This window comes from Rhinolophus ferrumequinum, chromosome 4, assembly GCF_004115265.2.
Source record: "Rhinolophus ferrumequinum isolate MPI-CBG mRhiFer1 chromosome 4, mRhiFer1_v1.p, whole genome shotgun sequence".
NCBI lineage: Eukaryota > Metazoa > Chordata > Mammalia > Chiroptera > Rhinolophidae > Rhinolophus > Rhinolophus ferrumequinum.
The window spans coordinates 27,379,459-27,523,637 of record NC_046287.1 but is presented as its reverse complement, the minus strand read 5'-3'; positions in this window follow the sequence as shown (position 1 = coordinate 27,523,637).

Here is a 144,179-nt window from a genome sequence, read left to right as displayed (position 1 = left end):
AAACCAGCCCTAGCCATAACTATACTAATTTAAGGGTGGTCTGAGAAATGTAAGAGCCAGTGTAAAACAGAGCAAACACAGATAATGCTAGATTTTCTCATTTTCAATACAAAATAAAGATTTAAACACTTGTCTACAACTGTAACAAAAACTTGGTAATTTGAATATGTCAAACCATTGCCATTCCTGTTTTTGGTTCTCACCGAGGTATAGCTGTCTCTTAATGGCTTATCCACGGACTACCTGTATGTCATGGAGCAACATCTGGCATGGAAAGCCCTGTCATGGAGGAGGTGAAGCAAACTCTCAGATGGGTGTGATTATGTTTGGTACAGTTTTGTGCTGATACCTGCTTCACCTTTGCCTAAGAGCTTCAGCTCAGTGAGGGGCTCAGTTCTGAACACTTTTGTCCTCCAAAGAGACACTTGCATTGGGATTGCCAACTCAAGGAAACTGCTGCTCTTTGGGATTATGGAATACTGAAGCCTGAGACTCCTTTTCACTAGGCTTTTCCCTGAGTGTTCCTTCTGTCCTCAAGCAATGCTGGGAGGCAGTGGTGCCTGGTCCCTAAGAATCAGCTGCTGTGGAGGAAGCGATGATATTCTATCTGAAATACATCAGCAAATAAACTCTCTGAGGACAGGGACGCTCTTCTTCATCACATCCCCAGTGTTTGGCATATAGTAAATGCTCAGCAAGTGTTTGTTGGGTAGATAAAATATAGCACAGTTTTGTCAGATTGTAGTCTTTTACAAGGAGGCATTTCACCTCTCATCTGCATTATTTTTTATGGAAGCTGCAGTAGGATCATGACTGCTAAACTGCTAGACATTTGTCTCTCCACTGGAGCTGATAAATCAGTGAAATGATACCTGATATTGACGACAACCTAAAATGAATTTCTTTTCAGTTTGTCAGCGTGGATTTGCTATTTTGTTCTACGAAATTTTTCATATGGGTTGAGCTAAGTAGAATAGTTGGGAAACCACTTTTGCCAGATAGGATTTGTGCTACTGTCTCATGAAGTTATTAGTTGTATATGAGTTTTAGGGACTTGAAAGAGGTGCTCATGATTGTCTTGGTTGCCAGCAAAATCACTTTCAAAGCAATTAAAATATTTTGGACCCCTGTTGTGCAAGGCCCTAAGAGGAGGAGAAAAGAGATCAAAGACATTTAATAGTTTGTTTCTGCCCTTAAGAGGCATAAATCTTAGTTGAGGGGCAGACATGCACACATCCACATGGCTCACACCTTCACTTCATACAGACTTGCTCAAATGTTCTATCCCCTTATCTGACCTCATTTTGCTTTGTAGGACTTCTCTCGTGTTTGTTAATTATCCATATCCTCCCACTATAATGTCAGCCTATGAGGGTAAAAAAAGATTTGTTTATTTTGTTAATTGCTCTGTTTCCAGTGCTCTGGGCATTGGTTGGTACACAAGTAACCCCTTGATAATTATTTATTATTGAATGAACTATCAGTATCAGGTAGCCTATAGTTTCCTCATTGATTTAAGACTAGATAATCTGTGAGTCCTTCAATAATAACATTTTACAGTCACCTAACATTTACAGTCACCAGAGAAGAACAAATGTCTAGCCAATAAATAATATATGAATTAAAAGAAAAAAATCTGTTCTTATCCTATTCAGTTAGTTATTAGTTTCTGGTGTTCCTGCTAGAGTCACTTCTCTTTTACCAGCTCTGTTGCTGAAGCTGAAGGGCCAAGACTAGTGACGGGCCTCAAAAATGTCTGAGGGCATTTTATAGTATACACAATTTTATACTCACAGAAATAATCTTTTTATCAATGCCACAGTTTTTTGGGAAATAAAGGCCACAGGATCTGAATTGATTACTCGAGTGGAATAAAAGAATCAATACATAACTGCTTAATGTCTCCCAGACCATGAATTAGAGGAAAATGTTTGTTGAAGTACAATGAAGTTATACTGTGCAATTCAATCACAGACTAAATCATTCAGAGTTGTTTTTGCCCTAAAATCCATCAATAATAGCAACAGTGTTTAGTAGCAAATGCAATTTTGGAAACTGATATGAACTGTCTACTTAAATAGCCATAACAGTAACCAATTAAATTTTTTTATAGTTGTTTCCATTTTGGGGGGAGGAGTAAATATGGCATCTTCTGTAACACCTGATGATGATAACTAAGGAACTATAATTCTGCAGGCTTAGCTTAACTTATTTTATGCCTTAGGGGATAAATATGTAAATTAGACATGAATCACTGTAGTCCCTTGTCAATTCAAAAATATCTGTGAACAAGGTAAGTCAAAAATGACTGGCTGGGGATTGTAGAATCTGTTGAAATATATTGCTTTCTTTAAAATGTATTATTTTCTCTAATCGAATCAAGTTAGCTTCACGTAATTGGTTCATACACCAACCTAGGAAATTGCCGAGCAGGAGGCGATAGCGTGAAGGTCGGGATAAACTTGAAAAAAGATCAGATCACTGAAGACGACCTTCAAGTTACCTTCCAACCAGAGTCTGTATGATTTTAAGAGAATGTAGCCCATCTCTATGTGCCTCTATCCAACAATATCTTGCCGAGTAACAGCAGGGAGCTGAAATAACTGTGATAGAGTAGAAGAGACAATTAACAAAATCCTTAACCTGAATTGTCAAATAACTTAACCGATATTTTCCAAGCTTGTTGGATCTGAAGAGTTGCCAGATAAGCTTGTTAAAAATATCTAGCCATCCCAGGTTCTTCTTTGTCCCTGAGCTTTGCAGGTTTCGATGGAGTGGACACAATTTGTGAAAAAGGGAAAGCCCTTCTTTTAGTCCCACCAGAAATTAGATGAATATGTTACTTTATCTTTTCACATTAACTAAACAAAATGACCTTTCTAATATATGACCATTTCTAATTATATGTTTGCTTGATCCAGGGGATTATAAATTTAGATTTTAAATTACCAGGGACAGAAATTTGATCACATCCAAATTTGATTAATGCTTTACACATATACAACAAGCATTTTAAAAATTATATATGTATATATATACATATATATTTATATACTTGCATAATATATATTATGCAAATAAATATTATATATAAAATTATATATGTGATTGTTTTTGAAAACATTGAATGGAAAAGAGATTGATATTTTCTGCTCCTCATTTGTATTGTAATATCAATTCTCAGGAAGAAAGGCTGTGTCAAAGTTTTAGAGTCGTGTGCAATCGCCAACCAGATATTTCAGATTACATTCTTAACACTATATTCATCATGGAGAAAATGATGTGAAAAGGATGGGCACACTGATATAGAAACAACATCATTAAAGATAAAAAAGTTTTATGGCCTCATGTGTACGAACTGAGATGCCACTTAATTATAGACTCAAATAAATGACCCTCTCAGGATAATTTTTGGCATATTTGTGATGGTTACTTTGGCAACAACATATTTACTTTTGATAACTTTAAAAATTCACCGTGTGTAAAAAGGTAAAAAAAAAAAAGAAAAAAGCCCTGAGAATTAGTCTGATAAAATCATTAATTAAAATATTTATCTCCCTGCTTATATTCTATAATGGAGTTGTCAGCAGAAAAACACAGCAGGACTATTTTTTCCTATAAGAAGGTTTTGCATTCATTACACAGCACACTCATTAAGGGATGAATGAAGACGTTTGCCCTCATGAAGCTATGTGGGCAAATGGACACATTTTACCTGTGCAACTAAGTGCTTTTTATGTTCACAGGTGAAGAAACCAACATTCATTACTATATATTTAGAGCTAATTGAGAGATGGACCTTCTTCCATGATGTTTTACAAGTTAAAAACAACATTAAAATATTTCCCATAATTGTAGGGAAAATCAGTATTTCTAGTTTGAGATGAAACAGGGGACTAGAGGGATGGACTCACATCAAAGTGAATGCCTGGCTGTCCTGGGGCATTAGCTTCTTCACTGGAAAAATTATAAGACTTTCTCTGACGTTGCAATGGTTCAATGGGTTCACACATGTGAAATGCTTGGAAGACAGCCCAGCAAATAATGATGTGCGATAACAATAGCTATTGTCATCATAGGTCTTAGGACAGGAAGCAGTCTCACGGAATCCCCTAGTCCAAACTGTTCTCTTCAGCAGCATTATCATCTCAGGTTCAAAGTTAAGCTGATGGGGACTCATAAGGAGAAGGTCTGAGACCTACCTCATAAGCCAACTTTTATTATGTATGTCCACGGAAATGCTGCCCTTGTTCTTCTCTGCTTCAGAAAATAATTTGAGAACATCTGCTGTCACATAGTAGGGGCTTATCAAATATCTAATAAAGACACAATTGTATGAGCTATTCATTTTGAACTCTTGTTTGATACAGAACACATTTGATTGAGGGTTTCAGCATAAACATTCAGTGCTATTTTAAATTTAATCTTGGTGTGAGGTTTTATAATATCTATGTTTCGAAAGGGGATTTTGTTTAAGGGATTGAGATCCCAAAGTTATTAAGTGATATATATGGCTACACACACACACACACACACACACACACACACACACAGACACAAGATTAAGCTAAGAAGGTGTTTTAGTTAATGAAATAGTACTTAGTTAATTTGTCAATTTCTTCTTTGGGGACGGGATGTTCCATTGTCAGTAACAATACATTTGAAATTGGTTGTTTACATTGTAAAGTTGCTGATATCATACAGGACTTTGACCCCCACTCCCGTTCCTGTGAATAGTAACACTATATAGTATATATGTCTATGATTGAAATTATCATTTGCTACTATAATTTTTTAAAGATTTGTATAAAGTTTCGCTTCCCTCAATTGATTCTGTCATCTTTACTTTCAGAGTGCAGTACAGTTTCAGATGCTCCCAAGTATATGTGTGCATGTGTGTTTGTGTATAATATTGCCTCACTTTTTTCCAGTTCTGCTACCACCACCTTAGTCAGGCACCATCATCTCTCACGTAGACTTCTGAAAACCTAACTATGCTCTCCTCTTTCAATTTTGATCTATCCAAATGATTATCACTCAGCAAAGCAACTTTTTAAAAAATGTAAGATGGTGAAGTCACTCTACTGCTAAAACCCTCTTTGATTTTCCATTAAACTTCTGAACTTCTTACTATGACTTATGAAGACCTGAAGGACCTGGCTGGCCCCTCACTCTCAGATCTTATCTTATGTGACTCTAACACTCTAGGTTTCTTTCAGTGTCTTGAAATTGCTAAGTGATTTCCTGTGTTTGACTCAGGCTCTTCCTTCTGCCAGAAGTTTCTTCCCATTTGTAGGAGCCCTTGTTAGAAGATCTAACCTCCTCTCAGCCATTTTCCTTTGTAGTACTAGTCAAAATTTGTATTATGTATTTCTATCTTGGTTTAAATGGTGGATATATATCTCACTCATCAAACTCACTTTCTATATTTCCTTTAAATCAACCTAATTCTGACATAGAGTCCCTATCTCACCCCACTGGCTTAGCAGGAAATTCCATGTCAGTCATAATTAAGGCTTTTTTCCTCTCTCATCGTAGCATCAATGAGCCTTATGTGACATTTCAAGAAAAGGGGAGAAGTTTAGTAAGTACCAGTCTAACATGCCAAAACAACACAGGTCACCTAAGCTCATAGTGTTCCCTTGAAATGTGGTGGCTCCTAGGTTTTATGTCATGTGCAGGGCACATGGTGAATCTAAAAAGCCTAAATGTCTCCGGGAAGCTACCACCTCCTCCAACTCTGACCAGCTTCCTGGACTGCAGCCATGGAATAGCAACTCGCAGCTCGTCCTAGAGTCCTTACACCTTTTTCTTCTTGCTCCCTCTTTAATTTGAGGGCAGCATCTATTTTACTCAACTTTAAATATCATCAATGGGCATAGCCTCTAAGCATAAAGACCAAGAAGTCTTGTAATATACTTCTAGTTTTTACCTTGCTTCACATCTCCCATCAGTTAATGAATGAACACAGAGCTTGCTACTCCCTAAAGATGATGGAATAGGGAAAGAGGAGCAGACATGGGACAATTCCATGCATTGTTATTACAGAACACTCTACATTCATGCTGATTTATTTTCTGCTACAGCTTTTAATTATGTTTCCCAACTTCCCAGATGGTAAGTGTTATAAAGGTAAGAAGTATTGTTATCTTTACCAATACTTATCTACTAACTAGTACAGTGTCCAGTATAAAGCTACACTAAAAAATTTTTGTTAAATGAATAAGCATAATGGGCATTAAATAAATATGTATGGTATTCCCATTGCTGGACACATGTCACATAGAGTGCATATTTAATCAATACTGAATAAATATAAGGTTGACAATGTGATGCAGTATCAAAACATAGGAGGTCATTTCATTCAGCATTGAGTCAGCTGAGTCGGTAAGATTCAACTAAATATGTTGAATGTGTGAAACTAATCTCTGATCTAATCATGGTACCAATAACAAATGAAAATCAGCAAGAAAGCCTCCTGCTCTCCATTGTATGTCCCTGATTCCTCTGATTCAAGTTGACTATACTATGTCTCTATCAAGACCTTAGCTTTGACATTTTAGCAGTGGTTCTGGGCTTTTACAAAATTTCACTTTGAGATGGTGACTAGAAGTGTATGGTATGAGACTGGTAAAAAGTGTGAAATTAATTGACCTAGTTAGACGAATGCTCCAAACAATGGTTTGAACTCCAACATAGAGCATCTCTTCTATTTTTATAAAGAAGAAACAGAAAGGGCTGTTGTACTGAAGAGAGTTCTTTTAGAATAAACATACAATATTAAATGCTTTGCTGTTAAAATGCTTTGACCTAGAAAATTCATTCTTTTTATTCCTCTGAGTTGAGCAACTGAAAAATAAAATTAATTTTTATCTTATGGTTATCCCAGAAAAGAAACATGTATAAAAACATTTCCTCTAACTATAGAGTGCTCTGCACGTACTCTGTTACAGAAATACCACATTTGGAAGTAACTGTTCTTTCCTACTGTGTTTCCCCGAAAATAAGATCTAACTGGAAAATACGCCTTAGCATGATTTTTCAGGATGCTCGTAATATAATAAAATAAGCCCTACTGTATTTCCCTGAAAATAAGACCGGGTCTTGGGCCGGGTCTTATGTTAATTTTTGCTCCAAAAGACACATTAGGGCTTATTTTATATTATGAACATCCTGAAAAATCATGCTAGTGCTTATTTTCCGGTTAGGTCTTATTTTCAGGGAAACACGGTGTACATCTGAGATAGGATTTAGTCATAATCATTATTCTATCCACAGTGCCAAATACAGTGCCCAGAACTTTACTGAAATTACATTTTTTTTTTTTTTGAGCTCAAATGGCTTAGCAAACATGCTCATCTCATCAAATAATATTAACTTTCCTATTTATGTCATCTGGTTCTTTTCTTTCTGGAAGAGGCAAAATTATAAATATAGAAATCAGACCAGTAGTTGACAGAAGGTGTGGGGGGGATGGAAGTTCTACATCAAGAAGGGGCACTAGAAACTTTCTGAGATGATGGAAATGTTCTATCTATATCATGGTTGTCATGGTGGCTGCATAGTTACAGGCATTTATCAAAAATAAACGATACACCTAAAAGAGGATAACTTGTACCATAAACAAATTATACCTCAATAAATATGACTAAAACAAATGAAAGTAAAAACAATTTTTTAGACTAGATATTGTCTCTCAATCACTTTGAGATAATGAAAAATACCAAACTCACCTACAGAGTTATCTACATATGAATCCACAAATAGGTAACATTAGACTCAAGATTTCATTCCTCCTCACTAATCTACCTTTTCCCTGTGGTATCCTAAATTCCCACTAGTTTCCCATGGGGGAAAAACATAATGGCATATACTTAAGGCCTTTTTAACTCCATTGCAGGTGTTAGCAGTCATCAGTCACTTGGAATGTTAATTTCTCTCAAGAGAAAACACACTAAAAAAGGAGCATCCTGACAGCCGCCAAAGAGCAGCAGGACTCTGAGATAATGGTTCTGCATAATAATGAGGGAGGAAAGAAATAATGCCATATAAATGTATCATACAATATGTAGTCTTTTTTTTCTACCTCGTTGTACTTAATGCCTTTGAGATTAATTTTTATTGTTGCAGGTAAAAGTAGTTTGTTTCTATTGTTGAATAGTATACAATTGTATCATATACTATGACTTCTTTATATCAGGGTGCCAAAAAAATGTATACACATGACTTGTATTCATCTTTTGTTATCAGTATATATTATTACAATTTTAATATAGTTTTTTCCTTTCTTAAAATGTGTATACATTTTTTTGGCATCCTCTGTATATTCCCCAACTGTTGGTCATTTGGTTTATGTCCAATTTTTGGAAATTGTGAGTAAAATTGATATAAACTTTTATGTATAGGACTTTATGTGAACATATATTTTTATCTATTTTGAGCTGAATCTTTAGCTATGCCATTTTTGCATTGCAACCAGTGATGTATGCAAGTTCCAATTGCTCCTTATCTTTGTCAGCACTTACTATTGCCAGCGTTTGTTTGTTTGGTTTTTAATTTAGCCATTATAGTGTGTGTATAGTGATGTGCCTTTATGGTTTTAGTTTGTGTTTCCTTAATGACAAATTATGTTGACAGTTTTTTTAATGTAATTTTTGGCCATTTGTGTCTCAACTTTGTTGCAATATCTGTTCAAATTCCTTAGCCCATTTTCTTATTTTTTTGTATTATTGTAAATGAGTTGTAAGAGTTTTTTTAAAAATACATTTTGGATACAGTTGTTTATCAGATATGTGTTTTGCCAATATTTTCTTCCAGTCTGTGGCTTGACTTTTCATTTTCTTAACAGCATTCTGGAAGAGCAGAAGATTTCAGTATCGATGAAGTCCAATTTATCAAGTTTTTTCTTTAATGTACATGCTTTTTTTGGTTCTAAGAAGTTTTTTCTTAACCCAATGTCATAAAGATTTTCTCTTATGTTTTCTTCTAACAGATGTATAATTTCAGGTTTTATATTTAGGTCTATGATCCATTTTCAGTTGATTTATACTTATGGTGTTAGTTGAGCTTAATATTTTTGTTTGTGGATGTCTATATGCAAAAGCAACATTTGTTGAAAAGACTATCCTTTGCCCATCGATTTACTGTGACATCTTTTTTGAAAATCAATTGACCATATGAGTATGTATATGTGTAGTTCCATTTCTGGACTCTCTACTTCTCCATATTTTACGCTAACATTGTTGTTGTTGTTACAGCTTTATGGTTGACCTGAAATCATGTAGTTGAAGTCCTCTAACTTTTTCTGCTTTTCCAAATTGTTTTGGCTATGTAAATTTAGAGTCAGCTTACAATTTCTACCAAAAAATAACATTTTGGAATTTTGATTGGAATTGTGTTGTATCTATATGTCAATTTGTGGAAAATTAACATCTTAACAATATTAGTTATTTTAATATGAACATGGTATGACTCCAATTTATTTAATTTTATTATTTTTCCCATAATTTTATACTTTGCAACATATAATTTTTATAATTATGTTAATAAATTATGCCTAACAATTTCATGTTTTACCGTGCTATTTTAAATGACACTATTTTTTAACATTTTATTTTCTAATTGTGCACTGGTTGTATATGGAAAACTGCTGTTTTTGCATGTTGATCTTTATCATTCAACCTTGCTAAACTCATTCGTTCTAGTTACTGTTTTTTGTATATTGTTTAGGATTTTCTGTTTAGATAATCATGTTATTTGTGACCAAAAAAAATTGTTTTATGTCTTCCGTTCTCATTTTTATTTATGCCTTTTATTGTTTTCTTGCCTTAATTCAACGATTAGGATCTTCAGTACAATGTTGAATGGAAGTGGCAAGGCAGAGATATTTTTCTTTTCTTAATAAACATATTCAATTAAAAGTATAAAGATAATAAATAATATCAGAGTAGTGTCAAGAACTTTAAATTCTAGTCCCAGATTGCAATGAATATCCCCAAGCATGATGCATTTAATACCAGATTAAATACCATATTAATAGTATAAAATCAGATTTCTTGATGGCAATGTGTATTTATGTGAATAAAATAGAAAAATCTTCATACCTGATTAAACGTCCTGATCCATAGACAACATTTAAAGACATATCCATATATTTATACCTGTTATTCAACGTTACTTGAATTTTATTGCTTAGTCACAAATTGTGTACACATTAAAAGTGCTCAGATAGTTATAAACCGAAGATTGAAAAATCACATTTTGTTGTAAATCAATTAAAAATAGTTATCTACTTACATAGTTTTAATCTTTGGGGACCCTGCCTCCTAAGATTGCAGTTGGTAGGTGACGAAGGAAATATGTATTACATTAAAAATTACAATATTAGCTGTATGGTTTCAAAATCAGCTTTGCATGGGTTTAAATTGTGAGAATTAATTCATTAGGTCTGGTTATCTTTGGGTAAACTAATACATTTAATACATTTAAAATTTTTTTAACCTAAAGGGCTAAAAGCAGACTTTCGATGATGGGATCTTACAGAATGTGTACTCAATCCTCATTGGTTTTTAATGAAAGATTCCTAAAGCATTGTCACTTTAATAGGGAATTATTAAAAAATATATTAATGTACTTTTCTTTTCAGACTTGCTTGAATTTGACCTTTATTTCCCCCCTTTCAGCCAGAGGTAGCCATTAGCTCAAGATGATGGAGATTGTAATAATTAGGAAAGCAAAAATATGACAAAATATGGTCCTACAGCCCATGGACAGGCAATAGCTCTGAAAGCCTTGCTGTACTAGAGGGAAAAACTTTGTAAATTTGAAAAGCTTTTCTTTACATATTAAAAGTTGGTGATCTGAACTGAAATTTTCCAGTCACAGATAGTAAGAACTCAAGATATGCTCAGGTTAAAAAATGAAAAGTCTTATTTTTTAAATGTTTAATTTTTTTTAAATTTTAATTTTTAAAATTTTTCGGTGAGAATCTTTAAGTTCTACTCTTAGCACCTTTTCAGAGTTTTTATAAACTATGATGTGTGGAGATGGCAAAGACCTAGAGAATGGAATAGGATGGATTTTCTCTTTTGTCCCTCAGATAAGCAGTGGCCCTCATGTCCTGCTTCCTCTTTTTCAGCCTTTAGCCTTCAGATATTCCCTTGGATGTGAGCCCTGAGAAGAAAGAAGCTCCATTTGGGGACTTATGGATCTCAGGGAGGAGATTACCACTCAGGGAATCCCCTGTCCAACATCCAATACAGAGCAGCTGCAGATGAAGGAAACAGTGTTGTGATACGTTTAGGCAGAAAGAAGACCTGAGATAATTAATGTCCCTGAGTAGATCTCAGCTCTCAGGTGGAATGTGTGGAGTCCACAAATTCAGTGGTACGTGGGGAGCCATATATAAGGTCAATGAGGGTAAAATTAAGCTGATAGCTGAGGGAAGACCCATAAAACAGTTGTGACTACATATAAACAAATCTGCAGTGCCAATGAGGGGAAGCTGCTGATGTCTTCGGACATAATTAGCATGCTTGCCCAGGCTGAGTAAGCAATTCACAATTTATATCAGCCATGGATACATCAGCGTTAGAGGCTGTAAGTAGATGCCCAGAGACAAATGGGACAAGACATTCATTCAGGGGAAAGCATTGGAACCTGTGATAATCTAATGCCGTGAGAATATTAGCTTTTCTCTGTAGACTCTATCTTGGGAGGAAGTAGAGACGGCAGATCCTTGAGGAGTAAGAGAGAGCCTGGGAGGGAGAGTAAATTTCGACCTAGCCCATATTTACTCAAAAGAACGTTCCCTTTAGTTAGAAAGTTTAAATCATTCCTCCTGTCATCAGAGAGAAAGGAACTCAGAAACAAAATGAAATATACTGTTTTGAACAATAAAGAGAGGAACTTTTCGGTTTTGGAGTTTTTTGGTCATTTATTTTCACTTTGGAAGTATCATGTGTGAATTCTCATCGTATTCCACTATTTCAGATAAAAAATATCAATATTTCAGAACAGAAAATGTGCTGCATGAATACGGTGTGTGGCTGCTCACCCTTTCACAGATGGTATTAAGCTGAATGCTTGACTTCTTGGCAAAGACAAATCCTATGTCTCTTACTTCTATCTTATCAAATTTGGAGCTAGATACTCTGAAAAACTTTAAAATTTGACACTACTTCCGTGAAAAATACATTGTGTATACCATGATCAATCAATGACAGTGAAAATTTTGGAATAGTGAAGCATGTTTTTACAAGAAAGTAATCCATGTGTTATTGAGGGCAAATTTTATAAGCACATAGTGGGATTTATATGGCTTTAATTTAGATGATTAGACTGAGATGACCCAATTGTATCTGCTAACATCAGTAAAAAATAAACTACAAACATGTGTAGGGACAATGTTTTTGGACGGATGTATTGTCTGTCCAGAACAAAGCAGGATTGCTTCCTCTTGATGGCAGAGGTCTTCTTGCTTCCCCTGATACCCCAAATTCATGCCATTGCGTTATTTATAAGTGGTGTGTCAAGATCTTCAACACCTTGGGAGTGGGAGTTGTCATCCGAGTTTCAGTTTCTCCTTAATATCTATACCATTCTTAGTTTCAATATTTCAAAAGAAATTAGAAAGCATATAGGCAAGAATTCAAATGTATTATTTAGTCTTAGATATAAGTTTAGAACTTGAATCAGACAGACTTAGGTTTAGAATTAAGGAAGAATTTCTTGCTTCTTGACAATCATTGACCTGTAGCAATGTTTCTTAAATTGCTGTCTCCATACCAGCAGCTTCACCTGGGACTGTATCATGGGAACTTATTAAAAATGCAAATTCTCGAGCTCCACTCTCGAACTACTGAATCAGAAACTTTGTGAGTGGGGCTTGGGTTTTAAGAAGCCCTCCAGGTGATTCTGATGCATGCGAAATATTGAGAACCACTAATCTATAGAATACTACTAAAGTAATAAGACTTTTCCTGAAATCTCTTTAAAATAGGGGAGACAACTACATATATAAAATGCTTTGGTAGAAATCTTGCCAAGTGGTAGTTGGAGCAATAATCTACTGAGCAGTGTTTTATTTACATGTATCTAAATTGTTTAATACAAATTTCTCAAAATGGCACAGATAGTGGTAGTTTCAGTTTGGTGACGTTTGAATGTAAACATACGTGATATACAAAGTGTGAAACAGAAAACACATAGGCCCAAAATAACATCACTTGTGCTAAAGGCCCATGATAGCAAACCTAGCTTTAAAATCTGAAACTAACTGTAGTTTCAACCTCTTCCAGAAATGTAATCTTAATCAATGAGTCTAGAATTTTCTGGTCAAGCACCAGGAAGGTGCTCTGTCACGTGGCCCTCTCCATCCCCCATAGAAAGAAGAGACAATCTGACTGATAAAAACCCTTCCAGTTCTCTCTTCTCTCCCCACCAAAAAAAGTCCTGGCCCAAAAATAAACCTTTATTTTCCTCTGTTAATAGCTCTGTTGTCCCATTATTCTTCCTATAAAAAACAAAAACAAAACAAAAAAACCCTTCCATTTTATACAACCCTCAGGGTGTCCTTCTACCATGTTTGCCCGAAAATAAGACCTAGCCGGACCATCAGCTCTAATGTCTTTTGCAGCAAAAATGAATATAAGATCCAGTATTATATATTGTATTGTATTGTATTGTATTATTATATTATATTATATTATATTATATTATATTATATTATATTATATTATATTATATTATATTATATTATATACCCAGTCTTACATGAAAATAAGACCCGATCTTACATTAATTTTTGCTCCAAAAGACATACTACAACTGATGGTCCGGCTAGGTCTTATTTTTGGGGAAACTCGGTAGTTACTAGATGGGATGCTGCCTGATTTATGAATGGCTTAACAACGCCAACTACATCTTCAAATTTTCTTGATTGAATTTTGTTTTTTAACAAAAGGATAAAAATGTAAATATTTAAAATTGTTTAGAACAGTGCTTAGAACTGTGTCTGTCACTTAGCATAATGCTGTGATAAGTGATAACTCTTAATGGGCATCTATTGCTTGTAGACAAAATGCTAGCCAGTTTTATATACATTATTTTGTGTAAATATCTAAATGTAAAATATCTCTTCAAATGTCACATAATTAGCAGGTGATGAGTCAGCTGTAAGTCCGTTCTTCAACTATAGCCTTGCTTTCCTTAAGTGCCACTCTAGCTAAGAGAGTCATTAATGACTACAGTAAGAAATTACTTTGAAATACTAGTCTCTTAGTAATAATCAGTGTGTAGATGATAACCTGTATTTGATTAATATGGTGATACACTTTGGAATAAAGACATTGAAGACATGGCCCATCATTTGCCGCGTTTATATTTATGATATGCTTAAATATCTCTCACATCACCTATCTTTGATATTAAATCTTCTTTGTAATGTGAACACTTTGGTACTATTAAATAGTTCCTGTGACTCTATTACGTATATGTCATTTTTTAAGTAACAGTCCTCATAACTATTCTGAAAGAGGAACATGCAACAAGAATGCCAGTTAAGCCAGTAATTTGTTAGATTAAAATCTTATGACATTATTTCAGAAAGTGTCTTTCCTCAGAAAACTTGCTGCATTATGGCTATTTCAAACTTCTTTTGGAAAGAGTAGTGATAAAATAAATTTGAAAAATACCTTATCACTCTATGTTATGTTAGTTGTTATTCCACTTCTGTCTGAGTACAGATCAACATCAATGAAATGAAATCCCGTTACCTGTAACAATTTAGTATAACTAGCAATATGTTGAGGGCTGATATTACAAGTAGAAGTAGGGAGGACCAGACATATTGGAGACTGGAATTCAATACAAAGCTGTAATTTTTTAGTTTATAGGCTCATAGTTCAAGAAAGCACTGCTGTTATTAGGTTAAAACATCAAGAGTTCATAGAAGAGTTTGGGGTCAAATAAGACTTTTGCTTTTTCCTGAAACTTCACTTAACCTAGAGGAAAGAGCTTTTTTTGAAAGCATAAAATGATTAGGATAAGTATTATAGGTTAAATTGTGCCCTCCAAAAATGATATGTTGAAGTACTAAAATGTAAACTTATTTTGAAACAGGATCATTGCAAATGTAATTAGTTAACATGAGGTCATACCAGGGTCCTTCTAAGAAGACAGAGAGATGGAGGGAAGATAGTCATGTGAAGATACATACAGGGGAAATGCCACAGGAAGCTGGAGACACACACTGGATGCAGTGATACACCTACAATCTGAGGAATGCCTGGGATGAGCAGATGTTGTACGGGGCAGGAAAGGTCCTCCATTAGAGGCTTCAGAGGGAGAAAGCCCCTGCCAACACCTTGATCTCAGACTCTAGCCTACAGAATTGTGAGAGAATGCATTTCTGGTGTTCTAAACCACCCAGTGTGTGGTACTTTGTTTCGACAGCCCTAGGAAACTAACACAGTAAGGTAATGGGAGAGGAGAAAAAGAACTAAAAAATGGGAAACTGGAAAGTCTTGCAAAAGCATTAATTCAGCAGAACCAAGAATGCTGACTCTCATGCTTACTCTGGAAAATCTTAAGAAACAGCCTGATTTACCTTGTCTGATTCCTGGACCCAATTTGTGTGTGTGTGTGTGTGTGTGTGTGTGTGTGTGTGTGTGTGTGTGTGCACGCTTCCCCACACCAACAAGGAACTCTCAAACACTCTCAATAGGGTGTCCAAGAATTCAACTCAATTCAACTGAATTCTGACACCGTCTACTTAGAGACAGAATCAGATTCCATAGGTAAACGGTGCAGTCCCACAAGACTACCCTGTAATTCAGAAGCCAACTGAAAGCCCACATTACCTGTGCTTCTTACTTACTCACTACACATTGGAGGTTCCAATGAGCCCATCTAAATCAGAATGCAAATCACAAGTCCAGGTTGTTACTTGTACTTCTGACAGGTTGGCTGTAAATCAGAGGTTCCTATGACCCCCTCCTTGGGTTTGATTAATTTGCTTAGCATTGCTCACAGAACTCAGGAAAATCATTTACTCACTAGTTTACCAATTTATTACAAAGGATATTAGAGGATATGAGTCAACAGCCAGATGAAGAGATACATAGGGCAAGGTCCTGAAAAAAGGAGCTTCTGTCCTCATGGAGCTTGAGGCCTGGCACAGTGGCATGTGGAAGTGTTCTGGTACCCCAACTTGGAAGCTCTCTGAACCCCCTCCTTTTGGGTTTTTATGGAGGCTTCATTAAGTAGGCATAGTTGATTAATTCATTGACCATTGGTGATTAATTCAAACTCTAGCTCGTCTTTCTTCCCAGGAAATCAGGGGATGGGACTGAAAGTTGCAACCCTATATTCAGGGTTGGTTCCTCTGGCAATTAGCCCCCATCTTTAGGTACTTTGCAAAAGTCACTCTGTTAACATAAATCTGGTTGTGGGGAAAGCTTGTTATGAGTAATAAGACACCTATTTCACCTTATGACCCAGAAGCATTTTCAGGAGCCGAGGACAAGAGACCAAAATATAACAAAAGATGCTCCCATTGTTCTTATTGCTCAGAAACTTTCAAGGGCTTTGAGAGCTAAGAGCCAGGCACCTTCGATGAAGACCAGATATAGATGAGAAATATATTTTGGTCAACTGAATGACCAAAATATATTTATTTCTTGTAAATCCCAATATAACACTATGGACACAGGGATGAAGGAGGGTGGGCCCTGAAGGGTATGTGTGTAGAGAAAGAATATCAAGCACAAGGTAATCATATAAAAACAAGGATCATCAGACCAGCCCTGGGCGCTGCTGAGTAGAAAGACCTTGCTTGACGAATTTCCTGAGTTCCCGTGAGGTAGCAGCAGGTACTTTTTATATTAAGAGCACAAGTAATTGAAGCCAGGAGTAAAGAGGGAGTTCTCGAGGGCTGAGCTAGCGTGGACAGGTCTCTTGATATTTAAAATTTTTAGTGGTGTGACATTAGAACGTAAAGACGGGCCATAGAAAGACCAGATTGTCAAAAATAATATTACAAAAAGAGTTACAACTTGGCAACAGTGTGATTTCACAGACCTTAAAGAAGATGAAGTCAAATTGGAAGAAGTTGGGTTTCACGTAAATGTTTTCTGGTTTAGAATAAATTTGTAGGGAGAAGGGCAGACAATCTTGGCTACTGAAGATTAGGAAGGTGAAAGACAATGACTCTTGGCTACAGCCAAGGAATTGCCAGTTAGTTCAGTTTAGGACTCTAGTGAAAAGAATTGCCATATTCTACCTAAATAGGGATGTATACAAAGTTTTTGAAACCTAAAGTATGAAAATCCTAGGAGAAGTTTATTAAAGATTTCATTTTAGTTTGTCCGTATTCTCTAAATTACTCATGACTCAGTGTTTTGCTTTTAAATATATATAACACGTTTGTAAAAATCCACTTTGTACTTAAATTCTTTTTTATGATATATTAATGAGACACATTTTTTTTTTAAATAATTGGTTGTCCTGCTGATTTTTTACCTCATCTTTGAGAAACAATGAACCTATTAGTAGCTGTAAAATGAATGAATGCAAATTGTTCGGTGTGTTAGTGGAAAAAAATCATAATTTGGTTTAAGTCATTAAATACAATCCCCTAAATTAAAATTCTCCTCACTAAAATTAAATTTGTATTGTGCTTTTATAAAATATACTTTTGTTCAATGGAAATATATGTATCACTATGTGACTTGTAGAAATATGTCTATTTCTGAAAAAGTTCATATTGTTTTAAAGGTTTTTTAATTGAGGACAATTATGGAATAATCATATTGATAACTAATTTAATAAAGTAGTATAGATGGACTTTAATTTTCCATTACTTCTTATTTTGCCCCAATAGTCTGTCGCTCAGAAGCATGAAGCCAAATAATGTGTTTATTAGGGCAAAGTAAATATTTTAAATTACGTATAAAAACTGTGTGACTAGAAGAGTTAAAGTAATGAAAACTAAATTTAATCCCGATGTCATAATTATATATGTAATATATATTTGTAAAGTCCATTTAAAAATTGTATATATCTTTTAGATCACCCAAACAGATAATTCTTGTATAGTTTAAGTTTGACATTATATTTCCCAAAAGCAATGGAGTTCATTTTAATTGGCAAATGTGCTAAATAATCAACTTAAATTTTGAAGAATTGGTACATGTGGGGGAAAAAATCACCATGTTGGTGATTTATTTTTCCTTTAGAAAATAGTTCTAACACTAACTCTTTTTATTCACAATGTCCCATTTTCAAATAGTAATTCAAAAAAATAGATTTGGGTCAAGGGCTATTTTGAAAATCAAATAAGGTCACTAATTCCCTCATAGAATTAAAACTAGTTGTGAAGTGAACCAGTTTACCTAAATGTTGACTAGATGGCATATATTGCTTTAATTCAGGTATTATAATATTAATGGTCCTTTTAGTTGTGGATTACGTACATTTCCAAAAGATCACATTACATTACCTCCTAATTTAATGTTGCTCTTTTTTTATGACTTTCCTTTTAACTATAGAGTAAGTTGTGTTCTCAAGAGGCTAGGCTACCTAAATCAGAAATTCAGATCATAATTTCTTTAAAAACTCTTCAGTTCAATGAAAAATTTAAACTGAAAAGAGTTTAGTTCCAAAAAATTTGATGAATACCTATTATATTGAAAGAATCATGATTATTGTGACATATACAAACATGATGAAAATATACAATAATTTGCATATATGCAAAATCACAATGCATCCTAAAAAGAAGAAAACATCAACTTTTCTACTACCAGATTTAAAAGAGTGTTTTACAAAAAAAATTTCCTATGGTGATAAATGTTTCAAAAACTGTGTTTGTTGTTTTAATCCCTACTTGCCAAATTCTATCATCATCAAACACCAGCATAGATATGAGCGAGGTTTGCAAGTAATGGTAACACTTTGATCCACCATCACCAAAGAGGTTATTTTATTGTTTTGGAAGTGGGGATGGATTTATTCTCCTCAATTTTCACATTCTCATTGAGTGTGACCAACTGTTCCTTAAGATCAGTATTGTCCTGGTGATAAGGCTGGAATTAAGTGAGCGGCGTATAGGTGCCGGCTAATAATAGCTAGCACTTAGGTAGTGCTTACTGTGTGCCAGGCACTTTGAAGGTGTTTACACATATTAATGTAGTTAATTCTCAGAATAACCCAACCAAATGTGTACTATTATTATCTCCCCTTAATAGAGCGTTCCTTGGCACTCTCCTTCTTCCGGATATGAAAAGTACAGGACAGGGATAACGAAGAGGTTCAGGTAATGTGACAGCTTGCTAGGGCTGCTTTGGTGCCCAGGTAGCTGTGTCATGGAGAGTTCTAATGCTGCATCCAGACACGCAAGGAAAAGAGGCTACAGTGAGTTATCAGCAGTAACCAGGGGATTTGCCATCCTGGTTAGAGGGTAAAATGTGTTAGTTCCACTAATTATTGAGTCCTCCAATTTAATGTGTCGCAATAATCAAATTCTCCCTTTACCTCAGTTTGCCTTACAGACGCAGTAATCATTTATTCATTCTACTCTGCCTCTGCAGGTTGTCAGGACACAATATGTGCCTAATTTAAAGTCTTTTAAATGCAGGTATCATGGAAACATAAAACATTTAAATTCACTCATGTAAGGTAGCATCATAAACCCAGTTAGAAGAATCAACAAATGAGGAACTACAGCTCAAAAACATTATTGCTCTCCACTTGCTCTTCTGAAGATGTTTTAGTTCTGGAGAAAAGAATTTATTTCTCCCAAGAAGCAAAACATGGCTTATAATATGAGTGCTCATGGCACACATACTTGAGAAGTAATCACCTGTTTGTGATAAAAGCACTGAGTCAGAATCTCACTACTTATGCCAAAATAGTCAGGGTGCTCACAAATTCCCCTGCACATAGCTGCTTCTGCTGCAACTATTTAAATTTAGTAAGACAGTAACTGTCCGATGAGTTGGTTTCCTGGTCACAGACTGCTTCAAAAGTGTGGGAATGAGCATACTGTTAGTAATGAGTTAACTGCTAAAAAACTGTTCAGCATTTGAGCCTTCGGGTTGCCAAGAACCACTGTGTGTTCTTGATTGCTGGCTGAAATTCTGGAGCAGATGAAGGAAGATGAGGAAGAAGAGTCCCTGTGCTGACATCAGATGAGGCAGGTGCTGAAATGACTAATGGGTGGAAGTCACATACAGTCCCTTCAACTCAGCAAACATTTCGGTTTCATGGAGATAACTAAAAGAGCGGGGGGGAAATCCCAGCACATTTTGAAGTCTAATCTTTAAATGGGCAATTGTAGATACTTTAGGCTAGAAATTCAGAAGTTTCCTCCTCTCGATACTGGTATGTGGTTTGTGAGCATTTAGGTTATATTGCACATTTATAATAGGAAAGAGGAAGTTGTCTGGTTTGACCATAGGGACAGTCTCAAATTTCACTGGTCCTCGTAGCAAAGCATAACAGTTTGGCTTCCATTGTGCTCCTTCTTCAGCAGGTACTATTTGCACTAAATGTCATTATTATAATTACTCTGTTTTGGGACAGATTCATAACCATAACTGCGAGAACTCTCACGGCTGTGGGGTGCTGGTCATCAAATGGGGTGATTTCTGGGCTCTGGTATTACCATTCTCATGTGACTCCCTGATTTCAACCTACCCTCTCATATTTCTGTGCCTTTATATAGAATTTCCTCAATTTTAAAATAGTCTGTTTTCAAATTTAATTGTTCCATGAGGCTGGAGTTTTTCTTTCTTGTCGGAGAAGAAGAAAGAAGGACATTTCAATGTGTTCTTTTGCACTCTGTTAGGATATAGTTCAGTTTCTATTAAACCATCTTGAAAATATAGGCCAAAATTTCAGCTTTACATTATAAAACATGACACACTTTTGTTAAGTATGCCCTTGTCTTGATGTCCTTTGGAGAATTGTTTAGGAAATTACTTTTGCTGGCATACTTCCTCTCTCACAGCACCCTTGGGAATATTACTGCATGGAAATGGGAGGGTAATGACCCAACCTTGTCTTAGAATCCTTAAGAAACAATTTTCAAAGATGTTTAATTACAAAGAATACCCACTTGTACACAAACGAATATTTCCTCAGTTAGAGTCTAACCATGTGTTATCATTGGTATTATGTTCATACCAGTAATTCCTAGACTTTGGGGATAACTGCAAAGCAGACGGTGCCTACTGGTCTAGGAGCAGGGTTGCTGAGCCATCATCTTCCTGACAGGCCAGAGTACACTCCTGAGGGTTCTTCATTTTCAGACTTTTAACAGCTGGTGATTTGCTCTCAAGTCACAAGGAATTGTAGAAAAGCAGCTTCATTTTTTCCCCCAGGCAAAGCAGTCTCCTCTCCTCTGAAATCATTGTCTGAGTTTTTTGGTGTTTTTTTTTAATTTCCAAGAATATCATATTAGAAGAAATAGTGGCTGGGATTTATATATCATTTTACTACTTGCACAGCAAATTCCCACATTTAATTCACATGACATTACTAGGCATCAGTTATTATTATTAGGTATCATTATTAGGCATCAATTAAATTGGCTATAGAACTCACACTGATTCCTCCAATGGTCGTTAACCTTACAAACTCCATCCCTCCTTTTGAAGAATTACTTTCTTTTTCCATCCATACACAAGTGTTCCAAAGCATCCAATTGTTTTCATGACTCCGACTCTCTGGTTTAGTAATTGTTAATGGTTGGTCATGTGACCCAAACCAATCAAAGTCCTTCCTTGGAGTTTTATTTTCAACATTAGGTGTGTGCATGGTGGGCAGGTCAATAAGTGGATATAAAGAAATTCTAGAGCTGCTGACAGTATTGTGGAATAAGGAGTTTTCAGAGACTGAAATCAGTGAGCAGAGAAAGACTCAGATAAACTTGGCAGAGAGAAAGACCCTACCTACAGTTTGGTTACATGAGTCAATTAATTACCCTTTATGTGTTGAAGCCATCCCAAAGGGATTTGATACAATGCTTATTCCCAACTTAAAGTTGAAAAATTGACATCTTGTAAACATAAGTGACTTTTCCATGATGTATTATAGGATTGTACACTTGTAACCTATATAATTTTATTAACAAATGTCACCCAAATAAATTTAATACAATTTTTTAAAAATAATAAAATGATATGATTTTTGCCCCTGTTAGAATTCTTTCTATTAAACTGCTCTTTCATGTTATGCCATTAGTGTAAACTGAAGGAGGTTTTAAAATTCTCATTATTTTGATTCAAGGCTATTTCAAACTGTTGTTCACTAACATTGTACGGTGCTTCTACCTGTGGCTAGGAAGAGGTTACTGAGAAGGTCTTTTTCTCACAAGTCAAGATAGGGAAACACATATCAGTATAAGGAGAAAACGTGGATTATCCACAATAAGAAGTTTATTTGTATTTTGAAAACATTACAAATTTTATAACTAATTTTACTTCCCTCTTTGTTTGGTTGGGGGAACAAAAAGAAATAAATTTTCAGCTTACTGTCAGCAATTGTACAGAACTAGTATAGTATACATTTTCTACTGATCATCTCACCTGCAATTTTATTAATTTTTGTGCATTTATTCCTTTTGCCTGCCAAAACATATTGATTTCATTCCTTTTTGCATTATATGCATTTTTGGGTAAATAAACAAGTAAACGAGTAAATGAAACAAAAAGAACGCATGAGTAACTAAATAAATGATTCGTGTGGCAGTGGACTAGCTTGGTATGCTTTCTTCCCTAGGCTTCTATTAAGTACAGTTGAGGCTCATGAAGGCAGAACCTAGCAATAGCACCTGAAGTTAATGAAAGATCCTATGTGAGGTCTTTTTCCTTCCATGGGCCAGAAGCCCTTTTATTAATAGTATATCCTTGAGAGGCATATATTGAGTTTTTAAAATAATATGCCACCTGTTTTGCTCTCTCAAAAAGAAACACATGAATGGTCACCATTGTGATGGGAAAGGACTTCGGGCCCTCATAGTCTGCTGCTATTATTGGAAATGTTGATTAGGAGAAACACTGATATGAGAAACAAACAGCCACCCCCTAATTGCTCAGGATCAATTTTTCTGAGTCAGTCAGCACCAGAAGAACCCGTGTGGCCAGTCTCTCTCCATCCACCTCCCAACACATAAGATCACCAGCTTTTCTCTTAATCATTCAGAGACCACCTGTACCAGTATGTAGTGTGGCAGAGGGATATTGCATCGTGAGAAGTTTAGGTACCTAAAAAAAGTTTCATTGCCTCTGTTCGTCTTTTCACAGTAAATTTCTACTGATCACAGTCCAGGCTAAGAATGAGTAACTCTTGGATCACAAGCTGACCCCTGGTCCAGTTGGCCACGTCTGAGGAAGGATGTATGGGACAGGGCATACATGTGCGGTAGGGCTTGTGAGCAGGAAGTTCGCCTCACAAGAAGGATGTAAGGTGACATTTCGAAGATTGCCTAGGTCATTACAAAGGCTTCGTTCATTTATTTCCTTTTTCTTCCTTTATATTGTGACTTTTTAAGTATAAGAATTTACCTTTCTGTTAGTTTGTGTCAATTATGTTTTCATATAAAGTATTCCCATTTCCTAAATACTATGTAATTATGATTTTAATGTCCTTTTTGACCCACTAGTTTTTAGGGGAAGGTTTTTAAATTTTCAGTTGATATATTTAAAATTTAAACATTTGAAATTAATTTCTAGGTATTATTGTACTGTACTTAGGGCATAGTGTGAAAAACGTTGTACTTTTTAGAATTTGTTAGGTTTCTTTTATGATTTAAAATAGGGTATTTTTGGATAAATAATTTATGTTTTCATAATCTCTCATACACTGAGATTACTATATTGGAATCATTTGCTTGTATTGTGTTTTAGACCATTTCCTTTTTAATTATTACAGATTTTGTTCCACACATCTGAATGCAATGCTATTTGTTGCATCCAAGTTTTTATTTATTTTACTATTATTGTGTATTATAAGCTTTTATGAACATAAAATTATTCTTTGCTTTAGTTAATGCATTTTGCATTAAATTTTACTTTGTTATTATTCCTGCTAAATTTTTTTACATACCTTCTCTAGTCTTTTAACTTTTAATCTTCTGAGATATTTTGTTTTAGGTGCTTCTTTAGCAAATAGTTGAAATATTTAGAAACTTAACCGTGGTATGTATTTTTGGTAATAAACATTGATATTTATTTTCATAACTGAAGAGAATATTAATGAATATTTACTTATTCCTTGACTGGGGAAGTAATCAGTAGAGAGAAAAATGATGAAAATAATTACAAAGGAACGGAGTAATATATTAGAATGTGTAAGTGTTAAAAACTGCATGTTGCAAAAATACAAAACCACAAGCTGCTTGAAAACAGAGAAACCACTGAAAAGTGTAAAAACAAACCAAAACTAAATACAAACATAAAATATTATGACATAATTTTTGTCACTAGACAATTGTTATAACTAGAAATATGGAGAAAGGTGAAAAGAATTAAGGACACACAGTGGATAACTTCCTGGCAACAAATCTTTTTTCCTTTTTATTTTATTTTATTTTATTTTTTATACACTTTTTAAAAATTTATTGGGGTGACAATTGTTAGTAAAATTACATAGATTTCAGGTGTACAATTCTGTATTACATCATCTATAAATCCCACTGTGTGTTCACCACGCAGTCAGTTCTCCTTCCATCACCATATATTTGATCTCCCTTACCCTCATCTCCCACCCCCCGCCTTACCCTCTGGTAACCATTAAACTATTGTCTGTGTCTATGAGTTTTTGTTTCTCATTTGTTTGTCTTGTTCTTTTGTTGTTTTTGGTTTATATACCACATATCAGTGAAATCATATGATTCTCTGCTTTTTCTGTCTGACTTATTTCACTTAGCATTATACTCTCAAGATCCATCCATGTTGTCACAAATGTTCCTATATCACCTTTTCTTACCCCCTAATAGTATTCCATTGTGTATATATACCACAACTTCTTTATCCATTCATCTATCGAAGGACATTTTGGTTGTTACCATGTATTGGCCACCGTAAACAAAGCTGCAACGAACATTGGAGCACACGTGTCTTTATGTATAAATGTTTTCAGATTTTTTGGGTAGATACCCAGGAGAGGGATTGCTGGGTCATATGGTAATTCTATTTGTAATTTTTTGAGGAACTTCCACACTGCCTTCCATAAAGGCTGCACCAGTCTGCATTCCCACCAACAGTGTGTGAGGGTTCCTTTTTCTCTACAGCCTCTCCAACACTTGTTACTATTTGTCTTGTTGATGATAGCCATTCTGACTGGGGTGAGGTGCTATCTCATTGTGGTTTTTATTTGCATTTCTCTGATGATTAGTGATGTTGAGCATATTTTCATATGTCTATTTGCCATTTGTATGTCCTCTTTGGAGAAATGTCTCTTCAGGTCGTCTGCCCATTTTTCAATTGGGTTGTTTGTTTTTGTGTTGTTGAGTTGCATGAGTTCCTTGTATATTTTGGATATTAGCCCCTTATCGGAGGGACTGTTTGCAAAAATCATCTCCCATTCAGTTGATTGCCTCTTTATTTTGTCGATGGTTTCTTTTGCTGTGCAGAAGCTTTTAAGTTTCATATAGTCCCATTTGTTTATTTTAGCTTTTACTTCCCTTATCTTTGTAGTCAAATTCACATCTGTATTCATCAGAGATATTGGTCTGTAGTTTTCTTTTTTGTGTGTTGTCCTTACCAGGTTTTGGTATCAGGGTAATGTTGGCTTCATAAAATGAGTTAGGGAGTACTGTCTCTTCTTCAATTTTTTGGAAGAGTTTGAGCAGGATTAGTATTAGATCCTTTTAGAAGGTTTGGTAGAATTCACTAGTAAAGCCATCTGGTCCAGGACTTTTGCTTTTGGGAAGGTTTTGGATGACTGATTCAATTTCGTTACTGGTGATCGGTCTGTTTAGATTTTTGAGTTCTTCATGGTTCAGCCTAGGAAGGCTATATGTTTCTAAGAACTTGTCCATTTCTTCTAGGTTATTGAATTTGGTGGCATATAGTCCTTCATAGTATTCTTGGATGATCCTTTGTATTTTTGTGGTGTCCATGATAAGTTCCCCTTTTTCATTTCTGATTTTGTTAATTATTGTCTTCTCTCTTTTTATCTTAGTGAGTCTAGCCAAGGGTTTGTCAATTTTGTTAATTTTTTCAAAGAACCAGCTCTTTGCCACATTAATTTTTTCTATTGTCTTTTTGTTCTCTATTTCATTTAGTTCTGCTCTGATTTTTGTTATTTCCTTTCTTCTTCTGATCTTGGGTTTCATTTGTTCTTCTTTTTCTAGTTCTTTAAGGTGTAACATGAGGTTATTTATTTGGGATTTTTCTTGTTTCTTGAGATAGGCCTGAAATGATATAACTTTCCCTCTTAAAACTGCTTTCGCTGCATCCCAAAAATTTTGGTAGGATGTATTTTCATTGTCATTTGTTTCTGTGTATCTTTTGATCTCTCCTCTAATTTCTTCTTTGACCCAGTCATTCTTTAAAAGTATGTTGTTTACTCTCCATGTATTTGTGTTTTTTCCTGCTTTCTTTTTGCAGTTGATATCCAATTTCAAAGGCTTGTGATCAGAGAATATGTTTGGTATGATTTCAATCTTCTTAAATTTGCTGAGGCTGATTTTATGTCTCAGTATATGGTCTATCCTTGAGAATGTTCCATGTACACTAGAAAAGAATGTGTAGTCTGATGTTTTAGGATGAAGTGCTCTATATATGTCAGTTATGTCCATTTCATCTAATGTGTCATTTAGGGCTGTTATTTCGTTACTTATTTTCCATTTGGATGATCTATCCATAGCTGTCAATGATGTATTTAAGTCCCCTAGTATAATTGTGTTTTGGTCAATTTCTCCCGTTAGTTCTGTTAGTAGTTGCTTGGTATATTTTGGTGCTCCCTGATTGGGGGCATAAATATTGATGACTGTTATGTCTTCTTGTTGTATAGTCCCCTTTACCATTATGAAATGTCCATCTTTGTCTCTTGTTACCTTTTTCACCCTGAAGTCTGTTTCATCTGATATCAGTATGACTACACCTGATTTTCTCTGGATACAATTTGCTTGGAGCGTCAATTTCCACCCTTTCACTTTGAGTCTATGCTTGTCCTTGTAGCTGAGATGTGTCTCTTGGAGACAGCATATGGTTGGGTTTAGTTTTTTGATCCAATCTGCTACTCTGTGCCTTTTTATTGGTGTGTTCAGTCCATTTACGTTTAGGGTGATTATTGATATGTGAAGATTTCCTGTCATTCTATCTTTAGTTTTCTGGTAAGGCTGTGTCTCCATTGTTTCTTTGCCTTTTTGTTATTGTCTATTATTTCTGTGTGGTGGTATTCTATGATATTTCCCTCTGTTTCTTCTTTTATTACAGTATATATTTCAGTTCTGGATTTTTTTTGAGTGGTTATCCTTAAGTTTATGTAAACGAAAGTTTGATATTTAGAGTATTCCATTTTCTTCAGCACGCTTACTTTCTCCATTCCCATATTCCGGTTCAGGCCTTCACTCTCCCCCTTTTTATGTTTTGGTTGCCACAAATTGTCCCTGTTGATGGTGGTCGAATAGCCTCCTTTAGTATTTCTTGTAGTGTAGTCATGTATTAGAAAATTCCCTCAGCTTCTCTATGTCTGGAAAGGTCTTTATTCCTCCTTCATATCTAAAGGATATCTTTGCTGGATATATTATTCTTGGCTCATAATTTCTCTCTTTCAATAGTTTGAATATTTGGGTCCACTCCCTCCTGGCTTGTAGAGTTTCTGCTGAAAAATCTGATGATAATCTAATGGACTTTCCTTTGTAGGTTACTGTCTTCTTTCTTCTTTTCCCTGGCTGCCTTGAGGATTCTTTCTTTGTCGTTGATTTTAGACAGCTTCAATACAATGTGCCTTGGAGAAGGCCTGTTGGAATTGAGGTAATTAGGTGTTTTATTTGCTTCTTGGATTCGAGGATCCAGTACTGTCCACAAGTTTGGGAAGTTCTCATCGACAATTTGTTTGAATATATTCTCTGTTCCCTTCTCTCTTTCTTCTCCTTCTGGTATGTCCATTATTCTTATATTGCTCTTTCTGATGGAATCAGAAAGTTCTTGTAGAGTTGTTTCATTTCTTTTAAGTCTCAAGTCTCTTTTTTCTTCCATCCATGTCATTTTCAGGTTTCTATCTTCGATGTCACTGATTCTTTCCTCCATCTGGTCAACTCTGATACCTAAGCTGGCTATTTCATTCTTAATTTCTTCTATTGAGTTCTTAATCTCCAGAAATTCTATTTGGTTCTTTTTTAAAATTTCAATCTCTTTCGTAAAATGCTCATATTGCCCTTTGATTGTGTTTCTGAGTTCATTAAACTGCCTTTCTGTGTTTTCTTGCATCTCGTTGAGTTTTTTCAGAACTGCAATCTTGAATTCTCTGTCATTTAAGTCACATATTTCCATATCTTTAAGTTCCTTTTCTGGAGACTCTTCCCTTTCTTTCTGAGCTGTCTTGTTGCCTTGGTTATTCATGGCAATTACTGATTTATTGTTTCTTTTCCTAGACATCTAGAGGAGTGGCTTCTGCAACAGGTTGATAGGAAGAGGTCTTTCTTTTGTTTTCCAGTACTTGTTGGTAGAATGTTTTATTTTCTCTCCTACTGCAGCCTTTTTTTCTCTCTCACACGGTAGTGCTATGTTTTCTCTGCACTATTCCAGCTTCTCACACAATGGGGGGATTCCCTGGGAGATGGGCTTCTCCTCTGTTAATAGTTCACCTGGGTCACAGGGTGCAGTGTCTGTGTGGGTATACGGAGAGCTTTTGAATTTCCAAAGCTCTTTCTGCACCAGATTCAGAGCCCGTATGTTTCAGCAGTTCTGTTTACTGTTTACTCCTGCAGGGATCCACCCAGATAGGTGGGGCCAGGGGCAGGGTTAGTTGTGAGAGGTGGCCCAGAGCAATGGTGGTGACCACCACCACAGCCAGTCTTGCTTCCACAGCTACCTCCCCTTTGCCGGAACTAGCTGAGCTGCGAATTTGGGTCTGCGGTCCACAGTTCTCAGAACAGCGAATATTCTGTTCTTTTGATCTGACACTGCTACTGTTCTGCTTCTAGCACTGGGCGGGGGGGGGGGGGGGCAGGGCGAGCTCTGGGAGGGTAGGGAGGGGGTGGCTAGTCTCAGTGCCTAAGGCTTCTGTTCTCTGCAGCAGTGAGGGCTTAAACCACCATTTTCAGCCTTCTTCCCTCAGTCCCTTCTCCGAGGTCTCTGCCGTGAGCATTGGGCCCAGCCGTGTTATATGCTCTCCCCTCAGCCCTGTGGGCTATAAACGGAGCCCTAACAGTCCAAGTTCTTCCGTCTCCCACAGCTGCGGTAGCTCCGGGATGCAGCGAGCTCGGAGCACTGAGCTAGGTCTGCGTCCTGTGCCCGGGAGGCTCCGTCTTTGCGCTTCTCCCTTCCTTCCTCCCCCACACGTGTAATTCGCCCACCTGTAGGTGAATTCACTAGTGGGCGTGTTCGTCTTGCCTGTCTGCTGTGCAGGGAGTCATTTGTGGAGTTATTGTTGTTCGATTAGTTGTGAATTCCAGGGGAGATTTACAGAGGCTCACTTCATGTTGCCATTTTGATGACGTCTCCCCTTGGCAACAAATTTGAAAGTATAGATGGAATGGAGAGACATAGACTGTTCCTGAGCAATAGTGGAAAGATGGTGATAATCCTTTATAGTAATCTATAATTTTAATATAGTTCCTATTGTGCACAGTTGTAAATTGTTTTTAAATTTCCAAAGGAAAAATAAATCAATAAAAAAAAAATCATGAAATTTTCTTAAAAATTTTTTTTTCTTTGCTCATCAGTGTATCTGCTGTGCAAAGAACAATCTCAATGAAAAGCAATTGCACAATAATTATTATTACATGAAAATATCAATAAGTACAACTTGCTTTATCTGGTAATGAAACATAACAAAAAGGCACAGCAATTAAAACAATATGGTGTTGGTAGTAAGGTTGCCCCTAAATTCTAGGTACAGACGTGCATTAAAATATGGGATAGGCCTATAAGAATGAATAGAATAGAATAGAAATTATAGGTATTTTAAAAGATAGGGCAAATCTCTAATATAAGGAGAAGGGATTTATCAATTGCTGGTAAGTAACAAAGCAGTTAACATTTTATGGTATAATAATGACTAATATTAACACATTGTTTATCATATACTAGGCATTTTCCTAGTCATTTTCCATATAGTAGGCTTTTCTAAATTGATTCTAAAAGCAACCTTATGAAGTAGATATTATTTTCTCAATTACAGATAGGAAAAGAGAAGCTCAGAGAGGTTAAGTCACTTATAATTTATAAATGAGATTTGAACCTGGGCAATTTGTCTCTAGAATCCATACTTTTATCCACTTGGCTATAATGGCTTATATTCGTATGTGTGTGTGTGTGTGTGTAAATATACCCATTATAGCAATATAGAAATAATGCAAACATAGAATATATGATAAATATTAATAGTTGTCTCTTGCAAGAGAAAGAGACTTTAGGGGAACATTAACTTTCTCTATGGTGTTGAATTTTGTGCACAATTCATGTATTATTAGAACTAAAAGGAAAATACGTATACTCATTTTGGAAAAAAAAAAAGCAGCTTTTTTTTTCAATGAATGTGATTGAACAACTAAGTGTCTTTATGGGAGAAAATGAACCTGGGACCTTAACGCATATCATACACAAAAATATCATTCCAACAGGAAGAAATACAGCCAAAAGTTCAAATTCCTCGAAAGGATTTAAGTGTGGCAACCTGGAGGCCAGGTAGAAAGGAGCCAGAATGTGGGCCACGGACTGCCCCCAAGAGCCACGTGAAAGGTGTATACTGACCAAGAAGGCGAGTGGTTCAGGAATAAACACGGAGCCTAACCCCATCTGTGTGGCTTCACACAGCCACACATCTCAGTAGACGTACTTACCAATGCACCAAGTGTACGCAACACCTCGAATCAGCTTGAAAGGCTTAATTTCACTGCTTCTGTTCCCTCACACTTGTGACCCTCAAAACAATCCTATCAATTCCATCATCGGGCTAGTGGTAAGAGTCTAGTTATCTGCACTTACTCAAAGCATCTATTTTTTTTTTATATTGATTTTTATCAGATCAAAGAAAACTTTCTGCAAATTAATTGAAGTTGGGTACTCACGATTTGATTATACTTCACAGTGATTTTCCCTCCTACCTTCACCTTTAGTTTCTCTTCTTTCCACATTTTCTCCATATCTTGTCAGCATGAGATGTCTATCTGTGGATTTGAAAGGAATCATCACTGGAGCAGAAGAGACGTTTTTCTCCATGAGAGGAGGAACTCTGCATGGCTACCTCAGCACTATAATTTTACACTCCGTGAGTAGGACACAGGGAGTCAGAAAAACATCTGGAAATTTATAAATAACCATTTAAATTTTCTACTCTGTTCGCTCCAGCAACTCTCCCCCTTATTAATAAAAAAAATTAATAGCATTTATATAAAATTATGAATTGAAGCTAATAGCTTTAGCTGCTGTTTATTAAATGAAGTCACATCTTTTATTTTTCTGTAGGGAAAGATGTCAGTAATTGGAACTTGAAGCACTTTGAGAACTGTTATAATTTTGACTCACAATCCAGGGCTATCAAAGATAACTGCTCCAACTCTGAGAAACAGTCAAAATCCTAATGAAGGGCTAAACGAAGAAGTAAATGAATGAAAATTTCAGAGTGACAACTCAAAAATGCAAGAGAGAGGGGGATCAACAGCAGTGGAAATCAGACAACTACTGGCATTCATTAGGTTCAATTTCTAGAAACCAAACAGTGTTTCCATAATCAAGAATCTACTCAGCTCTTCTGTACTGAACATCATTTACAACTCTGAAGGAAATGATCAAAGATATATATAAATTTTAAAACTTACATTTGTATGTGTATACTATGTATATGTATACATGTGTATGTTTAAACATGCATGTGTGTATTTATGATAACACCTGAAAACAAATATATTCTATAGTTTGCCTTAGCACAGTTTACATAATGCAATTTCCAGGATATAGGAAATCTCCACCAAGAAAATTCTTCCCCCTGCTTATTACATCTCGAAATCGATTCATGAGAGCAAAAGGCTTAAATGAGGACTTCTGGGGGGAGGAGCGTCATTAAGTCAAGGAATATATGCCTGGTACTGATACTTTACCTTACTAGAGGGTCAAAAGATGGTAGGAAAGAAACTAACAGAGCCCTTAGAGATAATAAGTTCAGAGGAGGAAACTTCATTTCCTTTACAATTTTGTACAGACCTGGACAAGCCTATTTCTAATTTATCTCAGCTATAAGACAGGAAGGTTTTGAGAATGGAGATAGATTTTTTTTGTTTTACCTTATCTTTTTCTTCTAGTTCTTTTTAGAGAATCTAGCAAAAGCGATAAATTTTTTATTAGAAAAAATGGGCATATACACTTTTATCCAAACATTGGGGAACAATTTTAGGAGTTCAAAGACTCTCTGAAATCTATCCAAGATGGCCGGTTGAGGACCTGTGATCAAAGGGTTTGTTGTCATTACTAGAATAATGGGTGTTTGTTAGAAGCCCTGAATGTGATGAGTGCTTTCATGTCAGTTTGAAAGAAGGCATGAGAAAAGGTCTGGAAAGAAAATCACTGAGTGGCATATAGAATGAGTTGGTTTGTTTGAGTGAAATGTGTAAATAGGTAAAACAAGACAGAATCAAAAAATTGTCATCAATACCCTGTACAAGTACAATTCGTGAGATGCAATTCACAGAGCTAATTTATTTCCTTCTCTCACTGGCCTTTTAGTGCTCTGTGTGCTAAATTTTCTCCTGCCTATGCATGAAAAGGGGTAGTTACAGGACTTTGCAGAACACAAGCCGGAGATTAAGATCACTTTAAGTCACAAAATCATCTCATTTTGGTACTTAAAATGCTCAGTCTCATATACAGAAGTTAATGCTTCCAACTTCTGCTGGGGTGGAGAGGGGAACTTGGGCTACTTCCTGCCTTTTGGTCTCTTCCAGGTTCACCAACCCGACAGTCTGATGCTCTGAGGTTGGATTAAGCGGAGTGAGGAGTGTAGGGGAATGAGAAAGTCCTTGCTCTCATAAGCCATCTTCATGCAAGGCCCGAGTCAGACCTAGATACAAACTCATTTTTTGACTTAGAGATATGACATCTCTGCATTGCTGGAGATTTATTTCTGGCAATTCCCTAGATTCAGATAAGAAATGCTCCCCTGGCTCCTTATTTTCTCTGCTTCCACAGTCCTTGGGAAAATCGAACTTCCCTGTGCAGAGGCCTGTTCTTCACCATGCCTCCACGGTGGCCCTTTCTTTTTGTCTTAACTGTGGGAATTAGTTATTTTTCCTTTGTCCTGACACATTCTTTGAGCTCAGGGCAGCAACCCCTTTTCTTACTTCTGCTGCTGGCGGAGATGGCCAGCCTTTTGCAATTCTCAAGTAAGATTTAGACTCAAGTAGGTGAAATCCCTCAACTGCAGGGGGACACAAATGAAGCTCTCTGCGTGGTCCCATGGAAGGTGAGGTGAAGGAGGCAGCTCCTGCCATTTGTCCTCCTGAAGGTGGTGAGCCGCGCACTGAGCACCAATAATTTCCATGAGCTGTATCTCACAAATTCTCTCTGGGTTTTTTACATGCTTAATGTGGAGAAAGTATTTAATATGATCTGGAGCATGTAAGTTTTCGCGAGTTCTACTGGTTGTTTTATTTCATAACCTACTTTAGAACCAGATATTTATCACTATAAGGCAAAAATTATATACAACTCTAAATTCACAAAAAATACTAGAAAAAAACATGTATGGTTTAATAGATACCATTAAATTAAAACATATATGTATAATATTAGAGAAAATGGTTGTGAATCAATACATAAAGCTTTAATTAAACAAATTTAACACACACTATTGCTATTTCTCTGAGCATTTTACACATTAACTAATTTAACCTTTATAACAAACAACTTTATGATACAAGCAGTACTATTTCATCACCATTTTTAGAAGAGGAACCTGAAGCCCAGGGTGGCTAAGCAAGTTATCTAAGGTCACACAGCTGATGAGTGGCAGAGCCAGTGTTCAAGCCTAGACAGTCTGGCTCTAGTATGATTGGTCTTGGCCACTATGCTATACTTCCTCTAAAGAGTATTGGAATCCCTAAGGAATCCTAAAAGAAGAAAGTGTATATTTTATCCATCTGGATTCCAGAGTCTGTAATTTCAATCACTCTGTTGCCACCACTCTCAAATGCTTTGTTTCCCTGTAGCTCTGTCCTCTCACCTAGCAAATCAGATCATGTCAATTTCCTACTTAAAACTTTTAGTAGTTTTCTATTACCCACCAAGACGACATTTCTTTGTGATGCATGAAAAGCCTTTCATGGTCTAGTTTCTTTCAACCTCCCCAATCTCATCCCCTGTCATTTCACCAGACACTCCTCTCCATCATATTGTACCATCACTACTTGTCAGTGCTCTGAACTATGCTAATGAAAATGTTATTTCATTTCTCTATGCCATTCTATCCACATGGAAATGTCTCTCTCATGTATACTTTTATAGTCTGCAGTCATAAGTGAATTTCCTTTTCTTTTATGAAGCCTCCTTGACTCATCCATCCATGCATCCTCTATCCCTCTAAGCATCATTGCATATGAGCCATAGGTCTTGGACAGTGTTCCAGGTGCTTGAATACAATGGGGACCAAAGAAGATAGAAATCCGCATTTCCTCTCTGGTACTCCCTTAATCCCTAGAAATACATCCATTGCATTCCTTATCACACCATTTTTTAATAGTTTGTCTCTCTCTTGTGCTATGATCTGAGATCCTCCAGTGGCCCCAAACAGGTCTTTTTAACAATATTATATTCATTTCTTCAGGCACCTAGCAGAACTCTTAATATATACATATATATTAATATATACATCATATATGTATACATATGATGTTCAAGAGGCAGATTATTAAATTAATTAGTAAACACATACATTAATGAGAGGTAAATGAATAGGTAAATGAATAGATGAATCCAAGAATGTTCCTGCTTTAATATTATTTTTTGATGTCGTTAAAAATTGGTACTAGGGAAACTAATTTTTAAAAAGGTGTTTCTGGAGTTTAGAGCCAAGAATTCAGAGTCTGGGCTGGTTTCCTAACAGCTGTAAAAATAAAAGCAGTGGAGATAGAAAAGATTTAGCTCTGTTGGTGAAGCATAAATATGATCTTCTCTAAAGGCAAGATGAGTGCACCCTTTCAGCTGTAAGACTTTCTCTGTCACCCAGGAAACTCTTCAATTAATCAACATGGAAATTTATAGCAAAGAAAGACAAAATAATGAAAAGAGAGATTTAAAAAGTTTTCAAGAACTTACATGCTTTGCTTTGATTTCAAAAGATTTCAAAGATTTGATTTTCAACTAAGGGTTTTGATGTTTAAAGACAAAATAAATAAAACACCCTATTAAGCCAAGTTACCCGAGTTTTCTCATGTTCAGTGAACTGAATATGAAACGAAATTAAAAAGAAGGTATATTTAAGAAGTTCCTGTTCTTAGTTAATATGAATCTCTGCTGACATGTGTGTTTAGTACTTGGATTGGCTTTCTGCACATTTTCTTAAATTCATCATCTGGTCTTCCAGAGAATTATTAACAACTCAAAGAAGAAACCTGTATTTTTGTTAGATCTTTTTATGCTTATCTAGTAAAATACATAAAATAATGGTTTCTTTGATGTCACTGTATCGAGGAATACATTTCCTCTAAGGAAATTATTCATATCCTTTCCACAATATGGTGAAAACGATGAGTCACCTGTCATTGACCTTCACATGTTTATGTGTACTTATCTAAACCACACATCTGTTTTTTATTTTCCAATAAAGAGACCATATGCTTCTTGACTCACATATAAGAGCATGATGTTCTAAAACAAACACACTAAAGTTAATTTAGGAGATAAAATGAACTTTGAAGAGGCTTCACATTCCATGCTCTAGCTGTGAAAAATAGCAGAATTTATTCCTAAACTTGAGAGTGGCATATCATCCCTTTTTCCATAATAATACTGGTGGATAAAACAATTTAATAAAATGAATAAAAAGAAAGCTAAAGAGTTAGTATCCGTTAAGTGTGAATCTTTAGTAAAAAGTTATGTAAAAATGGCTTTAATGTTTTCTGACCAGGTTTATAGCAAATACTTCATATCACAGAATAGTTTTTTTTTAAATTTTCTCAAACTTAATATTTTACCCTTTAAGCCAGCCAATTGCAATCTTAACAGAAATATCACCACAGCTCTGAAACTTACAAAGTAATAATAATATACAAATAATATTTCAATTTGAAAATATTCTACTATAAAATATTTTTACATTATTAAATATTCTTTTTATAACATGCAGCTATTTTTTTTTCTCTTTATAACAATCTATAAGGTAAGGAAGACTATTACTATCTTAGCTCTACAAATGAGGAAATAAAAAGTCAAGGAGTTTAAAAAAATAGTCTGAAGTCTTAACGACAACAGAGAAAACAGAACTTGAGCCCAGGTCCTCTGCCAAATAGGATGCTGAAAACACTGTGATGGTTCAGAAAAGTGGAAGATGATGGATTAAGTCATATGGAGGTGCTTGTTCTCAATAAACACAGGACATAGTCCTTCAAGTATATAGCCATTGATATTATTTATGCATCTAGATATACATTTTCTTAGATTCAGCCAGACCACAGCCAGTGTGGGAGATTTAATATATCTCTTTCAGAATTTCATGACTGAAGTTGACAAATACAAAAGGTACAGAGGAGTTTTAATATAGATACATTTGACTCCAAACCCAAGAAATACACATTTTCAAATATTCATGAAAAATATTTTAAAAATCATATATCAGAGAACTAGAAAATCTGATAAATTCATAGTAAACAATCCTACATGTTTTAGTAAAAAGAGAGTCCTCTGAATATAATCATTTGGAAATAAAAAGGTAATAGCAAACAAACCACTCTCTACCATAACATTTGCATTAAAGTGGAAATAAAGATGTAATAGAAGACATTTTGAAGTTAATGTCAATGAAAATGCTATAGGTCAAAACCTATTAAACATTGGCAAATCTATAACACAAAAGAAGCTTTATAGTTTTGAAATCTGTATTAATGAAAAGGAAATATTTAAAAATACTGAACTTAAAGTGAGATCTATAAATCAGAAAAGATGACATCAGAGCTGAAAAAAGGTATTAAAGATAAAAGATAAAGAGAAAAGCAAAAATGAATGAGTTAGGTTTGAACAACCACCATCACCACCACACCAATACTACAAAAAATTCAGACAGTGCTGGTTCCTTAAATTGAACAATGAAATAGATAAATGTTCTACTCATTTATGACAAAGTAGAAAAAATAAAGGAGAAAAATAAACACACAACAGCATTAGTGAGCGATAAATTACAAAATATACTAATATTATCAAAAAATATAATATTTTAAATATCCTTTTCATAATATGCAACTAATCATATAAATTAGAACTGTGGATACTGACAAGATATATTTTGATTAAGATCATCTGTGCTTAATAACAATTTACATTTAATATGTATCCTCTCAAGTGAAGTATCCGCAGCTTGCTTGTGTCACCTTGATGGCCTTGACATGAATTTAAGAATAGAGCAAGATTAAAGCAGAAAGAGATGTACTGCAGTTTCTGAGCTGAGCTATGTGAAATAACTGGTTTTCTTCATTAAACATCTCAGAGGAGATACATGTTTATAGAGACTTGCTTGAATGAGTTTAATTAGTTATCTAGTTGATGCCATTAATAACCATAGCTAGTTTTGATTAGCCACTGTGCTCAAGACCTTACCCTCTACCTAATTTAATCTACTTTGCAACCTTTTGAAGTAATTGCTAGTAGTGTGCCCATTAAATTAAAAAGAAGGTATATTTAAGAAGTTCCTGTTCTTAGTTAATATGAATCTCTGCTGACATGTGTGTTTAGTACTTGGATTGGCTTTCTGCACTTTTCTTAAATTCATCATCATTTAATATTTTTGAGAAGTCAGGAGAGTGTCTTAGAATAATGTATACTCATATTTTGATTAAGAAGGAAAATAATTTTAATGGCTTAATCTCTTTTCTGCCTCATATACTCAAAATATAATCTCCCATGAGGAGAAATCAACTCAACAATAGTGTTTATGCTAAGAAAAGTCCCTGAAAGAGTATGTAGAGAATACAATCAAAGCATCAGTTTTCATAGCTAGAGAGTACATACTTTTACCATTAACATAAAAGTGAATATATATATATATGCAATAAGTTCCATTGCCTTCCTCCTTGTACTTCAGTTTTAAGAAGAAATCAGGTATAAAATAATGTGAAGAGCAAAGTCTCATAAAATCTGGAAGGATGCATACATAGTTTATACTCTTTGATTTATAATTCAAAGTATGAGTCTCTTTTAAGGAAAAAAAAATTGGAGATGAAACAAAAGCCTAAATCAAAAAGTACCCTTATTACTTCATAATAGTGAATAACTATATATAACCTAAATTTTCAACAGTATAAGTTCTGATTATGGCACATTAAAACAATAGACTATTCTTCAAATGAAATGGTTTCAAAGAATGTTTAATAGCTGGGGAAATGTGCACAATTATATATTATATGTGTCTTATACTATAGATAGTAATAAATATTACTGTCAGAAAACACAATATTTATATAGAAAACACAATATTTATAATATACATCTGAAAAAGTGTTGAAATGGAGGTGCAGAAAAAAGTTTCAGTGAAATTACGGAGGCTTTTAATTTTCTTCTTTTTACTTTCTGTATTTTCCATATATCCTATAATAATAGAGATCACTTTTATAATTGGAAAATATTATTTAAAATATATTATACCTACTAAATATTTTAATTAACATCAATTTAATCATCTCCTTTAGAGTTTAATCTCTCCTTGTGGGCTTATTTAAGATTGCTTTACAATGGTCTTGCTATTTGATAGTTTAATCAACTTTACTCATTGAAAAAGCCTTGAAATAAATCTATTAAATTTTTAACAATTGTTTTGGTACCATGGACAATTCTTTGGTACCTCCTCATTCTTTTTATGGTTTACAAGTTTACTATGGTGAGCATGTTACTACAGTTTTATACAAGCTATGGTAAGACTCCTTTATAAGCAGAGTCTGGTTACTTTTAACTTATTCTAGACCTTAATCTATCTTATGTTACATAATGCAGATTAAACATATAGTTGGGTGACAGATGAGTAGATAGGAAGGAAGGAAGGAAGGAAGGAAGGAAGGAAAGAAGGAAGGAAGGAAGGAAGGAAAGAAGGAAGGCAGGGAGGGAGGGAGGGAAGAAGAAAGGAAGGAAGAGCCTTGAACTTTTCTATGTGCATATGATATCACATTTAATCTTAACAACTACTCAATTTACATATAGGACTGTTGAGACACAGAGAGCTTGTCATTTGCCATCTTCCAATCCATCCATCCATCCATCCATCCATCCATCCATCCATCCATCCACCCACCCATCTATCCCTCTGATAGAGATATTTGAGTTCCTACTATTTGCCTCTGATAGGTATTAGGAACAGATGGATATGCAAGATATACATATCTCTCAAGGATATTAGAGTCCAGCATGGAATTAAATATGGTATAATTAAAATAATGAGTCCATGTCTAACTAATTAATTGTAATTATGAAAAGTACATAAAAGAAGTACTTAGGTAGGGCAAGAGGTACAGCTGAGGTAAGGCTCAGAAATGAAGGAATAAAGAATGTCTGAGGTTCATATAATAGGACATACTATTCTTCTATATCTCCTCTTCCATTTCCTATAAAATTAAAACTAAATCACTTATTGAGCTTGCACTGGATGCCAAACATGGAGTTATTTATACAGTGATGTGGTCTTCCCAGGAAGACCTGGGAAGGTCAATCCCAGAAAGGAAACAGATGTTCTTAATAAGAATAATGTAGAGGTTGTTGTTTTATAAAGGGAAGGTCGAAGTCAGATTAATAAGAGAAATTTTCTGTTCCTCATATGAGACTTAAGTGTATGGTCTTCATGAAAAATTAATGCTCACTTGGGTAGGGTGCATTTATTTCCTAATGAAGAAATAAGTACTAAACTTTAAGTTTATAGCTCAGTTATAATTGAAATTATAGTTCAGTTTAAATAAAAACCAGAGTACTGATATTTGTTCCCTCATAGAACTACAATTTAATTTTCCCCTTTAGAATGAGTGAGGTCCATATACTGTATTAATATTCACTGGAAAACATTATCCTGCAGAATTCAAGCAGGAACCAGGGAGATATGTTTCCCAAATGAAGATGGGATATTTTTGGGGGGTACTTGGAAGAGGAACATCTAGAAAAAGGAAGGGGATTGAGGAGAGGGTCAGCAAAGAAAAAGCATTCACGTGTTCCTGCTCATGGAAATATTAGTCTCTTGTGAGCTAGATTAATATAAATCAGTCTGCAGAGATAGATAAATTCTGGAAGTTTTGATTAAAGTCAAGATTCTAGACTTGCAAACACTAGGATCCTCCATCGACTCTGATAAATAAGTCAAATTATGACCACTTTGTGAGATCTTTCCAGAATTACTAGTTGCCTATCTTGGGAAACATTTTATTTTTATTTTTATTTTTTTGTCTATCCTAGCACACTGGTTACTAGATAAAGCTAAGCAGTGTTTGCAGTCTATATTTTTCTATCTTTTGTAGATATTTGCCTTTGTTTCATAAGCCATGAGGGCGTGTTCTTAACAGTTTCCATTTCAGGAATGCATTTTTTATTAAAATTTTTATTTTGGTATAATTGTAGTTTCATATACCTTTGCAGTAAATAATACACAGATATGCCACATATCTTTCGCCCAGTTTCCCCCAGTGATAACATCTTGCATAACTTATAGTACAATATCACCAACAGGAAATGAGTGTTGATATAATTTTAATCTTATTCATATTTTCCCAGTTTTATATGCACTTGTGTCTGTGTATATTTATTTCTATACAATTTTATCACATTTATAGATTTGTGTTACTGGTGTAATAAAATTGTCATAAAGATTTCCTCTGTATTCATTTAGAAGTATATCAAACTGTTTATAATTTGTTTCAACTGTCAAATATGATGGAAAAACCTCAAGAGGAAAAGGAGTATCTATTGCATTTATCCATATTTTCACTCTCTCCCTTGTTCTTCCATCCTCCCTGTTGTTTCATGACTCCTTCTTTTATTATTTCTTCTCTGCTTAGAGAACTTTCTTTAGTCATTCTTTTCTAGTAGGTCTGCTGGTGATGAATTCTTTAGTATTTTCATCTGAAAATGTTTGATTTAGCCTTTATTTCTGAAGGATACCATTGCTGGATATAGAACTCTGTGTCAACAGTTCTTTTCTTTCAACACTTGAAAATATTGAAAAACTTTTTTCTGGCCTTCATGGTCCTGCAGAGAAATATACTTTTATTCCAATTGATTTTTCTCTATAGGTAAGATATCATTTCCCTATTACTACTTTCAATATTTTTTTGTTGTTGTTTTGATTTTAGTTTTCAAAAGGTTGACTAGGATTTGTTGTGGTGTGGATTTCTTTATGTTTTACTCTTTGGGGTTTACCCAGCATCTTGAATCTGCAGGATTATATATTTTGCCAAATTTGGAAAGTTTTCAGTAATTATTTCTTTGAGTACTTTATTTTACCTCTGCTTTCATTCTCTGCTTCTTCTAGGGCTCAAATGGCACAAATGTTGACAGTTTTTGATATAATCTTACAGTTCCCTGAGGCTCTGTTCATCTTGTTATTAGTCTACTTTCTCTCTGATTTGCAGATTGGATAATTTATATTGTATCTTCAAGTCCACTACTTTTTCCCCCTCTGTCCTCTCTATTCTACTGTTGAGCTTATCTATTCATCTATTCAGTGTTTTATTTAGGATATTGTATTTTTTTACTTCTAAAATTTTCACTTGTGTCTTTAAACTTTCTTCCCCAAGACTTTCTATTTTTCAGAATTCCTCATCGAAACATTTTTATGGTTCCTGCTTTAAAATTCTTATTAGGTAATTCTAATATCTGTCTCATCTTGGTGTTGGTGTCACTTACCTTTTTCTCATTCAAGTTAACATAGTCCTGGTTCTTGGTATGATGAATGATTTCTATTGAAATTTGGACATTTAGCGTTTTATGCTATGAGACTCAGTGTGTTATTTAAGTTTTGTGTTTTAGCAGGATTGATCTGGCAGAGGTTCTAGACTGCTGTCTCATTACTGCCAAGAAGAAGTGGAAGTGCAGGTCTCCCACTATGACTCAGGGGCAGTGGCAGGAAAGAAGCTTCTCACTATTGCTGAGTGAGGCTGGGAGTTCAGGTTCCCTCAACCCACAAGTCCTCCCTGATACTAATGTCACAGGAGGGTATTGCCTCACTATCTGTGATAATAATCACTCCTCATCACATTATCACTGAGCAGTTGGTGCGAGTCCTGTCTCCATTAGGTGTTCTCTGACACCAGTCCAAGGTGGGGCCACATTATGAAGAAATCCTCTGGAAATCTAAGCTAATGGTTAAACATTTAACAATAATGGGGATATGAATAGCAGTGGAAGAAAAAATGAACCTCACAAATACTAGTTGTAGAAATCCTAGCTCTATGCAGATGTGATAGACAACTATTTCTGAGTGCTAAGTCATCACTGTAGTCCATTAAATTAAAAGTAACTTGAAAAGAAAATTACAGTGGATATTTATAAATGTGTAATAGTTACAACTGATGTTGTAATGAAGTCTCTTTGATATTGTACCATCCAGAATAGTCTTCTGAATCATCATCAACATATGAAGCAATTAAATTATTGAAAGTATATTTAATATATTTAACTGTTAAACTATTTTGTCATGTTCTTACTCATCCATCCTAGCATGTAGAAGGAGCTGTACTAGACTCTGTAATTAAAAAAAAAAAATTAAACACAGGCCCTTTCTGCAAGATAGTAGGCAGTGACAGATAACTTGAATGACTTCTTGGAGTTGGTGTGATATTTATTATAAATAAGTATGTCATGATTACACTAACAAGGGTACTTACCATGAAAGAATACATTTTATAAAATTATTGTACTAGAATAAAAAAAATCCTGATGAATTCAACTGTGAGATAGATATTTCACTCTAATCAGCAGTGACATGACTATAGCAAGAATATCTACAGATGTGGCAACATGTAAATAGACAAAAACTGATAGATAGAGTGAAAATACTGGCTCTGAAACCAATGGGACTTACACAAGTTATTTAATTTCTTTAAGCCTAAATCATTAGCCCAATTTTGGAATCCTTAATTTGAATAGAATCAGTTTCTTAAAATTTAGATGCGTTTGAGAACTGAAATCATCCACAACCACACAGCTTACTATCTACCCTCATAAATTGTACTGTTCGGTTGTCTTTTCTAACATGACTTTACTATTCCAGGAAACTTTTGCTCAAGAAGATAAAAATTTGCAAATAGCTATATTTTTTGGAGGGTGGGGTGGTGAATCCCTCCACTACCAAAAAAAGACACAGACAACTAAATGAACATCAGACATGCAACTTTTCAATAACCACGTTTTTCCCCTCAAACTACACTTTTCTCCCTATTGAAACCTTTTGAAACCCTTGCCTAAAAATCTCTACCTTGCTGTGTTTGCCAAACCTAAACTGTTATAGCATAGTCCTTATATAATCCTAGTCCAACCCCCACAATGAAAGATCCACCTTAAGCCACACTTTCAAACCTCATAAAAATTCCAACATTGCCCTTTACTCTTGAAGAAGCTACTAAGATTCTATCAAGATAATGCAGTCTCTCACCTTGGAAAGCAATGAAATCAGCTTTGTCTTTTTAATAGTTTGTTTTAGTGGCATTTTTAGTGAGACAGCACTCTATAAATTCCTAAAAACTAATAGGAAAATTATATACTTTTGAAATAGGATATAGGATTTTCACATTAAAAAAACAAAACAAAACAAAACAAAACAAAACTTCACATGGTGACTGCTGTAGTATAAAAGAGAAGGAAATAAAACGTAAGCTGCCCTATGAACACTATAGATTTTGTCGTAAAATAAACTGACAACAACCCCCAGCCTTATCTCCCTACTTCTTTTTACCTTGATGGCAATGGAATTGGAAAGTATTTAATAGAAACTGCCTCCAGTCATCCTGGATGGCTAAGAGAGAGCCTTTTATATGTTTACCATATGTCAGGATTAAGAAAGATTTGAAAGCCCCTCAACCACTAGGTTGCCTGGATAATGCCCTATCCTATAAGGGGTAGGATGAAAGACATATTAGGAGATGGGTTCTGCTTGCAAATGGGATTGGAGAACTTCAGGGAAAGCACGAGTTATCCTCTTACAAAGTGAGCTCATTTCTAAGAGTACTGGACAGTAATAAGCCACAGCTTTCTCTGGCCAAGGAACTGGCTGCAACTGGGGCCCTCACCACTGCCCATTCACGGGCTTAGAGCTATTTGCCACTCTTTAGAAGGAGTGGTGGCATATGAACTTCTTCCTTTTGTGCAAAAGGGTGCAATTCCTGGGAGAGAGTAGCATGGCAAAGCCTGTGTAGTGTAGAAAAGGGATAGTATGGAAAAGATAACTGGAGGGGAGGGATGGAGACATCTGGAAAAAGGCAGGACTCACATAGGACGATGCCTCTTTCAAGTGCCTCTCTTTGCGAGGCAGACCAAAGACTTACCCTCTATTTCTCCCATACTGTGCTCTTCAATAAAAGAACTTCATACCTTCCCGTTATTATCTGGAGTGTGTCTTGTTTTGGGGAAAATGGTGAGGATAGCAAGAGGTAGGCATGGAAGGAGATACAAGTTTTGTTCAATTATTGTGTAGGGACTGGGGCTGGAAGAATAGAAAGGATCATCTCTTTCTCTTTTATGTCATCACAACAGTGAAAGCCTTACCTTTGGCCACATCATGTATTAGAAGTTCTTGGCCCATGAAGGGATTTGGTGCGATAGATGGAGAGGGTAAGTTTGGAGGCTGTTCATTTACTCATTTAACAGATACTTAGGGATTATTATCTGCTAGCTACAGTGCTTTTGGTGGTGAACAAATTGGTAAGCAAATAGGTATTGTTCCTGCCCCACAGAGTAAAGTGGAGTGTAGAAGATCAATCAAACAATTGGACAAGTAGGTGTAAATTTACATACCAGAGAAGGGCAGCCACAGCGCTCTTCCAGAAATTCCACAGGTTACAGTCAGGGAGGTTGGGAAAGGCTCCCCTGGGAAGTATGATTGATCTGGGACCTAAACAAAAAGGAGAAGTTCCTTTAGCATTCATGGCATCTTAGAATCATGAATCATAAATTTGTGAATCGTATAATTTGAACCCTAGCTAAAGTCTAAGGGTTTTTGAATCTGATGCTTGCTTTCATGTTAAAAAGAAATCTTGACGGTAAAAAGGAATTGGTGACAAGACAATAATCAAATGGAGATTTAATAACTGGAACTTCTGTTATCTAAACTCAGGTGTTGCTATTTGGATTTGACACAGAGATGGAGGTTAACCGTAGGGGTGAAAAAATTGTGCTCTGTGGTCAGATGGCTCTACCTCTCTTCTCTGTGCCTTAGTTTACCTTCGTACAAAATGGGCACACTACTAGCAATTACTTCAAAAGGTTGCAAAGTAGATTAAATTAGGTAGAGGGTAAGGTCTTGAGCACAGTGGCTAATCAAAACTAGCTATGGTTATTAATGGCATCAACTAGATAACTAATTGAACTCATTCAAGCAAGTCTCTATAAACATATATCTCCTCTGAGATGTTTAATGAAGAAAACCAGTTATTTCACATAGCTCAGCTCAGAAACTGCAGTACATCTCTTTCTGCTTTAATCTTGCTCTATTCTTAAATTCATGTCAAGGCCATCAAGGTGACACAAGCAAGCTGCGGATACTTCTGTTCTGATGCATACACACAATGCGTGTCAAATAGACATTACTGAAAACCAACGAAATCCCAGGAAATAATCTCTGTATCTGAGGAAATTGTCTCCTTTATAGGAGGATACTTTTAAAGACTCAACTTTCCTCTCATGCCAGCTGAGATTACTGACTCACACAGAAAAGTTTCTGATAGGAGATAGTTTTACACAAGCTTCTTTATTTGCCTTGTATGTTTTTTGTTTTGTTTTGGTTTGGGTTTTTTTGGCTGAAATATAAAATGCAAATACCAGACTGTGCTATTCCAGAAACCACTTGAACATGGAGAACTGTTCATTTTGTACATGGTTTTGTTTTTACAAACTAAATATATTTCTTATCATCCCTCTGCTAAGGGCTTGCTCCAACGGAAGTCATACAATAGATTCAGAATGGCCTGCATTCCAAGGACTATTTGTCCACATACCCAGAATAATACAGAAGCATCCTCACATTTTTAAATCCCACACACTCTGAAAGGAATGTGTCCTGCATGCTCAGAGACTGAGTAGCTTTCAGCCCAGCCCTGAATGATGTTTTGGGGCAGGCCATTGAGAGCTGCCCCAATGGCCTGAGGAAGTTACATGCATTTAACCAGGTTCCCTCAAGGGATCAGATGCACTCTACAAGAAACCAACAGGCATAGGATATTTGGAGGGAAGAATGAGTGCTCCCAAAGTCTGGAACGTACAGAAGAGGAAGCGTATCCTTGACCTCCTGCAATGGATTTCCCATACCCCTCTGTGACCAACAAACCAGCATTTCATGCATCTTAAACAGATACTTCTCCTTATTGCTGCCTGGAGGAAATGTGGCACTTACATAGCCCAAGACCCATCCATTTTATTTAGTCCCTCAAATCCTGTACACTGCTTCAGTGACTCATGGTGGGGAGGAAGGTCACTGAATGAGAATTTTTTTAATGATGAAACAATTTATTAAAACTAGTGAACTGGTGTGTGAAAGACTGAGTTTGAGATGTAATCACTGTTTTTAAGCCCGTCTATATGCCAGTCATTTTGCAAGCACTTTCCCATATGTGGCCTTAACTACCTCATAAAGTGAGTGCTGTCATTTGCATGTTGCATGGAAGGATACTGAAGCTCAAAATGTCTAAAATGGGATGTTGGCATACAGGTTTCCTTGGGATTTGAATTCATGTCTATATGTCAAGATCAGCATTCTTTGTATAAACCACTTTGAGGATCATAGCATCATCGAAGGAAAATATGTTTAAGAAACAGATTTTGAAGGAACACAAGAATATGACATTTATTTTGTAAATCTCTGGCTTTGTAAAGTACAGGAAAATAAATGAAGATATTCACTATATATACATATATACATACAGTGAATATATGAATATGTATGTATTCATAATGAATATATATATATATATATATATATATATATATATATATATCTTGAAATGAGATACAACTAGTTTCATGCTGAGTTAAATCTTTGCATTTATGTTCGCTTTTGAGAGTAAAAGTTTTTTTCCCCTCCTTCCTTTAAACGTCAGCATTGACAAATTTTGTTAGAAATCGCTTTTAAATTTAGGCCAACTTTTAAATAGCCTTCTCAACTTAACGTTATTACAAGAAACAAAATCAAATGCAATGGAGAGGCTTTGCAGGTCAGCCTGGGCTGCAGCCTCCAGAAGCGTAGGTGGCTGGAAGCAGTCAGCCTCCAGATAAGATGTCTCAGCAGTTCTGCTGAAACGCAAGACACCAACAGGACTCCATTACTGGTCATTTCTGCTCTTATTTGATTCCTCGTCTGGTTAGACGCTCCCTTTCACCAGAGGCTTTTGAATTCAGTGAAGAATGACATGAGAATGAATGCATTTCAAGTTACAATGTTGGACTTTTCTAGTCGATTGATTTGTGAGACCATGTAGATTTGAGATCGGCTGTAATTGGACATCAGCCAATAGTCACATCGGGCCTTCAGTTCCATGTTTTCAGTGTCCAGCTACTGTACACTGGTTTCTGAACTTTTCCTGCTTTCAACTATTAACTTTGATAATGTATGAATATGAAAAGCCTGTGCAAGAAATCTCACACAAATAAAAAAGAAATTAAGCAGCCTGCTTGCTTAATTATAATTTTAGAGGTTTCTTATTCTGAAGGTTTAGGAACATGGACTTGAGGCAAGGTTATTAGGATTCGGAGCTTGCCTATGCTACATTTTAACCCTGTTAAACTGAACAAGCTACTTCAACTTTCTGTGTCTCAGTTTCCCTGCTCATAAAATAGATAATGATTATTCATGTAGTTATTGAAAAGATTTAGACTCAGTGCACGTAAAGTATCAAAACCATGCATGGCACTGTGTTAGCTACTGTGTTTGATTGTGTAAGTATGTTTGATTATATTGACAGGTCATTGAGTGTGGGACTAAAGCACTTTAATTCAACAATTGAATAACATTATTGACGTTTTCACGTGAAATATAAAAATGATTTCTCCTTCTCCAAACTGCGTTTTTCTTTATTAGCATTATATTTTATCAAAAGTTATAACCGCAGTCTTCTTACAATACAGGACTGAGCTCTTCCTCTGAGTTTGGACACTGCAAACTCTTATAATTCAAAATGTGTCTGCATTTCTATGAGCCTTTCATCCAAGTACTTTGCCAGCTGTGTGTAGGAGTCAGGGAAAGATTACTATGAACAGTTAGAGATGGTGTTCAGGAAGGACTTTGTTAGGAAAGAAAGAGTTGACATTTTTGTGGTAGTGCCAGGCTAGAATTTTAAGTGACCCTCGCTAAAAAGCACCTGGTCGGAGGAATTCTCGTGAATTTGACTTCTCGGCTCTCATAGACAGTGTTTGGTGTCAACAACCCACATAAAATGGGGAGTGGTTTAAATTCCAGGTAAATTCCCACAAACTATCTTTTTATAGTGACAAAAAGTGTACAAACCTTGCCATTAAGATAGTACTGCCGATTCAATTTCAGGTTAATCTCTTGCAGATGAGAACTCAGTCAAATATTTACAAGATCAGGCATGACAACTGAGTTAAAAATTATTGTTATTTTGGTACAGATATTGGTGAATGCATCCTGGTAAATGTCTAAATCAGCAGCAGACTCACCAGTCCAGCTTCTTAAGTACCCACAGCTGGACCAAGCACTGTTGGGCCAAAAGCTATCATAGACAACTGACCTCACAAACAGAGAGCTCCCAGCATGCTATGATTCCAGGGTGGTTTAAAGTACCTTACTTATCTGCTTATCCTGCTTATCAATACCTAGAGTTCCAGTCTGAGGATGTCTTTGATTTCAGTTCTACGTGTCCTTTCAATCATGTGTCCTGTTAAAAAACAAGGCTGGTCCCAGTTATGAGCATTACTGACCTCCATGATGGCACATCTACTGTACACTTCTGTTCTTCATTTCTCATGACCTCAGAAACATTTGACAAAACTGGCCACTCCCTCCTTCAATAATCCCTTCTTGTAGCTTTCTTAATCTCTCTTTCTCTCTCTCTGTCTCTCTGTCTCTCTCTCTCTCTCTCTTCCTCCCCCCCTCCACTCTGTTTCTCCCTCTTCTTTGGATGTTCTTTCTTAGTTTTCTTTATTAGCTCTATCCAATTAGTAAATATTGGATTTTTGAAGGCTGCTTACTCTTTTCTTTCTCTCTGTGATCTTATCCACTGTTGGCACTTGAATTACCACTTACTCACTTATAACTCCCATCTTATCTCAGGTTCCTTCAAAACCAAAGTGAGACAAAGGCTTGCATGCAGGTCATTTATTTGCAAAGATATCCCAGGCAGTAGTCTAGAAAGAGGAAACTGAAGTCTGATTTAAACATCAAGTTGACCACTTCTTCAGGCAACTGGAACTACATTTTTGTAAGATCTTCCGAGCAGCATTAATAAATGCAGCTCAGATTTCCCCACCCAGGAGATAAGAAAAAGACATGTTTATCCATCAGTTTCTATTCTGCTTTAAGCAGGAGTTAATTCCCTCACACTCTGGGGTGTACATATGAACCTCAGGCAGCAAATAAGAGATACATGGCTAAGAACTAGCAGGTGCATATCAGATTAGATCTGCAGAAATCTGGTTATCACTGGATGAGAAGGGACACTAGTGGTAGTTGTAGCAGCTTTGGCTGGAGTAAGAGGCAGGGCTGAAAGGATCTAAAGGGATGCAGGAGTTGTGCCCAAGCATATTTTTCTAGCCTAGACTTTCCTGAGCTCCAGTCCCATATAACCAACAGAACTCATGCTGTTTGCCCCAAACCTGAACTGCCTCCAAAGTTTCCTACCTTTGGAAATGGTGTCTAGCTGCTCATGGAGCCAAACCTAATATCATCATCCTTGATATTGCCCTCTCTTCAGTTCTTCATATAGAATCTCCAATTCTACCTCTGGTTGATCTTCTCCATTTCCACGGCCACTCCTGTTGTCTAAACTACCATCATCTCCTACTTTGACCCTGGAAATAGCTACCCTATATTCACTCTTGATTCTTTCAAGTCTGTTCTTCACTGTGAACTGGAAGCCTGACCACTGTGCTATACACGTGGAGCTGAAGTTGAGTAATATTGAATGTCAGCTATACTTTTATATAAATATATGAATTGAGTAACACTGAATGTCAACTATAATTTTACATATATGTATATGATGTGGAGTACAGCATAGGGAATATAGTCAATGGTATTGTAACAGCTATATATGATGTCAGAAGGGTAGTAGATTTTGGGGGTAGTTATCACTTTGTGAGGGGTGCAGAAGTCTAACTATTACATTGCTTTGTATACCTGAAACTAAGAAAGAAAGAAAGAAAAACTAAGCACATAATTCCATTGTTAAATCCCTTTATCGGGCCTCTCATTGCTCTTGAGATAAAGTTTAAACTCTTGAGAAGTGATCAACACAGATGGCATGACCTGTGCCCTCTCTCGGGTCATCCTCCTCCTCACTCACTATGGTCCAGCTGCACAGAGCTTCCCGTCCTCTGATCCTGCATGCATTCCTGTAAATATATCTTTTCCTTTGAGTTGATTTGGAAAATAAGGCAGATTAATGGAGGTGCTTAGAATTTAGAAAGAAGGGATGAGGCAAATGCAGAGGACAACTCTAGAGCGGTAAGTAGTCAAGAAAGAGAACTGAAGTCTGATTTAAACATCGACTACTTTATACTTTTTATTCGGGGCCTTGCGTCCAAAACTTCATTATTTATTTTACAAACAGTTTTTATCAGTTATATAGTTCTTAGTCTGTGTAAAGCTCTGTCCCAAGTGCTTTGAAACATTAATTCATTTACTTAATTACTGCTGTGTTTCAGAACAGAGCTATGTTCCAGATTCTGGTTCCTTAATGTTTCCATGCTGATTAGGAAAAACACTACACCTCTAGCAAATCTGGTGATTTTTAGAAAGAACAGTTTAAACGTTGTGATTAAACTGCAACCCACTATGAACTTCTGGAATACCTGACTTCAAAGAACACTTGCTTTTTCACTTTTTTTTTTTCATTAATTCATTCAATATTTAATGAGAATCTTCTTTAGGTTAGAAACTTTCCAACCACTGGAATGTGCTATGGAAACCTCAGATTCTCTATGCGAACCTGACCTTTCTTCTGCTTCTTTGCATTCTCTGCCAAGACTTCTCTCTCCTCGTTTTGGATAAACTTCTTCCCAGCTACCTAAGTTATCATGCAATAAAAAACACACTTAACCTATTCCAAACTCTTTAACCTGAAATGAAAGGCCCTTTACTGTACATATGTAGCCAAGATTATTTCCCTGTGAGCAAATTCTTACCTCCTTTCAGACATCTGTACTCCAGCCATGCTGAAATTTCAGCATGGAGTATCTCATAAGTGCCTTCTTCTTTCATTGCCCTGTCTTTGAATTTCCTCTTCCTTCTCCTTGCAAAGCCCTTCCCTCTTTTATTGCCCTAGAACTCCACATATTCTTAAACGTCCAGAACAAACATTCCATTTTATTAGGAAACTTATTTTGCAGAGAGGTCACCGTTTCCTTTGAACTCCTACACCATTTTCTGCATATGTTTATACAATGCACACATTTATATCTCAATTAAAATAACAACAGATTTTTTTTAACTTGCCAGAAATACATATACAATAATCAGCATATGAGAACATATTGAACTATTCTGATAATAGAAAAGTAATTAGCAGGAAGTGATTTTTATTGGTTTAAAAAGTACTATGAAGCTATACTAAAATAATTTGGTTCCTTTGCATAGCAGATTAAGGAAACTGAAAGAAAGTCAGAAATAAACTCTTAAATATAATCAAGAAATTAGTAAAGAGAATATTTAAAATTACTGAGGATCTGATAGATTATTCAGAAAGTTCTGTTGGGCCATTAGATTAGGTCTTTTGAAAGAAGCGAAAGTGAATCTCCACTAGAAGGTGTATTATAAAATAAATAACAGATATATAAGCACTTAAATATAAAAAAAAAATTTTTTTGAAAGCACCAAAAGAAAGAATTTTATTTCTTAAAAACTTTGGAGTGGAAAATACTTTTTCTAAGTCAAAAACTGAGAGGTGAAATCATAAATTGGACCACATAAAAGAGTTAAACTTTTGTATTACAAAAACCAAAAAACAAAAACACAACGTAACAAGAAAAATGACAACTATGAAAAATGTATGCAAAATATAAAATATATTCCAGACAAATGTCACAAAGTTTTCACAATAGAAAAATGAGCAAAGACTTGAAAGCAATAATCTTCAGTGAACAAAGAATTACAAATAGTGAATAGCCAGCCATATGGCAAGATGCTAAAATTCACTCATAACTATATATGCCAATTTAAATAACAATGAGGCACCGTATTTCCTATCTTGTTGGAAACACTAAAATGTTTTATAATAGCCAGCATTGGCTAGAATAAGCAAATACTCTCAAATTGTGTTGAAAGACAATTTGAAAATATCAGTATTTCAGGTGACCAAGAATCCCACTCACTGGAGTTTATGTAACAGCTTTATTGAAATACAAAGATGTTCATTGAGTCCCAAATCCAGAAAAAACACAAATGTTCATCAATAGGAAAAATACTAATAATATCTATACATTGTGCTATTTTGCAACTGTGATAAGAAATGGGTAGATTTAGTTACTACTTAAATAGAAAGTTGACCAATAAAAAAAGAAAATCGCAAAACACAAATTTTGGTGTGAATAAAAGCATCGTTTACATACAATGTATACATATATTTTTCTGAACATGTAAACATGAAAACTGTTAATATGGTAAAATCTGAGGAACAACAACTGAGTGGGAAGGGATGGCCAGGGGACAGTATCACCTTATATACTTCTGTATTTTTTAATCATTTTTATAAAACTAATCAAGGATCGTTTTTATAGATTTCGATTTTTTCCAAAAATGGTAGCTCTTCTTCCCTCTGTCACTTTAGACTGAGACAGTTTTTCAGGAATTACTTGTTTGTTCTGAGACACCATGTGTCTGCCTGGTAAATGATGGATCCAGAAATTGAAATATCCATGCTCACTGAAGGTGACAAATCCCTTTGAGGGTTAGTTTTTATATTTATAGTTTGCTCTGACAGGAATATTGAAATCTTCATGCGCATATCGCTGCTGGGATAATTTTGGCACAAGCAGAAGCTTTTGCTACTACAGTAAAGAAAAAATGGATGCTTCCAACAGGAGTGGCAGCATGTTGGCTATGAACACCCCCACTTATTTTGGCATTGTGTGCATCATACTTCTTTTTCAGTCCTTTGCTTTCTGCACTTTCCTTTGGGTTAGGCAGAAAAATAGATGTCACAATATTATTATTTTCTCTGTCCCTTCCTGGTAAAATAAAAGAGGGAAAATATTGCCTTTCTATGTTGTCTAATTGATGAACATGGAAGGTTGGCTCTAAACAAGGCAACTGCAGGCCCGACTAGTTAGGTAAGTGGCTCTTCTGATATCCATATATGATTGTGCACCCAATTTTGGTGTGTGGTGTTTCTCCCATACCACCAAGGAATTTTCCAGCACCACCTGGGTGTCCTACAATTCAACTCAATTCTGATACTATATAGTCAGAGATAGAATCAGATTTCACAGGTTGAAGGCTCAATCCGACAAGACTGCCCCCCACTTCAAATGCCATCACAAGTCCAAGCTGTCACCTGTGCTTCTGAATCAGAAAATCTCACAACCCCCTCCTTGGGTTTGATTAATTTGCTAAAGTGACTCACGGAACTCAGGGTAACAATTTCCTTACTAGATCACTGGTTTACTATAAAAGGCTACAACTTGGGAACAGCCAAATGGGAGAGATGCACAGGGCAAAGTATTATGGAGAGAGGGCTTGGAGCCTCCATGTTCTCTGAGTTCTCTACTCTTCTCACATCTCCTTGTGTTCACCAGCCTGGAAGATCTCCAAACCCTGTCTTTGGGGGTTTTTCTAGAAGCTTCCTTATGTAGGCACACTTGATCGAATTATTGGTCATCGAAGATTGAACTCAACCTTCAGCCCCTCCCCAGAGGTCAGTGGGCGGAATTGCAAGTTATAATAACCCTATAAATCACTTGGTCGGCTCTGCTGGCAACCAACCCCCATTCGTAGTGAGCTGGGGGCTTTCCAAACACCATCTTGTTAACATAACAAAATATACTTTTATCCCTCTCATCACTTAGGAAATTCCAATAGTCTTAGGAGCTCTGCCAGAAATAGGGTTGAAGACCAAATATCTATGGGTCAATATGATAGGTCAATAGAACTTTGGAAGGTCTGAGGGTAAAAACACAAATGGAAAACAAAAACAAAAATATGGAGGGTATCTTTGCCTTTGTCCTTTTATTCTCCAGGGGTGCTGATCCAAGGATTTCAGTGGACTCCACTTATGAAGAGTACAGCTCAGCATCCAACATCCTCCCAGAGAAGAACACAGTAAATACTGATCATTTCTAGCCATGTTTTCTATTTTGACTTCCACATTATTAACTAGACAATAATTGTTCCCAACTAGTGGTAGTTTAAAAAAATGGTAAAAAAAATGGTAATTTCTTAAAACCAAAATTAGCAATAACATGTATATACAACGTTGCATGTGGCAATAGCTCAAAAAAGTTTCTTGGCTGCCATACTTTTACTTGTTACTTAAATAACAATAGGATGCAGAGGACAGAAATGTCAGCTTTTAATTTAAATAACATTCAGTGTTTCTAATAAATTAGAAAAACAAAAAAATAGTTAAGAGTGAAAATTCAACTACTTAAAAATAAAAAATATAAAAATATTTAGCCTTCCATCTCCCTAAATATTAAACACAGTAAACTCAGCACAGTACATGGGCACTGACAGAATTCAACTCAGCCAATTTAATAAAACTTACTTATTTCTAGAAAATGATGCATTTTTTTTTCTTTTTTTGAAATGGTGGCTCATAAACCATTTTATAAGGAAAACCACTAATTCATTTTTTTGTGTGATTTCAATGTAAAATCTTTAAAAGGCATAATAACTACGTATCAGAATAGGGAACAATTTTGATATTAGGGCAGTCGTTTATCTCACTTTTCAAAATGGAATTTAATTTTATGAAGTTTGAATTTTAATCCTATTATAAAAGTAAATTATGCTAATTCTCTCCACTCCTCCTTGCTTCACTTCCCTAAATTAAGAGCAGTTGCTATATTCTTAAATATCTTTGTGACAGATTGGCTTTCTTTGCTAAGATTTTCTACTTTTTCATTAGTTTCAAGAGAATTTGTAATTTCTTGGTGAAGCATTTTTATATGAAGTCTGCTTTCAAATCCTTGTCTGATAGTTTCAGTATCTAATTCATCTTAGTATTGGCATGAGTTGATGGTCTTTTCTTGGTATGGTGGGTTATTTTTAATTGGCTCATCAAATTTTGATAATGACATTAGGGTACTCTAGGTCCTATTTAAATCTTTTATTTTAGCAGGCAGTCACCTGCTTAGGTTTAACTCAGAGCTTCCAGGCTTACTATTGTGGGTTGTGGTTCCAATGACAATACAATCTTTTAAAGTGTACACTTCAGTGGTTTTTAATATAATCACTGGTATGTGTAACCATTGCCACAGTCAACTTTAGGACACTTTCCTTGCAACAATAAGAAACCCCGTATCCTTTAGAAATCACCTTCCTATTTCCCCATCCCCCAGCCCTAGGCAATCTCTAATTTGCTTTTTGTCTCTATAGGTTTACCTGTTCTAGATATTTCACATAAATTGATTTGTATAACACGAGATCTTTCGTCACTGGCTTCTTTCACTTAGCATGTTTTTAGGGTTTAGCTATGCGGCAGCATGTATGAGTACGTTATTCTTTTTTATGGCCAAATAATTTTCCATTGTATGGATAGACCACATTTTGTTTATCCATTGATGGCTCTTCAGCAGATGGACATTTGGATTTTGTTTCCATTTTATGGCTATTGTGAATAGTGCTGCTATGAATACTTGTGTACAGGTTTTTGTTTGAACACCTGTCTTTAATTCTTTGGGGTATATATGTAGGAGTAGGATTGCTGGGCAATTTGATGTGGTATTTCTATGTTTAACTTTTTGAGCAACCACCAAACTGTATTCTACAGCAGCTGCACCATTTTACATTCCCACTAGCAATATATGTGGGCTCTAATTTCTCCACATTTGTTATTTACCTTTTTTTTCTTTCTTTAGGACAATTTGATTTTTAGAGCTGTTATAGAGCTATTTTTATCTACTTGGTTTGTCTGGTGCCACTGGGGCTCCCACTGGACCCCTTCTGTGTTACCTGAGAAGGAGCAAAGAGTCCCCCAAATCTGGGCTGCCTGGTGCCTCTGGGTGGTGAGAACACCCCTTTCCCCAGGGTACAAAGAGAGCTTGTGGGGAGATTCTTATTGTAGCTGGATCCTTTTGGCCAGTGCTGCCTGCTCACCCAATCTCTTGGTGCGAGAGGGGAGTCTTTGACCTGCAGGGATAAAGAGACTTCTTGGTGAGGCTGCTTACTGTGGCTCCCCATTTTTCCTGTCACCTGGCCACCCAGTTTCCCGGGTGGTGGAAGAGAGTGTCTGGCCTAATGAGCAAGAAGAGGCTTTCTCAGGCTTGCTGATTTTCAGTATGGGCCTTGATCCCTCCCCCTTGCTTATGGTGCCTTGCTTGCCTGGTATTACTGGCAGGACTCCTATCTGATCCAAGGAAGGAATGAGCCAGTTTGGGCTGTCTTCCATTTGGTCTCCCATCCTTCAGAAGGGAGATCTGACACGAGGGGCCTGGGTAGTATTTTTCTTTTGGGGTTGGGAGGGGGGATTGTAAGACCACTGCCACTATGCTTTTCCTTCAATCTTGGGATCATTAACTAGTTTGCCTTCCTCTTTCCACTGTTCAGAGTTCTCCTTCCATTGCTTCTTGCACTATTTCCTGGGTTTATACTTGTACTTGGAGAAATGATTCTACACCTTCTTGTCCAGATTGGAAATTTCTAATTATCTGAGTGTATGTCTCCTCCACTAAACTCTGAGTGAAGAGGGACCGTGTCTAACTTGGTGTTTTCAGTGTTTAATGCAGTTTCTGTTGCATAGCAGGTAATTATTAAATAAGTGTTAATGAGTTAATATACAGAATTTGCTCTATTTTACTGCAGTGAACAGAAGATTTCTTAGTAGTGACAAGAAAGCCAGATTAGGATTCTGCACAATAATATAAAAATATGACTTTTTCTCTGTGCTTGAATAGCTTACTTCACATTTCTCTTTTAGCGTTATCTGTACTGCATGCAACTGAAAAAAATATCAGAAAAGGATATCAGCAATGCTTCATGCCACCATGTCATAAGCTTCAGAGAAAGTCTGAGAAGGTGGGCAAACAGTCTCTCAAAGAACTTTAGAAAATGGTCTATATATAATATACCTGCTGCTCAGGTCTTCTGTTATAAATCTGAAAAGAGAAATTTTACTCTTCAAATAACAAGTGAGCCTATGAAACAATATGCATCAAGCATAGTTGGTTGTATTTATTTATTTGTTGCCATGGTTTAATGGAATTCTGGGGCAAAAACCTAAATGCAGGTTAAGAGTTTTAATAGCAGTAATAATGCCTCCCTCTTTTTGAGTGTCTCCTTGTGTAAAGCCTAAGCTAGCCACATTACTTATATTACTAATAAACTCCACAAATCTCTGTTCTGTAGATGCAGAAGTTAGGAATTAGATGAATTATGTTATCTAAAGTTATACTGTTTGTAAACCATCGAGCAAGGATTCAATTTCATGACTGTCTGACTCTAAACTCATCACCCGTTCTTTTGTAGGTTGTCTCTTATAAAATACAAAATTTCTAATGGAAAGCATACAAATGTAATGCGTGGCGAAATAAGATTTTACGATGAAATTTTTCTTCATTTATCCAAAAGTGTCAGAATAATAGCTTAGTTGATACTATAGGATGTTTTGCTGCAGTGATCATAACAACTGCCTTTTAACAAAATAATGCATTATTATTAGCTTATTGAGCTATAATGGAGAACATTGTTTCCAAAGGCAATGATGTCTTATAATACAGGGACTTCTGCCCTGCCCCCTACTGTGTCATTTTCTTTCTTCCACACTGACAGAGGCATTCAACAAAATGAGGAAATAGTGCAGGGCACAGCTGAATCAAAATTTGAAACAAACAGCCAAAGATAAGTGTGTCACATGAGAACAGCTCTTAATTGTTCTGTGATAATTCACTCAAAATATAATAATGTTGTTAGAAAAAATGTACTCGTTTTTTGCGGATTAAGAGAAAATCATTTGTAGAAGATGAAAGGGCATCGAGCATTTGAATAGACAGAGAAAAGAACTGCAAGAACATGAAATTACTTTTTTGCCTGATAAGACATTTATCTGTGTTTCTCTATCCTCATGCTAAATGAGGTCTAGCAGATAGAGTCCTTTGAAAACAGAAATGGTATTAGGTTGGAATTCTGTTCCAATCACTCGGAAGACAGACATAAATAAGCATTGCAGTGAGTCTGGGTACTAATGAGGAGACCTCTTTTGCAAAAATCATCTTAACTAGCTTTTTTTCCCCCCTGAAAATTGCCCAGGGCTTCTTACCAAAAGCCAAGGCTGTGTTCTATATATGCAAGGAAATAAGATGTATAAGTAGCCTCTCTTCACTAGGAGAACTTGGAAACTAGAATATATTAGCTCAAATCATGTTTCTAGTGTTCACACAGATTTCAAAGCAGATGGTCATGGTAATTTGCTTTTGAAAATAAGCCTACAATCTTACCAATTCACTCAAAATTTTTTTGAACAATTATTCTGCTGCTAGAGGCAGCCTAATAACACAAAATAGACTCTGCACTGCACTTGCACTTGAGCTTCCTCAATCTGCCCTTTTAGTAGAGCCCCAAGGTATGGAACCTTCACCACACTTCAGTGATGGCCTGTCCGGTCATTCAGTCTTTCCCACTCTAAACTGGACAATTAATTGGTGGTGTTTTTGATGGGAGTGGGAGGAACCTGAGGCCTTTGCACGAAATAGTACAAGTGGGTGTTTAAGTGTTTTCAAAGTTAGTCAATGGAAATTCCTGGCAACTTTTTGGAATAAATTTCCTGGGGACTTTCTGGAATAAATCCTTTTAACAAAGATTTCCCTAGAAATGTGGATCTATCTGGTGTAATGCGGAGGGAGTAAGGAACTGAGAATGGGGTCTAAAAGTGGAGGGGTTGGGGTCTCAGCAGTTTGCCACAGGGCTGACTCTGAAGGCCCAAGCGCCTCCCACCCAGCAATTCATACATTGAGGCCTTAACCCCCATTACTTCAGAATGTGACTGTATTTGGAGATAGGGCCTTTAACAGGTACTTAAATTAAAATGAGGCTATTGGGTGGCCCCTAATCTAACATGACTGGTGTCCTTGTAAGAGGAGATTAGGACACAGGAGAGACACCAGGGATGCAGACACACAGAGAAAAGGCCGTACGAGGATTCAATGAGAAGGTGGCCATCTACAAGCCAGAGAGAGCGCTCAAGAGAAACCATAGCTGAAGATCCCTTGGTCTTGGGCTGACAGCCTCCAGAACTGTGAGGAAATTAATTTCTGTTATTTAAGCCACTTAGTTGAAATGGCAGCCCTCGCAAACGAATACACTGATTCTTTTCATAAAGGCAAAAAATGAAAACAACCCAAATATCCACCTATAGGAAAATGGACTATCTTTGTGAGGTATATGTAGCTTTGAATATCACTCAATGCAAGGGAACTTTAGTCCCCTGTGTTTTACTATTTCAAGTCTCCCAAATCCAGGAGAGAGAATCAATTCAACTCCTGGAGCACAGCCAACGGCTATTCCCGTTTGGATTATCCACATGAGTTTGATACAAAGAGTCGACCTGAGGTCTATGGACGGATGCAATGGTGGTCCGGACTAATTATTACTGTAACAGAAAGTAAATGTTTTGCTACTTATAAAAGCTGAGTGGCCCTCTGACCAATATTCTAGGAGCCCCTTTCTGTGTCCCTGTTGCATTTTCTTCACCTGATCTTTTTTTAGGTCTCTTAAATTTCCAGAAGAGGGAAGAAAGATGAGAATCCGCATCATGCGTGTAGAACAGTCAGATTTGAAAAGCTGTGCTGTAATAGAGCTTATTTTAATCTACTTTCTGTCCTTCCTCCCTTTGATGAATGTGAGCCTCTAGGCAGACAAGCAAGACTTGAATGTTAGATTCTAGTGCTCTGTCTCACAGGAACTTTGTAGGGCAGATAATAGTACACCATAACCATCAATCAAAATTTATAAGATTTGGTACCGAGGACGTTTATCTAATAAAGAATCAGTAGAGTAAGGAAGAATTTGCTGTAGGTTTCATAGCCATTAACTAATTTGTCCAAGCTATTCTTTTCTATTACCTTAATCTTTAAGTTAATAATTTTTTGCACATTTACTGTAATTAAAGCACTGCATTTAAGGAGAGAAATTCTGAGAATTAAGTTTAGTAAAACACAAGGTCAGAAACTGTTAATTGGGGTCAAATAAAATAATAAAATAAACCAATTACTCAACCCTATTTAATTCACTTTGTTACCAGAAGTTTTGTGTATCAACCATAGATAACAAAAATTGTTTCAGCTAGAATTTGATAATACAGGCAAATATTTGCAGAAACAAAATTGTTCCCAGAATTTAACTTGTAAAAGTAAACCAGAGGCATATTTCCTTATTTCAATAATGCCTAAACTCCATGAAAACAATCTAATTTTATATGTAGAGGAAATTGACTATCTTTATGGTCAATTTGACTATCTTTATGACTATCTATATTCATTCAACCAAAAAAATTTTAACTCTTGTTGTATGTCAGGCACAATTCCTGGTGCTGGGGATATAAAAATTAAATGACATCTGAGCCACCAATTTGCTTATTAGTCTAATTGGGATGATAGAAAAATGGAAAGCTATCATCGTCTAGTCCAGCCTAATCAAGTTATGCAAAATTCAATGACTAATAATTGGGTTTAGATTAGCAAGCAATTCACAGATGAGGTGTGTTCCAGCTGAACCTTAGAAATAATTAGGGATTTATCAAGTGGGTGGCAGAATGGGGGCTCGTAGGTGAATCGGGGAGACTGTAAGAGGAGAGAGCATTCATTAACAGAGAAAAATTCAGTTCTGAAAATATATTGAGAGTCAAAAATAAAAATAACAGTTAATCCATTTGATTCCTGGGGGAACTTGATCCTTAACTTGTGCAGTCAGAAACTTAGCTGCTCTTTGTCTGTCTCAGTGCCAGTCTTACTTATTTGCTTCCAACTCTAAGTAATTTATCCTTACTGTCTCTATGTGTCATAGAAGGGCTCAATATTTTAATTCTTAGCAGTCACAAATATTAAGATTTCTAAGAAGTATGTAGGGCATTTTTAAAATTCCCCAAAACTTTTAGAACTTTTTTCAAGAGAGGCAATAAAATAAAATTTTCAGCATCCTAGAGACATTCACGTGTCAAAAATACCTCCTTATAGCCCAAGGTTTTACATCATAACTCATCAGATTTCCCTACAGTTTATTACAGTGGAAAAATACCTGCATGGCACTGTGTGCATATTCAATCTACCAACATCGAAGGAAGACTGATTTAGATCCATTAAAATGTGGTTTCTAAGTTTATAATGATATCCAGTCACATAAAAATAATACACAGAACACCTTGTTCTACTAAATAGCTATGGGGAAGTCTTTGACTAGAAATTATCTCAGTTTGGGAACACTAGATTAGACATGAAGATAAATTAAAGATATTATTAATTCAGTTGAAAGAGTTGAATATTTAAGAAGGCTGTTTCTACCAGTGGAAACAAAGATGGAGAACTGTCAAATAATTGTGAGTTGCTTGCAGTTTTGCTTGGCTTCCAGAAATTGAATTGGGAACAGATGTCTGCCCACACAGTAAAAATGATCTTATTAGTAAATGTTTCTTTAAATGAAACACATGATGACAAAAATGATTCTTTAGCAGACTCCGAATCACAGGAAAAGAAACATTAGATAAGTTGAAAAATATGCCATGGCTTTCAAATTTAAGAAGTGGAGACTAACAATTTAGAGGCATTTTCCTGGAATGCTAAGGAAAAAAAAAAAAAACCCACAAAAAACTGTTCAATTCACTTATAATTCATTTTTTGTTAACATTTTGATGAACAACAAGAAATTGTTGATAAAAAGATTAGGCCCTTGAAAGAGGGCTTAGATTTCATCCTTTTCAGTTCATTTTCAAACCCTAGTATATATACTTTTGTTTGGTTAGAAGCACCAACACAGACTTTTACTTAAAGAATTTAGCAATTAAATCGCACATGGTTTCAAAAGAGGGAGGTATTATATGAAAACATATTTATATGAAAATAATATAAATCATTTTACTTTAACTATGTTTATACTGATTATCTGTATAGCTTTTGTTTTAAACTTCAGGTGTTAGAGCAGGTTAGTTTTGCTTACTCTGTTTGTAGCCAAAATTTTTGTGGCATTTAATCTGTATGTTTGGTTAGGTATTTGAAGTTGTCTTTCAAAAAAGGTAACTATTTTGCTTGAATGTTAAAATATGAATGAAGAAATATGTCACATGGCATTATGCCACCGCTTCCTACACAGTATTTTCCACACAGTTGAGCATATATATATGTACACACACACACACACATATATATGTATACACACATATATGTGTGTGTGTGTGTACATATATATATATATATATATATATATATATATATATATATATATATGTAAGTGCATGGTTGAAAGTTCAGGAACTTAATTGTCCAACCTCGTGTGTGTGTGTGTGTGTGTGTGTGTGTGTGTGTGTGTGTGTGTGTGTGATTTTTACTGGAGAACCAACTCTACAGAAGGGGTAAGTTTAATAGCTACCACCAGGGGGCAGCAGAGGCTGTAGGATCTCAAGGCCTGGAAGTAGCTCTACCACCTAAGATGGCTGCAGGCCTGCACTCGTCCTCCATGTTTGCTGAGTTGGTGTCCCCAGTTGGGAGTGCACATTAGAGTGGTCCAGGGAGTTTTGAATCATAATCTCTGGTGGAGGGGCTGGGCCACTTGTAATTTCCAAAAGCTACTGGTTATTCTTATGCATAAGAACAGGTAAGGAGAGCGAAGGATAGAAAAGCAGATTATCTGGGTATATTTGGTCGCATATTCTCTACTCACTAATAGAAAGAAGGGTGAAACAGCCTGTGCTGTTATCCTGAGGCCCCGTAAGGACCCATGTTTTAATTGGTATGGAATCTCCACTAAGCTAAAGTGCATTAAACTTGCCTCCACCGTTAATTGGCACACAAAGACCTCTGATTATTCTCCTTTTCTCTGGCTTTCTCTAACTGAAGTTGTCCCCATGCTTTTAACTTAAGTCAGTAATTTCACCATTCACACAAATAAGAAAATGCTTCCTTTTTGTTCCCTATTTACTAAGCTTTTAGTATTTGTACTAAAATCATTAATGGAGGTTGGAGCACATGGTTCTATTCTGTCTTGTATATGCAGTTTTGTTTTTTTGAGGTGGAGTTTCTTGCAAATTACCATTCCTCTCATTCTGGACTCAGGGAGGGTAACTTTTTCTATTAGTCTTCTAAAATTCTGTATAAAAAATGGTCTTTCCATTTGTATCTTAGAGCTTAATTTGTAGTGCTTAAAAAATAATTGAATAAAGACTGTGGGATAATAAGAGGGAAATAAACAAAGACATTTTTATGATTCCAGATATTTCTTACAGTGTAGGGTTTATTTTCTGGGCTCAGAAGCATCATTTCATTTATGATAGACCTCAAGAACAAAGGAGGCGAGTAATATAGTTTTATCTTGCTATCAGCTAGTTCTTCTTCCAACTCTGTTTGGAATATTGCAACCTCCCCTCCTTATCTTTGAGGACTATATAATAGTAATATCAATTTTTTAAACTATCAATGGGCTGCAAGCTTTTGTTTTAAATGAGAGGCTCAGCCACTGCTTGGTATATCAGCAGTCTCTGAGAAACACATACTTGAAGTTTCAAGGCAATGACAGGCTATTGTTTCAATTCCATTGGAAATGTTTGTATTTCTTTTTGAGTCCACTGAATCCACATATTGATGTTCCTTAGATTTGTAACCATCTTCTTTCAGACTTTTGTTATTGTTTTTGAACACCATTTATATCTATCTACGCCACCTGCCTGTTATTTCTTTGTTTTTTCCCTCCTGAAAAAATATATAAAGCTAACCAGTTAATATGTGAAGTTAAATTGTCAAATGTCCCTGACTCAAGAGTATCCATGTTCTCTGTGTTGTCCACTGAGGCATGGATTACAAAGCCCATTGGCTACTTCTCATCATTTAATGTGTTTTACAAGGACTTCGTGCACTGCATTGGGCTAACAGTAATATTTTTTAGATATCTAATTTCTCTGTCATCCAATATCTAATTCAATGCCAAGACACATGAAAATATTATATAAACTGTAGGCTAGCAAGAGAAATTTATCCTAGATTGGAATGGACAAATTCAACATTAGACAGAGCAAGTCAGCTACACTGGCTTACTGGGCAACAAGTAAGCCATAAGTGGTTACCTTCATGAGCCCAGAATGATCAGACAATTCTACTGTCTCGTTACGGTGCTTTATTGGTCATAAAATATAACAAGAGACTTAACCTTAGGCACTGTGACAGCTCTGAAGAAGAGCTGCCAATGTGCATTCCGGTATATAAAGAAGAAGATATTGGATGAATGTTACTCCCTACTTTGTGAATTGAAAGTCCAAACCATTGAACAGGCTGCTGATTTTATTCTTCTCCTTTTGGGTAAAATTGAGAACATCCAGAATTTTAAAGAATACGTTTGGGATATTCAGGTAGCCTATCCTAAGGTCAAACAAGACTGCCATTTCCTAGTCTCAGTGATATAGGAGAAAAACTGATGGTTGCTAGAATGGAGGGGGGTGGGGATGAGGGAGAAGGAGAAGGGATTAGACGGCATAAATTGGTAACTACGATATTGCCACAGGAATATGAAAGACAGTTTGGGGAATATAATCAGTAATGTTGTAAAGACTTTGTAGGCTGTCAGATGGGCACATGTCTTATTAGGGAGACCACTTCATGGACTGTGTAGATGCCTGACCACTGCACTGTACACCTGGAGCTGAAGCTGAACAATATTGTATGTCAACTATAAATTATTATACATATAGTCACAGGATATGGAGTATAGCATAGGGAATAGAGGTAATAGGGAGGGCATTACCACTTTGTGAGGGGTGAAATGTCTAACTATTGCATTGTTTTGTACACCTGAAACTAATACAAAAATAAAAAATTAAAAAAGGACTGCCATTTCCATGTGGATGTCTTGCTATTAACTTGGATGAAATATGTGAACATTTAAATTGCTCATCTGATCCTGCCCCTTTTATCCAGCTTGCACTAAAAGTTATTCTCACATTATTCTGACTCACCCCAGTTGGCAGTTGCCATCTTTTATTGTTGTTTTAGAGGCAGCTTTCTTTTTTTTTTCTGGCTTTATTGATAAATATTTGACAAATAACATTGTGAAAGTTTCAAGTGTACAACTGTTGATTTACTACATATAGTGCAAATGATTATCATCCTCGAGTTAGCTAACACCTCCATCAAGTCAAATAACTACCATCTATCTTTTGTGGTGGGAATAGTAAGGTCTACTCTCTTAGCTTTCACACTGACTATTCAGTGGTCAATACAAAATTGACAGTGGATTCTATAAAAGTTTTACATATAAGGCTGACTCCAGAGTCAGCACAGGTAACTAACTAATGGACTACGTAGTCTGAACATGGTTTCTGTGTAGACAGTGAGAGTACCTGTACCACACTCCTAAATTACTGTTGGGTTTTTGTTTCATTTGCCTTAACTATCAGGAACATGCACCTTGAAGTAAAGCTTAGCCAGGAAGTTATCCTCTCCCTACAAAAATTGACAGTAATCACACCTCTCCCGTTTCTCCCCACACCATCTCCTCTGCTAGGATAGCCCCAGGCAGCTACAAAAGCCATATTTGATGATGTGCGCACAGGAGAGCAGCACTGATCTGTGAAGTGGGAGAGAGAAACTCAAGCAGCAAAAAAACAAAACTGGAGAGCCTTTAAAGATGACTCTTGCAGGCCTGAGAAATTCCAATGAGCCTGAGACTTTTCTGAAATTGATGTGTGAGTTTCGATACAAAGGAAGGGTAATTTCATGATGAGATGTTGCAAAAACAGAGTGGCATCTGTCCTGGCTTGGGGCATGGAGAAGATGCATTGGAAAAAGCAGAAAAAGATGACAAAGAAAATCCTGCCAGGAGGAGTTTACCAAACTTACTTAGGTGTTAAATTTAACATGAGAACCACACTCTATCTTTAAATTTAAATAAAATGCATAATGTGATGTAATTCATTTTTAATTAGCCAAACATTTTATAAGATCCAGAGTCCAAAAGCACCATTTAAAGTGCTGCTAAGGGAAAGTGAGTGTATTCAACCAACAATTGAAATGAGATTTTTATGCCCAGAAAGTATTTCAGCCACACAGATTGCTCTCTTGCTGAATAAAGAATTTTGGTCTTTGTGACTACAGTTAACTTATGCACATACAAAAGCCAAGTTTTGGCAGACTCTTTCTGTTTTCCTTAGGAACATTTCATGCACCAGAGCAACAATTTTGAGGTCTGGATAAACATGCTCTATAAATATATGATTAAATTTTGCCTTTAAATAGGACTCAACTCTAGTTGAAGTCATGAGTACTTTCGAGCCACAATTACTTGGTCAGGATACACTCACAGAAAATGGAAAAGCTAAGGCTTGTATTTTTAGAACAGGAGGGATAAAGAAGATGATTTGGGCCAAGGCAATATATTGTGAGTAAATGGAAGACGTTATCACATTTCAACTTTCACTTTAATTCATGACCCACAGTCTGTCTTTCAAATGCTATGTTAAAATGCAAAGGCAAGAAAATTTGGGTTATGCAATAAAGTCATATCACACAGACAGTGCTGTTTCCTATGCACACTTCTCAAAAGAGAAAGAAAGGTTCTGCTGGAAATGTTAAATGTTTTAGCCTCCTAAAAATACTTAATCCAGCAATCGCTAAGTAATTTTTGAAAAATATTTCACTAGGATAACTCTAGAGGACATAGATTTAGGGAAACTTTTAAAATTGCATAAATAGACATCTGACTCGGATATTATTTTTCAAAAGTAACAGGAACTTAAAATTTAATGTATTCCCAGTGGAATGCGATTAGCAAAATCCAGAAGGTTGAAAATTTTTACGAGACAAATGATCCATTTTTTCTCTATAAAAAATGTTAGAATAAGAGTGAGGGAGAACCTATATACTAAAAGTGATCTAAGATAAGTATCAGCCCATTTAATGTATAGACTTTATTAAGAATTTGATTCAAATGTACCAAATTGTGAACAAAATTGCACAGCATTTATAAGGCAATTTAGAAAATGTAAACACAGAGAATATTTGATTATATGAAAGAATTATGTTAATTTATTCAGGTGTGATGATGTTTAAAACAAACAATTCCAGTCATTTGGAGGTGCATGTTTAAATCTTGACAGATAAAATAAGCTATTATGTTTGACTCAAGATTTTTGGTCTTGGAAAAAAAGCCAATGAAAAACTTTTAGAACAGTAGGGTTTTGATATCTTTGCCTCTACTTATAAATTAGAGGCTACTTCTTTAAGAAATTCCTTTTAGCAATATATATATATATATATATAAACTAATATATATATATATATTAGTTTATTAATTTCTTGGTATTTACAAATGATTATATTCAGAGGGAAATCACCCCTACCACTAAGACAGTGAACAAAAGAACTACACCTGCAATTTATAGAAAAAAGTACATTTTATCTATTGTTACTAGGATTCAAGGCAGTCAGAATACACCCAAGGTGGCCTATTTTTCCATTTAAGCCCATTTCCCACCTCCATCAGGCTGCATTAGGCATTTGCTCTCCTCTGGGAGGATGTGCGCATAATGCCCCTTTCTAACTTCAGGGTCATTGGCCAGGGATGCTACCTGGCTATATGTGTGGAACAAAGATGGGAGTAGATTGTAGTTAGAGTTATGTGGGGTCATGCTGCCAGATGAGTGTCTGTGGTGACACCACCTACCATCACTCTTGATTGGAGAAGAAACTCAAGGCAGCCTGCAATACTCTGATGGTGAATAAACATCCTCTGTACTTCACTCTCCCTCATTTGACTGTCCATATTATACCTATGGGAAAATATACTGTGCATATAGGATATGTATATAGGTTTAAATTTAAAAGGTTAACTGCTGATGTCTTAAATGTAGACATCACTAGAAGAAACTAAAAAAGAGAGTAACAAATCAAAGGAAAGCCCAGGAGAACACAGAGACTTCATAAAGAAAAACAATAAAACAACAAACAACAACAACAACAAAAGTCACAGTCAGTAGAAGCTGGGAACCAAATAGACAAAACACAGGCCGAAGAATCCAGCTAGTAGCTGAATTTGTACATTATAGGTGTTGGAACACAAAATAAAAAAGGACTTAAGAGCAAGATACGAGGATGGAAATGGTATGGAAAAAATGGAACCTGGGAACTTAAGAAACTACCCAGATAGTGGGAGGTTAGTAAGTCATGTTTCAGTAGTTATGTACAGATGAATCCTGGATACATTAATTCATTGTTTTACTAAAGTGTTTTGAGTACTTTCTGTGTACCATGCTCTCTTCTAGGCACTAGGGCTGCAATGATGAACAAATAATAGATGCCCAAAATTCCCTACCTGTAGTTTGTATGCATCAGTTCTTGCTATATTCAAGAAGAAGAACTTAAAATTCTTCTGCAGAAAGGAAGGCTTACTCTGAATGTTAGCACTAGATATGAAGGAAACAAACAAATAAACATGTACTTCACAGCTAAAGGAAGCACCAAAAGTGGACACTTATATGTGATGAAAAGCTGACAGCTTCCTCCCTTTGCATCTGGACGTGACGCCTAGGATAATTCAGGCTAATCTCACTTCCATCACAGAAAGTACAAAATAAACATTTCTAAATCCAAAGTGGAGAGAGGTGCAGAGAATGGATGGGCATACTTTGCTTTCTCTCTTTTCCTTTTTTTGACCCTTTTCTTTCTATATTTTCTCATGAAAATGAGCCTTGAGCAGCTTGAATAACTTCTGAATAAAAATATCAGGCCCAGAAGGTACAACAGAGACCAAAACAAAGGCAAAAGAGAGACACACAACTGAAAATGAGCTATGTGTTACATATGTTTCAAATCAGTCAGGAGTCTCCAGGGATTTGGTAGGAAAGGAAGAATATGGCACCTGAGTTCCGTGAAGGAAGCATCTATTTCTATTTGTTTCTACCACTGTAATTCAAAGGACCTATTTTCTGGTACATATTAATAAATATTTATTGAATGAAAAATTCATGAATTAATGAATGAATGGCAACGACAAAGACTTTAACGATAGCAAAGAAAATGAAGTATATAAAGATGGTTATCAAACTTCTAGTCTTGCATTCCTTATGTCTATTCCTGTCCTATTTCAGTCTTAATCTCAGCTTCTCTAGGGACTCATGCTCTTTTGTCTTTAGTCTTATAAGATACGTTAAATTGATATAATTCTTTTTTATCCATGACACTAAGATGGTATTAGAAATATGTACTTAATGAGATTATATTAGGTTGCTGCAAAGGTAATTGTGGTTTCTGCAATTATTTTTAACCTTTTAAACTGCAATTACTTTTGCACCAACGTAATACATCGGTAGTTAATGTTCTATATGTACTTGGGATATTGAATTGAGAAATTTTATCCCTCACCCCCATTAGTAAGGATTAAAAAATAAACCCAATAAGCATCATGTCAACTTTCAGTAATTTAAAGAGCGGTTACCTATCTCTTTAGAGAATTATCAAGATTTGTGTTGTTTTTCCTTTGACTGACTGACAAGTTCTCCTGTGATCAGTCTAAATTAAAACGGTTCATGGGTGGCCAGATGGCTCAGTTGTTTAAATCGCGAGCTCTGAACAACAGGGTTGCCAGTTTGATTCCCACATGGGCCAGTGAGCTGCGCCCTTCACAACTAGATTGAAGACAACGAGCTGCCGCTGAGCTTCCAGAGGGGCGGCTGGATGGCTCAATTGGTTAGAGTGCGAGCTCTCAACAACAAGGTTGCTGGTTCAATTCCCGCATGGGATGGTGGGCTGCGCCCCCTGCAACTAAGATTGAAAATGGCGACTGGACTTGGAGCTGAGCTGCGCCCTCCACAACTAGATTGAAGGACAATGACTTGGAACTGATGGGCCCTGGAGAAACACACTGTTCCCCAATATTCCCCAATAAAAAATTTAAAAAGCAAACAAACAAAATAAATAAATAAAACTGGTTCATTAGCATGTAGACACATAATACTATACTGGAATCCACAATTTTATAAAGAGGTGTGCAATAAGATGATGCAAGATGAAAAGTAAAATGCGTTGCCCTGGGATGGTAGTGATGGGTCATAGAATCATACACGAATGGTGTATGATGAGAGTTTGGAATCAAATCTACATCCCTTTTACCCAGAATCCCACAGAAGCACCAGTTAGACACATATTCACATCAAATGAAAGTCCAGCAGATAAGCATAGCGTGGCAAAAATGTCAGAATCAGACATGATTTTCAAATGTGTTACTTCAGAGCTATTTGATTTTGTTTTGGGTTATTTAACGTAATTCAAAAATGTCCTTGTCTTCAAATGAGAGTATTGATGACAACCTTATATAAATGTGAGAATTAAATTTGTTACTGCATTTAAAATATTTAGTACAGTGCTTGACTATTGTTAGGGTGCAACAGATGATAGCTAATGTCATCTTTCTTTCAATAGAAAAATAATTAAATACTTTGTTATAATAAGATAATAAAATAATTCTTTATAATTATGACTACTCTTCAGTTTCATCACTTTAAGTTTTTGTTGTTGTTAACAACTGAGCTTGCCTTCATTGAAATCTTGTAACATGCAGATGTAAGCTTCTTTGTCATTGGCCTGGAAGGCATTCTTTTAAGATAAATTATTGTGGGTGCTTAAAATATTGATTTAAAGGGATTTTTAGAAGTGATCTAGTCTAACCTATTGATTCTGCAGATGAGATTATACTAAAGCAATGTGGCCAACTAAGTAGCAGGTGGTCACAGGTAACAGTCACAAAGGCTCAAGTCTCTACCACTCTGTCCAGTTCTCTTTCCAGAGAAACTCTAGCCTTATTTAATGATGTCTTGATTAGACTATGAAGCAGACAGTTGACCCAAGGTGGACTCATGAGCTTCTCTTTCATACTAAAATGAATTTATGATTCAGAAATGTTACAACTCGAGGTTGATGTTAGAACTGAGAAGGCATGCTGGGGGAGGGAGCCCCTTTGGATTGCCCAGCAACACACAGTAGCAGAGAAAAACCAGCCAAGGCAGGGAACACAATGGAATTACAACCCTGTTGTCTCCCCGCCGAACTCCTCTTCTTTTACTTCTGCTTCTTGGAATGGTTTTCTGCAACCATAACCAAAAAAAGCCTCCACAAGGACTAAATTAATAATCATTTTTGTGCAGATTAAGTATTTAACTGAAAATTTATAACTTATTAATAGACATTAATTAATGCAACTTGGACCTGGGTTTCACAAATGTGTTGGCATTTTAGATGTACTCTTGTCTTTCATAAAATAGAGCCATCTGCTAATAGCTCTGATCAAAACATAAAACATTACTTAAACTAACATAGAGCTTTGAAAATATGAAGATAAAGATTCTTTAATTTTCTAATTGCTCTTCTCTGCTACTGAAATTAACCAGCATTTTATCTTTAATGGGAACAATTATGAAGGGAAACATTTGCCAGCTAATTTAAAGGTTAGCCATTATGGCATGATTAATGTCTATGGGGAAAAGAATCAGCAAAGTGCTACAGTGTTACAATCAGTGTAATTGATTGTCCCAGTGACTACCTGGGATATTTAACTGCTCATGTTCTTCCATGGATCGTAACCGTTGAAGATTACAATGTATCTGCTAGGAATTAGACACAATAAATGCTAGTTTCCTGCTTTTGCCTGCTAAAATATATGTTTCTAATAATAAAAAGACTTTATCTTTCATTTAAAACATTTTGCTTTTGACAAGGAACAGTTTTCACTTTGATTTTCAGTTTTACGTCTCAGTAGCTCTTCCTCATCGACAGGCACAGAGAGGGAGGGAGCTCCAAATACTTGGGATGGTAATAGCATTAGAATGGCGTCGTCACCAGCACTGAATGTGTTTCCTGGGAACTGAACCTGAGAGAATGCTTCACTGCCATTTATCAGGGACTCTCAGCTTAGTCCCTGTGTCATCACTCATCTCTTTTCCATGGTATTTCCTTGTATATAGGAGGAATGGGAGAAGTGGTTTTAAAAATCCATCTTTCACTTTGAAATCTTGAAGAAATTCAGACTTTATTTTTATGTAACTAGTGTTTACTAAATAAGATGGCTCATTTGTCAGGCTGAAAAAAATTGATTCTCTGAAGAAAAAAAAGTCCCAGTCAAATTTACGGGGATTTGACTTATAGCATTCTTACTATGGCCACGTGACCGATAAGCGTCCGCTGTGAGGCAGTATTTCTCAAGCCACAGCACACATCTGTACCCCCAGGATGTCCTGATGCTGATGCTGTCCTTTTCCAGCCAAGGAGTGTGCCTGCCACTTGGTATAATAAAGCCCCTTGAGAGGTACTATGAACTTCACTGGCTGGCTACATATTCAGCTCTGCCAACTAGTCATGGTTAGTTTATTTTTACAAATTGCTTATTGAATGTATTGTATACTTTTGCTTTTAGAAGCAACAACCTTAGCCTATGAAAAAAGAGAATACTATGTTCAGCTGCAGTGTTTGGTACTTTATTATAACAATTTTGATAGAATACAGAGTCATATCTCAAAATCAGCAGCTAACTGCTCTAGCCAGACCACTGAATCAGAATCACTCAGCAGTAGGATGGAGAGGACTTCAGCCTAAATTCCTCTCCAAACCGAACTGGTTTATTGAACCCTTTGGATGTCTCTTAGGTGTGGCTGCCTCGCTGAGCCTGCAATAAAATAAGTCTGCTTAACTTTGGAGTTCATTATTAAGATAACTTTGCAGCCATCCAGGTCCCCCAACACATCTTTACTTCCATTTTCTTGACTTCCTTCCGTAGGTCCCAACATGTGTTGGAGAAAGGAATTTCATTCATTGGACAACTTCAAACCCTCAAATACAAATAAATAATATTCTTCTTTTAGCCTAGGAGAAAGCTTATACCACTTCATACTAAATCGGTACCTATTATCAATGCCTGTCTATCCTCTCTCTAATGTGAAATTACTGAACATCTATGATGAGCAAAGTACTCAGCAAAGTGTCATCGGCAATATTAAAGTGCATCAGACACATCCTGAAAGGAGGTTACAGACACCTGAGTGCAATGATATAAACAGGTGTAGTTAGGGGCATTGGGTTTAGCAGTGAGGTGATTCTAACATGAGCAGGGCGTGGCACCAGGAGACCTTGAAGTTTTGAACTTAGATACTTGGACATTGGTGAAGTTTTGAGAGGTCACACTTGAATCCCTACACTGTCCCATGTGTCATTATAAAGCCTTACTAGGGCTTAGGGGACAAGAGAGCTGGCATGAAGAATGAAACACTTTGTGTCTTCTGTCAGGGATGAGATTGGGCTGCCATTGGAGACTGCTGAGCCAATTTGTAGCAGTGGAACTCTTTTTATTTATTTATTTTTTTTAGTTCCATTATCCTTTTTTCTTCTTGGATGTCATCCGAGTTAGTGGTTCCCAACTGAAAATGAGATAGTAATTGTAACAGACGATGGAAAGAACACCAGACTGAATGTTTGCCCGTTGGTGTGGTTGAACTCTTCTTGGCTTGGAAATTCAGAGCAAGGAGGGAACTTTGTGGGTTGAAGAAGTCCCTTCAGGATCTGCAAGAGTCCTACTCCTACTCCTACTATTTTTAGTCAGGTCTTCATCAGATTCTCCAGAGAGGAACCTCTCCATATTTTATCCTAAGGCAAAACAAATAGCAAACCTCCAATGCAAATATACAGGACCACTTAGTTATAAATTGTTCTTTAAATTTTATTACAAAGTAATGCACACACTTTGCAAAACATTAGAAAAAAGGTCATGCAAGAAAAAAAAAAGAAAATATTCCTTCATCATTTTAACTGTTTTCAGTGTTTAATCTCTCCTTTTTTTTTCTGTCATACACACTATGCATATATGAGTATATTCATTACTTTTCACAAAAATGGGATCCTTTGGCACACAGTTTTAATACTTGCATTATTAAAAAATTTAACTCCATATTCTGAATATGTTTCCCTGTCATTTAATATTCATCCTTGGCATTATTTTAATGGCTATAATGGCTTATTACATATGAATGTAACACACTTTATCTAAAGAGTTCTCTATTGCTGGACATTTAGATTATTCCTAGTTTTGTGTGAGTACAACCACATAAGTGAGTGTAACTACATATATTTCAAAGTGTGAAAATTTCCAAGTAAAAGATCAATATGATCCTTTTGAAACAGAGCTATGGGCTATAAGTTGGCAAATGGACTTTATACTCTGGCACCTCTTGGTTAAGATCTTACAAAACTAGGCAGAGTCTTAGAGAAGATGGTTCTGGGTTTTCAGCTGATGGTAAAACTTGCACTGCTCTTTAAGCAGAGGGGATCATTTGAGTCTGTGAAATGTACTAAGTAAGTAAGAAATGGGAAGATTAATGGTTTGTAGACAGAGAGGTTCGGGGAAATCTGGCTTTACTGTGATTGATGGCCTACAAGTGGAAAACAATGACGTGCCTGGCAAATGTTTAACAATCTTAAAAAAAAAAAAAAAAAGTTTTTCTTTTGCCCAGTGTATACAACTTTTAAAATGCTCTTATTTAAAAAATATTGTATCAAATCATGTTATTTTTTATTTTGAAACCTTTTAAAAGCTATGAAGAGATACATTTTGTAAAACCTCTTTAGAGAATCATAATCAGCATTTCTAACAAAAGAACAATTGTAGGAGGGAGAATTCTTTTCAGAAATACAAAGAACAATGAATGCCAAGTGTCTGATTTTCAAAGGAGTTGTTAAATAAGGCACAGAAATGAACTGGGGGGAAAAAGTTACAGAATTTTATCAAGTTTCTCTCAAGTCAAAGAAAGTGTATTGCAGAGTTTGATAGCATAAAGATTAGGCTTGGATTTTTAAGATACGCATGTTTAGATTATAAAACTTTATAAACTTCATTATAGTATGAGCCTCTTACAAAATTTTTTTAACTATGGGGGCCGTATTCAAATAATTAAAATAAAGTCTTATGCTTATGCAAGTCTGATGTCATGGATAAATCAATACAGACTCAATATTAAATTTTTAAAAAAGAAAAAATGAAAGATTCTCACTACCCTTCTGATATATCAACATTTTTCTTACAAGAAAAATTAAAACTATTTTAGGACTAAAACTTTTCAAAGGCTTTTGGTTTAAAATTATTTTATCAAATTATGTTATTTTTATTTTGGAATCTTTTAAGAGTGATAAAAAGATACATTTAATAAACCTCTTTAAAGAAATCATAATTAGTATTTCTAACCAAAGAACAGTTTAGCATATATCTTATATATGCTAAATAGAACTTACACTTATATATGTAAATGGATTCTCCAACAATGTGGAAATAAAAGAAATAGAAGCAATATCTGCGAATTATATTTTCTTAATTAAGATTTGCCTGACTGAAATGAATCTATAATAAGGAAGAATGCATTGAAAAGTATATATCAACAGAGAGAAAATGATTAATATAACAAAGGAGTCAAATGGTTGACCTTTGAAAGTGTGTCCATCTAGCTCTCTCCAGAAAGATGCTGTATTTGTAGTATAGGAATATGCCTATTGCTCAGAGAGGTTTTCTAAACTCTTCGTATCATTCTTCTGGGCTTGTTGTTTAGAAATAAGAATGGTATAACTACTCCATAAATCAGAAACGTTACAGATTTTCACCCACCCAATTTCCTTATCTATTAAACAAATGCAATTAGTGAGTAACATCTAATCCCTTTGCCTTACAACACTTTACAACTTTGTCCTGGTATGTAGGTAGTAAGTATCCATATAAATCTGCTTCTAACATCATCTGGGAGAAGTACCTAAGTGCTAGGATGACTGAAGTTTGGTTCCTTAGGCGAGAGGATAATGAGAATCATAAAGTTCCAATAGTTCAGAAGGACAGCATGGAGGCAAAGAATGAATGATTTCAGGGGCAAGCGGATATCTCCCAAATCTCTGTAAAATATTCCCTGAATATGAGTAGTGATTGCATTTTGTTTACTAGGCTCTGCGTATGAGAGAAGCCTGTGCAATGCCACACTCATAAAAGGACTGCTTGAGACCTGTAGATATCTTAAGCCAAAAGGTAGCTTTTGAGCAGCCTGGCTCACGTGTGAATGAGTGATCTCATAATGCTACCAGTCTGATTTATATTTGTTTTTCTTTCACATTAACCCCAGGACTCCCAAAGCCTAAGGCATGTGAAAACATTAGGATACTGGGAATGGTACCACTCTGGGTTAGCAAATTCGACCAACATTCAGGATTACTGATTTTTTTCCTCTTCTATTGTTCATCTCTTTGTCTTTTTTATTCTATTATGCAGGTTCTTTAACTTTATCCTCTCACTCTTTAAATTTTTTAAAAATTTTCCATCTATTATATGTAATGTCTCCGTATTCTTTAAGTGTTCTTTTAAAATGGCATCATGTTTATTTCATGAATTTAATATTTCCTATTTTTAAAGGATAATTATTTTAGTTTTTTAAAGTTGTTTTTGCTTCCTGCTTTGGTTCATTTACTTTGGAAAAATTGTCTTTTTTTACTGTGTATGTGAACCGTGGTAACTTTTTGTGAGTTTTAGTCTTCTCTTTAGAGTTAGAAGTTTTCCTCAAACATCTGCTGATTTCTGACTGGATTAAGAGAGAGGCAGTAAAGCTATGTATCTCTCAGGCCAGCTATAATATTGAGGAATCCCCAAATCTGTAGTTTTTTGTCTGTTTGTTTGTTTGCTTTTTTTTTTTTTTTTCCTTCAGAGAAGTTTTTCCAAACTTCTGCCTTAATGGGTAGAAAACCAACTGGCTTTGATGGGAAAAGAGGACTCATTCTTCGGTGCTGTCCCTCACTTCTGCCCTCATCTGTGCTTTCTGTTCCTGAGCCAGGACCTTTTCTGGTACAATTTCTGTAGGGATATAGGAGGGGCTGTTGCTTTGATTGAACGGGGACTAGACCCTCAAATTGTTCCACATGTAAAGTGTCAGCCAATCCCTGTTTTGGTCTCTCGTGACTTACCCTACTTCCCACCTCATCTTTAGCATTCCTAGTTCTCAGGAGTGAATCATCCTGTCAGTATTCATCTCTTAAGACATGGTTTCCTCTTTTCTTCACTCCATTAGGTCACTCCCCATTTCACAATCTGCTTTACTTCTTCAAAGATTTATTCCTAGCTCTCGTCTGTTATGTGAACTCCTGCTCTCTTTGTCCTTGCTTGTTTACCACGCTTATTCTATTTGTCTCATTTTTCTCGGCTGATTTCAGGCTGGCGTAAGAGAAAAACGTTTGAGGCTACAGCCATGTTCGTGCATAGCCCAGACTTTAATCTCTAGTGGAGTGCCTTAAAACAGAAAGGAAAATCTACAACCAGGCTTGGGCAGGGTCTTCTGGACTACTGCCCTCTTTGGTGAAACTGCTTCTCCCTGTCACATCTCTAACACCAGGAGTACCTTGCTATGTCTATACCTTCTTATCCAAGCAACACTGACCCCAGTCCCAGAAAAAGGAAAGACATATTTCCTTCCCCTACATACTCATTTTCTGTCCTGGTATCACTTTCATTCCGCACAGAAGGACATGATGCAGCCATGTGGTCCCAAAATTATACAATTGTCTGGCTTCACCACATGTCTTGGATTTCAGGTTACTAAGTTATACCATATGTGAGAGATCAGCTGGATGTAGTGCTCTAAGCTCCATTCAGTTTCTTTGCAGCCTCTCTTTGGCAATAGTTTAGAAATCTTGTGGTCATAGTTAATGCAGAGTTTCCCTTGTCAAAGACAAATGAATAAGACAAAGAGTGACAGTGACAATCAATGCAATAGAAGTGACACCAATTACTTGTGCAGCAGATACAACCATTTCAGCTGAGACAACTGGGAAAAACACTCTATCCTCTTCTGTTTCTGTTTTGTTTTGTTTTGTTTTTTTTTTTATGACCATGAAGAACAAAAAGTTCCCAGCCTCCCCTTGGAAGAATTCTGCTGTGTTACAGTTCTGATAGCCAAGAAGTTCTTCATTATGTCCAACCTAAATTGCCTCTGATTTAATTTAATGCTATTTTATTTCATTCAATTCACCATGGAAAGGGAAAAAGTAATAAGTTTCAATTTCATAGAAACCCTTCACATACTTGAAGACATTAATTAAGGCATTCCAAGTTTTTCTTTTCCAGCCTAAACAACCCTGGCAAAAATCCTTCTGAAATGATTTTTAGATTGGGTTCCATGGATGATATTTCTCTCGGTAAAACATAATCTGACTGAAACTTTCAAAATTCTCTCATCTCTTCTGATTTTTCTGCTACACTTTGTCTTTTTCAAACTAGACATGTACTTCGATCACACTTTATAAACCTCCTTTACAATGTTTAACACTTACATACTCAAAACATATAGGTCTTTAAAAAAATACAACTTTATTCTAAATTAACTAAAGCAGATACCATGGTAATTCAAAAGTGATTACTGGCTAGCTTTGGTCTTATGAAAATATAAACATTGGTCTCCTGGGCTGGATTTCTTCTTTCATATGGTCACAATTTGGAGAACTGCTGTGTAGACAGGAGTTTTGCTTCTGGAGACATTGCTGGGGAATGGCCCTAAGTGTGCCAATGCGGTTAGTTTGAGCTAAACGAAAAAAAAGTAAACGTGCAGGTTTAATCAAATCCAGTTGACAGCACAGTGTTGGGGATTGTGTCTGGGCTAAGAGGAATTATAATGCAAAGCAACTTTCTAAAGCTTCTCTAAAAGCACATGGGTACCTCAGAGTTTCTGTTTTCAGTTATAAAATATCATACCACAAAATAATTAATAGCCGCCCATGGTATTTTGACACAATTGACCTTTTCAGTTAAGATATTGAGTCCTAACAGAGAAGAATTACTTAATAAGGATTATTTAGTAGGTGTTAAGGCCGGAAGACAGGACCAAGTATTTAATCATCTTTAAAATATGAAAGGCTATTTATTCTGTGATCCCTGTAATGGATGTAGGCGGTTTCTATGTGTCCAGCATCCCTTTCCCATTTTTGGTTAAAAAAACAAAAAAATAAACCCACCTTTTTCCTATAGGAAACCATTCTATGGGATTTGGATGGAGTGAACCCTCTTTCTTATTTTCTTGCCCAACCAGCATTAAGAGGTAGATACATGATACAGGCCTTGCCCACATGAAGACTACATGCCCACTGGCCACAGTGACTGTTTGTGAACAGACCTGTGATAGAAGCAGTGCTATTTTAGGATTTTTCAGCCAATACCAGATAAGGAAGATGGACATCTGGGTACTAAAAGCCTCTAATACACAGAGAAGCAAAAACTCCTGTGTCAATAAATTGTGCTCCCAATTCCTCTTCTTTTTTTTTTTTTGAGTAGTCCACTTTCATTTGAGTGTCCATTACAATTAAAAGTCCCAATTAATAAAATCTATTAGAAATGCTCCATTTTACAAACAATTAAAATGAGAAATGAAATAAGTGATTTACCTCAATATGTTAACACACAGCTTGTTTGCTGTGGAGCTACCTTGATGTCCAGCTCTCTTAACCTTTGTTCTTTGAATCCTTTTTTCCTGGGCACCTGCAGTATCAGATCCAGGTGGTAGAATGGTAAGACTCCCTTCAAGAAGTTTATAGTCCATTTTTGTTTAATTTTCCATATTGGTCTGAAGAGTGCTTTGTTGAAGCTCTGTATTTTTAAACAATTTAAAGTCTCCAAGAAAGTATTTCTAAAAGCAACAAATGGTGCTGGGAAAATTGGAAAGCCATGTGCAAAAGAATGAAACTAGCCTGCTATTAGTTACCATATACCAAAATTAACTCAAAATGGATCAAAGACCTAAATATAAAACCTGAAATAATAAATTACATAGAAGAAAGCATAGGTACTAAACTTATGGACCTCAGGTTTAGAGACAATTTTGTGAATTTGATTTCAAAGGCAAGGGAAGTAAAAGCAAAAATAAATAAGTGGGACTATATCAAATTAAAAACATCCTTCACAGCAAAAGAAACTATCAAGAAAACAAACAGGCAGCTAACCAAATGGTATAAGATGTTTACAAATAATGCCTCCAAAAAAGGGGCTAATATCCAAAAGATTTAATAACTCATACAATTTAACAACAAAAAAACCAACAATCAAATTAAAAAATGGACAAAGGACTTGAAGAGACACCTCTCCCAAAAAGACATAAAAATGGAGAACAGATATATGAAAATATGCTCAACTTCATTAGCTATTAGGGAAATGCAAATTAAAACCACAATGAGCTACCCCCTCACACATGTCAGAATGGCTATCATCAACAAGACAACTAATAACATCTTGGAGAAGCTATGGAGAAAAAGGAACCCTCGTACACTGCTGGTGGGAGTGTAAATTGGTACAGTCACTATGGAAACATACTGACTCACGGAAGTTCATGGAAATATACTCATGGAAGTTCCTCAAAAAACTAAGAATAAAATTACCATATGACCCAGCAATCCCTCTTCTGGGTATCTACCCCAAAAATCTGAAAACGTTTATCAGTAAAGATATATGTACCTCTGTGTTCATTTCAGCATTATTCATGGTGGCTGAGAACAGGAAACAATTGAAATATTCTTTGATAGATGATTGGATAAAGAAGATATTGTACATATATACAATGGAATATTACTCGGCCCTAAGAAAGGATGAGATACTGCCATTTGGAAAAACATGGATGGATCTTGAAATTATCATGCTGAGCAAAATAAGTCAGACAGAAAAAGGCAAAATCATATGATTTCAACCATATGTAGGATATAAAACTGAAAGCAACAAACAAACAGGCAAACAAACAAACAAAAACTCACAGACACAGACAACAGTTTGGTGGTTACCAGAGGGTAAGGGATGGTAAAGAGGGTACAGGGAATCAAATATATGGTGACAGAAGGAGAATTGACTTTGGATGATGAACACAATGCTATATACAGATGATGTATTATAGAATCGTACACTTGAAATCTATATAATTTTACTAACCAATGTCAACACAATAAATTTAATAAAAAAATAAAAGCAGTATTTTGTTATAATAAGTTATAAAAAAGAAAGTGAAAGATTTTCTATGGAATCATAAATATTAAATTTAGAAATATTAAATATTACATTAAATCTTAAAACCTTTTGTGAATCCTATTTTGGAGTTGAAATAATACAAGAGCTAGGATGATTAAGCCACTTTGTCAAATTCATACTCCTTTCAGTCTATTAGAAAGAGGTTTATTGTTCACTGCTTAATTCATTATGAAGATTATATACAAGTAATAATAGTGAGGTTAAATATTTTTTCTTGTCTATACTCATGCAATACTATGCATGATGTTTTTCTTAAATAATTATAATTCCTATAATATTACCTTAAAGATCCTAAAGGTTAAATAAATTCTATTAATGGAATGATAACTATGAAAATATCTCATTGCCAGCTGCTTGCATTGTGGGAAGAAATATAACAGATCCAAGATTCTTCCTGTTCTTTCATCTTGTCTTGAAGTTGCAATGACCCTTCATTTCTTGCTGATCTCAAATGCCCCAAATATATCATCTTCAAAACCTCCCATCAAGACAAAGGAACCCAAGAAGGTATAACATGATTAGAAGGAAAATGGTAAGTCTAAAGTATACCTAACCTTTCTATCTTCTATATTAAAATGCTTCTTGTCATATACCAATTTATTAAGCAGAGGGTACAAATAGAAAAAATGCAGAAATTTAATTATTGAAATAGATCAATTTATTATTTTTAGATAAGCACATGAACCTTTTATTTTTTTTTATTTTAAATATGTGTAGTTTATTTTATGCTAACTATGTCTCAATAAAGCTGTTTAAAAAAAAAAAGATGAGATAGATCTATATGAGCCAATTCATGCTCACACAGAAGGGTGTCCATAATGTGCTAAGTGGGAAAAATATACGAAACAGTAGGTATGATATCTTTTGCAAAATACATATAAACAGAAAATGTTAACTTTGTGGGGAAGCAAAGAGCTTTCACTTCCAAATTTAAACACTATCATAGTCTACAATGATCATATGTCATAGCCAGGTTCCAAGATGGCTTCCAGTGATCCCTACTTCCTGGGATTCATGCACCTTTATAATTGCCTCAGATTATATCACAGTTAATCTGTGTGACTAACAGAATATGGCAGAAGTGATGGTATGTCACTTACAAGACTGTCTTAAAAAGCACCATTGATTCATTTTTGCTCTTTCTTGGATTGTTTGCTCTGGAGGAGACCAGAGCAGCTTTATGGCGAGATTCAAGTGGAGAGGGAAAGAGACCATCTGCCAACAGCCATGTAAGTGAGCCATCTTAGAACAGCATCCTCCAGGCACAGCCCAGCCTTAGATGACTGCAGCCTTGTCTGCCATCCTGATTGAAACCTCATGAGAAACCCTGAGAGAGAACCATCCAGCTAAACCATTCCCAGATACAGACAAAATATATTCTTGTGCATCAACCAAATTCAGAAAATCATCGTTCTGGGAAATTGAAAACTGGATAATTGATGATTCAATTGGAAGTTTTCTTTAAATTATTAAAAATAGAATAACATTAACATTGTGACTTTTTTTTTTCCTTTTAGTTCATGTCAGCATTTCTGGATTTTCCATGCCAGCAATTTGCTTAAATTGTTCAGTTCTCTTTCCAATACACAGAAGAGAAAAATAACTTGGGGATAAAGGTTTTTGACTATAGTGGAGATTTTGACATTAACAAATATTTAGAATTCATATGAAGTCACGTTATAGGAGAGAGCCTGGAGCTGAAAATTAAGGGGTACAAGTGGAAATTTGCTGCCTAAAGTTTTTGGATCTTGATTTTCATAGTCCCTCGCAATGATGTTGCTGGAACCTATCCAGGATTACACAAACTTCCAGGCTCATTGAAATGGAGACGGATAATATATTTTGAAAACCCCATGAAGTCCATCTGCAAATATTCAAATTAGCCTTTAAAGACAGATAGAACTCTCTATAAGATTTAAATCAATTCCATGAACAATTCAATAAAACTGACAGAGTTTCAGTCATTCAAAACCACCTAGCCAGACTTGAAACCATGTTAATCGTTTTTGTATAGAAATGTTACCTAAGAGAAATGAGTCTGTATTCATTTGGTTTGTTGCTAGAGAAAGTGCTAGTCAAATTCTGTAACTCATTCTCCCACTGTCATAATAGAAGACATGAAAATAGAGAGGATATAAATCAGCTCTGCTAGGCCAATTCTGAAAGGGGTTTTTAAAAACCATTTTCTAAGTCTAAAAGACTAATGCCAACAGGGGCTACCTTTTGAGTAAGCATTAATTTAGGATTTATAAGTAGGGAATCAGGGCACCCAGGTGAGTTTAGATCAAGCTGAAAATCATAGAGTGTTGATTAAATCTGAAATAAGTATGTGTATTATAGGTCTCCAATGGGAAACTGCAATCTTAGGATTCATGTTAAGATACTCCCTTGTCCCATTGTCAAAGTCTGAAAATATATTTCCCAGAATCCTTTGCTGCATGATTTAAATTTGATTCCAAGAAAATCAGTCAAGAGAGATTTGAATGACAGAATTGAAGTCTTCTTTTTTTTTGCTTCTGGCAGCAACAGGTGAGATGTTTGGCAGACTGCAGACATAGGTTTGCAGCATTTTCTGAATAAGTTCCTATGAGTCACCTGCTTAAGTGCTGTAGGCAACTGAGAGCTTCTTGGACATTTTCCTGAATCTCCACACTTTCTGATTTCCTAAGAGCCAGCAGTGGTACACCCTAGCCTTTAGTCCCCCAGCCTTATGAACAGTGTTTTAAGTATCCAGTTTCCTCTATTCAAGCCCTTCCTGTTAAAAAAAGTTGAGTGGTTTTTGTTTTCCTACAAAAATGTGACTAATAGACCATTTAAATGCTAAGCTTACACAATAGAATTCTTAGCATCTATGTATGGTGTACATATTTAGAGTTTCATATATAAGTCAAATTTTTTTCATATCTTTGTATCCTGTATTAATGGTCAACAAAGAGGATGAACAGTGGCACAGTTCTAGCTGGTTTTATAACCCAATATCTTCCTAGGAGTATTGGAAATAAACATTCCACATGAACACAAAATATTGTGATAAAAATTATCTAAAATAATTACCTAGATTATTAGATTATTTCAGACAAATTTTCCACAGCAATAATCCAGAGGCCAGAAAAAGGCCCAACAGGGGTGGGGGTGGGGAAAACCTGCCATAAAGTGAGGAGATGAATGGCCATTTTCCTCCTCCAGGTAAGTATTTACTGTAAACTACAATAGAAAACACAGACAGTTAAAACAACACAACAACACAAAAATAGGACCAGTTTTTACAAGTGTCCTGCTTGATATCTCATGGATACTTCATTAAAATGACTCAATTTAAAAGAAATGGTTAGGACTTCTAACACTGACAAGCAAATTTTTTTTTGCATAGAATCAATTCGGGATAAAAATTGTATACATATTAGGTGGTATTTCATTCACAATTTTAATAGCTTTATTGAGCCTTCCGGGGGAAAACACATTCTTAAAAGTTAGATTATTTGAACTATTGAATGTATTATTGGCAATGAAAAATTGGTGCCACTTTGAAGCTACTAAAAGTTAACACTGAAATTATTTGAGAAGTAGGACCACAAAGGTAGTGTTTTTGATTTTTTGTTTTTTAAATCTAGAAATTGGGTTATGGGCTGAGTTGCAAAACTTCCTGGGACAATTATACTGCATTCATGAAAGAGTATACTCTGTAGCCACAGAAACAAACAAACAAACAGGTGTATATACTGCCCAGAAAGGAATTAGTGATATATTGTTAATGGAATAAACAACAGCTTGCAGACCAATGTGTTTCACATGATTGCATTTCTGTAAAAACTGCATGCATGCTTATATGCATATATGCAAATGTATGCATTAGCCTAGAAAAATTTGGCAATCCACCACCCTTACTAAAGTGTTCATATCTAAGACATTGTAGCTAAGGTAGACATTTTTATATTTTCAGTATTATTCCAATTAAAATGTAAGAAAATCCCTCATGTACTGTTTTCTGTTAATGTAAATAGACACATATACATATATACATTTATGCACGAAAAGAACTTTGGTATTTAATAAACAGGACTGCTCTCTTTTAAAGATGCGTCCTTTTTATGGAAATGGCTTTTGTCGCACTGAGAATTTTTGATTTTGTGTAGGCAAATTTGGGAGCAGGAGTCAGAGAAACCTGAATTGCTTTGCGTGATAAAAGTTTGTGCACTGTGCACGATGTGGTTTAGTTGGGGACTGTCAGCAGTGTGGTTCTATCACCTCTGCCATGCCTACAAAGTCCTGAATGAAGTACATGGTTCACTAATGTTTTGATATGACTGGATTCTCTTGGCACAACTCAGTCAGAGTGCAGTTCAAGGGTAGAGGCAATGGCATTGGGGCTTGGAAAAGGGTATCTGGAAAGTAAGACTCCAGGAACTTTCAGAAATCCAAAATGTACTTCACATTTTCCCCAGGTGTGGATTTGGACAGGGCTTCAAAGAGAACATTCGAACAGCTTTACTTGTGTTACTTGGAATCTGTGCAGAAAGAAACCTGGTCCTATGCCTGACAAAGCGTAAAAGTGAGAGACTGAAGCTGTCCAGTTATTTTGAAGGCTGAGCAAGGGTGATTAAAAAGAGGGTTCAAGAGAGCTACCTAGAGGGATGATAGGATCCCAATTTATGTGATATTCTATGAGGAGCTGAGCAAGAAAACCAGAGTCTGGGACAGCATAGATTTGTAAGTTGCTTTAAGGGAAGACTTTGCCTGCATTAAATTGATCTGCAGTGAGAGATCCCCAGCAGTGAAGGAAGCACAGCCATTCCCTAAGAAACAGAATTAGCCTTAAACATCCCACAAGCCCAGAGAGTACCAATGCCAGGTCGACGCGAGAGTTAAGTGTAATGTTTCGTAGGCTGCAACTCTCTTCTTTTCTGCCATTTAGACCTTGGAAGTGCCAGAGTCAGCCTACCACATGGGGGAGTGGGAGCAGTGCTAGATGGGTCTTAAAGAAGGATGTGAATCTCAAATTCCTGATTTCTACAATAGGCGTAATAAATTTAAGAACATGCTCCCCTCCCCCAACATAGACACAACTGAGAAAGAAAATACAGAACATACTAATATTCAAGATCCCGTGGTTTTAAAGCATGCTGTGATTAGCTAAAAATCTAACTTTTTAGCTTAATACATTTTATCTCTGCAATAAATAAGATTTATTTTCTTATGCAATAATATTTTCTGTACTTTGTGCCAGGTACTCTTTTGGGCACTGAGAAAAGAAGGAACAAAATGACAAAGTCTGGCCTTCAGAAATTTTGCGTTTCCATTGGGGTGATCATAGTAAAAAATATAATGCCAAACAGCAACAAGTTCAATAATATTACGAAAACATAATGCAGCTAAGGTGATAGAGTGACAGAACTGCTAATTTATGTACAGATATCAGGTTACTTTGAGAGTGTAAAATTTTGATAGTTTGAAAGAAATGAAGAAATGAGTCACGTGACTACTTTGGGATGACTCATCTGGCCAGAGAGAACATAGAGTTTGAAGGACTGAAGTGGGAAAAATATTGGTTTAGTTGAAAAGTGCAAGGAGGCATGGTGGTTAGATTGCAGTTAAGCAAAATGCTGGATGGCCCCCTTGTTTTGGATGGAATAGCTTTCAGGGAGAAGGACTTTTGAGAGGTTAACCTTGCTGTGGGCCAGAGCTGGAAGAACAATCTGGGCCCTGGTCAGGAAGAGGGTCTCACACAGTGCATATTGAGATCATGCTCTGAGACACACCTGCACCCTAATGGTTTATCCACAAGCATTACCATGTGAGTGAAGTGGAGGTCCTGCAACAGTCAAGCTTTTGCCCTGGTAGGTTCATTAAAATCAATATTTCATCCAGCTGGGGAAGAATATCTGGCTATAAAGAAATCTCCCTTGTGACCAAGGAAGAGATAAGGAAGGGGGCTGTTTAATTCTCTCTCTCAGTCTCCCTCCCTCCCTTGCTCCCTTTCTCCCTCTCTCCCTCCCTTCTTTCATTTTTAATCCACTGTATGTAATAAATAGGCTTTTGTCTTCTCACTGGGGTCAAAGAGTGCTTAATAATATAGAACAACATGGATTAGCTGATGAAGACTGAAATAAATTGTCTAGAGATTAAGTTAGTCCTGAACCCTTATCCCAGAAACGACATTGATCATGGGGCTTGTTTATACATGAGGCATATAAAGCACTTTTTACAGTGCTTGGCACAGATCTATTAGAAGGAGGAAGGGAGGAATAGCTATTTGACAGCAACTGTTACAATCCTGAGCTTTCCCACCTCTTTGTGTGCCACTTCCTAGCGAATTCCATAACCATATGGTTCTGAATTTAGTCTATGTGTGATGAAGTGAGCATTACATTTCCATATGTAAATGCTTTCTCTCTGCATTCCATGCTCTTTTATGGTTTCAGGCTTTCAGACATACTCTTGCTTCTGCTTGTCATTCCTTTATCTTTCTCATCTTATCCAGTTTTCAGGTTTTAGCCAAAGTCTCCTTTCATTTATTCATTCAAACTACATCTGGCAAATATATATTGTCTATTGTAAGTCAGGCATATAAAAATGATGACACACATAAAAATACAACCTATGATAGAGGAAACAGAGACCTAAATCAACAATTAAAACAGAGCATAGTATGTGCTAATATCGAAGTGTGTGTCTGAGCTTCGAGTCACCAACTCCACCTAAGAAATGAGGTTAATCTTGTTGGAGGAGGTAATGTTTACATGGTATCTGGAAGGAGTCACAAAGGCAGGAGGGACAACTAGCCCTTCCAGTACGTGCAAGGTTCTGAGAGAAAGTGTTTCCTTCAGGAACATCAAATGGCAAAGCCTGAGAACCACCCAATGGTTGGAGAGGAACTTCCTAACCACCTCACAGGGTTTTCTAGCAGTCTAAATAGGTTTTGTATATAGGAGAATTTATAAGCTATTCCATATAAGTTAGTGAGTCATTATCTCTAAGAAAAAGCAACAAAGTGGAGTTAGACCAATCTGGATTTGAATGCTGATGCATCCACACACCAGCTGTGTGACTTTGGGCAAGATGTATTTTCTCCTTTGAGAATCTTTCTTATCTGTAAAATGGGAACAATCACGTTCTAATATTATGGGAACAAAAATAAATCAGTACTTGTAAAACACCTGCTAAGCGCCTATCTCATAAATGAGTTTTAATATTCTCTTCCTTCTGCCCCAATGTTCATTAACTTTGGTATTAATTTCTTTCTTGAAATTCTCTCCTTGCTTGCTATCCATGATACACTCTCTGCTAGTTCTCAGCTTCGACTTTATAACTGTTCCTTTTGGCCCCCACCAAGGATTTTTCTTCCTCTGATAGATCTTATTTTCCTTAAATATTGGTTCTCTCCAAGGATTTGTCTGACTCTCTTTTCTATTCCATCACCATGTAAAAGCGTCAAATTTAAGGCAGAATTTCTTTCTTGACACCTTTTAATTTCAGTGCTTTCTCATAAGCCCCAGACTCATATTTCAATAGCTCTATGGATAACTTCATTGTGTTAGATGTCTATTACTGCATAACAAATTGTCCCAAACTTAATGACTGAAAACAACATTTATTATTCTGCTGTGGGACATGAATCTGGTTTTGGCTTGTCTGGGTTAGATGGCTCAAGGAAGCAATCAAGGTGTCAGATGGGGCCACAGTCTCAAGTCTCCAAACATACTTATGAGGTTGAGTCTTGTTTCTCATGGTGATTGGACTGAAAGCCTCAATTCTTTCCTGGCTGTTGGGTAGAGGTTTCCTTCAGCTCTTTGCCACATGGGCCTGTCCAGAGGACAACCCACAACAAGGTAGCTGGCTTCCCTCAGAGCAAGTAAGAGAGTAAGAAAGAACAAGCAAGATGAAACTCACAACCTTTTGTAGTTTAATATCACGAGTAATATCCCATTACATTTGCTGTATTCTGTTAGAACTATATTGCTAGGTCTAATCATACTCAAGGGGAAGGGACGATACACGGCTGTTAATACCAAGAGTCCTTTTAGAAATTGTCTCCCACACTTAAGGAAGTCCTATGAGGTCGATATTATCCTAATTTTACAGATGAGAAAATAGAGACACTGAGAGTTTAAATATATTGTGCAATATTTGCTAACAATTTATAGATCTGACATTTGAATTTTAAAGCCTTTTTTCATTTTGTATTTATTTAAAAGAATTTTTGACACACAAAAATCACACTTATTTAAAGTGTACAATGTGACTCTTTGATTTATGTATACACTGTGTAATGAATACCACAATTACACTAATTAATATATCCATCTCCCATAGTTACCTCTTTATTTTACAGTGATAATACTTGAGATCTTAGCAAATTTCAAGTATAGAATATATTATTAACTATAATCACTGTTGTGTACATTAGGTCTTCAGAACTCATTCATCTTATAACTGAAAGTGATCATTACCGCCTCATTTCCTCACCTGCCAGCTTCTGGTAACCATCATTCTACTCTCTGTTACTATGTTACTCTGTTACTATGAGTTTGACTTTTTTTTTTTTTCTTTCAGATTCCATGTACAAGTGAGATCATGCAATATTTGTTGTTCTGTGTCTGGCTTATTTCACTTAGCATGATGACTTCCAGGTTCATCTAAATTGTGGCAAATGGCAGGATTTCCTTCTTTCTTATGGCTGAATTTTATATATATATGTATCTGTTAACAGCCATGTCTATTACTGCATAACAAATTGTCTCGAACTTAATGACTGAAAACAACATTTATTATTCTGCTGTGGGACATGAATCTGGTTTTGGCTTGTCTGGGTTATACGGCTCAAGGAAGCAATCATGTCTTGGCTTTCTGTTTCCACGTCTTGGCTATTGTGAACAATGCTGCAGTGAACTTGGGAATGCAGATACCTCTTCAAGAAACTGATTTAGTTTCCTTCAGTAGATACTCAGAAGTGAAATTGCTGGGTAGTTCTATTTTTAAGTTTTTGAGGAGCCGCCATACTGTTTTCCATAGTGGTTGCACGAATTTTTCATTCCCACCAACAGTGTACAAGAGTGTCCTTTTCTCTACATCCTCTCCAACTCTTTTATCTTTTGACTTTTGATACCCAATGGCTTTCCTAATAGGTGTGAGGTTATATCTCATTGATTTGCATTTTCCTGATGATCAGTGATGTTGAGCATCTTTTCATATACCCGTTGATCATTTGTATGTGTTTGGAAAATGTTTATTCAGGTCCTTTGTCCATTTTTTTAGTTATTTGGTATGTATTATTTTTCTGTTGAATTGTATGACATACTTATTATATATTTTGGATATTAACTCATACCAGATATGTGGTTTGGAACTATTTTTTCCCATTCCATGGGGTGCTTTTTCATTTTGTTGATTGCTTTCTTTGCTGTGCAGAAAACTGTTTAGTTTGATTTAGTCCCACTTGTTTATTTTTGCTTTTGTTGTTTGTGATTTTGGTGTCAATTTAAAAAAAATATATATATTGCCAAAATAAGACCAATGTCCAGGAGTTTTTCATCTATGTTTTCTTCTAGGAATTTTACTATTTCATGTCTTGTGTTAAAGTCTTTAATCCATTTTAGTTGATTTTCATGTATGCTCTAAGATAAGAGTACCGTTTTTATTATTTCATGTTACCATGAATTTTGAGGATGTTTTAAAGTTGGATTATTTTCAAAGAGGTATTTTCTGTAATATATATATGTTTATTCATGTATATGCAAATGAAGTTGACACAGAGTCTCAGGCAAATGTGCACATAAAAAGAAATCAACGCGGCCTTTGGATTGTAAGTCTCATTTAACTGGAAGGCAACGTAAAGTATGCTTGAAGCCAACAATAGGTTTGTACTTGATTCAACCTCCTTTTTCTTTTCAAATATTGAAACATAGGCTTGGCGTGAAGCCACATCATGGTGTTATGGAATATACTGCTTCCTTTTGATTTTAGCTCAATTCCAAGCCATAGTTTTAAGCCTCACAGCCCCACTCAAGCATGAGAACCTGCCCCTGGATATTTCCAGCCTGAGATTTCATCACAACTAGTGTGCCACAGTAATTGCTTCATGCCTATAGTTGCTTAGAAAAGTGTCCAGTTGTGTAAATTTCTGATGATATGGTGGGAGAACCTCCAATATGGAATTGCTTTTCATACTCTTTCACCTTGCCTTTAGTTGAAGGCTAAATTAATGTTCGTATTCAGTTAGAATAGTTTTTTCACCACATTTCCCCCCCCTAATTTTACACTTAATATTTAACTTCTCCCCGCTGGCATTGTATTATTTTATTTATATTTTAATAATTATTTTATATATGTATGTATTCTACTGTGAGACATTTTACATAATTTCTGGAAGTATTAGGGTCTAAATCAGAAATAAATATTAAATGATATAAAATTAGCTTAAGGTTTAAATTTACATGAGCCATTTAACAGAGATGTTTAAAATGTAAATGAATGCCATATAGAACTCCAATTACATGCCCATATCTCATACATTAAGCAGAAATAATTCATTATTAATTATTGAAATTCTAATGATTTCATTGGTGAATTCTGCCGTAAGAAAAGATGAGAATCACTGCAATTTGCAACAACATGGATGGATCTTGAGATGCTCATGCTAAACAAAATAAGTCAGACAGGAAAAACTGAGAACCATATGACTTCACTCATATGTGGGAAAGCAACAAATGAACAAGACAAATAAAAACTCATAGACACAGACAACAGTTTAATGATTGCCAGAGGTAAGGGGGGAGGGGGTGATAGAAGAGGGTAAAGGGGGTCAAACATATGGTGACAAAAGGAGAACTGACTCCGGGTGGTGAACACACAATGCAATATATAGACGATGCATTATGGAGCTGTACACTTGAAACCTATTTAGTTTTACTAACCAGTGTCACCCCAATAAATTTAATTTTTAAAAAAAATGTTTAAAAAAAAGGTCAGCGTGTTGACAATCCTATCATCATATGCTGCGGGCTTAGATTAGGCTTGTCATTTCTAAGACTCTCTCCTGGGAATTTGTGAAACATGTTCTTAGAGTGAGAAAGAAAATTATATTTAAATTATGAAAAAGAGGTAATTTATTTGTGTTCTAAAAAGGGAAATTATAGTAACAATTTTAATGTAGCATTTAAAATATCTATATATGTGAATATACACCATATATAGTCCTTTTTGTGTGTATATAACCTCTTCTATATAAGTAGATAGATATAAAAAATTATATATAAAATTATTTTTTTATAAAAGTTATTTTAATTCTTGCTCACACATTCTATTTAGCACTATTTATCTCTACTGATGAAAATGCCATCCTATCAGAATGACATTTGAGATACGGTATGTAAAGATGCTTGGTAAAATGCTTAATGGAAGTCTTCCGGCCTTTATGACAAAATTTTGAAACGTTCTATTTTTTTTTTAGTGAATTTATGACATGAGTTGCTTGTGGTGGCAAATACTTGCCTTACATCATGGATACCCTCACATAGCAATGTGATATTGTCAAATTCGAAAATCCTGAAACCTACAGCAACAGCCTTCCAAATTATTTCCTTGATTTCAGGCACCGTTATAAATAGAAGTGAGAAAAACAGCCAGCGACATTGAGGACAAGGAACATGTAATGGAAACAGGAGAACAAGGAGATAATAATTCAGAAACAGGAACAAAACAAAATAATGGATTTTTAAGAAATATTCACAATGACCCTATATCAGCATGGTTCCCTCAGCTGAGAAAGGGATTCAGAATTTCTGCTTTCGGAACTTTTCTCATTCTTTAAAGTCTAGCTTAAGAATCCCTTCATCCCTAATTGAAATAGACACAAAGAAATAGAAAGATATTCCATGTTCATAGATTGGAAGAATCAACATTAATTAAAAATCTTGATCAAAATCTCAATAGCATTTTCCAAAAACAAAAATGGAACAAAATATCAGATTTGTGTGGAATCCCAAAACACCCCAACTAGCCAAAGCAATTCTGGGAAAAAAAAAAAAAAAAAAAGCTGGACATATCACACTTTCTGGCTTCAAATTATACTGCAAAGCTACAATAATAATAAAAAAAATGTCATTGGCAGAAAAATAGACACACAGACCAACAGAACAGAATTGAGAGCCGAGAAATAAATTGACATGCATATGAGCAAGTACTTTTTGACAAAGGAGCCAAAAACATACAATAGAGAAAGGAACACTTCTTCAATAAATGGTGTTGGGAAAATTGGAAAGTCATATGCAAAAGAATGGAATTAGGTGGGTATTTGACACTGTACACAAAATTTAACTCAAAATGGATTAAAGACTTAAATATAAGACCTGAAACAATAGAAGCAAACATAGGTACTAAACTTGTAGACCTTGGTCTTAGAGAGGCTTTTGTGAATTTGACCCCAAAGGCAAGGGAAGTAAAAATAAATGAATGGGATTACATCAAACTAAAAAGTTTCTGCACACCAAAGAAACCATAAGAAAACAAAAACGGCAACCAACCACGTGAGAGAAGATTTGGAAACAATAACTCCAATAAAAGGATAATATCCAAAAAATATAGAGAACTCATACAACTCAACAATAAAAAAACAAACAATCTAATTAAAATATGAGCAGAGGACCTGAAAAGACACTTCTCCCAAAAAGACATACAAATGGCCAACAGACATACAAAAAGATGCTCAGTTTCATTAGCTATTAGGGAAATGCAATCAAAACTACAGTGAGCTATGACCTCACACCTGTTAGAATGGCTATTACCAACAAGACAAGAAATAACAAGTGATAGAGGGGATGTGGAGAAAAAGGAACGCTGATATACTGCTGGTGGGAATGTAAGTTGGTACAGCCACTACGGAAAAGTATGGAGGTTCCTCAATTAAGAATAGAATTACCATATGACCTAGCAATCCCTCTTCTGGGTATGTACCCAAAAAATCTGAAACCATTTATTCGTGATGATATACGTACCCCTAGGTTCACTTCAGCAATATTCATGGTAGCCAAGACATGGAAACAACTGAAGTGTTCTTCGATAGATGATTGGATAAAAAAGATGTAGTACATATGTACAATGGAATATTACTCAGTCATAAGAAAGGATGAAATACTGTCATTTGTGACAACGTGGATGAATCCTGAGATTATGCTAAGTGAAGTAAATCAGACGGAAAATGACAAAAATCATGATTTCAATCATACGTGGGACATAAAACAGCGACAAACCAACAAACAAAACAAACTCATAGACGCAGATAACAGTCTGGTGTCTGACAGAGGGGAAGAGGAATGGGGGGAGGATGAAGAGGGTAAAGGACGTCAAGGTCAAATATATAGCGATGAATGGAGACTAGACTTTGGACGGGGAGCACACAATGTAATGTACATATAATGTATTATAGAATCATACTCTTGAAACTCATATAATGTTATTAACCAATGTCACTCAAAATAAATTTAATAAAAAATAAAAATTAAAAGAAAGAATCCCCCCCTTTTTTAGGGAGCTGTGGCTTCCCCAAAAGTATGATTTATCCTAATATTTAATCCTAATGTCAAGTTGATCATTGACGAGAATAATATTCAAGTCCGAGATTATATTTCAGAGAAATCATAAAATACATTTAAGTTTGTAATAATTTTTTCCTTACCAATTCGAGTTATTGAAAATTAAACTAAGGTACATTTCTTAAAGCTGAGAAAAGCATTAAGAAAATTTCCTCTGCCCCTCTATAGAAATACGTTGACTCCTTTAAAGGGGTTTGGCTTTGAATTTGCTCTGATGAGATTATATAAAATGGGCCATTATTTTTAAGGAACATAATCCTCATTAGAGTCAGAACAAGGAGTCGATTTAAGTTGCAACATATAATGCTTTTCTAAATACAAGTAGGAAAATATACAAACTGTGAGTCTCTGGAGTAGCAATGGAAAAGCAATGGCCTGATTACTACTTCTTATGAAGATGTTTAAGTTATTTGTAACATAATTTAAGAATATAATTGCCATTTACATAGAAGCATATAGTTTAATGAATGAATAGGAGAAGAGATCAGACTTTTTGAAATTCTTTTTGGTGTTAGTTGGTACTGATTAAAATGTGATTAAATGAATTGGGAAAAATATTAGTTTTCCTTTCTACAATTCAAAGGTTACTTATTTTTTTATTTTCTCCAAAAGCCTCCAACAAGTAACATAGAATAACAAGCCTCATCTGTCTCTTGTCCTGAAAACTATCCTGGCATTTCCTGATATTACCACTGCCACTGGATCTATAGTTAGGATTTCTATTCCGGGCAGCTTTCCAAGTGTAACTCCAAAATAAGGCTAGTGTATGGGCATTCTGAACAAATGCCAGACAGCAAATTTAACTGGAAAGTAATGGGGTTGCCTTGGATAATTGGATTATACATGTAATTGCTGACAAGTTTTCTCTTTTTCCTAGTTCTAAACTTATTTATGAGAATATTTATCATTTTACAATGATGTTGACTCACAGAATTAAAAGTGACCTTGGAAGATATTCACGGTAGCCAATACTTCCATCGTGTGAGTTTTATGAAAGATATTTTGGAATAAACATCTTTCCATCTTCAAATGTTCAGGTAGGATGGCAGGCAGCTTGAATGTCTATTGACAAGAAAACAGATCAATTGTGGCAAGTCCTAGAGTACCAGATATTGGTAAAAGTGAATAAATTACTGTGATAAAAATCAGCATGGATGAATTTTACAGTTGTGATGTTGAGCAAAAGAGGAAGTCACAAAAGAATACCTTAATAGGATTCCACCTAAAATAATGGTTCAAGAACACAGAAACGAAGCAATATTCTGTAAGGAATATAAATGTAGTAAGACAAAGTATAACGAAAAGGAAGAGAACGAGAAACATCAATTCAGTATAAAAATCAGTTCCAATAAGAAGGGTGACACTGGGAAGGGAAGTGTCAGAACCTTCAAAGCTGCTTGAAATTCTCTCTAACTCAAGTCCGGGCTGTGCATTACAGGTTTTCACCTTACTGATATACTCTTACATGTATTACTTAATTTATTAGAAAATGTAATTGAGAAGCTGATATTCTATTTTTAAAAAACTTTTATTATATGACAAAAAATAAAATGAAGGGAACAAAAGGAAAGGAGAGAAGGAAGGAAAGAAGGAAGGAAGACAGGAAGGAAGGAAGGAAGGAAGGAAGGAAGGAAGGAAGGAAGGAAGGAAGGAAGGAAGGAAGGGGGGAAAGAAAGGGAGAAGGGAGAAGGGGAGGGAAGGAAATCTCCAATCATAACGTGTAATCTTAATAAAGGATTTAGTTCTTGATTGAACTAAACGTGGATTTTAGTTTTTCAGTCAGAATCTAAGGACAATGGAAAGGAGAATATAAATCACGAAAAGTAAACGAAGTAAGAAGAGATTTTTTGTTCCAGATTGTTATATTATGTAGTAGCTCCTTGCCAATGTATTTTACTTAACAGAAAAACTCTATAAACCTAAGATTATGGGGGAGAATAACAGTGGAAAACAATATCCTTTATTGGGGCTGTTATATTTTATTGCACATGTTACCAAATATCTACAGATGGAATAAAGCTGGCTTTATATTAGAGTCATAAGTCGTTCAGCTTTTGATAGTTTCCAGCAGCATATTTCACCAAATGTACTCCAAAACATTCACATAAATTGGGCTTTTACTTCTGTCCTTAAAATTTAAGGCAGCATTGCCATTGGATATTATTATATAATAAAACCTAACAATTGCTTTATAAGACAAAGTACAAAAGGACAAAATCCCATTGCTCAATTTGCTGTATATTTTAACTGTATTTGTTTTTTATTTTTAATACTTTATTTTTATAGAAAATATATCTATATACATTATATAAAGTAGCACTTATTACAATATGTTTTAGAATTAGTAAGATTATATCACATTTGCTAAGAATAATTAGAAAACCTTTGGCCTTCATTCTTTTCCATACTAATACCATCATCCTTTTACCAAGTCTGCATCTCTCTGGACCATCTTAGTCTTCTCCCCTTCTTTAAGGCAAAGGGAAGAACTTACTCCTTTTCACCATTTTGCTATGCCCATCTCTTATCTTCCCTCCTTCAGTACCAAGACTTCAGTACCAAGTACCAAGACACTTTTATTTGCATCGATTTACCAGAAAATTGTACAAATTCAGATATTTCTGAATTCCAGTTTAGGTTATGCCTGGACCCTGATACACCTACAGAAGTATGAGTGGGAATAGTCAGTGAATACACAGTTATTTGAATTAATCTGAGTTCCCTTGTTTGAGAATATTTTAGAAACATTAGGACAGATATTCTTAAAAATAACATTTTAGGATAGAGTGCACGTCAACTTAGGAAAGGGACACATACTACATTTTCTGAAAGAGTTCATTTCCTTTTAGGAAAGTCACACACACACGCTTCTTAAACATTTACTTGTAAAAGCAGTTTGGAAAAGAGAGACAAATTAAATAAGCTAAAAATGTTCCACTTAGAAAAAAAAGATTAGCAGGCAATTTTATATATATATATATATATATAAATTATATATATATATATATATATATAACATTTTTAGCTTATTTAATTTGTATATTATTTAACTTTAATATATATAAATATATCATATATAGTATATTACAACATATAATATATAATATATATGATATACTATACCATACATATGATATACTATACCATACATATATGGTGTGTGTATGTGTGTGTGTGTGTGTGTGTGTGTATATCCCAGACCAGGACCAGAGTGAGACTAAAGGGTTCAGAGAAGCAGAATGGCAAAATGCAATAATGTATTTTAAAGCTTATAGAATACTTATAGAAGAATGAGTGTATATAGCAATAAGCTGTTGATTTACAATACTTTATTGTGGTCAAAAACGAGTGACTTTTCTCGGTTCTTTAAATTCTCATGCAAAAACAGCATATTTAATACCTAATTTGTCTGTTGCTGTAACCATTCTAGAGTCAATTTGGAAGCATGTAATGAAGTTTAAATATGTTGTTATGGGTTGAATTATATCCTACCAAAGTTCGTATGTTGAAGCCCTAATCCCCACGACCTCAAAATATGAACTTATTTGAAAACAGGGTTTTTTGCAGAGATAATTAGTTAAGATGAGGTCCTAGGAACTAGGGTGAGCCCCTAGATCAATAGGACTGACGTCCCCATTAAAGGGGAAATTTGGACACAGATATGCACATATGGAGGATGCCATATGAAAGTGAAAGCAGAGATACCAAAGAATGCCAAAGATTGACAGCAAGCCACCAGAAACTAGGAGAGATGTGTGGGAAAAATTTTCCCTCACATCCCTCAGAAAGAACCAATCTTGCTTGAAACCTTGATTGGAAACGTCTAGACTCTACGACTTTGAAACAATAAAATCTGTTATTTAACCACACAATTTGTGGTATTTTGTTAGGGCAGCTCTAGAAAACTAATACAATGTTCAATTCTTTGGACTCTTTTATTCCATTTCTGTGAATACATCCCAGATAAATAATCCCATGTCAAAAAAGGAATAGTAAAAAGCAAACAAACAAACAAAAATTATTTGTAAAAATATTATTCATAATGGCATTTTTTTGAAATTTGCTATATACACACAGTAAAATATTATAAATTCATTTAAATGTATTTTTGAATAATTTTTAATGACACAGGCAAAATCTTATTCTATAATGTTAAGTTTTAAACTAATCACTGCAACGGCTCCTTGGGCTAAAGATGGAGTAACATAACCCAACAGAGTATATGAACCAGTGACACTGAAGATATAGGATGGCCAATAATGAAAACTAGTGATCCTTGAGAGATGGGAAGCAAATGAGGTGAGCCCTATGGTTTTCCCAATATACTGCCTCATGAAAGTTTTCAGGCTTTACCTTAGTGAGGGAAAAACCCAAGCTGAACCTGACTTCTGAATTGATGAAACCAAGCTGGAAGTTTCAGGAAGCCATGGCTGGTAGAGTTTGTAGTACCATAGAGGAAAAAACAGCACAGCGTCAACTCTGAGACTTACAGACGGTCCCTGTCAGTATTCAGTTGAGTCCTAATGAGTTCATGCATGTGAAGAAACTTCTAGCAGCTGGAGAAAAGAATCATCTGAAGGGATCAGAAAAAAATAGTACTCAGACTGCATAGGACTGAGATTAATATCTGTTCTTAGAAAGACTTGAAAATTTTAGAATTCATTGATCATCGGTTAGAGTACTGAGTGGTGCCTTGTGTTAGTAGTGGGGAAAAACAAACCTTAGACTAAATTTAATACTGTCCTACATAACAAACTTAAAAGAAAGACTTGAAAGTCTTTCAAACTGTCCAAATAACTTGATAATGTCCTGGAACAAAACTCAGAAATATTGATAGGAAAAAAAAATCAGCACTCAACAAAAGTAAATTACAACGTCTGATGACTAATGATAAATTACGAAGCATTCAAATAATCAGAAAATAAAACTCATAATGAGAAGGGAAAGCAATTAAACCTGACTCAAAATGACCCACATGAGAGAATTAGTAAAGACATCAGAACCATTATTATGACTATATTCCATATGTTCAAAAATATTGAACAAAGATTGAACTTGTTACATAGAAACATGGAAGATTCTAAATATTCCAAATTGAACTTGTAGAGAGGAAAACTATAATATCTGACATGAAAAATGCATGGGCTAGGATGAACAACAGATTATATTTTGCAGAAAAATATTAATGAACTTAAAGGCATAGCAATAGGAACTATTAAAATGAAATACAGTGGAAAAATTAAAAAATATATGAAGAGAGAATCAATAAAATTTAAAACAAATTTGATAAGTTAAATATACATGCAACTGGAGTCCTAAAAGGAGAAGAGATGAGGGAGGAAATATATTCAAAGAAATAAAGAAAATGAAATATTTTCCAAATTCAATTAAACCAGTAAATGCATAGATCCAAGAATTAATATGAACCAAAGCACAAGAAAAATGAAAAAAACCACACCAAGGTACTTCATTATCAAATTGCTTAAGACCAGTGATAAAGAGAAAAAGCTTAAAAACAATGAGAGAAAATAAACAGTGTCTCTGTAGACACAGCGAAAACAAAAAACTATGGTGACAGCAAATTTCTATCTAGAAACATCTTTAACATATAAAAAAGTCCATATAAACCTGGAATTCCACACGCAGCAAAAATATCTTTTAGAAACAAAGACAAAATACAGAGCTCAAAGAATTCATCACCAGCAGAAATGTACTACAAGAAATGCTAAAGAAAGTCATTCACACAGAAAAAAATTACACCAGATGGAAATGTGGATCCACACCAAGGAGTAAAGAATAGCAAGAAATGGTAACTACAATGGCCATAATTAAAAAATTTTCTTATCATTTAATCTTTAAAATTTTAACTGTTTAAAGCAAAAATAATAATGTATTATGAAGTTTATAATACATAGGAAAAATGTCTGATAATAATACAGAGGCTTGGAAAAAAGAAAAGGAAGCATATTTTTATAAGTTTCTTATACTCTATGTGAAGAGGTATTATGAACTGGAAGGTAGGCAATGATCAATTAAATATGTATGCTATAAACAATAAAGTAATTAACTGCTAAAACAACATCCCAAAGATTTATAGGTGATAAACCGATAAAGGGAATAAGATGATACTGTAAGATATACTCAATTCATCCAAAGAAGGCAAAAATGAGGGAAAACAAACCAACATTTGCAATTTAAGTACAAATAGTAAGTTTGTAAATTTAAACCCAACAATATTAATAATTCCCTTAAAGTGGTAAGGAAAGTGGTAATGGTGTCAAAACAGAGAACTAGATCAATTGAATAGAACAGAATTAAGAAATAAACCCACATATTTATGGACAACTGATTCTGAGCAAGAGTGCAAAGGAAATTCAGTGGGGGAAAAGATAGTCTTCCAACAAATGGTAGTATAAAAATTGCATATCCATATGCAAAGAAAAAAAAGAAGAAATGTAATCCATATCTTGTACCATACACTAAAATTAACACAAATGGATCATAGACCAAAAATCTAAAATTATAACACTTTCAGAAGAAAATATGAGATAATTTTTCTACCTTTGCTTAGGCAAAGATTTTAGATACAATCCCCAAATCACAATCTATAAATGAAAAACAAACAAACAAAAAACCTTGCTACATTGAACTTCATCAAAATTAAGAATTTCTGCTCTTTTTAAGACTCTTCAGAGAATGAAGAGATAAACTACATACTTGGTGAAGATATTTGCAAATCACATATGTGTAAAAGGACTTGTATCCAAAATATAAAAAGAACTTTCAAAACTCAGTAATAAGAAAACAAACAACTCAATATGAAATAGACAATTTGCATAGATACTTCATTCAAGAATATAGATCAATGACAATAAAAGCACACATATTTAGCCATTAGGGAAATTCGAATGAAAAAAATAAGATAATACCATATACTTACTAGATGTCTGAGTAAAATAATTCAGACCTGCCACCCCCCAAAAGAACACATAGTGCATAATTCTATTTATTAAAAATTCTAGAAAATGCAAGATAAGTTAGAGTGACAGAAAGCAGATCAATTGTTGCCTTGTGATGGGGGCAGGGTAGGAAGCTAGGCAGGAGGGATACGAAGGGGCATGCAGAATTCCAGGAGGTGTTGTATATGTTTATTATCTTTTTTTCTCCTTTTAAACTATGTCACATTTAGGATCATAAGTGATGTTTGTTGAATTGTGGAGGACTTCACCTAGGTATAAATTGTATACTATCTAGCAGAAAGCGTTTAGAATTTGAAGTATGGCTTCATTACCACTGCTTAACACAGTATATATGCAGCAGTTTACATCCAATTGGAAGCTGTTTTTCTTCTTTAAAAGAGGCTTTTTATTTTGCTTACTCATTTTGTTTTGTTTTTGGTCACAAATTACTAGACCATAATAACCTATTTACTGGTGTTGCTGAATAATGTACTGTACTTATTTTTCTTTTTTGCCTTTTGTTCCCCTTCACCCATTTCTCCTACCCATCCTCACCTCTGAGAATCCCAATCTCTTCATTATGTGGTAATGGTTTGCCAATGTACCTATCTGTGAAAACATTTCAAATTGTATGACTTTAATGCGTAGTTTATTGTATTTTTATTTTATGTACCTAAATAAAGATTTGAAAAAGAGCAAAATACAAAATGTTGGTAGTTTTATTCTGGTCATGTAAGGCTTCTGGTCAAGATGATGGAGAAGGTAAATGCTGTGCTTGCCTCCTCCCATGACTACATCAAAATTACAACTAAATTATCGGGGGTGGTTACTCTTGATAACCACCTTAAGACTAGCTGAATGGAACTACTATAACTATATAGTTACATTAAAAAGATATAAAGATATAAAGAAGAAACCACATCAAGACTGGTAGGAGGGCCAGAGATCAGAAACAGGCTGGTCCCACACCCACATGTGGCAGTTAAGAATTGAGAGGGAGGCCTCTGCTCTGCAGGTCACCCCTGAGGAGTAAATGGTCCCATCCTCACAATGGGCTCTCCAGCCTGAAGCAGTAGTGCCAGGAAGAGGAGGCCCTACAGCAGCTGACTGTGAAAAATCAGCTGGATTCCATTCAGGTGAGACAGGGGCTGCTGTGGACAGGGGGCCGATGTGTCTGGCCTCCGCATGCCACTTAGCTTTTGCTAAGCAGCCCCAAGCCCAGCACTAGTGGAAGCTGGCCTTGGTTCACAGCATAACCACTCCCAGACTCCTCCAAGGCGAGTACAGACAGTTACCAACCACATACCACTTTCTAGTTTCTACCAGTTTGTCCTGGGCTGAATGAAGGCAGTGGCTGACCTTGGCCTGCATTGGAACCAACCTCAAAAGAGGCCCTAGAACCAATCCACCTTGTGGCCATCTTCAGACCAAACCAGAGCACCACCCAATTAGCACCACAAATGACATACCCAAAGGGTGGTCTTGGCAGACACCAGAGTCCTGCTAAAGCAAATCCCACTCCTTGGGGTCAGCCCCTAAGCAATAGCTTGTTCATTGTAGCCATGGCTGATCCTCACAGCCAGTCAGCCAGGTTAATCCTACCCACTGACTTGTCAACAGCAATCAAGGCTTACCTATAACAGGAGGGCACACACAACCCACACAAGGGACACCCCAGGTGAAAAGGGAGACTACTCCACTGGACCTACAGGACACCTACTATATAAGGCCACTCTGCCAAGACTGGGAGACATAGCAGATCTATAAAAATGTAATCTATAAAAATGTAATGCTAATTACAGAAAATATTTTTTTAAAAAACTGAAATAAAAATATACTTGACTTTTAATAATGGTATCATGAGTAAATTTTTTTGTTACATTGTTATGAAAATATTTGAGAAAGACAAAATATAATTTTAATCTTCAGAAAAAGTACATTTTAAAAAAGTAAAAAATTGCCAAGATTTAACTGTGAACTAACTTTTCTCTCAAGTTTAAAGTACAATTATTTTTACTCGTAAGTTCAAAATACACCTTCCTTTCTTCCTCTTTTCTTTCCTTCTTTTAAAAGAGAAAGTCAATAGTAATATAATTATCTGTAAAACAGCTGCCTGCAAAATCAAACACTCAATGAATGCTAAAACTAGACATTTTCTTTTAGATATGGAAAAACAAGTAAAAGCTTTGGGTATAAAACAATAGTTCAATATGCTTAAGGTTATGCCTAATGCTATATTATGGAAAGAAAAAATTTCTTCTGTTGGCCTTCAAGGGCTATGAAGAATTAAGATTCTCATTCTAAAGGGAGATCTACAAGGAAAAAGAAATTAATCGAAGGAGACTAACTAGCCAGGTGGAAAATAAAAGAAAAATGGAAAAAACGTGCGAAAACAGAAGAGGAGGTAGTAGAAGAGGCAGCTGTGGTTAGAACTTGGAAAGTGGAGATGAAACAGAGATGGAAGAAACAGAAGGCTGACTTTCTGCCTCGTTGATGTCTCTTCCATCTTTCCCTACCTTTCTCCCCAGAGTGTCACTGCAATAGAATTTAAAACCTACATCTGCTCTCACAATTGTATATTTAAATTTTATTTTGACATTTCCCTTTTTCCAAACATTTTTCACATTTGTGGACATATTTGATTCCCCTACTATACATTTAGTTTCTCTAAGAACATAGATCATGTTTTTTTCTTCTTCATAACTTATCCTCCTTGCCTCCTACTTTGGATGTATGCGTGCTTAGAAAAGTGCTTTTCAAATAGTTGGGCTAATTGATTTTCAGAATGCTCAATATCAAGAATATAAATATTTTGTTTCCACGTAATGGGTCCCTGATTCTGGTAGTCTCAGTCTCCCTGTCTCAGCCACATTGAACGCATTATTTGAACGTTGAAGGCTAGGGCTATCTTTGCGCTCCAGTGTCATATAATCACATTCACAAAGGCCCAAGGATATTCCCCATGTTCTGCTTAAAAAATATAATATATTTTCTATCTTTTGTAAAAACAAACAAAAAAGTTTAAATGTGTAATTTAGAGAATTTAATTATATGAACTAGCCCATAAAAGAGGCAACAGTGGCTACAAATGTCAACACTGAAGAAGAGATAAAGATGGAAGAAATATGTAGTTCAGATACTGCTTAACAACTGAAGCATTATAGTACTCTTTCAAAAACAGAGATCCAGTTGTTAGGATTCGGTTGGAAGGGTGTTCAGTCCACTTTCGTCCTTCAATACCAGTGCTTGTTAGCTAAGGGAAAGCTCGATGTTAGAATCTTTTGTCATCGTGTTTCTGCTGTAAGCTCTGAGAACTCTTTCATACATGTCTAAGTGTCAGTAAGACACACTCTGAGGAAACTGCAGTCTTTTATTTTATCAATATAGACATTTAAGTGGAGGCCATATGGTTCATCTTTCTAACAGCCGAGACAAAATAAGGCATTTATTTTGGTCAAAATTTATATCCTCACTACTCTGATGTCATTCCTATTTAGTGGTGACTTTACACTAGGTAAAATATAAAATACTATTAATGGTGGAAAAATGCCCACTCTAGTTAGGCATCCATGTGGTTAGCAGAAAATCGACAAGAATATATCTCAGAAAACAAAATTTACACCTTCAGAGGCAATTTTTAATCTCAGTCTAAATAATCTGTGAAACACAGCAATGGTGGAACATCTCTTGCTTGGAGATTTTCTTTCAATTATAATGTAAAAATTATAAAAAGTAGAATGATTCATTTAAATTCAAAATGTCATGAAAGAAATGTGGAAAAACATTTTAATTCAGTTGTGTAGCTAAAAACTGAAGAGCAAATAAATTAAGATTCATTCTGAACATTACTTGCAGATTCCTATTTAAGTGCTTCACTATGACACATAGTCAAGGACGTCTTATGACATTTTGCCGGTTATCTAAAAGATTAAGTTGCCAAAGGCAACTATGTCTGAGCTGACTGTAGGATAACTGGAATAACTAGATTCATATCATGAGGTGATACAGGCTTCTGTAGTTGGAGAAGTTATCATGAGGAAGGATAAGAAGGAAATAGGAACAAATGGAAGTCATAATAAGAATTAAATTACTGTAAAAGGAAAAATACTGAGGAATTAGAAGTGCCGTAAAAGTATAATAGAGAGAAGATTTTGAACAAATCAAAGACAATACCAAAATTTAGCTCATAAAAGGAAGGGTCTTACTTTTGTTAAAATATACCTGCAGAAGTATTACAAAAACCAAAATATATTACTTTGAGTTATATTTTCTAAACAATGAGCTCCATTATTACTTGTAAGGATATATGTGGACAACGTGAACCTTGTAGAAAGACTGGTTTTTGTTAAAGGCGTCTAATCACACTTTTGAAATTTGATTTTTAAAGGAGAAATAAGAGGAAATGTACCAGTCTCATTTTTGCCAAAGCATTAAACAGGCCAAAGTTTATTGCATTCAGAATATATCCTTTATCACAGTATACTTTATATATACTGTATGTGCTTGCCTCTCTCAGTGAACTATAAGTGTCTAAAATGTAAGCTGTGGGTTTGGGGCATCTTATGTCTCCACAGTTCCTTGCATTTATGTAGGATATTGAATAATGTTTTGTGTAATACATTGCTGAGCTATCTACTGACTGTCTGAAGGCGGTTTCTTTGGGCATCAGCTCTACAAAGTTGCAGCACACAACAGTAGGGATATATAGTTGATTCTTGTTATTCATGGTAGTTAATGTTCTACATACTAATATTAAAATTCCGTGGTCACAAACACTGAATTAGTGAATAGTGAACCACATTGGGGACATATAGGACTAGGTTCCTTCAAGCCTCTGGGAACAACGTTAACATCAACTGAGCAATCCATAAACTTGTTTTATGTTTGTTTCTGTTTAAAGACACTTTCATATATACTGTTAATTCAATAATACTGATCTCATGGCCAACAGCACTGTAAGTCATGCCTGAACAAAGCTTATCTAACACGTATTTACTCTGTAAAGCACATCGTAACCTTTTCCACTAGACAGCACTTTAGCAGTATTCTTGGGGCCACCTTAAACAGTAAAATCACCAACAAAAATGCAGGAAAAAAAGTGGCAAGAGGCTGAGAAAAGGACACTTGTTTATAGTATGAAAGCTGAAATGGGAAGGCTGAGCGTCTCCTTGTTCAAAAGCAGGTGAAAATATGCAAGTCAGGCAACAATTTTTTTCCTGCTCTGTACATATCTATGAATGAATATGAAAGCACTATGAGTATTGATTTTGGGGTTGCAAGTAAATGTTAGCAATTAGATGAATTTGCAAATATGGAATCTGAATAATGAGGAATAATGGTCTGAGAAAGCTGAAGATGAGATAAAATGAATGTAAGCAAGGACCACAGAACTAACCTGACCCAGTTCAGCCTCTAAATCTAATTTCAACTGGATAGTCATTTTCCTATTCTGCTCAAGTGCTACTTTACAGGTTGGAAAATGTGTGATGTGCTTGTGGTTTCCAGCAAAAGTCCAAGATATAAATGGTTCTCTGGATTTGGCACCTGTTGGTTGTTCTGCCAGCCATTGACCTATCGTTTCCGCCTGATCAGTGTGCTGACATTTACTGAGAACTGAGCACACCGCTAGTTGTTCGTCCCCTTGTCATTTCTTCTTCACTAATAGATCTCTGATTTTTGGGAGGAAGGATAGCAATGTGCTCAATAAAAAAGGACAAGCTCAAGCCGCCTTGTAGATAGGGTGGTTAAATAACCAAGATACGGTCAAGGAGAAACAAGTAAAATTTGGCTTGGTTTTCAGGGAAAACTTTTTAAATGGGGAAGATTCAATTAGCACAGACCTAATTGCCACATCAGCCCTACTATTTAGCCTGAAATAATGATACAGGAGTTGTAGCATCAGTAATCCTGTGACTTCTAATGACCATGACTTTGAATGATAATCCTCACTTAGTCTCATGAAGCAGAAAACGAGCCTAGATTTGTGGTGATACAATGGAGGTGCCATACCAGCCTTACCTCCAGATTTCTCACTGGAAGGAAATAAAAATGGATATTTCTAAGATTTTTGTTTGTTTGTTTTTGCAATTTTATACTCACTGCTGAATGAAATTATTTTCCTTTTCTTTCCCTTCCCCTCCTCTTAAGTCTTTCCTGAGCTTTGTCAATTCTCCTTATGATTCTCTTGTTAAATAATCTCATTTCCTAACTTTTTGCATTTTGGTTAATATTATATTCTTTCAAAGCTTCTTTATACTTCCCTCTGTTTTCTGGTTTGTTCTTTGATCCACTGCTGAGAATTTCACTCACAGTGATCCTCTTCTTTTGGGACACTTGTTAGCTATTTCTGAATTCAGAGCTCTTGAGATTAAAATACAAAACAAAAAACAACAATAACCAGCTCTTTTTCCTCCTCCAGTGTATGCTAAACCATTCAGGTAATTTTCCTTCACCAATTTGTAATCTGGGATTTAGGGCACTTTTTCATCAAGTTTATTGAAAATGTTTTCCACAGATCATTTCCTTTGCTATCCTAGTTGCACTGTCTTTGAGCAGATTAAAAGGATAACCCCAAAGTTTAATTTATATCCTGTCTGATGATAGTATACCCAAGTATATTCAAGCAGGTGCTTTTACATGTATTCCTTTATCTATCCTTCAGAAAACCCTTCAAGTATTATCATCAGTCATATTTTCAGATGACAAAAGGAAACCCAAAGAGGTTAAGTAATTTGCCCAACGTCACCAAGATAGAAATTGATGTTATCCACATTTGAAGTTGTCTCTGCTTAGGCCATTCCTAAGTGCAATGCAAACCCTTTGAAAATGAATCTAAAGCACTATTTCACAATTGTGGTCTCACAGTAGGACTCGGTGCCTGGCCCCAGAAAGTTCACAGGGAAGTTCATGATGTTTGACTAATCCAGGGTTTACTCATTTTAATACATGGCTGAAAGTTTTTAGGTGGAAAGGAATGTGGTAAATGTTTAACTGAAAAACACAAGTATTTTGGTTTGTAAAAGTCTAAGCACACTCTAGTTAGAACATTCTTCCCCATGCTTATTCCTTATGAACCATTGCAAACATAAATTTATCTTTGGAGCTAAAGAGAACACCTGGCCACTCTCTGTCTAATATTATCATAACCGTCTGACAGCACACTTGAGCATTCTGTTTACAAGGTTAACCCTTTTAGTTTCTTCATTTCTCTACATAGGACTTTTAAAAACAAAAATGCTGTCTCTCTTCTTTAAACTTTTCCCAGATCCCCTTTCCACAGGTGTGTGTTCTCCTGTACTAGTGTTACATTTCCATTGGCACTTGCATGTGTAAAATAATTTTTTCTCTTTTCTTCAGTTTCCTCTTACTGTTGCTGTCCTAGGATGTCGTTTTCTCCTTTGAACTAAAAGAACAGAGAAGTCTAAGGTATTGGGTTAGAGAAGAATTAAAAAGCTATGCGCCATGCTTCAGTTCGTGGGCCATGTGATTTTCATTAAATATCTAAGTTAATCTTTGAATGGCTGTTTCCTTCACATCACTACAGTCTCAGCCCAAATGGTACCTCTTTAGATAGACTTCCCATGATTCCCATGGTTAAATCCACAAGCCCTCTCCCTAACCCTCTACCTCCATAGGGCTCTTCTTGACTAGTACTTTCTTTTAGTTTCTTTACAGCATTTTTTTTTCATTCTCTGAAATTATCTTTATCATTTACTACTTGCCATGTTTTCTTTCTCTTTTCTCACATTAGAAAGTAAGCTTGTCAAACAGGGTTTGGGCCTGTTTTCTCAACGTCTGAATCCCTAAGTCCTAGATATTGCTGGACACATAGTATTTGCTCAACAAATATTACTAAATAGATAAATGATTAGATAAATAAGAGTACAAAGAATTCTGTGTAGTCAGAGGCCAGGATCTCAATAGAACCAAGATGTTTATGAGGATAAAATTTTGAACAAGAGAAGAAAGAAGACTGGCAAGAAAATTTTAGAAAATAGAGTTGGAGCTGTTTCCTAATTCCTCCAGGGCAATGTAAATAGATTGTAAAATTAAAATAAATAGGACACTTTGGTTGTTTCCATGTTTTGGCCACCATAAATAAAGCTTGGCTAAAGAAGATGTGATATATATACAAAATGGAATACTATTCTGCCATAAGAAAAGATGAAATATTACTAGTGCCATTTGCGATAACATGGATGGGTCTTGAGATTATTATGCTGAGCAAAATAAGTCAGACAGAAAAAGTCGAGAACCATATGATTTCACGGATATGTGGTATATAAAACCAAAAACAAAAGAAGAACAAGACACACAAATGCAGAAACAAAAACTCAGACACAGACAATAGTTTAGTGGTTACCAGAGGGTTAGAGGGGGAAGGGGTGGTAGACGAGGGTAAAAGGGATCAAATATATGGTGATGGAAGGAGAACTGACTCTGGGTGGTGAACACACAATGGGATTTATAGATGATGTAATACAGAATTGTACACCGGAAACCTATGTAACTTTATTAACAATTGTCACCCCAATAAACTTTAATTAAAAAATATTAAAATAGGCCTACAACTGGATAAACATGTAATGTGTCTTGTATTTCCTGTAGGGTAACGTCTGCTATTTACCCTCTTCTCAACAGCTTATGTTTTCTTACTGAATTGATAGGGAGCTTGTCCTATTGAGACTCACTTTCTGGGTAAAGCCCAATCACATGTTAAATAGTGATTATGGGTTCTCAAATCAGGGCAAAGCTCATTGCTACCTCATTTATTGTCTGATAAGGGTCATTTATTCAATGAACATTTGTTTGCTCAACTTATACTGACTTAGGTTACTTATTTCACACTGGGATCTGGGTTTAGTAAACTTATACATTATCTAGTAATTATTGTTGTGAGAGGGTCCACGTTAATATGCTTAAAGATATGCTTATCTAAGTATATTGTTTGAGGGACCCAGAGCTTACATTTTAAATTTGTCCGTATTTTTTGTGTGTGTGAGATAAAGATTTGGGATATTTTCATTACTCCGTTGTGCTAGTTTGAGAAAATAGGAATATGCTACAATGAGAAGGGCACTTCTCTCAATTTAGATTATAGCTCTATCTGGTGCAAGTAATGATATTACATTTTCAATATCTAAATAATCAGCTGGGTGTTCATAAATTTCAGTATTGTGATTTGTTTGGACAACTAAAAGTAACAAAGCTATTTTGTTTGATAATCTTGATGTGGCCTATCCCGAAACATTTTAAGACACCTAGAAAATTGATGAAGAATGCCTATGAACACTTTAATATTTGTTATTCTAAACTTAGTCTTTACCATATTACCTTTATAATGTCAGTATTCGAAATTCCCTTTCCAATCACGAGCTAGCTTTCCTAGACAAAGTACCCCCACTGAAAACAATTACAAATGTTTTATGAAATATATTTAAAAATATTTTTTTAACTACTGAAGAGCTGACAATACATAAGAAATTTAAAAGCCCAAATCTAAATTAAGTGAGCACATACAGGTAAGCAGGGTTTTGAGACTTCTTTTTGCTGAGGACGTACTGCCAAACCTTGTGAACCTGAACTTAGGTTTTGGTGGTATTTGGGGCATGAATGAAAGACTTTTCGACCCTAAACAGAGCTGACCAGGGTGCAGGACGGGGGACATCATCACTGGAAATTCCCTCTACAAATATACAGCCCAAATCTACATCTCCTGATTTCTCAAAAAGAAAAAAGAAAGAAAGAAAGAAAGAAAGAAAGGAAGGAAGGAAGGAAGGAAGGAAGGAAGGAAGGAAGGAAGGAAGGAAGGAAGGAAGGAAGGAAGGAAGGAAAGGAAGGAAGGAAGGAAGGAAGGAAGGAAGGAAGGAAGGAAGGAAGAAAAATGAAAGAAAGAAAACAAAAACCCATCAGGCTGTAAACTCACAAGAAAGCAAAACACCGTATATGAATAGATGCAGAAACAATAACAGAAACAAACCAAACAGACTTCAAATATTGGAAGTATTAGAAAAAGATAAGACAAATGTTCTCATTACATTTCAAAAATTAAATGCAAGCAAAAGGTTATAGAAGATTTTTATAAAATAGAAATTATAGGAATGAAAAATATTCCCATGCTAAAAACAAAATGGTTAACTATATAAACCATTTAAAATACCAAAAAAGAAAATTCGTGAGTTGGGAGGTAGGTCTGGAGAAACTACGCAGAATGCCACGTAGTGAGGCAACATGATAGAAATACAAATAAAATGAAAATATATAAGGTTTAATGGACGTATAATTGAGTTTCAAAAGGAGGAATAACTTCAAAGATTGGAGAAGCCTAACAAATCTCAAGAAATTTTTTCAGAAGAAAAATTATTCCAAATTGAAGCGCAAAAAGGAATAAAGATCTAAAAAAGCATTAAATATTGGTTTTGTCTAGATGAACCTGGGTTGTATAAAATGTAAAATAAAATGATGTTTCATGAGATTAAAAAGAGAGATAAATAATATCTAGTAACATCCTGTAAGTCGGGAAGTGGATAGATGAATTGTGTTAGTTTAGGATCTCAAGAAGCATATACTGAATGAGATTAGATGTGCAAGACATTGATTGGAGAAAACACCGCAAAGAATAAAGTGAAGAAAGCTGAGAAGTCAGGGAGAACAGTCAGATCACAACACAGGTCTTCCACATGGGCCAAGAGAGCATTGGGTAGGAAGAAAATCAGACGGCAGCACAGATCTAAGAATATTTCAACCAGGCCAATGGGGAGTTCTCAAGCAAGAGTTGTCCATCAGAGGAACCCAGCATTGGGCAGGAATGGATTGACTTTCTAATCCTCACAGCGGTAATTCTGGAGAAAGCATGAGAGCAGTCTTGGGGATGCATGGCCTTGGCATGAAATTGTTAGGAGATCCAAAGAGGCCGTAACTGGAGCTGAGAGTCCAGTGTGCTCCCTATGGCAGAAGATATGAGAAACAAAGTTCTGTGACTGTTACATGGAGCTAAATTTTCTAGTACCTTTGTCTTTTGGAGGAAGACAGAGAAAGATTAAAATATGGATGAGTGTAGATTTTAGCAGGTTAAGTACACACATTGTAATTTCCAGAGTATCCATTAAATAAACACAAGTCTATCACTTCTACACCAACAAAAAAGAGACAATGGAATCATAAAAAAATGATTTCAGAAGAAGGCAAGACAAAGGAATGGGGACAAACAAAATAAGACAAATGGAGTAAATAAGATTCATAATAAATACGGTAGTTATAAATAAAATATATCACTTTTATATTATCTGTAAGGAACTGAATGCTCCAGTTATAAACAATGATTGTTCAACTGAATATTTTTTTTAAAAAGCATATGCTTTATAAGAGACACAGTCTCTATGCTAGATTCTACTTCTTTTGAAATTCTTTTTCTTTCAAAAATATTTTTTAGCATTTTCTTGTTCTGGGAATAAACACAGAAATACCACAATTACATAGAAAAATATCAACTTAGAATTTGAAATTTATTGGAAGATATATGTAAAACACCAGCGATTTTTCTTCAGTAAATTTGGATGGTAGAGAAAGGTTAAATGCCCTGAATTTTCATGATGAATCAATAATACGTGTTAAAACTGTTTTGTGTTTGAAAAGAAATCGAAATACCTTATAAATGTACATATATTTCATTAGACCGTTAAAATTAAACCAGAAGTGCAAAACTTTATTTGGTGACAATAAATACAGTAAAACTAAATCATTAAGTTCTGTCATTATTGTAATCAATAGTAACCTGAACAAGCAATAAAAGGAAATATGAAGAATGATATATTTCTATTTTTCCTATAAATGGGAGCATACATTTTTCTTAGGAGTGACAGACTTTCAAAAAGTTTTCTTTTGGCATGCATAATGATGCATTCAAGAAATACAAATAATCTGATGGAATGTGTCATAGCTGTTTATTAGAAGATGAAGAAATGATCTTACTACATTTTTATTAACAAGTCAATGGGTTCTTTAAAATGCAAAAGCTAAGGTACATTTTGATCAGCGTAATTCAATAGGCACAGCAAGGAAGGTTTAATGAACTCCACATGCACACTTTGCTACTCTGCGAGCACGTCTTCATTTTAATGATGATCTCCATCTTCAGTTCCCAAATGTTTAAAACTCAGCTTCAAACCAGGATTTATTTCCGATTTTTCTCTGAAATGGCTTTCCGCACTGCTGTGGCCAGTCATTACCAATCCCAGGCTGGCAGCTGAGCACACTGATGCCAGTGTTACTGACTGAAGCTGACACTCTTCCCATCAATAAAGCCAAACATCCCGAGGAGTTAATGGATTTATTTATACCTTCCTATTAACAAGAAGCAGGTTGCAAACCCTTCCTTCATTGTGAACCTCTAAATGGATACTTTTTTTCTATTAAGAAAGGTTGTATATACAAATGTTGTATACACAAACCTTGACTGTGCAGTATTTTCCAGTCATATCTTATTTCCTTTTGTCCATATGTCACAGTGAACTTTGTTGGAAGATGAGTTAGGAACTTCCAGGTGATACTTATTTCCTTTGACCAATGGTTTCTGTGTTTCGTCAACCAGGGGATAAAACCAGACTGCATCACTCTTCCTCCTCTTCCTCCTCTTCACCCTCTTTTCTCTTTTCCTCTCCCTCTCCCTCTCTCAATATTTCCTGTTCAGATATCAGCAAAGCATAGCAAAAAAAAAGCTTAAAATACAGTACTGTTTTTTTCTTCTTCTTTCTTTTAGTGAGTTGAATGAAATTCTGACTCTTTCAGGAAATAAAATTTTAGAAACAGTAGTTTCATTAAACCCTTTGTGTTCAGGCTTTGTTTTGACATCATTCGTTTTAAAAGAAGAAAAGAGTCTCCAATAGAACTTGGTGATGTTCTTACAGCTAACGAGGGAGATGTCATCTTGATTCTGAGGGTTTTCCCTGTCACTGAGGCTGGTCGAGGATTCTGACTGATTTTCAGTTTTTAAGGCTCCCTTTTGTTAAAAATACACCACTTGTTTTTGTATGATAGTAAAATCCCCTTAGCTGTACAAAGAGATAGTCCATAGTTAACTAATCCATCCTTCTAGACAGGTCATAAGATCTTTTTAGTCCTTTTAGAGAACATTGAACAGTGTAATATGGGACCGTGAATCAGACATTTACTATGGTGGAATTTAAAAGTATAAGAATTATTTAAAGTAGAGTTAAAAAAAAAAGAGACAGGGCTCACTAATTTAAATTAAATGAGATACTGAATATGAAGTGGTTAGCACATAGTTTATTTATTGGAGTAATGGATACTTTCTTAACCTTTGAATGAAAGATTTTTGTTTTTCCTCTCATGGTTTGATGTTAAAGTGGGTATAGTACATACCACCACTTACCTATCTATTCTGCCATATCTATTTCTTACTGTTGGTGAGTACTGCTCTTGTTTCTCCCAAATGGAACCCACAGGAAACTTTCTATCAGTCTTGGCCAGTCCTCCACCAACCCGTTGCTTCATATGGTGGGGGCAGGACCCAGGGCCAAGGGGGCCTTTCATAGGACCAGATGGCATCTCTGACACCTTTGTGATGAGCTTTGTATAACTAGTCCCCAATGGACTGTGGAGGTACTCCGCAATTTTAATAAAATAATCTAAAACCTGACTTTGCTTAGAATTACAAACACCGGTTATGAAAAATAGACTAAAATGATATGACTCATGCCTCCTCACCTTGGTTAGGTGATTAGGACTTGTGCATTGTGCATTATCATTTTATGTTTGAATGTTCAGCACTTGAACAACCTACACATTTTTTTCATAGAAATATTATTTGATTTGGGAACATCAGTAACTATCTTGAGCATATTTCTCTCAGTTTTTTTTATTTAAAGCTCACTCTGCCCATCAGAGCTTCTTTGTGCGACATGTTAGAGAACTCTGAAGAAACATCAGTTACGCTTGTGCCTTGAGAGATCAATTTAAAATGACTAGGTGTCAGCTTTTACCGATTTTACTAAGAATGTCTTCATTAACCTGCCAGTACTGACTGTTCTCTGTGGCATAAGCGATCATTTATGTTGAGTGAATTTTATTTTTTTAATTATATTGCATAATTCTGTACTTTTTAAGTCTTAAAAATTACCTTCGGTAACACATTTTCAAGGCATTTTTGAATTAGCTGTGTTTCTGATAAAATAAACAATAAATATAATGAGACTAATGCCACATTCACAAATGTAGTTATTTATACTAATTTCATGCCCTTTTCATACCGCTTCCATTAATTAACTTGCAGCGACATTTTAACTGAGTGTTTTTAATAGCTAATATTAATTACACAATCCCTTATAAGATTTTTAAAAATAATTCTGTTCTTATCATAATGAAGCATTGTTAGTCCTTTACTTCTTTTGAAAGTTGATATTTAAATAATTTAGAGAACTATGAAATTGTCTGTTTTTTGTCGCTAGATAGACTGAAGATTCATGTGACAGTGGGAGATATATATATATATATATATATATATATATATATATATATATATATATAAATTCAATTCATTCATTGCCTTTGTGGATTTTGTTTGGAGATAGTTCAACTAGTGTGGATAGTGCATTTAGGTTCAGTAATTCTTTGTCCTCCTTAAGTGATCAATTTCAATTAAATTATTGCTGCTTTAAAAGATAGCCTTATGCTTTTTCAAGTTTGCAATGACTGATTGTGAAAGAAACATTGAGGGCTTTTTCAGACTGTTACATATCAACTTGACATTTCCTGTCTTACTCTGTAGCTTCTGATTTTGCTTCAAAACCACTTACAGGAAGAAAAAAAACGAATGTTTTTAAGTGTATCGAATCATATTTCTTGGTCTTCCATTTATTTTTATTTTGGTTAAAAGGCTTATTCGCTATTCTTGGGTTCAGTCAAGAATCTTTGATACTCATTCAGCCTTACTATTTGTTCTCCTATTTTATGTTATACCATCTTCATGGCCAATGACCACGGCTAATTCATTTTATGAACCTCCAAAGGTCTTGTACAGTGTCTGTTAAGTAACAGGTGGTCAGCTAAGTATTTCTTGGTGCTGAGGACTATTGTGTGTATTATCTGTGCAAGCCACTAGTATGGTAGATACTCGACACGTGTTTCCTCTATAAAGAGCTCTGTGGGGATAAAGACACACATATCAGGTACTCAGTGATATGTATTAAATGAATGAATGCCTTGATTTAGTCTTAGGATTTCATTAGTTCCTGTTAGCATTGCCTTGCATTTCTATAGTTGTGTACCCGTAACTAATTTAGTAATTTGTGCTAAAGTGTATCATTTCTTGGCATATTCAAAATTTTAATTTCTACTAAAAATATTAAGAACTGAAGGAAGAAAAGATGGTTTAAAAATAATATTCTGGCTCTGCCTGTCTCTTATGATTTACACCCCTTGTTATACACTGAATGTTTGTATTCGCTGCAAACTCAAATGTAGAAACCCTAATCCCCAATGTGATCCTATTAGGAGGTGGTGATTTGCGGCGGTAATTAGGTCATGAGGGTGGAGCCCTCATGTGTAAGATGAGCTCCCCGAATAAGAAGAGACATGGGAGAGCTTGCATTGCATCTGTCTACAATCCACCGTTGTACCTGAGGATACAACGAGAAAATGCCATTTGCAAGCCAGGAAGAGTTCTCTCATCAGACACCAGCTCTGCAGCCACCTTGGTCTTAGACATCCTAGCCTCCATAACTGTGAGAAATAAATGTTTGCTGTTTAAGCCATTTAGTGTATGATATTCTCTTATAGCAGCCTGAACTAACGAGACATTCCCCCAACCTCTGTAAATTGTCTTCTGCATTCAAACTGAACTTCTTCATACCAGGGAAAGCAGAGGTGCCTGTCCTAGAGCTTCAGGTGTCCTGACTAAGCTCAAGGTACATGGCTGTTCTGTTACTGCTACAAAAGATATACATGGGGGATTTTGTCTTTTTCCTGAAGGATAAAATATATTATTCAAATATGTGGTGATGGAAGGAGAACTGACTCTGGATGGTGAACACATAATGTAATTTATAGATGATGTGATACAGAATTGCACACCTGAAATCTATGTAATTTTACTAACAATTGTCACCCCAATAAATTTTAAAAATAAATAAATTAATTAAAAAATTAAAAAATATATATTATTCAACAAGTTTGGGTACATCCAGAAACTACAAAAGATAAGAAAGATGGAAGTGACCAGTGAGACTTACTGCTACCCCACATTACCAACCTGACATGATGGTTTGGTTTTAAACCAACTATATTTGTGAAGGTTTCTGAAGACTACAGGCCCAAGTGGCATACCTCTGGGGCCCACAACATACCACTTTGTGTTTAAAGAGGGCCATCTGCTTCCTTCCTGCCCATACACCACAGTATAGCTGAGGGATGCAGAACGGCCGGGGTAACAAACTTCCCCAGGAAGACACACGAAGCAGGGATAAAGCATCTTAACTGGTGGGCCAGAGCCAGAGGACAGGGTGGGCTTTTTCTTAAGCACACAGGTCTCATCACCCTGTGGGTGTCCAAACATTACTGAGACAATTTTGAAGGTAGAGTCTAAAGTCCTTTCAGGAGAAAAGAGCCTTTAAACACTGGTGTTAAAGACTTAGGGCATTCAGATAAAAAAGGATGAGATGACAGAGTACAGATGACAGAGACAAGCTGCCACGGTTCTTTCCTAAATCAGTCTTCAAAGTGGCTGAGAAAGACAGCCTGATCTTAACAGGAAAATAGAAACAATATTGCTTTCATATACTTAATATAAATCAATGAATATTTAGTACTTCTTCCAATACGAAACTTTTGTCAGGGGGCATGGTGTAAATACGCACACATACACACACAAACACACAATCTTTAAAAAATTTCTCAGGTGTAACAGAATATACCAATAGGAAAATATTCATGGATGAGTACTGACTGCAGTTTTTTTTTTTTTAATGAACTTGAAAAAGGATTAAAAATAAATAACTTTACCAAAGAAAAGGGTAAGTTAAGAAGTCCCAGAAGAATGATTTATCTGGGATATGAGCCATTTAATTACATGTGCTCAATAAGTTAGCATGATTCAGAAGACTAAGAAAATCTAAAGGAGTTATATTAGCTAGACTTTGAAATTTGGTGACTTTAATATATTTATTACCTGAAGCCAACCTACTCTACAGAACAATAAAAATCACCTTTGTGCTGTTTGTGTCATGAATGCTTTCAATAATTGAAAATTATTTATTGACTACCTACTATGTGCCTGATACTGCTTTATGTACTTAAGGTATAATATATTAGAGAGCAAAACAGACAAATATGTTTGCCCGCAAGACATTTACATTCTAGCAGAGGAACACCAAGTAAATGATAAGCAATAAAATGAATATTGATGTAAACTATACATGTTCTTAAAGGTGATAAATGCTATGGGAAAAGAAAAATGAGAGCAGGGTAAAGGGATTAGGTTTTTAAGGTAACCTCATTGAGGTGTTGTTGGAGCAAAACATTGAAGAAACAGAGTTTTTGATGCATTAAATTAAAGTAGCTAAAAGCAAACTCAAAGATAATATTCAGTATGTTTTGGATCAGTAGATCTTTGTATTCCAAATTACAATTCTTATCCTACTATTATGGAAATGGCATAACTTAAAAAGCAAACTAAATATTTTTATCGTCCATCCTTCTCGAATCTTGAATGTCATGATAACTGACGGTATGCAAAGAAAATGATTTCACCTTGTGAAGAATGTCCTCTCATTTCTCTTGGATAGCATCTGCTAACCCAAAGTCTGCCATCAAAAAACATGAACTAGCACTACACATTTCAGATGAGTCTTAGTCAAGAATGTGGGAGTGGAAGAGTTATTTAAGCAAAAACAAAATATTCTGCCTGTCCAAGAATAAAAATTATTAAATTTGAAAAGTAAAAGCTCAGGTAAAAAAGGATTCAACTTCCCATTACTGTGAAGTTAAAGATAAATCCTCTTCCACCACCAAAAAAAGAAAAAGGGTAACAGGATTTCAGAATGCCAGGTTGCAAGGTTAAATAAATGCAGAAAAACTGTACATTTATTGAGGAATTCAAGCCTGTCTGACTTCCGTTTACTTTCCCTCTGTTCTCACATCTGACATCCAGAATTCACATTATCCATTGTTGAGTCTGTTGGGAAATATCTGTTCCTTCTTGCAGGGAGGTTTAGTTACTGGTTTCCCTCATTAGAACAGATTAGCCCTTACCTGCCTCACTTTTCCATTCATATTATGCTTTCACGCATGATTCTTTAAAAGGATCCTGTCATGTGCACAAAGGCATATCCTCATCCACTGACTACTTCATGGAAATTTCTCAGATCTGTATGAGCAGAGATAATAATGTGGAAATGGCTTCTCAATTTATGGGCTGTCAAATCGTAAGTCAAAATACCCACATGAAGACAACAACATGTCCTTAAATAGACTGAGAAGAGATTTTCAGTAATGTCTATTTCCTAAATCAGTTAAAAGAGATTTAGAACTTTGACAGAGAAGAATCCTTTTTGAGAGAGGTGAAAATTAAGCTGGCTTATGAATCAATGGTCATGAAAGCTGTCCCCCTGCCACCACTGTGGATTCTGAAAGCACCATGTTGCCCTGAGGTCAGCTAACAGCCAATTGTTTTCCTGACATAAAATGTCTATATCATCCTCAAGACACCATGGCTTGTATTGTAGGTGGAGAGTTTCCCAGGATTAAGTTGGACATGTAGCATGAACCAGAAGTAGGTCTTGAGGACCTGTATCTTTCTGCAGATTTCTTTTCTAGGGTCCTAATTTAGTTTTGGAAGAGCCCTCCAAATCCTGAAGACTCCTAGAGTGTTGCAACAACCCTTGGACCTCTACTCTAGTGATATTAGACTATTTCCCTTACCCTATTCACTGATCCCAATCATAGTGGTTCAAAGTTCCCCAAAGCATCCATAACGAATACAACAGATACAATGTAAGATTGTTGTTTAACTAGATGGTCAGGCTGTTGCATAGGAGCGAACATAACATGAGTGAGGCCGAGGTCAAAAGGCAGGTAAGTACCATCCAGGGAAGACACCAGAGCATGATTCAAGGTTGCTCAGACCAGACAGCATGCACTGAAGTGGTACAGTATTTACTTACAGCACAAGGAGGGAGAGAGAGTACACAAGATCCAGCCCCTTGCAAGATATGGGTCCCCCATGTCCAATAGATGTATTCTACAGTCCAGGTGGGCAGTGTGGCTTCATAAACCCCACAGCATACCATAGTAGAAGGACCCCAACCTTTGCCCTGTGTGATCTGAACACAAAAATTTGGGCGTGCTTGAGGGCCACGGAGGCATGCATAGCTAAGGAGTTCCAAGCAAAGTTTACACGTGCCTGATGCAGAGGGAGCAGGGAAGACTGGCTGTGCTCTTAGTCTCTGCATGCAGAATGACTTGTGAGCTTGCCAGCACATCTTGTTCAGAACACAACGTTCTTGGGAACACAGGGGAGGGGCTGGGCTGCACTTGCACCCACCCCTCACAATTATTAATCGAGCTTATCATGCTTTTAATTTTCTGTTGCTTTTTTAATCTAAACTTCAACAGACAAGAAGATCAGGGAATAAGCTACAGGTCTATCAGAAACTTTGAACCCCAAGAATTAACTCTTGGCAATAAATTTCAAATGCTAAATACAGCAGTTGGCACAGTAAGCATCCAATAAATGTAAAGCTATCGTATTTTAGACAAAAACCAACTAGAAAGATGACAGTCACCTCTACTGCAATCTCAGTAGGCCAACAGCTTTCCTTTCAAAGGAGTTTGGATTAATATATGAAGGGAAGTTGAGTTACGTATGTGGTGCTTCACTATAATATACTGTGTTAGAACAAGTTATATTTGTCTCATTCTATTCCTGATGCTGCACTTAACTAATTGGATTCGAAGAATTTAATTATTTCTCTCCCATTTACATTTTTATTATGAATAATTTCAAACATATACAAAACTGGAGAAAATTACGGTGAATCTCCAGGTACCTATTACCACGCTTGTACAATTATTAACTCACATCCAGTCTTGTTTCATCCGTATCTCCATCTACTCTTCTAGACACAAATTACTTTAAAGCAAATATTAGCATCATATAATTTCATCATAAATATTTTAGTATATACCTCATGCTGATAAAAACTCTTTAAAATCTTAAGCGTGATATTATTATCACATCTAAATGTCAGTAAAATACACAAACAAAAAACTATGTTCTTGTTATGGCAGCATAAAGGTGTTGTCAGATTTTCTTTGCAAAAAATAAAGGGAAAGGAAAAAGGAAGACAAGTATAAAACTGAACAAAACTGTCAAAAACAATAATCTCAAACTGTGGAAATCAACCAAATGTAGACAACAAAGTGAGAAGCATTCATTCTTTAAAAACTGCTAGAGCTTTAGATAAGAACAGCAGGAGTGTGTACTCATGCCTACAACTGCTCCCGTCCTCTTCTGGGGTTCTTGGTGTTTGAGAACTGTAGTTTTCAAGCATGGGTCTGACCATGTGAAGCAACAAATTTGCTGCTAGGGAGAAGGAGCTATATTTGGAGTCCAGGCTTTATCAACTAAATGTGGTAAATTTGTTGGAAAATAAATAAGGAAAATCTACAGCTTTGCTAGTTGAGGTTGTAGCCACAAGAGATCGTGAAAATGAGAGAACAATGGAGAAGCTGAGATTAAACTCTTCACACATCCCTGGCAGAATGGGGAATTATAAACCTACATGGGAGAGATCCTAGAGAGGCCAGGGAAAGGTAAAAGCCAAGACAGATTTGAGAACTGAGTGAAAAGTTTAATGTACACACAACTCTACACAGATTGATCTCCAGGGGATGGGGAGACTTATGGGTACAAGGTGTTTAAACAAAACTCTGTCTAGATCATTGGCTGACCACTTCATTATGGAGACAGAAGTTTGGGCCACACAAAATCAGGCTTAAAAACATAAATAAGAATTTTTAAAAAACGTGTAGAGACATTAGTAGCCAAACACTGGAAGGGAAATAGATTCTAAAGATGAAGTCCAAGCAGGAGAGAGAGAGAGAGAGAGGAAGGGAACAGAAGGGAAGGAAAGGGAAGGGAAGGGAAGGGAAGAGGGGAGGGGAGGGGAGGTAAAGGTGAGGGGAGGTAAAGGGAGGAGAGGGGAGAGGAGGGAAGAAAAGAGAAGAGAAGAGAGAGGAGGGAGGGAAAAAGGAGTTGGGAAGGAGGGAGGGTGGGGGGGAGGGAGAAATATCAAAAATAAAAACAGAACTCAACATTGCTACAATATATTCTCTACAATTTTTATTTTTAATCAAACATTATGAAATATGCAAAAGGATAGGGAAAAAAAGCAGTCAATACAAACTAAACTGACTCTGCATAGGCCTAAAGGTTGGATTTAACAAAGACTCCAAAGCTGATATTTTAAATATGTTCAAAGAATTAACAACAACAACAAAAGACAAAGGTTTAACAAACAGGGAATCTCAATAGAGAAGAATAAACTATTTAAAAAACCAAATAAAAATTTTAGAGTTGAAAAACACTATAACTGAAATGACCATTTCAATAAGTGGCCTCAACAGCAGTTTTGAGATACCAGAAAAAAGAATCAGTAAACTTAAAGATAGATCCATAGAAGTTATTCCATTCAAAGAACAGATAGGAATAAAAAAATGTTAAAGAGAAAAGGAAGACTTTCACGATCCTGTGGGACATCATTAAACATATCAACATATGGACCGTGGAAGTCCCAGACAGGAGAAAGATAAATGAGTGGAAATAGTGCCCAGAAACTTCCTTAATTTGATGGATATATATCCATATATATATATATATATATATATATATATATATATATATATATATATATATGTATACATATAGATGTATATATATATATATATATATATATATATATATACACAAAAGCTTAACAAACTCCAAGTAAGATAAACACAAAGAGATTTACACTTTCACTCATCAGAAGCTATCTTCTTAAAGCCAAAGACAAAAGGAAAATATTGAAAACAGAAAGAAAAAAAAATGACTCATTGTCTACAGGACAGTAAATACCATTCATATGTTAAGTGGAAAACTACATACAGGTAAAATATTCCTTATTAACTATTTGATGATTCTGTGGGATAGTTCTTACAAAGAAGGGAGGATAAATGCTTGAACAATTCCCTCTACCACTACCACCATTTTTTTAAAAAACAGTTTTCATAATAGTGAGTTGGTTTCCTAGCATTCTCCAGTGAGTTTCCTTTTTTTCTTCCTTTCTTTTCGGTCAACCGCACTTTTGATTCAGTGATCAATATTGTTCTTAATTACTTTTTTATTAGCTCTTATAAATGTCCTACTTTTCACTATATCTTGTAATTGGTTTTTGTTTATACATAAAAGGTTAATCGTTTTTGTTTGATAATTTTATAACATGCTATTTTATTTAAAAATCATACATTATTATAGAAATTTTACTATTGATTATTTTGGGTTTCCAAATATTAATCATAACTTTGGAAAATTTAGATAGTTCTACCTATGCCAACCAAGATCACTTCACTCCCTCATTTGTTTCCAGTTTATGTTATTCTTTCATTGCTTGTATTATTATTATTATACTTTTTTAGTGCTTTGTAAAATATTAGCTTGCTATTTCCACCAGTTAATGGGTGTTCTTTCTGGATTTCCTTCATTGTCTGTAGTATGACTATTGTGTTTCTTAGAGAGTTTTTTTGTTTTTTGTTTTATTTTTCCTAAAGTAACTTTGTATCTGATTCAACAGCAATATTTGACTTTGTTTATTTTTAGGTGAGAGAACTTTTTTTTGGAATTTAAGAAGGAAAGGAGAACTGGGATAGATCCCTTTCCTGTTGTGTTTATAAGATAATAAAACTATGATCCTGTAACTTCTGAGTTATGCTAGCTTCTTCTCTGCCAATTTTAGGTAAAATCTTTTGTTTTTCCTTGCTATTTCTCTGTTCTACTTTCTGCAGTTTCTTCAGAGTATGGGTTATACTGTCAGCAGTTTCTTCCAGTGAGGCTGTATCCTGAAAGGGAGCTTCAGTTTGTTTTCATAGTTTCACAGACTAGGATAACTTCAATGCCATCTGACCTTCTCATGAGCCTTTACAATCGGTTGCAAATTGATGACTGTCCCTTTCCCCCTTGGTTGTATTTACTCTTCTCTGATTGGCCCACTAAGTTTTACAGTAGGTATTTGTTTATGATGGAGTTCTTTAGATTTCAGGGTGGTCCAATCACATTGCCCTCTCTTTGACTCTTACTGCTCAGTTTCTGATTCCATGTGAGTTTTGTTGCTGTGGTGGTCTGTCTCTGTTTATTCAAATTTGGGGTTTTGTGATGCTACATTTTGCCTAACTATGTTGCAGAAGTCGACTCTAAGTTTTTAGTTTTGCTGTTCTAACTGCTGTCTGTTTTTAGGTACAATTTATGTAGATTTAAAAACTATACCACCACTGCTACCATCTCTTCAGATTGCTACAGATTTGGCAATTTTTAGTGTTTAAGTTTAAGTAACAACACAGAAAATAAAGAACACGAAACAAATTCCAGACTTCTGTTAGACTGAGTTAACAATTTGGATTGCCAACTTGGATCTAGTTGATTAGCTCTGCAGGATTGTAATAGATTTATGAACTTCTTAGCTTGTGACATGATAAGGACAAGAGATTTCCAGACTATTTCATGAATTAATGCTCAACACTCTTAGTTTCACTTAGATTTTCTTTCTAAACTGTATGTCTTCCAAAATTGATACATCAGGCATGAAAGGACGCTGGAATTACAGATAGTAGAGAAAAATGCATACAACTCAAGTTCATTTGAGTTGAGTGGCTTAATTTCTCTAACACCCGATATTCTTGGCTTCCTTCCCTGCATTCTAACCACGCTTTTACAGTCAGTTTATTCAGTCAGTTTCTAAGAAGCTTCTTAAAATTTTGTTTGAGGTAAGAAAAGATGAAATAGTACCATTTGTGACAACATGGATGGATCTTGAGATTATAATGCTAAGCAAAATAAGTCAGAAGAAAAAGTAGAGAACCATATGATTTCACTGATATGTGATATATAAAACTGAAAACAACAAAAGGACAAGACAAACAAATGAAAGAACAAAAACTCATAGACATAGACAATAGTTTAGGGGTTACCAGAGGGTAAGGGGGGTGGGGGGTTCCAGAAAAGGATAAACAAGGTCTAATAAATGGTGATGGAAAGAGAACTGACTCTGGGTGGTGAACACACTATGTGAGATATAGATAATGTATTACAGAATTGTACACCTGAAATCTACATAACTTTGCTAATGATTGTCACCCCAATACATTTTAATTAAAAACAATAAAATAAAATAAAATATATTTAAAAAAATTGTGTTTGAGATTGGGTCCTTTTAAGGATAAGAAAGTGGGAACAAGTATTAGCCTAGGTAAGGCGAATTTTGTAAAGTATATTGTTCTAATCCTCTTATTTCGTGAAAGAAGAAACAAGAATCATGCTTATTTAAGTTCCGATACTCAGACTATTTGTGCTTAGACTCAGATTTGAGTTAAAAAGCACTTTCAGCAAGAGCTCATATTGTTATAATGTCAAGTTATTAGTGATCTCTTACTATCCAATGAGACAAAATCCTGAAGCCATTAAAATTTAAACTCCTTCTCTGCAGACTGGGTGTTCAGAGGAAAGAAACCTCTACCAGTAATGTGGGAAACTTGAGATAGAAAGGGCAACGGGAAGCAAGCGCTGTACTTGAGATGCAGTCTAGAGGTGTTTTTGTTGTTGTTGTTGTTGTTGTTGTTGTTGTTGTTTTAGTTTCAGGTGTGCAAAACAATGCAGTAGACATTTATCATTTATACCCCTCACACAGCGATAGGCCCCTTCTCCCCATCTACTACCCCTCTGACATAGCATACTATTGAAGCTGTTTACACAGGTTGTCTAGCCCTTTTCTTTGAATGATTCCCTGAGAACAAATCCTATTCTTCTAACTCCTTGCTAGTCCCCATCCTTACTGTAGACCACAGATCTGCAACCTTTTATTTTAATGGCCATATAGTACATAATTTAGGCTTTGTGGGCCCAAGTCTCTGTCACAAGTACTCAACTCCACTGTTGTGTTGAGAAAGCAACCATACACGAAATGCAAAAGTATGAACCTGGCTGTGTTTCAGTACAACTCTCTACAAAAACAGGCAGCAGGCCAGATACGGTCTGCAGGGCAGTTTGTCAACCCTTGCTCTAGAACAAGATCATATTGGAGGGTGAGGCCTAGCCAAATCATGACACAAAAAGAACATTGAACACAAAGCCCATTATCGACACCTTCCATTTTAAGAGGGGAAATGCCATTCACATAAGAGTAGCCTGCTTTGGAATCAAATATGGAGGAATGGACTGACAGGTATCAATGGGAGTGGGAAGAAACTATTTCTGCAGCATTCCTTCCATGTGTTCTATGTATTGTGTCAATTTCTTTCCCGTATTTATACCTTTGTGTTGTGAAATGAAACTATATGGGCATATTAGAGAGACATATGAGAATTCCTCTGACTGGCTAACAAATAACAAACCCCCAAATAAGAATACTGAGAGTAATTGCTTGAAGTATACTCCATGATAGACATATAAGAGGAATAAGATTTTAGGTCATTTTTGGTGATTTTTATTCATAATAAGTCCAAAATGTCTTGTAAATTCAATCCATATATTGGGAACATATTAGTATAATAAACAGATTTAGATTCTGTATCACTTTATTAAGCAAATAAGTTTGGTGACTGAAGAAGATCAATTTTAAAACAATTATGACTTATTCAGATTGAGGAAAATGGTCTAATTATTAAGTTTGGGAATAGCCTGCTTTGTTTGGTGTATGCATTCCCATTTTGCACTTGGGAATATCTATTATAATGAATAATAAATATTTCTCCCCACACATACTTTACTTACGTAAATCATATGTATGATAGCTAGAAGTCTAATTAACAGGAAATAAGGCAGCACTTGTTGGGACATGTATCAGTCTGCTAGGGGACAGACTGGGAGACTTAAACAACAGAAATTTATTTTTTCACAGTTCTAGAGGCTAGAATTCCAAGATCAAGGTATTGGCACATTTGGTTTCTCCTGAGGCTTCTTCTATCCTTGAGTTGCAGATGGCTGCTTTCTCACTGTTTCCTTAAATGGCTTTTCTCTGTATGCTTACACCCATGGTGTGTCTTTCTCTTATAAGGACACCAGTCCTATTGGATTACGGCCTACCCTTATACCTCATTTAATATTAATTACCTCTTAAAGTCCCTATCTCCAAATAAAGTCCCATTGGGGATTAGGATTTCAATATATGAATTTTCAGGAAACACACTTTAGTATATAACAGAGCAAATGGCATATAGAAGTGGAAAATGTTATGCTGCCAAAATTTTCCTTCTTGGACTTAAAGTCTAGCATTATCGAAATGGTAATTGAGATTGCAGATTATATAGAGAGGTAAAAAAATATTTCTCCATGAATAACTGCTGACAAACAAGTAGCTTTGTAAACAATTTCCTTTAAACATTTTTCAAGTTTATTATCTTGAATAATAACGCATTGTTTCATAGAATAACATGCTAATTCAGGTACATAGTCCTAACAAGAGCCATCATTGCATAAACCAAAAACAGAGCAAATTTTAACCTATAATCAAAAGTGGAAACTTAAATTGGGTTAGTATATGAAGTAAATGTAGTGTAAAATTTTTATGATTGAGTTTGAAAAATACTTATCCCTATCCAAACTGATGTTGCAAACTTTCCCTCTAGGAACAGAAAGCCTTTCATGCTAGATAAATTGGTTACCAATTTCTACTTGATAATCCGCAATCCCAGACCACTGAATCTCTCTTCTAACTTAGCAGTAGGAATTGGCATTTTTTTTCCTGCAACACAAAGTAGAAAATGAACACTCTGTGCTGATGTAGCGATTGGTCAAGATAATACAACATGTAATAGCTCTCAAAAACATAGAGCATTATTGATCACATTCTACAATGAAGCCAAACTTTGCATAATTCCTGGAAGAGTCAAAGATATAGAATCTTACAGGACTGAAATCTATAAAATTTTTATGTGCATCTGATTATTGCTTAAACTACGTTTTCATTCCACTTAAAGCATCTAGAAATTTGAATGAATTGTATAATATTCCGATGAAGAAAAAATGTGGTGAAAATCCTCTCTTTTTTTTGACATTTCTTTCAAATCTCAAGCAATGTAGATTCAGAAAGTGAAGTCAGAAAGTACTATTTCATTTCTGCCCTGTCATAAAATGTTCTGAAATATTCATCATCTTCCTAAGATGATAAACAGTACAGAATTATTTCAGTTTTAAAGGAAATTTCATAGTTTTATTTTGAAGTTCCGCAGGGAGAATTTTTCTAGTACTATTCCTTAACATGTGCTGAAGATTTTTTAAAGAAATAATAATAATAATAATAATAATAATAATAATAATAATAATTTCCAATTTGGAAACCAAATTCAGCAAACCATTTAATTCACCAGTCACCTGTGTAACTTAAATATTCATTGGATGCCACTTCCAATATTTCAATAGCATCTAAAAATTTTTAGACAGGGCTTCAGTGTCTGTTAACATGCAGTCCAATCTATTTTTACAAGCTACCTAGTTTCCTCAATATTATCTATTTGTCTGGTTTACAACATATTGAAATACTGCCAATCTTTTTTACAGATGCCTGAATTCTACTGATCAAAAATCACCAATAATCAGAATTTTGGAGTTCCATTTGTTGAAAGAGCCTCATCCAAATTAACATTAAATGGTGATCATGATGGTACATATATAAAAGTTTTCTCTCTCTCTTCCTAAATTTTGGGAAAATTGTTAAACATTCCACCCCTGTTATCAGCACTGTTATGTTTCTACCTGCTTAATTATGTTAAAATCAACTCCTATTTGCTACAGAGAAGTTTTTATAATTCTGTTTAGATTGGTCTCAGTCATCTTTCCAATATAATGAAAATCAAAAGGCTCTCTTTAATTAAGATAAACTTTGATCATCTGTGAGAGTATTTTACATTAATGGCAGCCATACCACTGTTGCCCCATTGTGTGTTGCATGACAGTCTATTAAGTTAATGGAAACAATGCATTTACACACTCAGCATCATTTTGGATGTTATTTTTCCGCCTAGAGAATTGTTCAAATTGATTTGTGTGCTCATAAATAAAAACACCTCTTTCTTACCCTTCTGATTTCCAACAACTAAAAAATATGCTTTTCTTTACAAATGAAATAGCGTCATCATACTCCTTACACAGTTAAGACTATTTTTTAACAAGTAAATATTTTCAACTCTGAATTTCAGGTTTCTTCCATTTCCTTCAATATGCCTTTTTTTGACTCCAAAGACAATACCTTCAGATGTATATTACTTTTTCATATATTCTAATAGCCTAGGAAATTTTTATTAGAAGCTTCTTGGTTTCATTTCCAAGTAATTATAGCTACCTAGAAAATACATCATACTTACACACAAGCTAGACAAAATGTCCAAATATGAAAGGGCGGAGGAAAGCAAACACAAAGCATTTCTATACCGTGTAATGTTGAAATGAATGAACAGGTTTACGAATGTGGGTGGTGAGGTGCAATGAAAATATCATTGATAGTTATGTTATTGTTCATCATTTGTGTTTGTTTGTTGTGATTTTATTTTCTATCTTGATGACAAATTTGTCTATTTTGCACTGCTGCTAAACACACACATTCATTGCTGTTTCACAATGTATATAATGATTAATTTGTAATATTTACATAATTTCCCCCTTTGGAGATAAATAGCAGCAGATGTTGGGGATGTGGAAGAGAAAACAATTATGATTTTGAAAGTCATTTCCTCATTCATTGTGTGATGAGGCATGGAATCCCCCTGTTAGAGCTCCCAGAACCTCTGTGTATGGCTTGAAGTTCAACACCTTTCTAAGTCTTCAGTCTCACCCAGATCCTCACTGGTGTTGTCTGTCCCTCTCCAAATACTCAGCAGCTACATTTAGTTGTATCACATCTGTCAAGTGCTTTACACTGTGTTTAAATTCCTCCATTAATCAGAAACATATAGCACACAAGGGAAACAACCACAACCTTCTCAAATGGGAAGGGAAAATTCTAATGTTCTACCTGGTAGTTTTACAACCCCACCCTTGCCGTTTCTTGTCTTGTTCCCATGGTTTAAAATAAAATAAAATAAAAATTTCCTCATTGATCTAGATCACCAGCAAAATATTCTCTCACCATCCCACAGTTTGATTCAAAAGTCTTCGAACAACAGACTAGAGATTTCTGCTTTAAATCTAGGGACAGAGAGCAGATTTACCCACCCATCTGAAATAACCAAGATGAATGACAAAATAAATGACACAGTGGTTTTGAGGATGCTGAATATCACTGACAAGGAAGGATAAAAGTTGATTAGAGATGGGAAACAAGTTTGGTGAGCACTACAATTGCACCAGCTTACCTCCTGGAGAGAGTTTCCAGGCTGTAGTGCAGGGAGGGAAATCTGGGTAGAGCCCAGGGGACACCCTGAGTTGAAGAGATAGAGCTGGAGTCTACAGAGACAAGGCCAATAGAGCTTGCGGGGCAGAACACTACACAGGAGAGGGTTGCATAGATAAATGTCTGGAGGTCTGCAGAGAGCAAGACGTGGGGGACATACAGAGTAAAACAAATGGATTTCTCCCTGAGCAAGATTGTAAGTACATCATCTGACTATTCAGGCATCTGTGTTTGTTACATTATAATTAAGGCCTTAGGTGAAAGCCTTAGAAGTCCCTCCAAAATGCTTTGAGAAGGAGTTGAGGACAGAGTGAAAATAATAGCCTTCCACACTTTGTGGTGGACGTGGTTTCCAAAGAGGCTGAATACTCAGGGAACAGGAAAGTACCCAATGTCGTAAAGCCCTAACATTGTTAATGGGCTTTCCTGTGCACATAAATGATGCTGTTAACGACACCCTCACTGCGACACAGACCTTAAGGGAAATGCAGCTTTAGAAGCTATCCTTGCCTTAAAATGCCTTTTTCTAGAGACTAACATTCACTCAAGTTTTCATTAATTCCCAAGGTAACAAGTTAATGCAAACAGTGCTGGAAATCACATCCAAGTTCTGCTAAAAAACAGGTCGCCTGTGAATACAGCTAATGGTAAGAATCAAAGTACAAGACACAATGCCAGCATCAGCAGCATCCTTGACTACAAAGAATAACTACGTGATACCAAGCTCAATTTAAGCCTTCACTCCCACATGGGTAGTTCTGCATCACAAAGGATCAAAGCCATCCACTTGAAGGAGGAGCTAATAATCACAGGGACTTGGATGAAAGGGCCTATAGTCCTTTATTAAATCACTTTAATTACTTAAGTCTTCACTAAAATAAAGTTTCAGCAAATTGCTATCAGCTTCAACAGGATTGAGTTTGGAGGGAAAGGATGAGGGATTGAGAGTGTTTGAGAGGTGCTGAGCTGTCGTATACTGAAGCCCGTCCTCACTGTTTGCATAGCTCTAGGGCCGTGTCTTATGTTGACTATATATCTAGATAGATATAGATAAATAGATATATAGTCAACATAAGACATGGCCCTGATCACCGCAGTACCTTTTATCATCGGTCTTGTGAAATAATCTGCTTTCTGTCCTGACCCTGTGTGGGGACAGAGCCCAGAGAGCAGTTTCCAGGCTTTCGGCCTCACGTGGAAAGGTGCTGGCTCAGGTAGTAGATGGCCATCAGCTGTGGCTAGTTAGCCGTCAGCTGTAAACCTTGAGCCATTGGCCACTAATATAACTGCAGCAGCTACATTGGGGAGCCGAATCGAGGGGAGTCGAGGAGAGAGTCGGTCGGCTGGCAGAAAAGCGGACAGCAGGTCGCACGTTGTGTGAATCCAGCCTCCAGTGAGACCATAGTGGTATGACTCCCCTACCTATGGCTCCGTGGGTGTTCCTTTTTGGCCTCACCATATCCTGCGTTCTTCTATGGGGAGCGGGACCAGAGACCCTGCAGGCCATCCCGCACGACACCCTGCTAGCACGTATTTCTATGAGCAGGGTTTCTGTCTTTCCTTGAAAACAAAGCATTTGAAGCATCCTGCAAATGCCACCACTGTGCCTGTAGAAGAGGCAGTGAGGGTTACATAAAGGGACTGGGAGCCACAAGCAGCTTGAATACAGGATGGGAGGCGAGTTTTGTGGTTTGTGTGTCTGTATACATACAGGGGTGTGCACACTGCATGTCAGGAGAAGCAGACTGGTGTAAAATCAGAGAACTTGTGATTCAAATTAAGAATTTTCTAACATGACATGTGATGTGTTTTAGTGCGCAGCTTGCTACTCTTGATGTACAGATCAGTTTGCCTTTCACTTCTTGGTGCCTTTGGGTAGCTGACTGTATACACCACTAATTCATTAAAGCAGAGGCCGCTGTGAAGGAACATGATATGAGAACCGTGGGCTGAGAATTGTAACATCTGAGGACTAATCCCTTTCTCACCTTAAACCACTTAAATGAGTTTAGCCTCAGTTTCCTCATAATTTAATGGGAGAATTAGACTATAAATAATAGAAGGTTCCTGTACTGAGCAGGGTTCATTGATTAATAAGAACCCTTCCATCTTTATATTGCTGTGGTTTAACACATTTAAATTTTATGCAATTTTAGCTATTACTATATACTAACACTCAGCCTGTGTTTATATCACACCAGCACAAATAATAAATCAACAAGGCAATTCCATAAAAAAAAAAAAAAGCCAGGCAACGCAATTAACTGACTGAAATGTCTATCTCATAGAAAAAATTTTCCCTTCTACTTCTTGAATTTTAGGCACGCTAAGAATCAATGTCACTTCACAGTTTAGTCTAGAATGCAACGATTCAGGTAGCCCCCCTCTGAATCATTCACTTGCTAAATAATGAAATCCACTCCCTGACAATTTTTCGCAGAAAACTTTTGTGATCAAAAATATGAGTTTAGTTGTTTAATCGCCACCACTTTCCCACCAATATTAACAGACAGAGGGTAAACAGAACCCAGATCAAAGCAGCATCAGTTTGCTATGAGCATGGAGTACAAGCATATTTTTACCTTTTGGGTGGCCTGATTGGGTTTAAACTTAAAATGAAATGCTGAATTTACATAATTCAGACCCTGAAATCAGGTTAGGAACAGAAAGAAATTAGAAGCCTGGAGAGTGAATCCCAGGTCTGTCACTTACAAACTTTTGACTTTGTTCAAGATATTGATCACTCCACGCCTTGATTTCCTCACCCATAAAAATGTGTACAAGAATCCCATTACCATGCGGTGCGAGTTAAGTTAGTTAATTCACATAAAGCTCTTAGAATATTCCCTGATGTATAGCAAATGTTCAATATACATTAGCTAAGAGCACAAGCTTATAAAACTTAAATTTCTACAGTTTTATGATCTTTGAAATAAAGTCATTACTATAATATCACTGTGCCTCAAGTGTGTTCTGTGATTTCTTGTCTTATATTGATTATTTGAAACCATCTTGACTATTCATTTTTCCTTGATTGTTAGTGTTCACTTTTATAGGCTGACAAGTTAAAGGAAGTACCTGTAAGATGAAACAAATCAGTATTTATTTTTATGTAATTAATTTTAAAAGTATCATGCTTTAAAGATGTAGGTTTATCAGTTTTAAATGCTTGAAGTTTTTCCATCTTTTAAATTCTTAAAGTCTCCCCTTCACCTTGGTTGCGTAGACTTACACTGTGTCTACACACACACACCCCAAATTTAAGCAACATACATTTAATCACTCTGGCACATAATTAGTTATATCTGAACAAACTTTAAAGCATTTATATTTTTTCCTTCATCTTCTCATCTTACATTTCCCCTCTCTCTGCTGTTTATACAAACCTACTAAACATCTACAATTGAATCTTGGACAAACAAATTTGCACATTGTATAATATTTCACTAGAGATGTGTTGCAGGGCCCTGTGAGTTGCCTTTGTGTCTATTAAGCGATCCTATTCTAAACACAGATTCCTACACAGCTGCTTTCTGCTTGTCTACAGACGAGCTCAGCTCCAGCCAAACAGGAAGCCATAGCAGGCTTCAGACGTTGTATTTCTATCTGTAGCACTTTGCCACAATTTTGTTGCCTGCAGGAACTCAAACAAAGCAATGGGTGACAGATAGAACAAACCTTTTGGAGACATGGAAAAAATGCAACCTTCTGCAGATCCTAACCAGCTGTTCTATAACCATTTATTTATTCTCCCTTTTTCCTCTTTTAGCAAAACAGTTTAAATTTAACGGATTCATTATATACAACAAAGTGTTGTCATGTGAGCCCTCGAACATTTTACTTAAGAGCCAAGAGGTTAGGCAATTGTTTGAGTTTCATAAGGAAAACCAGATGTGGTTTCAAGGTCTCACACTAATGGAATTCCGGCTGTGGGGAGGGGTTGGAAACCTTGCCCTTCTCTGAAGCTGCCACTCTTTGGTTTGTTCATCAAACCAAAGGGCCCAGGCTGGGTGGGCTTGGAAAGAGGGGTGAAAGTGAGTCATTCTTCCTTCTTAAAAAGACATTAGTGAATTTATAACAAATTGAATAGATCAATTTTCTGGTTTATTTAATACATTCTATTTTGGGAATAGTAGGTGGTGGAACCAAAAGCTAATAAGCGTAATTATAAATACTGGTCAAGAAATTTTTCATAAAGTGTTTTTGCTCTTATACAGTGTATCAACTAGTTGAACTGATTTATTCAACTAAAGATAAAAAAAATCACTATAGAAACTGGAATGAAAGGGAACAAATCCTACGTCATATCTCAATTATGTCGTGAGACACGTTGTCACCACAATGTTAACTTTAACCGCTAGTTCTGAAACATATCTGATTATTTTTAACTTGAGATGTTTTACAGATCAATTTTCTGGTTTATTTAATACATTCTATTTTGGGAATAGTAGGTGGTGGAACCAAAAGCTAATAAGCGTAATTATAAATACTGGTCAAGAAATTTTTCATAAAGTGTTTTTGCTCTTATACAGTGTATCAACTAGTTGAACTGATTTATTCAACTAAAGATAAAAAAAATCACTATAGAAACTGGAATGAAAGGGAACAAATCCTACGTCATATCTCAATTATGTCGTGAGACACGTTGTCACCACAATGTTAACTTTAACCGCTAGTTCTGAAACATATCTGATTATTTTTAACTTGAGATGTTTTACAGAAATTCAAGTTCTCTGGAGCCACCTCAAATTTATGAAATCAGAATATCAGAATCTCCATGGAAGGGTCTGGGAATTTTTTTTTTTTAACCCAATCTGAGTACTACTGATTCACATAGGAGATTTGTTAATTACCTGGTTAATGCATCACAGCACTGTTACCGGATACTTCATAGCAAAAAAAAAAAAAAAACAACAGTTGATTCTAGGCTATCTAGAATTTTGTCCTGTGAACACACATTCATGTTAGATCTAAAGAATTGATGGTACTGATGAGAGACAAAGTTAGAACTCCAAGTTGTCCAGAAAATGAGTTCAAGCTTTTATTTCCTACATCAGGATTCTGAGGTCCGGAGTGCTGATGAAACATTTGAAATAAGCACATCTGGACTTGATTTCACAAACACAGCATGAGCTACCTTTGTGGTCTTCAATGCCTCCTAGTGATTGCCGACTTATCATTTTAACCCTGTGCTGTGAAATATCTCTTCACATGCATATCCAGTGACCCAGACAGCACTAGCACTAGCCTCAGCTTGTCTAAACTTTAGAGGGGCATATTCTTGCATCTAGGCCCGTGACCTCCCCTTCCTCAGAGTATAGGTGTTAGAAAACTTGTAACTGGAAATTACTTCTCTGTCTCTTTGAGATGCAACTCTTTTAAAAATCTTCTTGCCAGTGTTACAACCCCAAACTATCTTTCTCAAGGACATGCAAGCCATCCCTTTGAACTGTAATCATCAAGAAACATAATGCCTCTTTTTCCCAGTTTCTGTGGGAGGGTAGGACTATAGCTTTTGAGGGTACCTTGCTCCAAATTGTAAAATGAACTGCTGTCGTGAAGACATGAAAAAGTTTGGTTTTACTTTGAGCAAGGCCAATTACTAAACACAGGTGTCCTATGATTCCCTTCCTACCCCAGCTTTTAAAAGCACTCCAGCTCTTTGTTTCAGTGGAGTTGAGATCAAACTGAGTTATGGTCTCTCTCCCCCATTGCAAAAGCCTTAAATAAAATCATCTTGACTGTTTAATGTTGTCTAGAACAATTTTTGACACCAGGTACCGTGCACTTTACAGGAACAGTCATCCATTCTGTGTTCTACCATATTGTCTCTTTTATCAAATGAAGACTCAGGTTGAGATAGGTTTCCTGTTAGTCTTGCTGTCTCTTTCCAAAAGGGTAGTACCTCATCATATGTGTCATATATCTAGAAGAGAAATGAGTATGCTAACTATAATTATAGAAATATACACTAACTATATAATACAGGTAACATATGCTAGCTATATGTTATAGTAATATACACTAGCTGTATATTACAATAGGCTTGCTAATGGACAGGGTTTCAGCTCCATAGGTCATAGCCAGAAATCATACCAAGTAGTTAGCTATGAGGCAAAGAAACTAAGAAGATATTAAAATGGCAGTGACAGAGAGAAGGGTGAATTCTCTAGTCTGCTTCTCTGATCAGAGGAGGAGAAAAGGTTAGGAAATAAAACTAAGCCCTTAGGCTTGTTAAATAATATCCTCATATATATGTAGAGGACAACAAAATTGGTGAATTCTTTATCAGTTTGAAATCCTTGGGGGAAAGTAATTATAGGGAGACAAGTTTCATTTTTTTCAGCTTCATTCTCCTGTTGAGGCCCAGAAAGTCACAACAGTAAGTCTATTCAAGTTGGAAAGAACAGAATGCCATTCATTGATCTTTCTTGGTGCCCAGATGACTGGATATCCCAGACACGAGCTCATAAAAGCAAAAACATGCTAATGACAGTAGAAGAAAGCTATGTCTGGAGAGGAGGGGACATTTTAGAAACCTCTCATTACACCACAATCAAGGACTACATGTGGTGCAATATTTCTTCTACAGAAGCCTATTTTCTCTTTATATTAACTTACTAGGGCTGTTGTAACAAATACAACAAACTGAGTGGCTTGAACAACAGAAATTTATTGTCTCACAATTCTGGAGGCTAAAACTCCAAGATTCAGATGTAGGCAGGGTTGATTCCTTCTGAGGACTATAGGAAAAAAATCTGTTTCATGCACTCCCCTCTAGCTCCTGGTGATTTGCTAGCAATATTTGGCATTTCTTAGCTAGTAGAAACATCACTCCAACAGTTGCGTTCATCTTCACATAGTGTTCTCCCTGTGTGCATATGTCCATGTTTAAATGTCCCCTTTTTTATGAAGACATGAGTCATGCTGGCTTAGGGCCCACTCTAATGACCTCATAAAACATTGGCATATGAATTTGGGGGGTGGGACACAAATCAACCCATAACATTCAGAGATTAAAAATAATAAAGGTGGGTTTTTTTCATGTTGTCTTTTTCAGTTATCTGACTATGACTGTAGCTCTTTTCTACTTAAAATGTAGTCTGCATCATCCAGGAACTTGTTAAACATGCAGAGTTTCTAGCCCCACCTTAGTCCTGCTGAATCAGATGCTGCATTTGAACAGATCTCCAGCTGATTCATATGCATCTTCAAGTTTGAGAAGTGCTGCTGTAGCCCATCCTGTTTCCTTATCCAGCTGGGCTTCTAGAGATGGCTCACTTGCGACAATTTCCCTTTCTAAACCTCTCTGACACAAGTTTTCTCTTCTCATTCCTATTTGCCTTCTAGTATGTGAAACCTATCTTATTATTTTTACTTTAAAAATTAGCTTTGCATTTTGTCATATCTCTTTTGAGGTTTATTCTAGCTGTTCTTTTTTATTTGAAAGCACCATAAATCACTTTTAGGAAGTATACAGATTACAGTCTATTTGTATCAGCTACCTAATAATAAAATTGCCTTCCCTATCAAGGCCTTTGTGATCACTGCTAAAATCAGTGCTGTTCCTGGGCCATGAACTCCACACTACATCACAAAGTTGGAGTGGGAACCTGGACAGAACCTGGTCCTTGGTCTTTGGTGTTTGGGAACATTTTATTTGACTGTGGAGTAAAGAACTGAGCTTGAAAATGGTATATTCTCCGGTAGTCTAGTAAAGTATGTGATGATGGTTAAAGCTGTGTTTCTTTGGAGTTTTGATCCATCAAGAAGAAAGTAAGCAGAGCTGGTACAGCTGCATTCATTAAAATGTGGTAGAGTCTAGGGGGTGGCACGATTCTGTGGTTCAAAGAGATGTCAGCATCAAAAAGATCTGAGCTTGAATCAGAATGATTCCATTCACTATGCGTATGACCTCAGGTGAGATATTCAATATATCTAAACCTCAGGTTTCTCACCAATAAAAAGGGGAATACTATATGCCAACTAGGAATGCTTGCAATGGAAACAATACATTAAATAACATGTAAAATCACCTGGGAACAGTCCCTGTTACATAAAAAAAAAAAAAAAAAAAAACTAAAAAAATGATTAGTTTTTGTTACTTAGTGATGTACAAATTTTCAAGTGTTTTTTATTCTTGCAAACCAGGTAACCATATGACAAAGCCATTATACAATATATTTCTGTGACATATTTCTCTGGAATTCATCAAACACTATGAAAGAAAACTGTATAATTGGCCTAGAGTAATCTGAAATAAAATGAGCTTCGAGGAACGTGTTACTTTGGCATAGCAATGACATAGTAGAGATTATATGTGTAAACTGAATCTGGGTAGTGTCTTGGCCAGAGAAAAGTAGAAGTTGGAATCAAAAACACATAAGTGTTGGGAATGTGAAGAAAGTTAGGACATAGTGCAGGGGTGTCCAAACTGTGGCCCGCGGGCCAAATGCGGCCCGCGATCCATTTTTAATTGGCCCGCAGCAAATTCCAAAAATGTATTTAGTTTACTTAAATAAACCAGGTGAGGCAATACATATTTCACCTCGAGTGAGTGGCCCGGCTGTTTGTGTATTTTACCGCATATGGCCCTTGGTAAAAAACGTTGATAAAAGTTTGGACACCCCTGACATAAAGTAATAGAAAGCTCAAGGTGGAATTAGAATTTTAAGTGCTTATATTTAAGTCAGGCTCTGCAATTAATAGATGAGGAAATGGAGATGGAGTGGGTTGGTGGTAGGTAAAGTGAATGAGGAGGGCTTTGGCACTTCATCCAATCTCCAACATAAGAACACCAGAACATATCATGCCAATAAGTCTTTACTCCTCCTGGCTAGCCAGACAGCTGCCTACCCCTTCCCCAAAGTAGAATTCCTGGAGATGACTGGCAAGGCCATACATGCTGTGGTCAAGGTGATCACTGAAGAGCTGTGTCTAGAAATCAAGTGTTTTGATTCCATTTACTGATTTTCCTCCACTCCATTTTATTTTGAAGAAAGCAGTGGTAGGTAAAAAGGAGTTATATGGAAATTGATAAAAATAGTAATGTAAATAAAAGTGAGAAAATGATACAAAATTTCAGTCTTGAGAATTGAACTCTAAAACTATATTTTTTTTTATTTAAAAATATATATGAAGAAGAAAATGCAGCACACTCATTTAAGAACCATCTTTAATCAGATGGCAGATGACTCTCCGCATGAGGTATTAAATTAGAAAGATCTAGAATTGCTATCCTTCTGGCCCATGGGATATCTTAGATTACTAAAGTACCTCTTTATTACAGAGATAAATCATGAGGGACTTAAGTGGATGGCATGAAAACATCTGAAAACTCAGAAGGCAATTTTTTTTTCTTTCATATATGAAGTTCTACTTCCCTAAATGAGATTATATCAATTCATTCTCTTTAAAGGACTAGTTCTCTAGCTTTTGGGAGAGAAAACTCAGATGCCTATTTTAATTGCTATAGTTAGTAAAGTTGCTAGAAGAGGCAGAGGCATCTGGTTCCAAGCCCAAACTTTATTTCATTAAATTAATTCAGAGTAAGTAAACCATATTCCCTCATATTGCCTATAGTGTTAAACTATGGGTGGCTAAAATGAACAACCAATAGAATCTCAGAGTAACAAAAAAATCTAGAACACGTACCAATGTCCCCAGGCTACCTGCCAATAGCCTAACTTTTTGATGGACAGTTCTCATTAAAAGCAAGAAAATCAGCAAACATATCAACTAGGGAGGATTTCTACTTCAAGTGACAGAATGTAGCCCCACCACTGGCTTAAAAAGATAAGGTCCTTTATCCCATCAGAATAAGATGTGGCAGCCTTGGTGGGGCGTAATTGCTCAAGGATGTCATTCAGAACACAAGACCTCCCTTCTTCCTGCTCCACTAGCCTCAGTGGGTGGTTTTCATCCTAATCCTTGTAATATGTTTGCTGTCCCTTTAGGCACTGGGTCTTCCTACCAGCAAGAATGGGAAAAAGTCAAAGAATATCTTGCTAGAGTTGTCTGCTCCACTTCAAAAGTTTCTAAAAGTCCTTACTCAGTGACTGCTGCTTCCATCTCACCAACTAAAATTGTGACACATGGCCATACCTAGCCAGACGAAAGCAAGTATTTGAGGTTTCTGGATTTTACAGTAGAAAAAAGAAATAGAGAACCGTGGATGGTTTGGAGAAGCCAATCCATATAGTCTGTTCTGGCAAGTAAATACATTTTAATGAAATGATAAAGCTGAAATTACAAACGGCTTATTTTCTAAGTTTTTAAACTTTATTTCATGGTCTTTCTTCCCAAATACATTTATCAAATAACGTATTAATAAATTCTGTGTGATGTCCACCTATGTACTGAAAAAAAAAACCACCACCACTGCAAATCACTGTCTCAGCCTGATCTCTCAGAGCTCCAGCCACCTCATGGGACGTCCCGCATCCTCTTCTTACTTGTCTAAAATAAACTCACCATGTTTCCCCAGAACATACTTTCTTGCATTCCTGATCTCAATGAAAAGAACAACATCACCCTATCATCCAAGACAGAAATCTAGACTATCCATTTATATCTTATAATACTTTTAATAGTCCACTAATTGCCAAATTCTATAGATTCTATATCCACAGCATCACTCATACCCATGTCTTCCTCTGCATATTTACTTCTATTGACTTAGTTCCAGTGTTCATCGTTTCTTAGAATGATTTCCCTACTATTTTTCCTCTACTCTCACACTCCTATCTATTCATACTCTCACCAAAGTGACCTTATAAAACCCAATATTACATCTTCTGTTTAAAACCTTTCATTACACATTTTACTGTGAATTAAGTTTATACTTCTTGGTATAGCACCAAAGGCCCTCTTAGTCTTATCTTCTCCTCCATCTTTTCTTTTACTGCATCATTTCTTGGACCTTTTATTCTAGTCATACAGAACCACTTGCAGCACACCTGAGAAGCCAACCCATTTTACATCTCTGTGCTTCTGCTCACTTTGCCTAGAATGCCCTTCTGTTTCCCTCTGACTGATGCACACGTGACTCTTATTAAACAAGGACTGCCTCTCCTTTAAAGATAAAGATCTATCTTCATATACTCTGGAAGATTTCCTTTCCCACCTCAGCCCTCTCTCCATGGCACCAAACCCGCGCCTCTAACAATTCAGCACCTTTATTTATTTCCATTCCACAGTAACTTCCCCAAGCTTTTTGTTCACTAATTCTAGAGGAAAGGAAGTTAGGAGCAGAGCTTTTTTCTAGGAAATTAGTTAGTGCTACAGAAATTTTTTTAAAACAAAAAAAAATATTATATATATATATTTAATATTTCCAACAGTTTATATAATTATATAAACTATGTCTAACAGTGTTACCTTACATTAAACTGTTAAGCTATGACCGTGATGTTGGATGCTTTATATACTACTTAGAGAAGATATCTTTATAATGGAACATATGATGCTAAGAATTTGCACATACTGACAGCATGTATGTATTTGATATCAGTATAGGAGCATTATTCATAATATTTTTATTATTTAGTGTCTTGTTCTTTTCACCCTTGTCTAACTCATTTTATTACTTGAACAAAATTTCCTTTTTTGATAACTCAAATAAATCATTCTTTATTTTTTCCATTACGTTAAAGGGAAACTTGGTATCGTGTTGCCATAGCAATAAGATTACAATTCTAGAGTTCTTTCAAAAAAGTCTCAATGTTCAAAACAGCATGAAATAGGATATAATCATTTTAGTTTGCTTTTGACAGATGTATAAAGCAATTTCATGCTATGTCATT